This window comes from Tursiops truncatus, chromosome X, assembly GCF_011762595.2.
Source record: "Tursiops truncatus isolate mTurTru1 chromosome X, mTurTru1.mat.Y, whole genome shotgun sequence".
Classification (NCBI taxonomy): Eukaryota; Metazoa; Chordata; class Mammalia; order Artiodactyla; family Delphinidae; genus Tursiops; species Tursiops truncatus.
The window spans coordinates 105,446,800-105,590,978 of record NC_047055.1 but is presented as its reverse complement, the minus strand read 5'-3'; the positions used below and the strand labels follow the sequence as shown (position 1 = coordinate 105,590,978).

Below are 144,179 nucleotides of genomic sequence, written 5' to 3'. Positions count from 1 at the left end.
GGCTTTAGGGAGGTGTAATTCATATGAAATGTAGTTCATCCTTTTTCCTTTTTTTTTGCGGTACGCGGGCCTCTCACTGTTGTGGCCTCTCCCGTTGGGAGACGCAGGCTCAGCGGCCATGGCTCACAGGCCCAGCCGCTCCGCGGCATGTGGGATCTTCCCGGACCGGGGCACGAACCCGTGTCCCCTGCATCGGCAGGCGGACTCTCAACCACTGCGCCACCAGGGAAGCCCCATCAATTTTTAAGTGTATAGTTTGATGAGTTTTAGCAAATGTATTCAATCATATAACTACCACAGCAATCATGATATAGATTATTTCCACGATCTCTCAAAATTTCCCTTATGCGACTTTGCATTCATTCATTCCTCTCCCATGACCCCAGCTCTAGGCAAGCAATGACTGATCTTTTTTTAATTTTAATTTTTTCTCTCTTAATTAATTACTCTCTTAAACCAATTTTGGTGCTATACTCCTAGCTGGTATAGGATAAAAAATACTGAGTCCTAAGAAGTATATCCACGGGTACCCAAATCAGAGGACTCCATGGGTGAGCTAAGTATTGTAGGAATGAATCAACCTCCCTTGAAGATTCTCACTGGTGGCTTTTGTAGGGATTAGCTATAAGACTGTAAGATTTTAGTTGTCAAAATATCTTCAGGGGCTTCCCCTGGTGGCGCAGTGGTTGAGAATCTGCCTGCCAATGCAGGGGACACGGGTTCGAGGCCTGGTCTGGGAAGATCCCACATGCCGCGGAGCAACTAGGCCTGTGAGCCACAACTACTGGGCCTGCGCGTCTGGAGCTTGTGCTCTGCAACAAGGGAGGCTGCGACAGTGAGAGGCCCGCGCACCACGATGAAGAGTGGCCCCCGCTCACCTCAACTAGAGAAAGCCCACGCACAGAAACGAAGACCCAACACAGCCAAAAATAAATAAATAAATAAATAAAAATTTAAAAAAATGTCTACATGTTGCAGTGGTAAGACAAAACATTAAGGAATTTATCAGATAATCCTTATTGGGGTTTATAAGTTGGACTGGGACTGACCTTCCTTCCCCATGATATCTGCCAACATTTAGTTCTACATAAGTCATATGTTTTTAACAGATTAGAATGTGAGGGGTGGTTAGGGCAAGAACAGAGATGTTGGATTTTCTGATAATTTAGTCCTATGATATATGAAACCGCATATTTTATTTTTTAAGAAAATCTAAAGTTTAACTGTATTTGCAATTCAAGCTGTGTAACAGATCACAACATGGTACTCATATATTTAAAGTAAATATATCGTAATGTTGGCAAATATTTGGGACGTAACCCTTTGTTTTTTGAGCCTAAATATATTTCATTCCATAGGCTTTAGACTGGCATCAGATTTATAGCTCCCAATATTATGTCACTGGCCTTTAATGTCATTATTCAAGTTGTTGATACAAATGTTGAAATCCATAAAATCAAGTACAGAGTGTTCGTTGAACCTTGTGACCACAGAATTTACTTTAGGCCGGAACCAATAATAATGACAGCTAACCTTTACACAGTGCTCACCTTGTACCATGAAACATTCTAAGCATCTCAAAAGTGTTAATTTATGTAATATTAATTAAATAATTAATATCAATCTGTATTAATTTTTTAACACACAATTCTCTCTAAGATAGTTGCAATAATTAATCCCACTTTATATCCAGGGTCACAGAAGCAGAGAAATGTCAAATAGCTTGCCGAAGATTATGTAACTAGAAAAGGGCAGGGTCAGGATTCCAATCCAGACCCTGGATTCCAACCCAGACCCTGGATTCCATGGCTTTAGCAACCATGTTTTGGGCATATCTATTGTGGCAGTTTCAAATCTGACAGCACACATCATTGCATTGTCTTATCTCCTCCATCTTGGCTCAGAAATACTTTAAAGATGCTGTGAAGTGCCTTGCTGACATTAATATACACACACATCCCCATATTAGTTTCCTATTGCTGCTGTAATAAGTTACCACAAGTTTATTGGCTTAAAACAACACAGATTTATTATCCTATAGTTCTGCAAGTCAGAAGCCTAAAATGAGTAGGCAAGGCTACATTCCTTCTGGAGGCCCTAGGGAACAATGTGTTTATTTTCCTTTTCCAGCTTCTAGAGGCTGCCTACATCCCTTGCCTCATGGCCCCACATATCTGATCTCTGTTTCCACCATTGTGTCTCTTTCTCTGACTCTGACCCTCCTGCCTCTCTCTTGCAAGGTCCATCTGGATAATCCAGGATAATCTCCCCATCTTAAAATCTTTAACTTAATCACATCTGCAAATTCCCTTTTATTATTTAAGTTAACAATATTCACAGGTTTGGGGGAAGAGGCATTATTCTGCCTACCACAATTCCCCTGTTCATATGAAAAGGGACTTCATCACTCAGGAAAATCATGTTCCATGATCATGCACTTAAAACATTTGTGTTGAGTAACAGTGCATTGTCTTTCTATAGCTTCAAGAATATTTAACAAACATTGGACAATCTCATCTTCAAATGATTTTTATTACTGTCCTTATATTGAAGCATCAGCCTGATGAAAATGTATCTGTTCGTGTTCTAAAAGAAACAAGCTTTGTGTATTCTCAATCCTGTGGCTTTTTAACCTTTGCCAGTTGTTCAACGTCTCTTTCTTTCAACTCTTTCAAGTTGTTTCCCAGCTGCCCACACCTTTGGGACCCCTCCCTATTCTGGATCTCTTTGGTTATAACTGTCTTTACCGCTCACTCAGTAATGAACACATGCTATTTGAATGACTTCCCCTTGGGATACAAATGGTGTAACTAAAATGAATGACAATATGTACTAATTTTTAACAAACTCACTAAATACTTTCTGTTCCAAATGAGCACTACCTTTCTAAGTAGTCACCATGGAAAGCCATACATTTTTTTTCAAAGAATATGATATTAAACTACATCTGTAATCTTATTTATTTATTTATGAAATTGACGTTAGGGTTTATTTAGAGACCATATAAGAAAATCAGGAAACTCCCTAGTGGTCCAGTGGTTAGGAATCCACACTTTCACTGCTGAGGGCCAGGGTTCAACCCCTGGTCTGGGAACTAAGATTTCACAAGCCACATGGCACGGCCAAAACAAACAAACAAAAAAGAAAGAACATCAGCCATGCTGCTTCACAGCTTCAGCTTGTGTTTGGCTAAAATTGGCCATTGAAATCATGTATTCTAGCCCTCTCCTTTGCATTTTATAAAACTGAATCCAAGCAACCAAATCCTACCATTCACCCTTTTCCCCATTAAATGGATTCATTAATTTTAAAAGCACTTTATAACCAGTATTCTCCCGATCCCCATAACAACATTCTCCAGAAAAGCTGGACTAGAAAACATGGTTAAAGTTGGAAGCTGAAGTGGGTATCTCCTAACTCACCCAAAATCTAAATCTTTGAACTGAATATTCATGGAAAGTGGATGGGTTGGTGGGAGGAAGGGAGAAGAAAAAAACAGAGAAACAGAGTTGATGTGACCTGCAGAGCAGTGAGTCTATGTACCCAAACAGTGCGTAGACAAGGATACCAGGTCCAACTAACACACAGATTCAGTGGTGAAAGAAAACACTAGCAAGAAGGATGGCCAGCATTTCTATTAAAGGCAGGCCCTTATCACTGTCCATACATGCTTATCGTATGTTGAGAAGAAGCCCAAGAGTGCTCACCATGTCTGAGCATTGAGGCAAAAGTTTGGATAAGAGAGCAAAATGGTGTGTCACACGTGAGCAGTGAGTCTGCTCAGCAGTGAAATGTGGCCTGCCATATGTTTCAGAGTCTGAATTATCACATTAGGAGTAAAGGCAGAAGTTTTCCAAAAACAGAGAAAAGTAGAAATTCCCCTCTGCGTGTAAATGAGAAGAGAAATAAATAGTGGCAGTACTCCCAATAATATGTTTAATAAAATATACCTTCGATTACTTTTAAATCTATTGTGCTTAATTCTCTATCATGGGCAAGGGTAAGAATTCCATTAGATTATACCAGAATCTTTTTGTATTTTTGTTTTATAGCTTTATTTCACACATTATCATGGATATCCATCTTACAGATCTTTAGAAGTAATGTTCTGCTATTCACTTAAATTATATAAATATTTCTAGCGAGATGCATGGATATTCAGTTTTCTATGTTGACTATGTGCTTTATTAATGTACAATTAATAATTGATGAAAATCAAAGATAATTTATTTTTCAAAACTATATATATATATATATTTTTTGAATGGTACACTTTCTGTAACTCACTGAATTATGCAACCAATAGAAGTGTCTGATATATACCAGAGCTCAAACTTTCACTGACCAGATTTTGTTTTAATTTGAAGAAAATAAAATAATTAGAGTTGGGGGGCTTCATTCAGGTTTTAGGCAGGTGGTAGTCATTCATTTTTTGAAGATATTGATACATTTCTGGCATAAGTAAAAGACAGACAGATAGACTAATTATAATGAAATGACTGCTATTTTCTATCTATGCAGATGCTTCCCTTTCTAACTTTAAAATTATTCACATTCTCCTGGGACAGGGCAACAATTAGCTTTGCAGAGTAGATTGGAAACAAAATGTAAAGGCAGGATGGTACTAAACAGGAAAGTACTGGATAAAATAGCAACTCTGGCCAGATGGAAAGATGAGCGGCAATAAAGGACATGAGAACTGAATCACTTTAGTGTTTGAAGTGTTCTTCCCTGTCTGTTGGGGCTACTCTCTTGAAAACATGAAGCCAGATTGTTTTGTTACATTCTGAATTCATTTTAAGTTGTTCACAACACATTCTTTGCATGATGCTTCTTTATTTTCAATCACATGATGTCTATTTAGTGAATTGTGAATTACAAAAATCCATGCTTGCTGATAGGCATACTTTTAAATGTGTCATCAACCCTAGTTGGGGACTGTAAAGTAGGAGGATGGTGACAAGCGATCTCATCAGTTTCTGTGAATAAGTCAGATACTGTGTCTCCTGCTTTCTACCACATGCGGGGTCAGCAGATTCCTTCACAGAGCTGTAGGAGTAGTTCAACTTCCCACATTATGGATGAAATTTAGAAGTAGTGAATTTGAAAAGAAGCCACTGTGCAACAGACAAATTAATCCCACTTGTTTGGCAGTAACTCAGCATCCACGAATAGAACCGGAAATTTAGGACAGCAAAAATCCAAGAATTCTGATTAAATATTAAAATACTAAGACATTAAAAATACACTAAAACATCAAAAGTATTAAAAACAAATACTAAAATATTAAAGCACTGAAAACAAATATTAGAATATACTGTGATCTTGGCTTAAATAAGATACTATGTAGCTTTAAAACCGCTTAAGGTGCTACGAGAGGCCCAAATCCCACAAGCATCTGCAATTCATCATATTCAAAATGAAACCAGAAATCACCCCTTCAAACCCCACCCCATTCTATCTCCTATCCTCCCTCAATCAGGGTCACATAAGGTAGATGACAGAAATAATGGTGTTCCTTATCTTTCTTTCACAGTCCTTATCCAATAAGTAGGTCAACAGCATTTCCAGTCAGTCAACAGTGAATTGAGTATATCTCTCGAATCTACTCCATCTTTGTTGCCACTGCCTTTAAGTTGAAGACTAGATCATCATTTATCTGCAATAGTCTGACAGCCATTTAGTTAGTTCTTTCATTTATTTTTAACAAATCTTTACTGGGTTCCTACTCTGTATTCTCGACTAAAAGCTGTAGTTATAAAGATGAATCAAAAGCAGTACCTACTTCCAAGTAACTTACTCTTAAGTAGAGGAAACTAAACACATTAAAAAGTATAACCAGTATTACACATGTGTTTGTAAAAGAGTCCTATACTAGACAGAATGTGAGAAATTATTCAAATTTAATTAGTTTCCAAACATCTAACCTTGCCTTTATCCAACTTATTTCCCACACTGGGAGTAATCATTTTAAATGCAAATCCAATCCTTGCTTAAATTATTTGTTTCTATGCATCATCTACTAGATAAAATCCAACTTGTTCTCTATATGCCTTTATAAGAAAGCAGCAGCTCTCAAAGTATGCATGGGGACTCATGGGGAGTGAGGATGGGTCCCTGAGACCCTATTAGTAGATCTGAAAGGTCAAAATTATGTTCATGATAATCCTAAACTGTTATTTGCCTTTTTGGTCCTCATTGTCTCACAAATGTACAGTCGAGTTTTCCAGACACTGAATAACCTGTGATATTGCAACAGATTGCTTGAAGAAGCAAATATGAGAATCCAGATGTCTTCTATTAAACCAGACAATTAAAAAATGCAATATTGTAAACAATGCCAATCTTCTCATTAAATTTATTTTGTTGGGAAAAATTAATTACCTTTAATAAAAATATATTATTTATGTTAATATGTAATGGATTTATTATTCTTGTTTGAAATAATAAATTAACACATAGTTAAATATTTCTCAGCTCTCATTTCTAGTATGGGCAAATATCAGTAGATGTAAATCACATAAGTACAAGTACTTTGGGAGTCACAATAATTTTTAAGCATGCAAAGGAGTTCTGAGGCCAAAAAGTTTGAGAATTGCTGCAATAAAGCATTCCACATTACAGGCTGGCCTGTTGTTTACGCTGACTCTGTGCTCCAATCATACCAAGACTTTCTATTTCCCAAAATATGTCATGCCATCTCTTCCCTCCCGCCACAGACCATGTGTTAATCTCCAACTGCTTCCTTGCCAGATTCCACACAGAAAAGGGCCTGAGGCAGAATGAGGATGAGGCAGAGGAGTGTGAGCACACATGCACAAGGGCCCAGAAGAAAACTCATGTGACGTGGCTGTGTGCTGCTACACTGTTCTTCCTTCCATGTTATGCTCAAATACCTTTCCTGGAAACCCATCTAAACTCTATGTCTACACCAAAACAGTCTCTCCTGTCACTCTACTTTCACTCTAGGACCCTCTGATAGTAATCGATTAGCATACATTTAGCTATTTTAATTATTTGTTTATAATGGAATTTGTTCTAGAATATAAAGTTTTTTTTTCTCTCTTTGGCTCCAAATGGCATCCTGAAGTTTCTGGGCTTCCTAAAATTTTGAAAAGGTAATTCTAAAATCTAGGAAGCACATTTACATGTAAGTTTTGCCAGAATCTTATGAAATCTTCATAGAAAAATCTCTATTAATCTTGGTATGGACTTCATTTCATGATACTGGTTTACAAATCTGTCTCCCTCAAGGGGGTGTTACATCCATGAGGGCAGAAAACAAGACAAGCCCATTATGTGACAGGGGTCATTTTAGAAATGACTGTCTCCTGCATCCCCAAACCCAGTGAGGCAATCAGATAAAGGCCCCTCTTTGCCACTTTCAGAATCAGGCTGACACATCGCTGGTCGGTAAGAGTAGTTGTAATAATTTCCTGGGGTATTCAAATGGCTCTGGAAGGTTTCTTCTAAAAAATATCTGTCCTAGAGTAGGAAGTTCCTCTTATATTAAGGAAATAGCTTCTGGGAAAATTAAGCTTATCAGTCAGCCATATCTTAGAGTGAATTACTTTAATCTTTTAATCAAATTGCTTTTGCTTTAATAGCTTGGGTACAGATTATAGGGCTCTGGGTCACCCTGTTCTCCCAAACTTCATATATACTTACAGGCCATAAAGTAGTGAAGCAAAAGGGAACTCTAGTTCCTCTATGGTTGAACACACTTGCTGATCCCATCAAAAGCTGACTCCACTGGGACCTCCAATCTGCTGACCCTATCAAATTTGCCCTTTTCCTCTTCCCCCTCTTGTTCTCAATTGTCTTTTTTTTTTTTTTTAACTTATTTATTTTGGCTGCGCCGGGTCTTAGTTGCGGCATGTGGGATCTTTTATTGCGGTGTGCAGGATCTAGTTCCCCAACCAGGGAACGAACCCGGGCCCCCTGCATTGGGAACATGGAGTCTTACCCACTGGACCACCAGGGAAGTCCCTCAATTGGTTTTTTTTATAGTTAAATTTCAAGGTTCATTATTATAATAATTTCATTATGTAGAATCTAAGCTCCTTTGCCCCCCAACTCTCCATTATCCTCAACCAGCAAAAAATTCAGAATTTAGTCGAATCCAGGTATTTGCCTACTCTACTTCTGTCCTCAAGTGTCTAAAATAGTTATGGGCTTCCCTGGTGGCACAGTGGTTGAGAGTCCGCCTGAAGCACAGTGGTTGAGAGTCCGCCTGCTGATGCAGGGGACACGGGTTCGTGCCCCGGTCCGGGAAGATCCCACATGCCGCGGAGCGGCTGGGCCCGTGAGCCATGGCCGCTGAGCCTGCGCGTCCGGAGCCTGTGCCCCGCAACGGGAGAGGCCACAACAGTGAGAGGCCTGCATACCGCAAAAAATAAATAAATAAATAAAAATTTAAAAAATAAAATAAAATAGTTAGAGAAAAACAATAATCATGCTATCTTATTTACCTTTAGGGTATGAAACCACAAGTGGACCCTCTCTTCTTCCAGGCAACTATTCTCCATATCCCTGTTGGACTCATTCTCCCATTTTCTGAGTTGACTATTTCACAAGTTTTTTGCCTCAAAGATCCAGCACAGCTTTAATCTCCCTCATTCATAGCTGATATCCTTCCTTCTTTGTTCACTGGGAGAATGGAAGCAACTACAAGAGTGTGCACATTCTTCCACCACCAGATCTAACAACCTACTTCCCTCTGTACTAAATATTTTGTCTCCCCTCCTGTTACAATTCCTCTATCTGTGCATTGAATCCTATTCCGTCTCCCCTATTTAAGGCTTTCCTCCTAAAGCTTCTCCTATCTTCACTGCATTATCAGTTTTCACCCATACTACTAAATCATTGTCACTAGCATGTAACATTGTGGTAATGTATGGTAACAGGAAGGTAACAAGTCGCAAATGACTTGTTACCTTCCTGTTACCAAATCCAATGGTCAGTTCTCAGGCCTTATCTTAACCTCTTAGCAGTATTTGGCACAGTTGATCAATGCTTCATTTGTAAAATAGTTTCTACACTTTCTTCATGTTCTCATGTATTTCTCCTACATAACTGGCCACTCTTTCTGCTCCATATAGTTGGATTTGCCTTTTCTTACTAAAATAAATATTTGAGTGTTCCAGTACCTAATCCTCAGATCTTTGCTCTTCTCACTGTGTACTCACTCCCTAAGTGATATACTTTATTCTCAGTGGCTAATGACTTCCAAATTTATATTTATAATCTCTCCTATAAACTCCAGACATCTGTATCCAGTTGTCAACTCAATATTTCTATTTTCCCAGTGTTAAGTGTGCATTTTTATACTTGATATAAATAAAACAGAACTCTTGATTCCTCCATCGCCATACCTAGCCCTCATTTTAGTAAATTTCACCGCCATTCACCTACTGTTCCTAGAAAACACTTAGGAGTTATCATTGATTCGTATTTACCCTCCAGGGACCAGGTAGCTTATATTTCCTCATCCAGATTTATTCTCCTCCTTTTTTGAAATTTAATTTAAAAAATTTTTATTTATGTGTTTTTATTTTAGTAAGAACACAACATAAATCTACCTTGACCAATCTTCAAGTGTAAAATACAGTATTGTTAACTATGGGTCCAATGTTGTAAATAGATCTCTAGAACTCCCCATATGGACTTGAGGTTTGGTCTTTCCACCTCTGAATAAAAGACTGTTGGAATTTTGATAGGAATTGCATTGAACCTGTAGATCATTTTGGGTAGTATGGACATTTTAACAATATTAAGTCTTCTAATACATGAACATGGGATGTCTTTCCATTTATCTGTGTCTTCTTTAAATTCTTTCATTAATGTTCTATGGCTTTCATTATACCTCCTCGGTTAAGTTTATTCTTGAGTATTTTATTGTTTTGATACTATTGTAAATGGGATTGTTTCCTTAATTTCCGTTTTGAATATTTCATCGTTATTTACCCTGATACCAAATCCAGACAAAGACACAATGAGAAAAGAATACTGTAAGCCAATATTCCTGATGAACACAGATGCAAAAATCCTCAACAAAAAGCTAGCAAACCAAATTCAACAGCACATTAAAAGGATCATACACCATGAACATCTGGGATTTATCTCTGGGATGCAAGGATGATTCAACATAAGCAAATCAATCAATGTCATAAACCATATTAACACAATGAAGGATAAAAATCACATGATCACAATAGATGCAAAAAAACTTTTGACAAAATTCAATACCCTTTCATGATAAAAACTCTTAACAAACTAGTTATAGAAGGAATCTGTCTCAACATAATAAAGGTGATATATATGAAAATTCCACAGCTAACATCACACTCAACAGTGAAAAACTGAAAGCTTTTTCTCTAAGATCAGGAAAAAGGCAAGAATGCCCACTCTTGACACTTCTATTCAACATAGTACTGGAACTCCTAGACAGGGAAATTAGGCAATAAAAAATGAATAAACAGCATCCAAATAGGAAAGGAAGAAGTAAAATTATCTGCTTGCAGATGACATGATCTTATACAGTATATGAAAACTTCTAAAGACTACACACACACACACACACACACTGTTAGAACTAATAAAGTCAGTAAAATTACAGGATATAAAATCTTACCTTCTTCACATGACTCAGCGGGAAGTACCATCAGGAGAGCAGAGGGAGAAAAATTAATCTGGGGGATATGTTTCCCTGGCTCGTGCCCTGCAGGTGCTCTGAAGGATGGCTAATGATAGCTCCTGTCAAGTCAGACTCTCCACACTGCCCTTTCTGTCTCAGGTCTTTTGATAACTGCTCTCTCTCCTCCACACCTTTAGGCCTAAGGGTATAATATCTTCCTGTTCATAATATCCTTGACATCCTGATTGTTCCCTTGTGATTTCCCTACAGCCTTCTCTCACCTTTGCAAAAAAAAACACCTATTGAACTGCTTAAAACTGCCCAAGAGACATGTGCTTCTTGCTAGTAGCCTGACTAATCCACTTCACACTCACATTCAACTCATTAGTAAATGTCGTAATTTCTACTTTCAAAATGTATTCCAAATCTAACCAGTTTTCACGACATGCACTATCCTCATCCTAGGTTAAGCCACCTTAATTTCTCACCTGGATTAGATCAATATTTTAGTACTTCTGCTCTCTCTTGCTACCCCATTCTATTCTCCACATAGCAGCCAGTATCATCTTTTTAAAAAGCAAGTCAGATAATGCAATTGCCATGTTCACAAGCTTCTAAAGGCTTTCCAGTACACATAGAATGAAATAAAAATAAAAATTATTTATTATGGATAACAAGGCTCTGTTTAATTGGCCTTTGTTTCTTTCAGTCCCATTGCCTGACACTCTCCCTAGTGCTTACTTGCATTGTTTCAGACATAGTGGCCTCCCTGAAGTTCCATGAACACTCATATTGTCCTACAATTTTAGAGCATTTGCACTCAATGTCACTGTATAAGGAATGTTCTTATCCTAGGTATTTGCATGCTGCATTTCTCTTTTCATTCAGCCCTCTACTTAAATGTCACCCCATAAAGGAGACCTTTCCTGAATGCACTATCTAAAATAACAACCTCCAGTCTATACCTACTTACACACCTTTATTTCTCTCCACACCTTTATTTCCCTTTATACATTTCACCACTGCCTCATATGCTCTATCTCTATATTGACTTGTCTATTGTCTCTTTTTTCCACTATAAACTCCATGAGTGAAGGGATTAACACTTTTATTCACCACTGTATTGTCAGGACCTAGAACAGTACACGGTGCATAGAAGTGCTAAATAAATTTGTGGTGAATAAATGAATGAATGGGAATGGAAATATACCAAATGGATTAATTTAATTCAAAGCAAACTTAAATGAAAATTAAATGAAAAGCTAATTCATAGCCAAAGTTTGTTTAACGAGCATGTAGAAAAAAGTCAAACTAATACAATAGCATCAGATTGAAATAACCTGACTGAACCTCTAACAATGGAACTGCTCCTTGCAATGAGACATTTCCAAAGCCAATTAATAAGGCTTCTTCTCCTGGACAATGCCAGGATGGGCATACTAGGGTTTGATACTCTGGTTTTCCTGTTTTTGAACTCCATGGCCGAGCAAGACCCTTGTGAAAGAACATTATCTCTTTAAAAAAAACTACTATGCAATATATATAATACATAGAAAAGGATACACAAATGTGTAAGCCAGGCAATAAATAATTAAAAGAATAACAACATACCTATATCCACAGTTAGTTATAAATATTACCAAGAATTATTGGAGCTTCCTCTCTACCAGATCTTAACTTCCTTCTTTCCTCCATAAGTAATCATTATGCTGAATTGTGAGTCAATTGTTTTCTTGCCTTTTAAAATAGTCTTATTACATAAGAAAATTATAAAGATAGGTATGAAAATGAAATTATTAACCATTGTTCTGTCACTTGTGTTTTGACTCATCATCGTGTTTTTAAGATCCATCCATGTTGATGTATTTAGTTTAAATTCATTAGTTCTCACTTTTTTACATTATTCCATTATAGAAATGTATATGCTAGTCTACTTATCCATGCTACTCTTGATGGTCTCTCAGGTGGTTTTCAGGTTGCTGTGCTACTCTTTACAAATTGCTATGAATATTCTTTTATGTGTCTTACCATTACTATTAGCCTTGGAACCATTCTCTCTCTTTAGAAGACTTTATGCTTCTATGTTTAATCAATTTTACATTGATCTTGCAATTACTCTGAGGGAAATCTTGTTTTCCTCATTCCGGCATTTTTAGTCAGCAGTTTACTGTAGCCCTTCAAACATTTACTGACATCATCTTAGATAATTCATTTGGAGAAGCTCTGAAGTTAATACAGCAATGCCAATTAACTGCCTCTAAAAGAGCTGCCTTTTTTTCCCTAAAAGCCCCCAAAAAGCCTCTGACATATTTTGGGAGATATTTAAAATATTTTGATAGTTCTATAACATCACAGATTTTTTTTCATAAAATTGTGTTGGTGTTCCTTAAGTGTCTTAAATTGAATTAACTCCAAATAAATATATAGAATCTCTGCTGGAAAGAGAAAAAAGGTTGTGCTTCTATCTCAAATTGGTGAAGTAGTTACTCATTTCAATGTCTACTTTAAATTGACCAGTTGATTTCAGCTTTGATTACATTGAAGGAATAAACTACTCTTCTCACTAAGAAAGTCTGCCAGATATAACAAATAAAAATACACGACACAGTTAAACTTGCATTTCAGATAAATAATGAATTTTTTTAGTAGAAGTATGTCTAATTCAATATTTGGGATCTACCCATACTAAAAAAAAGTATTCATTTTTTAATCTAAAATGTAATGAACTAGTCATCGTGTATTTTATGTCATCCCTATGCCATTTCTACCAATTAGAGCTCTCAAGGTTTCCCTCAAGCTGCTTGATTTGCTGAAGATATTTCTTGTATGTCAGGAACTCACTAGCTTGGGGACCTTAGCAATCTTTCATTGCTTTTGCCTATTTCTTCATTTCATAATGTATGTTATGTTCAAACAAAGCACTGAGAGTCTTATGGTAACTGCTTTGCCTAAGGAAGATCACTTTTGCTGTGAATCACTTTGGAATGTCTTCCAAAGCACAGTATGTTTCAGTCTTCAATAGGTATGCACAGCAGCAGACAATGTCAAATGGTTTGGGGTCGAACTCTCCAGGTTCTGGAAAACTCTAAGCAGTCTCAAAATACCGCGAGACTCGAGATGGGACAAAGTCTTTTCAACCTCACCAGCTCCCATACTTGAAACTGCCTCAACCAGAAATTGCCCCTCACCTTTGGCCTCCTTGGTTGGCGTCTTGGCGCTAGGCCTACCTTTTCTGCTGCCGGCCTGTCTCACCCGGGGCAGGCCTACTCCCTTCCACAGGCTTCTACGACTTTTACTCACTCCAGACCGACTAGAGCATGCATCATTAAAGATGTCTGACAACGTGAGCAGCACATATGGCCTACCAGACTTAGAGAACAGAAGCCTGTCCCATCGCTCTGAGGAGCGTTCTGGAGCGGAGGCAGGGAGGGAGGCCTGCTCAGACGCTGAAATGAGCTCGATCAGAAATGGTGACGGTACTGGCGATGGGGGTACTCCCAGCCACGCCAGGTAAGAAAGTCAAAGCACAGCCATGGAAAGTTCAAGAGAAGACATCGACTTCGAAAGCATAGAAGACGCCGAACATTTCTTAACATTTCTTGCTTGTGCTATAAGAGGCATTTGGAGAGAGATTTGGAAGCCAAAGGTAAAATAGTAACCTTATTTGTTTTGTGCTCAGAAAGTAGGGTCACGGGCACATTATTACTGATCTGGCTTACCTTAGTGTGAGGCAGCAGCCAGGTCCACAGCTGCACCAGCATCCCCTCATATCTTCCTTCAGCTTCACCAGCTCCATAAAAAAGAGTGCCCACTTCTCCTGCAGGGCACTCATGTCCTCAAAGTTGGAGGTTTGGGCAGTGAAAGATCAACACGACTTCCAGTCTGTCCTTGTGGGTTCCAAGCTATTCCTCATGGCTTCCAGTCTATCCTTGCTTTCCCCACTTCACATCCATCTCTCCTTCCTGAATGCCGTGCTGACTTCGGGCTCCAGCGCCTAAAGCAAAGACAAAAAAAAAAAGCCTTATGAAGACTGCTTAACCAGCTCCCACAATTACATACTATCAGGTCCCTATTATAAGTCACCTGTTATATGCATATCACCCCCGGTGTTTCTGTTTTTCTGTCTGAACCCTGACTGATGAAACCACCCCCAACTACTTTGAACCACGTTAAGTCCCCAGACTACTTCGATAATTTGCCATTTGGAGGAGTAAAAGTCCTCTAAAGAGAAAGGTTGGACTTGATTAAGATAGACAGATAGGTCTTCCCTGGTGGTGCGGTGGTTGAGAGTCCACCTGCCGATGCAGGGGACACGGGTTCGTGCCCCGGTCCGGGAAGATCCCACATGCCGCGAAGCGGCTGGGCCCGTGAGCCATGGCCGCTGGGCCTGCGCGTCTGGAGCCTGTGCTCCGCAACAGGAGAGGCCACAACAGTGAGAGGCCCGCGTACCGCAAAAAAAAGATAGACAGATAGATTGATATAGATAGATAGATAGGGAGTCAAATAATTAATTTGAAAATAAAGTTATGATTATAGGTGGAAATCCAGCTGGTAGTGTAGGTCCCAGAAAATGGAAGTAATTGTTACAATTTTAATTTATGCAAATATTGCTATTAGCATACAGAAGAGAGCAATACAATATTTCTTCAGCCTTCCATGAGATGGCGGGCATAGCTAACAATTCTATCAAATAAGCAGGCAAAACTGCACCTTTAAATTTAATTTTTCAACATCAATTGTTTTCATTCCAATATGGAATTTCTACAGGACAGTTCTGTGTAGGCCCTCGTAGCCTTTATGCAATATTATAATTGTCTCCTAATTATGCACAGAATTTAACTGCATTAAATTGTGACAGATGCCAAACTATACTTTTAAAAAGACATCTTCTGGCAGCCATTCCTTAAAAGGACAGGTGTGGAAAAGAATAGAGATGGAAAAAAATATATAATGGAACCTAATTGTTAAATGGCAGGCCAAAAAAATTTTGGTGAGTTCTGTTAGTCCAAAAGCAACCTTCAGCAGTGCTCATTCTACCATGTTGTGAGCCAAAAGAATAATCAATAAATTTACAATAGACTGGATCTTAGCCATCCTGTGATCAACTTCTATGAACTTCACTATCATAATTTACCTCGACTTCAGTCTCTTCAACAATAAAATGAGAGGTTTAGATTTTTAGATTTAGTTAGCAAAGTCTTATGGAGCACTTAATATATATTTCTTCACTGGACAGGGAGAGTTCAGAGATGGATATATGACAGACCAGGTTCACAAGGAGCTTAGTACACTAGTCTCAAGCTGTGTTCTGGGGAGAACTAGGGGTTTTGGATGTTTTCATTTGAAGGGGATTGGGCAGTTTCCTATCCTGCTGCTTTATTCAAAGTATAATGTTAATTTTTCTTTCTTAGCTTTAGCAGCCTCTTTATCTCTAACCCCATTATGTAAGCAACCATCTATGGAAATAAGATACACATAAACACTATCAAGTATACTGAAGTGTAATTTCTCAACTGTTCTACATAAAAACCGTTACGTTTCCTGTCTTCCTGTTAAAAGAAGTTAACTTTCCAAAGTCATTGAGCTAAAAAGGTGCAGAGTAGGGGCTCACATAAAATTTACAACTAAATTATTGCAACAAATAGTTGTTTTGGTTCATGGTACTTTGGTTTAGTTGACAACAGAAATTAAGAACCTACATCTCAAGATTCTTTCATGACATTTAAGAGTCACCTTTCATCTATTAAGGTGGCTATACTCTCACCTTGGACTTCTGTCAGCTATATGGCAGGTATGTTAGCAACTCAAGCCCCTGAAGCTGAATTGTAGGCCTCCGAGGAGAACAAACAAAACAACAACAGCAGTGAACCAAAGAAAAACAAAAAATAAAATACAAAATATTAAAACAGTACATGCTGTGGAATGGACAGTACTTCTACCCTCAGCTACCCATTGATCTGGGTGGTATTAGCTGAAAAGGTTGTTGCTTATGAATCTCTGTCTAGAATCAAATTCAAATTATAGCTGAGCCTGAGTAACTGGTTCTTTTGATTACTCTGCTACAAAGCTATAATGACCCAGATATTCTAGGGACTATCTTTCTCAGCTGATAGGTACAATCATCACTCTGAAGGACTGAGATCAATGATACATAACTATTAAAATCTTGGATCATATAGAGTAGTCTCTCTTTTCTACAGTGTGTTGCTCTCTAAGTAAGAGACAAGGCTTGGGTCTCAGATGTTATCCTCTGAGATTAGTAAGTGGTAATTGGTAGTCACACTCATGAACATTGTTTAAAAGCTTACACTTATGAATTCTTAGTGAGCAAGTGTATCTGAAATTTTTTTTAATGTTTTTAGAAATATGGAAATAAATTTAACTTAACATCATCAGATAAAACCAAATATTTGGGGGGAAGGTTTTGTTCCATGAGCTATCTCACAGTAGCTCCCTCTCAAAAAAATCCCTGTAGAATTTTAGGGTGATAAAACTACTCTATATGCTACTGGAGTGGTGGATATATGATTCAATGCATTTGTCAAAACTCACAGCATTGTACATCAAAAAGAGTAAACTTTAATATATGCAAACTAAAAGAAATTCAACCAGGATGTCAGGGGATCTCAGAATGGAATACACACTATGACAAATGGAACTAACTGTTATAAATGTATGACATAACCTCACTGAAGCAAGTGAGAGGAAAAGAAGTCAGCTAAATAACTTTGTCAAATGGTGTTCTGGAGGGCAACTGTAAGGCTAAAGACAAAAGAAGTGTATATAAAAACTGTACTCTAGTTGGCAAATTTGTTTCTCACAACAATTCAGGTTAACTAAATCTGCTTTACATATATGTCTCAGGGTGAATAAATAAGTAAATGGATGAAGGATGGTGAAAACCAGGTTTCTTATTGTCAGAGGGGGGAAATTATAGATATGCAAGGAGTAAAAGTTAGACAAACTCTGCAGTACTGAATTAGAGTTGGAGATATCATTATGAATTCACTATTTGGTTAGCATAATTTATATAAAAGTGGATAAATGCAGAAATAATTATAGAAATGTGTGTATACATGGGTCAGTATACTGACATATATTTCATAGCTCTCTCCAGTGAGAGGCCCTGGCAGCAGTGACACCCCAGAAGTAATGAGTACCACCAAGCACCCAGATTTCTAATACCATTCTGCAATAAAAGGCACCAGGGAACCTTGGAGAAATGTCTGATAAAAACTATACTGGTCCCTTCAAGGCAGGGTATATTCAAGATAAACCTGGAGTATCCTGTAGTTCCAGATAGCAAGGAAGAGGGATGAGGGTATATCAAAGTGTCACATGGAACAACTGAGAATTCCCAATGGCCAAAGCTGGAACAACCTGACCAAAACCAAAACAAAAACAAAGCACCCAAATAATGTGGTACGACATCACAGCTTAATGTATTAGATAGAGATCCATGAGTCCATCCTGATATAAATAAATGAACAAATAAATAAACTGAGGGTAAGAGATAAATCCCCCTACAGAATAATTCCAAATAGCATAAGTAGATAATCCTTTTGTCAAGAGATGGACTTTGATTCCCTTCTCACTTTGAGTATGGGTGGATTTAGTGTCTTGTGTTAAAAAAATAGTATATAAACAGAAGAAAAAGAATAACTTTACAGTAAAGAAATCCTGCACCACTTAACCAAGTGTTGGTGGTTCATATCACCAGCATGAAAGTCACATTGATATCATATGCCTCCAGTATGCTACAAGAAAAAAACCATAACCTCTGTATAGCCATGAAGAAAATAGCAGACAACCCCAAATTGAGGAACACTCCACAAAACACCTAGCCAGTACTCTTCAAAACTTTCAAGGTCATAGGAGACAAGGAAAGGCTGAGAAGCTATCACAGAACAGAGGAGCTTAAGGAGACATGGTGACTAAGTGCAATTTGGTATCCTGGATAAAATCCTGGAACAGAAAAAGGACATTAGTGGACAAAGTGATAAAATCTGAATAAAGTCTACAGTTTAGTTAATAGTAAAGAATCAACGTTGGTTTCTTAGTTTTAACAAATATACCAAAGTAATACAAAATGTTAACATTAGGGGAAACTGAGTGAGGGGTATGTGGAAACTCTGTATTATCTTTGGAACTTTTCTATAAATCTAAAATTATTTCAAAAAATAGAAAACTATTTTTTATTATTTCAAAAATCCATGATAAAATCTTTAACTTTAGTAGCCATAATAATTCTGGTAATGTTTATCGTATCAGTCGAAATAATTCAGCTCCCTTGGTTTTGCAAGTCTCTGCTTATTTTGTGATTCATGCTGAGGAACTTCCATTATTTGTGACCTTTTAAAAATGTTCTTTCTTTCATCGTTTCTTTGACTGTTTTGTTCAATGCTGTGCTTCTGGTAAGCTGCTTCTAATAAAAGTGCAATAAAAAGTGTAAATTGAAATAAAGATGAAATTTTTAAGGACAACATTTAGTAAATTCTTAAAAAAAAGAAATTTCACAAAGGGAGACATTTTGCCAGACTAAATTGTAAAGTGCTTAGTATTTAGGAACTGTACAAAATATTCATGCATAGCTTTCTTTAAACCGCTGATCTTTTAACAGGAAACTTAACTCTGTAGTAAGTAAAAATTTATGGACATTTTTAGAACAGAGGTAGAGTATAAGCCATATTTGCACTGGTTGAAGGGTATACAGGAGGAGAACAAGTAAAAAGGTGAGCATAGGCAAGTCTTCCCAGAAGTTTTGCTATGAAGAGTTTAAATAATGGAGTAACAGTTGGAACAAGATGTACAATTAAGGGATCATTGTTATACTTTATTTTTAAGATGAAGAATATTAGAAAAAATTATACTGACGGTAAACATCTAGGAGTGAGAAAGAAATGAATGATGTAGGGAACTGTGGAAAATACTAGGATTCAAGCCCTTGAAGGAGATGTGATCTAGACACCAGTGGAGGGATGCCCTTTCAGAGGATCAGACCAGATGGTATGAATTCAGTCAAGAAAACTGGCAGGTTTGGTGGTGTGAAGATGGGCATGGGGAGCTTGATGTTATTGCTTTGACTTTATGTCCTGTAAAATATGAGGTAAGGCCATCAGTTTAGACTCCTGGAAGAGGGAATTTTGCAGTTTTGAAAAGAGAGAAGACAACTGAACTTAATTTTCTCAGAAAGTAGGGGAAAAAAAACTTCCTAGGGAAATGTTAGCTTTTCAAGGAGTTTAGAGTTTTTAAAATAAAAAAGTAACTAAAGAAATTTGCCTTGGCCAACACATCAGTGATATTTTATTTGAAATTCAAATGAAGTTTGTAAGTGGATTAAAAAACAATGTGCAGCAAAACCTCCCTCCACTGGAGAGAAAAGAAGTGCCTCTGTCTGATTTAGAAACAGTCATCATCATGGCATCCATGATTTCTGTGCAGTGCCAAGTCAAATTCATTTAAGATCCAATCTGAAATCTGCACTTCCTATCAAAATGCTTATAAAACTTTCTGTTGATTACTCTTACACATGTACATAGAGTGATTACAACTACAGTGCTACACAAATCTAGGCCCTTCCTAGAATTATCAAGGAAGAAGCCTCCTGCAGAGTACCGTAGTGGAGAGCCATGCTCTCGCACTCTTTTAGAACCTGAGACACATCTGTGATGAGTATTAGATGCCCTGACATGAGAAAAGAACCATTCCAACATAGTTCAGGATGCTGTATAAAGAAAAAAATTAGCAAAACAGTTGCCTCAGTTTCTAAGTGAGTAAAGATGTTTTAAAAAGCAGAGTGAGGTTTAATGGGATCATCATTGAAGGCTGAAATTGTCTTCCCCAATGGGGTGTATACCTTCCTGGTTCACCATAGGTCTGGTTTTGTAGCCCAGTGTGTTCACAGAGGAAAGAGCATAGGCTGAGAGCAGGGGGAATCAAACAGTCAACTGCTAAGAGGTGCTCAAGGAGCTCCCCTACTTCAAGAACCCCTCTTTCTCACCCCAACCCCAGCACACAATTTGAGAGCAAAAAGTGATTTTTTTGGCCTGGTGTATAGCCTGGCCTTAATGTAAATGTTCTGCTTTGCAGGAGCACTAAAGTAGGTTAGGGTCAAGGACCTTTATCAGTCACCAGCTGAATGGGAACAGAATTTTGGATGCCATGAAGCAAAGTGTTAAAGTTTTGAGTTTCTTTGGCAAGCTCACTCTGTCCTCTCTCTGTGGCGTGTTGGGGTGGGGAGGAATATACACACACACATATATATATACATTTTTTAATATATACAATTATATTTTTCAATTATTCCTCAATAAAGTTGGAAGGAAGGAAGGAAGGAAGGAAGGGAGGGAGGGACGGACGGAGGGAGGGGGGGAGGGAGGGAGGGAGGGAGGAAGGTAGAAAGAAAAGTACTTCTTGTCCACCCACCAGAAAAAAAGCTGAAATCATCCACTGAAATCAGAAGCCAGTTTAGGGCAATTGCTATATTAGAGAAAAGACAATAAGCTATTGTTCTTAAATTTTAGTGCAGGAATCACATATGAGCTTTTTGTAAATAGTCATTTTGTTAAATTCCCATATTAGTTCCAATCATTTATTAATGAGAGGCTCTCAGATTATGTGCTTATAATATCACATGGGCTGCAGGATGGATGTGTAAACAGGCATGAAAACAACATTAACCTCATTGTACATCTTCATCACAGCTCTTGGGTGACCAGGTGCATTGCCAATAAGCAGTAGCGTTTTGAAAGGAATCTTTTTTCTGAGTGTTAGGTCTCAACACTGGGCTTAAAATATTCAGTAAACCATGTTGTAAACAGATATGCTGTCATCCAGGCTTTGTCGTTCCATTTACAGAGCACAGAGTAGATTTAACATAATTCTTAAGGGCCCTAGGATTTTGGAATGTTAAATGAGCATTGGCTTCAATTTAGTCACCAGCTGCATTAGCCCCTAACAAGAGATTCAGCCTGCCCTCTGAAGATTTGAAGCCAGGCATTGACTTCTCCTCTCTCACTACGAAAGTCCTAGATGGCATTTTCTTCCAATACAAGCCTGTTCGTTTACACTGAAAATCTGCTGTTTAGTGTAGCCACCTTCACTACTTATCTTAGCTAGAATTTCTGGGTAACTTGCTGCAGCTTCTACATCCACACTTGCTGCTTCACCTTGCACCTTTATGTTATGGAGACGACTTCTTTTCTTAAACCTCATTAACCAACCTCTGCTAGTTCCAAACTTTTCTTCTGAAACTTCCTCACGTCTCTCAGCCTTCATAGAATTGAAGAAGATAAGGGCTTTGCCCTGGATTAGGCTTTGGCTTAAGGGAATGTTGTGGCTGGTTTGCTCTTCTATCCAGACCACTCAAACTTTTCTCCATCATCAGGGTGTTTCACTTTCTTATCATTCCTGTGTTCACTGGGGTAGCACTTTTAATAACTTCAGGAACTTTTCCTTTGCATTCACAACTTAGATAACTATTTGGTGCAAGAGGCCTAGCTTTCAGCCTATCCCAGCTTTTGACATGCTTTTCTCACTAAACTCAATCATTTCTAGCTTTTGATTTAAAGTCAGAGATATGCAACTCTTCACTTGAACACTTAGAGGCCATCATAGGGTTATTAATTGGTCTAATTTCGTTATTGTTGTGTCTTAGGGAATAGGGAGGCCTGAGGAGAGGGAGAGAGATGGGGGACTGGTAGGTAGAGCAGTCAGAACACACAAATTATCAGTTAAGTTCACCGTCTTATATGGGTGCAGTTTGTGGCACCCCAGAACGATTACAACAGTAACATCAAAGATCACTGATCACAGATCACCTTAATATAATAATAATAATGAAAAAGTTTGAAATATTCTGAGAAATACCAAAATGTGACTTAGAGACATGAAGTGAGCAAACGCTGTTGAAAAAATGGAGCTGATAGACGCTCAACAAAGGGTTGCCACAAACCTTCAATCTGTAAAAATCGCAATATCCCCAAAGGCAAGAAAATGAAGTATGCCTGTACACATGATCTAGTTTGCCTTATGTCTTTCAGTATTCCTTTACTGACTCTGTTCCATCATGGGCACTCCATATACTTTCCAGTAGAATTGTAGATTTTGGGGGGTAATTTTTGCACATTATTTTCTTACACATAGCATTTTATCAGTAACCTCTAGACTGGTATTTTAACAGTTCTCTAGTTTGCTATACGATAATTGCAAATATTTTCCTCTATTAAATAGAATAATTAGCATGATAAGCTGAAGACTTATTTTTTATGGAGTAACCATTCATATTTTTATCTCTGTTGGGGATTTTTAGAAATTTCATGAATAGCAACACTACCACTTTAAATTGTAAAATTCTACATTTTTCTTGCCACTGCCCTCCTCCATGTACTCTTCAGGAAACTTTGAAATTCCACCATCCTTTCATCAAAATGGCCCAAGATATACAAACAATTCACTTGGTTTGTATATTTTTTATTTTATGAAAAACATATTCATAACTTTTTTTCCTATTATGATTTTTTAATGAAGAAAATATTTATAAACCTAAGGTATGTGATGGTCATGACTCAAAAAAGATAGGCACAACCCTTCCCTACTATTGTTAAGTAGGAAACTACAGGGAGAGCTGGGACAAGAAAAAAAGTTAACATGTGTTCTATACTGAGCATTTGGCTTCAGAGTGCCCAGTAACAGATTAGACTTAGTGCCTATGAGACAACTAAATGAGGACCTTCATTTGTTGGTGTTTTCTCAGTTTGGAATCTTCTTTTTTTTTTGCGGTACGCGGGCCTCTCACTGTTGTGGCCTCTTCCGTTGTGGAGCACAGGCTCCCGACGCGCAGGCTCAGCGGCCATGGCTCACGGGCCCAGCCGCCCTGCGGCATGTGGGATCTTCCCCGACCGGGGCACGAACCCGTGTCCCCTGCATCGGCAGGCGGACTCTCAACCACTGCGCCACCTGGGAAGCCCGGAATCTTCTTTTATACAACTGATAACACCATCATGGTCAAAAGAACAGGCTTAAAAATATTTTTTTAAAGGTAACTATATGTAGATATTAAACCTAAAAAGGATAAAGCGAAAATTACCTTTTAAGTATAAAATTAGAGGAGTAAAGCAAGTGGACGCAGGCCAAAAAAATGAGATGTATCTCTGGTTCATCAGTGCAAACAAGAAAAATGTCAGAAGGAGCGTTGAATTTGTTTGGGGCTCCAAAAAAATCACCTTAAGTGGCTGAGGCTGGGTATCTGATGTTCAGAAAGTTCTAGGGGATTTTGATCTCCTAGATTAGATAGCCTCAATTAAAGAGTGAGGTGCTGAGCTTACGGCGATTCACCCTGGTACATGGTCTTTATTTAAAGATCTCAAAAAGATGTTTGAAAAGGGAGAAGATAATGCAGAACTGAAATTCTTAGGGAGTCACTCTGTTCAAATGTTACGAAACCTGCTGAGTCTTATAGCCGTGGACAAGGCTGCATCTTCTGTTTTTGAGGCTGACAGGACTTCCCTGAAGAACTTTAGAAGATCATGTGGAAGAAGGTTGGCTGGTGTCTATAAATAATGGCCTTTTGGAATAACTGTCCAGACATACTTTCATTACACAGGAAAAAAAGGAAATCCCAGGTCATGCTACACTCCAAAATTTTCTTACTTGATTTCTTGGAAAAATATTGAAGATAATAAACTTAATCTCTTTCAGAGATATCATTCACAAAAAGTCATTATTTTAAAAATACATGAAAAAATGTTTGTAAGATTTGTAAAACTTATTTAAGGGACATCTTGCATCACCCCATATAATTACTATTTCTTTGAGTGATTTTATGATAAATAAAAAATATCAAAATTTCATTTAAAATATTTCCTCTGGCCTAATTATGGATAGTTGCTTTACCCATATAATTAATGAAAATGGGATTTCAGATTTATTAGGTTTTGCATTTAAAAAAATTTCCTGGGAAAATTAGTATGGCAAGCCATTCAAATAATGACTGTACTGCATATAGGAAGAAAACTGTCCCTGTCCTTAATTATCAAACTAGGTTGTAAACAAACCAATTTGTGGTAGATACAAAGAAAAATACAGGATGCAGCGAAGGGTTTTAACTACTGTAAAAACTTTTAATTGTGAAAACAACAACTTATCTGTTAACTTTTATGGAAAGAGAGTGCTAGTCCCCCACTACACCACCTTGATTCACTGCCTGGTAGGTGCACAAGAATAAATGCTCAGCAAAATTTTAACTTTAATACAAGGTTCCACTCCAAATAGGCTTCAGCAAAATTGTTATATTAGGAGAAATTTATGGAAATAGTGTCACTGGTCACAATGGTAATAAAAGATAAGGCTTTTGTTATCCCTAAGTTGCCTCCATGCATTTGTTTCAGTTTTGACTCCCATCAACAATTTTAGACATTGTTCGTATCCTCACACTATAAACACGAAAACCATGTTTTGAAACTTTTCTCACAATATTTAGTTTCCCTCGTTATTCTTTTGTTTCTGTCTGATATTTTTATAACAGCCAAAATATATCGGTTTATTTGGCTTAAAACAATGAAAAGAATCTATATTACGAAGTGAGGAAAATGAAACTCAGTCTTCTCTTTCTGTCATCACCTATATGCTCATTTGGGCTTAATAATGAATCCCAGAAAAAGAGAGACAGAGGGAGACAAAGAAAGAAAGAGACAGAGACAGAGACACACAGAGAAAGGGGGAGGAGGAGGAGGAGGGAGAGAGGAAGGGAGGGAGAGAGGAAGGAAGCGTGAATGTGCATAGCTCTACAAAGAACTTCGTCTTGGTATCTTGGATATCTAAAGGATATTTTCCTCCCAGGGCCATAACCCTAATGTGCAAATGGTACCTTTAATTTTCTAAACAAACTTGCTTACTGCCACAGTGCACCACTTTGTCTTTATGTAAGGAAGTGTGGTCCATAAAATCCATGGTCGGCCAATCATTAAAACTGCCTTCTCTAAGACAGAAGAGGATGTCGCATCATAGGATATTCTCAGAAATAAATTCATCAGATAACATTCTTGGTTTTTTTCTCCAAAGACTTTTCCAGGTAGCACCATTACTCATAAGCTCAAAATAAGAAAAGCCATCTAAGCTATTTTTAGTTAGTGATTATAATCAGATATTGGTAAGAGAAACCAAAATATCAGGGGCTTAAACAGGATGCAAGTTTGTTTCCTCTCATTTAAGTCCAAAGAAAGGAAGATCACAGCTGTTATAAAGTCTACATGATGCTCTTAATATTCCAAGCAATTTGTACCTTTATGCCTTGCCGTTCTTATCATGGTGGGGAGATGGTCTATGAAACTTCAATAAGCTACTGTGTTCCAGGCAGGAAGGACAAAGTGGGGAAAGCAAGAAGCGTGGACATCTATATCAGGAATCAAAATCTTTCCCAGAAGTGCTTAACTAACTTCTTACATCTCATCACCTCCCCAAAAGCAAATGGCCATGATAATTTATATATTTTAGCTGATCACATGGTCACATCTGAGAGTTCTTATTTGTAAGGAGAAAGGAAATGGAAGAAGAGATATTGGGTAGACTCACCATCACAAAAGCCAAGAGTGTTTCATAAAGCAAGGAATTCCCAACAGTGGCAAGGATAGCTGAAGGATCAAGATAAAAGTAGAAAAACATCCATTAATTTTAATAACAAAAAAGTTATTAGTAACCATGGCAAGGAAAGGTTCAATGAATGACATGGCAGAAGTCAAAAGGAGTGAGGTAAGAAGAGTACTAAGAAGTGATCAAGTTAAGACAATGGTTCTTAAATAAAAACAGATTTACAAAATCATTATTTTATAGACTGGGCACATGCTCAAGGGAATTCTGGGGAGTAATGGGAATATTTATGGATTGTGGTGTTGGTTACACACATTCATAAATTCACTAAAAAATTCATCGAATTGGTACAATGTGTAAATTTTATGATACGTAAGTTATACCTCAATAAAATCTAAAAATAAAAATAATGATAATCTCCTTTATAGAAATTTGGCTGTGAAAGAAAAGAGAAAGACGTGGTATTTTTTCCTTCACTGCCAAAGCCGAACACTTGGTTTCTTTTTTTATTTTGTTTTATTTTGGCAGTTTTTACTGGACGCTAAGTTATTTTGAAGAAATGAGAATCTTGTTTCTCTTTGTCAGGGAATTAAAAAAAGAAATAAAAAGCATAATGTAGTAAATAATTATGAAGATATGAGAGGTAAAATTTGAAAAACCTTTCTCTACTTGGTCTGCCATAGCTACTTTCCAAAAGTCAATACACTCATCAGCCTGTTGTATATTTTTCTCAAGTTATATGTATATACAAGCACATCCAAGGGTGGGCCCAGGTTAGGTGGAACCTGAAGTTTATACAATATGATGATCTTATTTTAAAAAAAGAATACGAAATTATGTAGTTATAATTATGTTCAAAAGTATATATATTTTTAAATGAAAACATAAACCACAACAAATAGCTGGCTCCTTAACAATTCAGATTCATTTCCTTTCAGGTCTCTTTAGACAATTTTCTAGAAATGCGTATAGATAAACGTTTTCTGTGCAAACTGGTTTCCAGAACATACCAGAACTGCAGGCACTCCTAGAACCCAGGGACTTGTGCAAGCGAGACCCTGAAGTGTAAGCTTCATTACTCTCATAGAAAATCTGTCACTGGGTATATATATTGTGGGTAGCCAGTATATAGAGCTTAGTTGTGCAAAAAATACAGTTCTTTTATTTTTCTCTTAATTTTTATTTAAAATCCTCATTCTACTGGAGTAGTAGAAACATTCTCAGTTAGGGATTTATCCCTTTTCTTAGAGATTTGATCAAAGTTCCCGGGGACTTGAAGATGCAAAGGAATTAGAACAGACTTGTGGTATAGCCACTGAAGACCCAACAAATGTGCCTGATATGTTGACAGCAGACTCATACTTGTTATGCTATATTTTGGGTATCACTCTATTGTTTTTTCCCCACCCTCAAACTTGGAAGATATTTTGTGTAGAGAATATCAAGAAAATGAAGAAATGTTCCTCATTCTTATGATTTTTTCCCATTTTCATCAATGCTCAGTATGTCCTCTACCTAAGGGCTTTAGATTTGGGATGTGTACATCCAGAAGAAACTTGAATTCTCTTTTCTGCTTACTCATTCCTCCCTCCCCTGAAGCAATGAACTTAGGCATTCAAATGGGGTAGGTAGGGGAGAGAGTGGTATAGGAAGTAGAGGATAATTATCAGGGAAATAACTAGTTAAAATTTAATAAATAACCTAACTGTATGTTTTCCAACATACAGAAGATGTCATCTATTGTAGGATGTTATTATATCAAATACATGCCATCGATTTAAAAAATTATTATCACTTGATTACATAATCTATGCAATACCTTGCTGATTTTTTTTCCATATCACAACTAAAGTCTGAGTATTAAGTAACTTCACATGGCGAATATAAAGATTCTACTACATCACTTTTGGCCCCCAGCAGTGAATGCATCGCATTACTCCTTTGGTATATATTGAGAACCTATTATGTGACACGATGTTCCAGGTGATGCGAGTGCACTGGTTCGCAAAAAAAGTCTCTCTCCTAATAAAGCTTAAATTTCATTGAGAAGGAGGACAATAAAGAAGCATACACATTTTATAATGTCAGGTATAGAGGAATGCTTTAGAAAAAAAGTAAAAGGCAGGTGAAGGGCTAGAAAATGAAGGGGGTAGTCAGGGAAGGGCTTTTATCAGGAGCTCTGAAAGAAATTAAGGGAGTAAGCCATGTGACTATCTGGTGGAAGTTCCCTGATAGAGGGAGCAAGTGATAGAGGGATGGTGAGAAAGATAAAGGTAGTGGGAAGAAGGAGCACAGGCAAGAGTGACAGGAGACAGACTTAAGAGGTCCAGGAGGCAGCTCATGCAGCTAGGGGCAGTGCTGTAGGCTGGATAAGAGCTTTGGAGTTTATTCTCAACAATTTGATGGCCTTTGAGAGTTTTTCTTTTTGTTGCTTAGCTTTGTTTCTTTTAACCAGAGTATCATATTTTTCATAAACAGTGCAGTGTCACTACTTTTGGGACTGACAGCTTAATTTCAAGGCATACATACTGAAGTATAACCAGTTCTCATTTGCATTTTAAATTTAATAAAAAATAGGATAAAATAAAAATAAAGTTTATAATTTTTTTTTTTTTTTTTTTGCGGTACGTGGGCCTCTCACTGTTGTGACCTCTCCCGTTGCGGAGCACAGGCTCTGGACGCGCAGGCTCAGCGGCCATGGCTCATGGGCCCAGCCGCTCTGCGGCATGTGGGATCCTCCTGGACTGGGGCACGAACCCATGTTCCCTGCATCGGCAGGCAGACTCTCAACCACTGCACCACCAGGGAAGCCCCCATAATTTTATTCTTAAGGCCAGCAGTTTACAGCACATGAATTTGGTCACAAACATGTATTTAGCTTAGAATATGCTCTATATCAAGCAAATAAGCAATTTTTCCTGCTTTTAATCACATTGCCTGACAGGTGACAGACATAAAAAATGTAATTAAAAACCCTTTAAAAACATTTGTTTATAAAAAGAAGAACCTTTCAAGTCAGTGTAGTCACCAATAATGTCATATAAAAGTGTTTGTGAAGATATTTCAAATGGAAGTTGCAAATTCAACAATGTAGAGGTTTTCCAAGTTAAATGACTCAACTGGAGAGACAATCAGAATACCAGATAAATTTTTTGCATGATTAAGTTGTGTTGTCCAAAAAATGATAAATATGTCACAGCTTACTCCTCTAACTGGCCACTGGAAATTACTTTTATATCATCTATATTAAGTACCTCAGTAAACCTCTTGGACTGTGTCCTAAAGAAATGATCTGAAATATGGAAAAAGATCTAGGTTCAAAGAAGTTTATCCTAGTATAATAAAAGAAAATTTGACAAAAATCTAAATACATAACAATAAGGCAATAACCAATATCCTGTGCTATTTTTATCAAGAAGTAGTACTGTGACAATGAGTATCTAAAAATATTCAATACTCTAAATATAAAATGAAAGAATGAAACTTTCTCTGTGTTTTTTTTTTTCATTCTGGTATACCAAGCTGTCAAGTTTGATTCTTCAAGAAGTTTATCTTTTAATTTGACAAATCCAACGTTTGCTTTTACCAGTGCTACTGTTATTAATCTTAATTTTAGGAATACAAACACTATTCATTGACTTACTTTACTTGGGGTCTTTTGGGGGTACTTCCTGTATTATTTTTGCCTACACGTATATCATTTTATTCTAAAACTTAGAAAGCTGAGTAAGCAATCATAAGGACTTCCTGTCTCTGTTAAAGCAAAATGTACGATTGGCCCTATCTTTCCCTCTACACTTATTATTGATTTATTTGATATTACCTAATTTTCTTTCAGTTCTCCAGTCAGATTATATTGAAGATGTGAGTGCCATGCCAGTCTCTGGAACTATTATTTTACTTCTATCACTTTATTTCAATCTTATTTTATCTTCCTCTCTGTATTTAAATGAAAAGGAATTACCAAGCATTTGTTTCTGAAATTATCACTACACTTAACTTTAGAGCTTTGTAATTTCATGATAATTTAGAATTATAAATTTATAATTTTATTTATTGCATAAATAAAAGTTACATACTTTCTTAGATGATTTGCATGTATTGGTAGTAAAATGTATGACTTTAGAAAAAACATGATAAATTATAAGTTTTCTTTCTCTGAAATGAATAGTAAATTGAAAATTCAAACTCTGTAAACTGTAGACATGTTATTGCCAAATTTGCCTACATCAATGTCATATGTTCTGACATTAAATCTTGGAATGGTAAAATACAATAAAAGACTAAAAGGTTAGAATATTTAGTAGCATTACCTACGAAAAGTGTACGAAGAAATAAAACAGAGCAATGAGGCAAATCAACATCATTACTTCTTTTTCATGGTTTGGGTAGTACTTCATAGAAAGAAGGACCATAAAGCAGATGTAAGATCTCAGCTCTGTAGATATCTGTAACATAAACAGCCAGCAATAATTAGGCATCTGCACCAGAGCAAAGTGGAAGAGATTCTTCTTGGCAGAATATTTTCTATGAAATGTATAATTTTGATTTTCCAGCAACTGCCAAATGACAGTGAAAGGTAGCAGGTGTTATAATGGTTAGTAGAGGAGCCTTTGGACCCAGTCTTTTTAGTTCAAATCCTGTATCTTCCACTCACTAGCTGTTTCTCTGTAAAACAGGAATGACAATAATAATATTCACTTCACAGAATTTTCTCCATCTTAAATGAGTTACTAATGTGTGTGAAGCACTGAGAACTATAGCTGACAATTATGAAGTTTTCTTCACATATTTGCTGTTATTATTATGATCTTTTTGTTACCCATTCATTTCCCCCTGCTTCAGAAGCATTATCTAGGGCTCTTGGTGTGCTGGTGAAATTTCAGAAAACAAATCAAACAAATTGAAAACAAAACAAAATAAACACCTGTAACCAGTCTTTAGAAAATTTTACTGACATTCAAAAATTATTCTCACTATCTAATTCAAAAAACATCTAAGCAAAAGGCTAGCTTTTGTTTTGCTTTAAAAGCTTAGTTTTGTGTAAATCTGATCAAAATAAAGGTGGAAGAATATAGAATTGGTTAAACTATAAAAACGCTAGAATGTTTGGTCTCCTTTTCCATTTGTCATCTAACAGTAAATTATACAGAATACACCTTCATTCAGTGCCCCTGAATTTTGTCCAGTTCTTTAACATAATCTAAAGTACCAGAGATTATTTTACTAAAAGCATAACTACAACTGACAAATGATCTTATTTTGTGTTTTTAAAGGTTCTTGAGACCACAAATGTGAAATAATTTCTTATTTTATCTATTATGCCAAACTTACATAGATGATTTATTTAGAGAGCTTTACTCAAAAAAATGCTTCCTATAAAAGGTATAATGTTATTTTCATCTGACACGATGGAAAAGGAACATCTGTCCCATCAACTGGTTTTTAAACTCTGTATTTTATGCATCCCCATGGAGTCTTTATTCTGGTGTCTGAAGTTTCCTGAAATTTAATATGTATATTGAAAGATTATTAAAATTTAGCAAAATCAGATCCCATTGTAACTACTTTAGTTGTGTTTTTTAAAATATATGCTTCAGGTTAACTCTAACTATAAAAGTAATACAAAGTCATGGTAAAATTTTTGAACACTGCAGGCACTATTTGGAAAAATAATCTTAAGCTAAAAGTCATCTTACATGGGAAACAACATATTGTTAGTAAATTTGCTTCTAGATTATTGATATATCCATCAGAATCTCCCACTATATATTCATATATCTATCTCATGATCTTGGGTCCCTAACATATACTTACAGCCATTTTCCCCCTCTTTTCTAAAATTTAACATAGTTCCATGAACATTTCCGTGCTATTCTTTATTTTTAGAAAATATGATTGTAAGGATTCCATGATCATTATCCATCTAGATTTTACTGGGACTCCAGCCTTGTGTGCCTTTTCATATTTCCTTGACCATCTCCTTCTTTCACTTTCCTGGCTGGTGGCCAAGCCATTCCAGATTATTCATCCCCTTTTTGAACTTGGATGAAACAATACATTGTGAAGAGCAGAATCCAGCTTCCAGAGTGTTCACCAAATTAGAGGGGGATTAGCCACCCTGAGATGGACTTTGGCCAGCAGGAAATAAGAAACGGAAGACAGCAGGGCAGATAAGTATCCCTCCTTTCTTTGGTGGTCCACTCCCAGGACTGACTACCCTTCCCTTCTATATGCTAAGTAAACATGCCTCCAGAATGATCTCCTCTGTCTCTGTGGCTTATTTGAAGCAGTAGCAAATGCAGCAATGCACTGCTTGACATTGCTTTGAATCTTAACTCATTTCCTTTTTTTCCTCACCCCCAATACACTGGGCTGACATCTCCTGAGTGAAACTTAAGCAACTTAATCCTTGCTTCAGTTTCTACTTTCTTAAGAAAATAGATTTTTCTTAATTTATTTAAACACTTTCATTTCTTGGAGAAGCTATTTCCACTATTTTGCTATTATAAAGAGTATAATAGTATAATGGCCATTTTTTGCATGCTTTTGACTTCATTTCTTTATATTTCACAGGACTGATGAGAAATGCCTTTGTTAAGGCTCTTAAAAATTCATTTAAAATGGATTTTCAGGAAGGTTATGCTTACATACACCCCTACAAGAAAGTGAAAAGAATGCTGATTGCCAAAAATATGTTTATAATTTTTAAATTTCCCAATCCAATGATCCTAAATGGAATTAAAAAAAATATGTGGGCATTACTGAAATTGAATATTTTTTTCATATATTTACTTGGTCATCTATATTCTTTCATAAATTGTCAGTTCATGTCCCAATTATTTATATGAAAGTAGGTTTCTTTTGCTTTATAAGTGTTCTTTAATAATGATAGCGTCCTTTACTCATTTTGATAAGAATATATTTTATGTGTTTATATTTGCTCTCTATTTTTATGTTTTTATTTAAACTACATTTAACAATATTTACCATTCTGTCACTAACTATTGTGTTCATACATAGAAAATTCTTCCCCACACTAAAAATATATTCATATTTGTTTCATAAGGAATACCTCTATATTTATTGCTTTTCTAAGTATGCTGGCAATTTTTACTTAATAACACTTCCTTTCCCTGACACTCTGTTAGACTCTATCAGGAACTTCTCTTTTTTCCACATAGTCCATTTGTTCATCATGGAACTGGTATCACACGGTTTAAATAAGACAGTTTTTTGACACATTATTAGTAAGTTCAAACCTTATCAAATTATGTTTTATGAAGAGACTACATGTACATATTGAAGAAAACATTACAGAAGAGACTAGGATTTTTTTTTAAAAAGTCTTCTTTCTCATACCACACACACACACACACACACACACATACACACACACACACCCTTATGCACAATTTAGAGTCATCCATGGTTAATGGTTTTTTAGTTTACCTCTTACAGTAATTACCATTATAACTTCAAACATAGTTTTCTTTACCAAATACAAAATGTATACAGTTTTATTATCTCTTCTCTAGGAAAATAGAGGGTGTATTGCATTTACTTTACCCCCTACCTGTATTCACAGTATTCTTTTTAGTTCTTCTGATTTTTTTTTTAATTTAAACAATGTACTTGATTTACATAATACCTCACCTCTAGAAAATAAATGCCTGTTATTAAAAGAGGAAATTAGAATTAACGTGTTCCCTTCTTTGCACCTCTTTTTTCCATACTTCCCAATTTTTGCACATTATATATTTTTAATGTGACATTTATAGTATTTATACTCATTTCCCTATAATTCTTAAAGATTTTCTCTATGTGTTGATATTAAAGCATGAAAAGCAAAAAACAGCACTTTCCAGTCAACTACTCAAATGTTTATTATCACAGAATTAAGTAGTACAACTGACTAGCCCTCGAATCATTACTGTTTCCTGCTGAAAGGAAAAAAATATATGTTATATATAAACATATAATGGATTTTCATTTATTTCTAATTTTCTAGATCATACTCTGACGTTAGTGTGTTTTATAATTTTTCATAGGTATTAGATTTATCTGTTCTTAAGTACCTGAAAATATATTTATTTGACAGGCATGGCTGATTAATGATATGATTGGATATAGAATTCTAGTTTCAAAATATTTATTTTTCATAAAAATTTAAATATAGTCTTTTTTTCTTTTGAACAGCTTATACTTTTGATGAGAATATTACCTCCTTACAGTTCTCCTTTCCTTGTAAACAAAATTTCTTTTTCTCTTTGAAATCTGTAGGAGTTTTAGTTTCATGTTGATGATGAAATTTTCTAAGTGTAGTCTTATTTTATTTATCCTGCTGGGCAGTGAATGGGCCATTTAAATCTGAAAATTTATGTCTTTCCATAGTTCAAGAACTTTTTTGTCAGTTGATTAGTTCCTCTATTTTCTGGGGTTACCTGAATCTGTGTACCATGTCACACATTTTTCCTTGACTTTATCTCATTTATTATGAGAGAATTTCTAGATCTGCAATTCAAACATAAATTATGTACATTTGTAATTTAGTCAGTCCACTGAATTTTAAATTTCCAAGAATGTAGTCTACATCTCAGATTTTTTTTGTTTTCATGGCCAATTATTCTTGTTTTATGGAAGCAATATTCATCTCAGTTTTCTCTCAGGATATGAATTAAGTTTAATTTATTTTCTCTTCTTTGAATTATTTTTTTCTCTGAAATTTTTGGTCTGTTAATTCTGTTATTCTCTTCGTTCTTCTCTGTCCATCTCCTTCACAGTTCGTGTTTTCCTCAAATGTATTGTCATGTGTGTTGATCTATTAATATTCATAAATGAAGTACAGCATTAATTGGCATTGGTCCACAGCATGCTGGATTCCACAATGGTGGTGGTTGTGTTTCGCCAATAGGACCTTTCCATAATTAAGGCTGACCACTGATCTGTGTAAGTAAACAAGTTATAGTCTGTGGCAGTTAATGACCTTTGTATGGATGGTGAGCAGGCAAGCAAGCATGCCCAAAGTCTTCATAACTGCTAAACCAAGGAGTTTTACTCTGGGAATGAAAATATCTAATATTTTCTTTCCCTTTCATCCAACATTTTCGTTTCATATTCCTTTGAGGACTGTCTCAACTTCAGCTTAGCTTTCTTCCTAAGCCACATTACACTTACTAGCAACCTTGTCCCAGAACAGACTATTTTATCCCAAAAAACTTCTTGAACTTCATCCTGAGGACAAAATTACTACAGCCAGCTGTTGTGTTTATGAGCTATAGACAAAAGAGCACACATCCCAAGTGTTCTCAATAAAGTTCCTTAAAATAATTATTTTGACAATTGACCCACAGCTCAGTCTGGCTTTGATATCTGTTGACTCTCAGCTTAATCCTCCTGCTGTTTCCTTGAGAAGATCTGCTTACTTTTGGTGTTAGTTTCACTTTCAGCACTTCTGAATCTGCTATTAATAGGAACCATCAGGTTTCTATCTACCAATAACCCTCATCTAAAAATAGGCTATTTTCTTAACTGACAATTTTATTATGGTTTATATATAATATGTATAAGTATGTAATTATATATAAAACATATACATTTATATATAATATGTAAATAAATAATTATATGTGTGTATGTATAGAGACAGAGAGAGAAAATTTACTATGAGGAATTGGCTCATATGATTCTGGAGGTTGAGAACTCCCATGATCTGCCATCTGCAAACTGGAGACTCAGGGAAACTGGTAGTGTAATTCAGTCTGAGTCTTAAGCCTCAGAACCAGGGAAGTAGATGGTATAAATCCCAGTCTATGAGCCAGAGAAGATGAGATGAGATGTCCTAGTTGAAGCAGTAAGGTAAGGTGATAGAGGGAAGTGTAAAAAGCTGAATTCCTCCTTCCTCTACCTTTTTTTGTTCTAGTGAAGTCTTCATTGGATTGGATGATGCTCACTCATGTTGGACAGGGCAATTACTTTACTGAGTCTTCCAATTCAAATGCTAATCTCATTAGGAAACAGTGTCACAGACATCAAAGAAATTATATTTAATCTGGGCACCCTGTGGCCAGTCAAGTTGACCAGTTAAAGTTAACTATCACAAGCCTGATATGAGTCTATTTACTCATAAAGTATAAAGTGTATAGAAATTTTCATGAAGTTCACATCCATGTTTTATACCAGAGTATTACCAACTTTTTGTTATTGTTATGAATGGAGTATATTTTTCATTATATTTCTATGTTACTTTTGATAATACATAGAATTTTTCACAATATTTACTTTTTATTCTTAATAATAAAATGCATTTTAAGTTGTGATAACTTTTTTAGACAATTTTCTGAGTTTTTATGCAGATAATATCTTTTGCAAATAATGGTAATTTTCTTTACTATTTTACAATAGCTATATCTCATTTTGTTTTCCCACATTATTCCATATGCCAGGACTAGCAGTGCAATTCCAAGAAACATGGTAGTAACATCACTTTTGTCAAATTTCAGAGTTAGATGCAAATTCATTGTTTTGTAATATAGATAATACAAAGGTATTCATCATTGCGTTAAGCAAGGATCATTATATTTTCCATTTGTTCATTTTTAAGTAGAGTTAAATACTTCCTTTTTCAAATACTTTTTTGGTGCATTGTTTCATTTTTATATTTTCAAGACTTCCCACACTACCTTGAACCCCTATACGTATTGAGTTTGTCATCTGTAGTCTGGTTATTTTCCAACCTTGTACAAATTTTAGAATGTGATGTTATGCTAGAAAAGAATGCCATTAGAGGTACTAACTATTTAGAATGTATTGATCTGTTTATTGGCCAATATGCTCTAAGGGCCACGTCCTTCTTTTCTCCTGCTGTACTCTGTGTCTCAGGGGACCGAGCCCCACGACTACATAGCCCATGCTCCCTTACCAATTAGTGACTAACTGAGTTCTGCCCATGGGAGCCAGAATCAGAATATTTGAGGGTGAGTGGAGAGTGGAAACCAGATTTTAGGGTATTTCTCCCACCTCTCTGCTTTAGATTGCCATCTTGATGTGGCTGCATCTCCTTGTCATTGTAACTTCCAGCAACTCTCCTCCATCCTAAGTCCCAGTTCCTATCAGAAGGCCTTTACTCCCATTCCTTTGTGCCACTGTTTCCTATCCTTGACTCTCTAGCACTAAGTTTAGCAATGGTAAACTGCTAACAGTGATAGTAATCCTCCTGGCTAATAGCCAGACTGCCTTGTAGTCCCTTGTTTGCCCTTTCAGTTCTTCTAACACTTTTTGAACATTATATTCCCAGTATTAAATTCCCTCTATTGAACTCCATAGCTTAAATTCTTTCTATGCCTGGTCCCTAGCTGATATATATTTTTTAATTAAAACTATTATTTAATAACCAGCTACACAGGAGATGGAGCAGAAATCATTCAAAAGTTATCATTATAAGAACTTCCCTGGTGGCACAGTGGTTAAGAATCCGCCTACCAATGCAGGGGACACGGGTTCGAGCCCTGGTCCAGGAAGATCCCACATGCCGTGGAGCAACTAAGCCCGTGCGCCACAACTACTGAGCCTGCGCTCTAGAGCCCCTGAGGCACAACTCCTGAGCCTGTGTGCCACAACTCCTGAAGCCCGCATGCCTAGGACCCATGCTCTGCAACAAGGGAAGCCACTGCAACGTAGAGTAGCCTCCGCTCGCTGCAACCAGAGAAAGCCTGCAAGCAGCAGTAAAGACCCAATGCAGCCAAAAAAAATTTCTTTTAAAAGAATTCTTTTTTTTAAGTCATCATTATAAGAAACAAGTGTAAGTTGAAAATAAAGACATTAACATTTCCTTCTGCTCCTCTTTATATCTAATACTTCTATCTTCCCACTAAAAAAGCACTTTAGGGCTTCCTTGGTGGCGCAGTGGTTGAGAGTCTGCCTGCCGATGCAGGGGACACGGGTTCGTGCCCCGGTCCGGGAAGATCCCACGTGCCGCAGGGCGCCTGGGCCCGTGAGCCATGGCCGCTGGGCCTGCGCGTCCGGAGCCTGTGCTCCACAACAGGAGAGGCCACAACAGTGAGAGGCCCGCGTACCGCCAAAAAAAAAAAAAAAAGAGCACTTTAATATCTAGTAAATGAAATAACTATAAAAAGGGACGTACAAAAGTTCATATATATTGATTTGTGTATCTTAATTCTCAGCCTAGATGTATAAAGTGGATTGCCTCATATATACCAGAAAATCATTGAGCTTAATTTATTTATCTTTGATAAATAATACATAATTAGTGGTCGCAGAAGAACATTTTATGAGGTTATGAGTATTAGAAAAGCTTTCATACTTTAAAAGTATATTTTCATCAAAAGTCCTCAGGATATATAAGTAAACACAGATATGATGAAAATAAAGTAACTCTCAACCAAACTGTTTTTGTACTTTTTAATATATAAACCTATATTTTTAATATACTTGTCTTAGATTAATGTTAATATTTTAAAAGCTCATTTTCATATTTTATTGGGAAGGCAGACTGAAATTAACAGATGCAAGTATATTTTAAAATGAGATTCCTTTGCTAATACTTTCAGAAGAATGGAAGGAAATTAATATGTTAGAATACATGGCATGACTAGTTGGAGTACCAGCATTGATCTAAGTGAACTCATTTTATTACTTTTCTTTTTTTTGTTTCAGTGAAGGATTACAGATAATTTGGTTTCATATTCCTTTATTTGTTGAAGTAGATTTGTTTTGAATCTGTACTGTCCTTAAAATGTTGGCCTTTTATCTTTATTTAAATAATCAAAGCCTTTTGCTAATATATCCAACTTCTCTAGGACTAAATTTCATTAAAATTAATTAAAGTTATTCAAACAACATACTTTATAAACTTTTGAGCTGAAATAATGCCATGAGTTAGTTTATTTCAAAAAACTCACTTTTACATGAAGGTTCAATTTTTTAGAGAATTTGAATTCAAGATATTGCATAACAATAAACTCAATATCAAGAATTTCAATTATCAGTAAAGTTTTAAATGGGATCAGCATGTAAATTTTCATAATGGATAAAAGGAAATAAAATTTGAATTGTTTCATCAATGTATTTGAAAGTTATTTTGAAGGCTGTAAGATTGTCACAGAAAAGAAACAATAGCTGCCATCTCCTTGATGCATTATTCTTTCTTTGACGGTTTTTCAAAAATATGTATTTGTTTACTTTCACCTCTTTTTTCCATATTTGTACATGTCATTTCTTCCCATGGCTTTTTTTATTGGAATCATTTAGGGATTCTATTCAAAAATAAAGATGCAGTAGTGGAGGAAACTTAGGAATGACGCCATTCTCTCTTGGGAAACAGAGGAGAGAAGAAAGGAGGAATTGCACATGGAATTGGCTTTTATGTGCATCCTTAACTGGGATGAGGGGAAAGACACACTAATTTTTCAAAGCTGTGATGCTGTCAATCAATCCTTTTACCCCCAGGACTCTGAGAACTTAATATCATTGTCTCTACCAGATAACTCACCACACTGTTGCACAAGTATCTATTAGACAGTTGCTACCATGGGACTTTGGTGTCTTTGAGAACAGGGACAGCATGTTCTATATCCCCAGTACATAGGATGGTGCCTGCCACATATAGATATTTAGTAAAAGTTGTTGAATTAAAGTAATTAAATGATCAGCTAAGAAGTGCAGCATGGTGCAGTATTTCCAGTATGTCAGGTTGTTTTTTTTTTTCCAGTTGGTTCTAGCATTGTTTATAGTATGGTTTTCTAGAGGTAGACATGAATAACCATCTATCCTGCTGCAGCCAAGTGGGTTTAAGCTTTTTGCTTAGCCTTTTTATTGTTATATATTTCAATATTTACATTTAAGAGGATTAACCTAACAATAATAAATCTTTTCACAGTCAAAAAGAAAGGAAACACAATTTGATGGCTCAGAAACTTACAAAGAGCTTTCTTACATATTATTGAATAAATAATCCTTGCTAAACTTGCACCAATTTCTGTACTTTCCAGAGAAAGTTTCATACATAGTTTTTGCCCTAGAAAATTTACATGCAGGGGAAGCCTAATTAGAGATGGAACATACACTCTTTGCCAACACTCATGTGTCGATATTATAAGATCATGACTAAAAAAGTCCCCTAAAGTTGATTGAAATGATAGACTGCATAATCCATAACCTGCACCCCAATAAGCATAACTAAAAGATCTGGACAAGAAAAAAAATACAATCGGAAAGCCTACAAGATCATGAGGAAATAGAGAGCCAATATCCTGGAGAAGACAGAAATCCAAATAGGTGAAAGCAGTACTTGCAATACTACATGCTCTCCTTTGCCAGCAGCTGAAAGGCAAATAATGCCTATGATAGGCTCAGAGGCTATGTGACCAAAAGATGAATTCCAGGAGAGGAAGGATCAAAATGGCAGACTAGGAAGACCCTGAACTCATCTTCCCACATGAACAAATCAAAACTACAACTACATATAGAGCAACTCTCTCTGAAAACAACCTGAAGACTAGCAGAATGGCTCTTCTACAACCAAGGTTACAAAGAAAGAACCACACAGAGTCTGGAAGGAGGGGAGGAGAAAAGATCTAGTCAGGACCCACACCCCTGGCAGTTGAACCAGAAGAGGAGGAGGATATCACAGGCTCGGGAATCCTTCCTAAGAAGTGAGGGATTCAAACTCCGTATGTGGTAGCCCAGCCCTGGGGTCCAGAACTAGGAAGATGAGCCCCCTTGGCTGGTTCGAAAACCAGTGGGGTTTACTAGAGGGCTGTAGAAAATAGAGACTCTGCATGTGCACAGACTTGCTCTCAGTCCTAGTGTGAAAGCCGCAGATTGAAAACTGCCTGATGCTCCAGTTGGCCTACCAGGACCACCCCAGAATGCCCCTTAGACTGTACCAAGCTCCTGCTCCATCCCCTCCTGCTCTGGCACTGCTCCTGACCAAGGCACAGACTGCTATCTGTACAGGGGAGAAATGGAGCTAGCTCAGATTTGTGGCTCTACTTCCTGGGGTACAGCTCCAACCCCAACCAAGGCAGGGACCACCATTGCACCAGGGAGCTAGCTCATATTTGCAGCTCTAGCCCCTCGGACCTTGGCCCCAACCTCATTAGGGTGATGCCTGCCATTGAGCCTGGGAAAAACAACCACACACACCTGGCTCAGGCTCTGGTCTCTCTAACTCCAGCCTTACACTCCACCAAGATGGCAGCTGACAATGCACCTGAGGAGATGTGACCAGTGCTGACTTCAAATTCAGCTCTCCCACCAAATCCACTGGACACACCAAGACTACATAGGGATGCTTCCACACAAGGATACACTATCAAGACAATTAGATAAACAATTGTTTCACCTAATTTCATACAGAGAAAGTCAAACAAAAAGAAGATAGAGGAGTAGGTTCCAAACAAAAAAAGATGAAACCCCAGATAACAAGAAACCCTAATGAAACTGAGGTAAGTAATTTACCTGATACAGAATTCAAAGCAATGCAACACAAATACTCACTGAACTCGGGAAAAGAATAGAGGAACATAATAAAAATTTCAACAAAGAACTGTAAAATATAAATAACTGAAATGAAAAATACACTAGAAGGAATTAACAGCAGATTTGGTGATACAGAAGAATGCATAAGCAACCTGGAAGACAGAATAGTGGAAATCAGCCCATCAGAGCAGCCAAAAGAAAAGAAAAATGTTTAATTACGATTGTTTAACGGACCTCTCACATAATATCAAGCATACTAACACTCGCATTATAGGGGTCCCAGAGGGAGAAGAGAGAGAGAAAAGGGTAGAAAACTTACTTGATGAAATTATGGCTGAAAACATCCCTAACCTGAAGAAGGAAACAGATATCCAGTTCTAGGAAGCACAGAAAATCCCATATAAGATGAACCCACACCAAAGTATAACAAAATGGCAAAAGTTAAAGAGAGAACTTTAAAAGCAACAAGAGAAAAACAAAGAGTCACATGTATGTGGAATTCCCATAAGGCCATCAGCTGATTTTTCAGCAGAAACTTTGCAAGCAAGGCAGAAGGGCGTGGCATGATATATTTAAAATGCTGAAAAGAAAAAAACCTACAACCAAGTATACTCTACCCAGCAAGGTTGTCATTCAAAATTGAAGGAAAGATAAAGAGTTTTCCAGACAGGCAAAAACTAAAAAGGTTCAGCACCACTAAACCAGCCTTGCAAGAAATGATAAAAGGTCTCCTTTAAGTGTAAAAGAAAAGGCCATAGCAAGAAATAAGAAAATGTTTGAAGGAAAAAATCTCACCGGTAAAGATAAATATATAGTAAAGGCAGTTGGTCAACCAGTTAAATAAGATAGTATAAAAACAAAAATTGTACATCAAATATAACTACAATAAACAGTTCAGGGATACACATAAAGATGTAAAATATGACACCAAAATATAAAATATGGGGGCGTGGTAAAAAAGGTAGAACTTTGAGAATATGCTTGAACTTAAACAACTATCAGTTTAAGACAAGTAGGTATATTTATAGGTTGGTATATATGAAACTCATGATAACCACATATCAAAAACCTACAATACATACAAAAAATTAAAAAAGAACACAAACATAATATTAAAGAAAATCATCAAGCCACAAGGGAAGAGACTAAAAAAGAAGGACAAAACAGAGAACTAAAAACACAACCAGAAAACAAGTAACAAAACGTCAATATGTACATACCTACCAATAATCATTTTAAATGTAAATGGACTAAATGCTCCAATCAAAAGACATAGGGTGGCTGACTGAATTTTAAAAAGACCCATCTATATGCTACTTACAAGAGAATCATTTCAGAGGTGAAGACACAGAGAGACGGAAAGTGAAAGGATGGAAAAAGATATTCCATGAAAATGGAAATAAAAAGAAAGTTGGGGTAGCAATACTCATATCAGACAAAGTAGATTTTTTTAAAGTCTATAACAAGAGACAAAGAAGGGAATTATATAACTATAAAGAGGTCAATCCAAGAAGAGGATATATCATTTGTAAACACATATTTACCGAATATAGGAGCACCTAAATATACAAAGCAAATATTAACAGGCATAAAGGGAGAAATTGACAGTAATTCTGAACAGACCAATTACTAGTATTGAAATTGAATCATTAATCAAAAAACTCCCAACAAACAAAAGTCCAGGACCAGACAGCTCTACAGGGGAATTCTACCAAACATTTAAAGAAGAGTCAACACCTATCCTTCTCAAACTTTCCAAAAAATCGGAGAAGGGAACACTTCCAAACTCATTCTATGAAGCCAAGACCAAAACCAAAACCAAAACCAAAACCAAAAACACCACAAAAAAAACAAAATTACAGGCCAATATCTTTGATGAACACAGATGCAAAAATATTAAATAAATGAATTTAATAATGCATAAAAAAGAGCATACATCATGATCAAGTGGGATTTATTCCAGGGTTCAATATACGCAAATCAATCAAAGTGATACACCACATTAACAAAACGAAGGATAAAAATCACATGATCATCTCAATAGATGGAGAAAAAGCATTTGGCAAAATTCAACATCCATTTATGATTAAAAGCTCTCAATAAAGTGGGTATAGAGAGAACATAATAAAGGCCATTTATGACAGATCCAAAGCTAACATCACAGTCAATGGTAACTAACCGAAAGCTTTTTCTCTAGGATCAGGAACAAGACAAGGATGTCCACTCTTGCTACTGCTATTTAACATACAGTTGGAAGTCCTAGCCACCGTAAGTCAGAAAAGAAAAAAAAATAAAAGGCATCCAAATTGGAAGGGAAGAAGTAAAACTGTTACTGTTTGATAATAACATGATCCTATACATAGAAATCCTTAATATATTTAGTATGCCTCTCTGAACAGATAGATCAAGCAGGTAAAACATCTATAAAATGCAGGACATCTTAACAGTTTTAAATTTGAGGTACAGAATATATAAAGAACATTTTATCCAATAAATTCATCACACGCATTTTTTTCAGGCACACAGGGAACATTTAAAGTCATTGACCATATACTAGACCACAAAGTAACTTTAAGGAAATTCCAAAAATTTAAATAATGTAAATTATAGTCACTAATCACAATGTAATTAAATAAAACTATCAATAATGAATAAATAAATCAAAACCTGCAGGGAGATAGGGAAAGAAGATGGAGTATTATATATTAGAGTAGCATAGAACAGTTAATTAGGAGTATGGGATTAATAGATACAAACTGTTATACATAAAATAGAGAAGTAACAAGGAGTTACTATATAACACAGGGAACTATATTCAATACCTTATAATGATCTATAATGGAAAATAATCTGAAAAAAATATATCTAGATGTATAACTGAATCACTTTGATGTACACCTGAAACTAACACAATATTGTCAATCAACTATACTTCAATTTAAAAAAATCCTGAGGCAGAAAGAATGCCATTTAAAAGCAAGACAAAACAAAACCAAAAAAACGTAAGGACACATACATATATACATACATTAAGACATAAGGATTCAAAAGAATTATTGCCAACTTTAGGAAGACCCTATCAAGTTTTTTTCACATATGAACGATAAAATGTGGGATCATTTCAAGTTATCTTGTACAATGACTACTAAAGACTTTCAGTCTAGCTGCACTAAGCTCTGCTTATAGGGAACACCCAAACTTCATTAAGTAGAACAGGTAGCTTGCAAATAAATCAAGGACTATTCAGCCCTGCTTTTTTCAAAGAAATGGAGAAAGATAATGTCTTAGTTTAAGTGAACTCAGGAACAGAACCCAAGACAAGAAATTGAAAGCAGGAATGTTGATCCTCAGAAGTAGGAGTGAAAGAATAGGGTCAGTGAAACAGAAAAGGGGGAAATCCCAGAAAAAGTACTCCCAGTTTTGGAGAATCCTCTGAGGTAAAAAGCAAGCAGAGAGATGCTGGCAATGTGCAAAGGAAATATCCATCACACCCCAGCTATGTTAGAGGTGATGCCAGCCACCAAGTGTGTGTTACAGGTGAGATATTTGGAAAGCAAAACGGGCTTTGTTCACGCTATTACTAAGGCGTGGCTGCTTAAAGGCTTCAGGTCCCCCTTTCACTCTTCTTTGGAAGCCTACTTTGTTATAACTCTATTTAAAACTATTTGTCCCTATGGAGTAACTTCAGTACTCCATATCATGGTGCACAGAACTCTTCAAACCCGACCCATCTGCCACCATTTTATTACATACTCCCTTCATAACTAGGGTTGCAAGAATTAGCATATGGGCAGAAGACCTGGACATTTTTCCAAAGAAGACATACAGATGGCTAACAGGCATATGAACAGATGCTCACATCGCTAATCACTAGAGAAATGCAAATCAAAACCACAATGAGATATCACCTCACACTGATCAGAATGGCTATCATCAAAATGTCTTCAAATCATAAATGCTGGAGAGGGTGTGGAGAAAAGGAAACCTTCTTACACTGCTGGTGGGAATGTAAACTGGTGCAGCCACTATGGAGAACAGTATGGAGGTTCCTTAAAAAACTAAAAATAGAGCTATCATATGATCCAGCAATCCCACTCCTGGGCATATATCTGGAGAAAACGATAAGCTGAAAAAAATACATGCACTCCAATGTTCATAGCAGCACTATTTACAATAGTCAGGACATGGAAATAACTCAAGTGCCCATCAACAGACGATTAGTTTAAGAAGATGTGGTATACATATACAATGGAATATTACTCAGCCATGAAAAAGAATGAAATATTGCCATTTGCAGCAAAATGGATGGACCTAGAGTATATCATACTAAATGAAATAATTTAGACAAAGACAAGTATTATACGTTATCACTTATATGTGGAATCTAAAAAATAATACATATGAATCTATACACAAAACAGAAACAGAATCACAGACATAGAAATAAAACTTATGGTTACCAAAGAGGAAAGGGATGGGGGAGGGATAAATTAGGAGTATGGGATTAACAGATACAAGCTACTATATATAAAATAGATAAGCAAGAAGGAGATACTGTATAACACAGGGAATTATATTCAATATCTTGTAATAATCTATAATGGAAAATGATCTGAAAAAATATATATATATATATAACTGAATCACTTTGCTGTACACCTGAGACTAACACAATATTGTCAATAAACTGCACTTCAATAAAAAAAGACCTAAGGATTCAAATGAAAGAATTAAATGGTTATTAATTGCAATTAAAAACCATAAAATGTTTTACATAAAACTTTAAAGAATCTATAGACAAAATATTTACAAGTAGTAAGTAAAATCATCAAGGCTGGGACACAAGTTGAAGATAAAGAAATTACTTGTATTCCTATATTATCCTTTAAATAAACAAATAAAAATGAGATTAATAAAAACATTTACTAAGTCATCTAAAAAAATAAAATATCCAGAAGTAAATTTAACAAATGTGAGCAAGATGTCCTTACAAAATATAGCTGAGAGAAATTAAAGAAGATCTAAATAATTATTCATTGACTGGAGAACGGAATGTTTTAAAGATGTCAAGTCTCCTCCTACTGAATCAATGCACTACCAATCAAAATTTCTGCCGCTTTTTAAAACTGGAAATTGACAAGCTGACTCTAAATGTATATAGAAACATGAAGAGCCAAGTATAGCCAAGGCAATATTGAAGAAGAGCAAAATTTCATTACCTACACTACCAGATATCAGAAATGATTAAAAAACCACAGTAATTAAGACAATATGGTATTTATAAAAGAAGAGTAAATTAGGCCAATAGAAAAGACCAGAGATCTTTGAAATAGATCCACATATATATGAGCACTTGATTTATGACAACTGAATGTATTAAAAAATAAGTGCCTATTTGTAAAAGGTACTGGATCAACTGAGTATTTATGAGGGAGGAAAAAACTTGATTTCTACCTCACATAATAAAAAACTTAGTTGTAGATGAATTGCATATCTAACTGTGAGAGTTAAAACAATATGTCAATTATACTTCAGTGAAAAATACACATATAGTGCTTAGAAGAATATGTGGTAGAATATCTTCATAACCATGGAATAGACAACAATTTCTTAAATAGGACACAAAAAACAATAATCAAAAATTTTTAAAGTGATAAAATAGGGTACATTAAGATTGCCATACTTTTGGTATCAACATACACTATTAAGAGAATGAAAAAGCAAGCCAAGAAATAGGAAAAGATAAGTTCAGCACAAGCTTCTAAGTCCTTATGTCCAAACTACAGAGAGAACTGCTATGAAACAATAAGAGACAGACAACCCAATAGAAAAATAGACAAAAGACTTCAATAAGCACTTTATAAAAGAGAATATCCAAATGGTCAATAATCATATGAAAAGCAGTTATTTTCATTGCTTCAATTTATATAAAGCTCAAAAACTGGCAAATTTATCTCTTAGAACTTTAAAAAATTAGGATAGTAGTTATGTTTTGGAAGGAGTAGCAACTGGAAGGAGGTATGTTGGGGACTTCTGAATTTTAGGAACAGATGGCATTTCTGCAACTTTTTTTTCACAGTACTGTCTCTGCTGTGGTTCTTTTTCTTGATCTGGATGACAGTTACATGATGTGTTCAGTTTTTGAAAATACACTGAGCTGTATCTATGATCAGCTCACTGTTTTTGTTTTTATGGACACTGAATTTCAATAGTAAGTTTCTAAACACACACATTAACAACTAAAGCAATAGAAACAACAAAAACTTCACTTCATGAATAAAAAAAATCCAAGAAAAATTGCAGACCAGCTGTTTATGATTTTGCCTGGTAAATATATTATAAATTTAAGGGTTAAAAAAATAGAAGAATATTAAAGATAATTTGGGAGAGAAAACAACCTTTATAATATGACTCCAAATTCAGAAATCTTATATGAATGATAAATATGATAGCTTTAACTACAAAAAAGTAAAATTCTGTATGAAAATTAAATGAACAAAGTAAAAATACAGACACAGAAAGTGTTTTCCACAAATATTATAGAAAATGTAAAATACCGTGAATAAACTTTTAAAATATATCTTTATAGACTATCTCTCGATATGAAATTATGGGCAATTTTTTTTTCTTCTTTGGGTAATCCCTCTCTTTTTTTTTGGCAAAGAGGGGCGCTCGGCCCCACCGCGGGGCGGTGCACCCCTCCAGCGAAGGCGAGGGGCTCTGCCTACGTGCTATGGCAGTCGCCATGGTGGCCACTGCACGCTTGGGAGGGGCAGCAGCTGGGGGGTTCCGGTACCCCAAGGCTCCCTCTCGGATCGCTAGAGAAGGCTTTCTCACTGAGGGTGCATAATCCCCCACCCATCGTCTCCCCTTCGGGTCCACGGAGGCACTCCACGAGCCGCCAAGTCCTCGACTGGGTGGGGGGAGGGGTCTGCGGTATGGGTAAGCACAAGGCCCACAGGAGCGTTGGCTGCCACGGCCGGCGCACAACCTCTGCTGCCCCTAGGCTCGTCCACCTGGCTCTTGAAGGGAGAAGCAAGCCTGAGAAGCGTGACAGCCCCCCTGTAGCAGGCCCCTGCCCACCACGATGGCACCCAAGCCCGCGTGCGACCCTCCCACAAGGAGGGGCACACGTGGCGTTCGCCTGGCCAAAGTCAGTCCCCCACAGTGCACCGTGAGAGGACGACCACGATGAGGCGGCACCTGGCCTCACCGAGGCGGGGGGGAGGGGGGGGACAGGCACGCCTCCCTTACCTTCTCGACCGCCGCAAGAGAGGCACTCACAGGACACACCACCGTGGCGGGAATCCGAGGAGCACGCTGGGAAAGGGGAACGACACCACCGCTCGGCCTCGGGCACCTGAAGGACGACCTGGAGCGCTCCAGGGGCACCACAGAAGGCCAGGCAAGGCACGCTCACGCGCCGACCGGGGCACGCAGCGCGGCGGCGGGACCGCCCCCTCTAACGTAGGGCGGACACCTCGCAAGGCGCATGCGAAGGACGTGAAGCGAGAGCGTCTGCAGCGTCAGAGGACGACGGCCTGCAGACAACGCGAGGCAGGGGCCCGGAGACCTAGGGTAAGGGCGGGATGCCACACCCCTGCCTTCCACACATCCTTTGACCGGTGGGTGGGGGTGTGTGTGAAAAGAGAGGGGAGGAGCCCGCGGACAGAAGGAGAAGAGAGGTCCCATTCGCCAGGAACGTCCGTCCCTCGTCTGGCGCGGCTTAGGCCCAGCCCAGGAGAGCGCAATCCCTTACTTTTGAAAGTAAGCATGCTTAATTTTAATATCTGAATAGCTTATAATGAATTTTTAAAATATATGTATATAATATTTATCCACAAATCAAGACATCTCAACTCCCCCTTAAATGTATTCTTATCTCCTAATAGCAGTTGATTTTTATTTCACAAATTAGTATTTTAGTTGACCAATTATCATCACCCATTCTGGGTGAGCACATCTCTCAATATTCATACTGTTGCCTTCTCAAATATTGTGTGTGCCTTGAAATCTTAAATATATATGTATCTAACATTTTACTAAAAACACTACATCTCATAGTGAAGAAATGAGCAGCAGACTCTCTTGTAAAAAAAAAAAAGTATTTTAAATTGATAAAAATCAGTTACCTTAATCACGCCATAGTAAAAGTCAATAAAAAGGTGTGCGCTCCCAGAAAATAGTCTTTTTGATAGATTTTTGTGTAGCATGTGAAACAAGGTCACCTAAAAAGTTTAATCTTTCTTGAATATCATAGAGGGATAATGATGTTGTATCTTAGAGTCTCTTCCAATTTTATGAGCTTTGCTCCATTGTGACTGTCATTGACTGAAGTCTTGAAAGTTCTGTGATTCCAGTATTTAATTGTCCCATCATTCAAATATTAAGCTATGTGATCTCACTATTTGTGCCTATAACAACTTAAAAACTTGTCCCCTTGAATAGCTTTCAAGTTACTTTCATAAAACACCCTTATTAGTTATAGTTGTTATATTCCATGAACCAATACCAGCTATCCATACCAGAGTTTGTAGCCTTCTTCCAATGCCCCTTGTTATAATCATCTGCACATCAATGTGCTTCCCATGTGTAAACAAGGAAGTCATGGTGAATCTGAAATACTTTAATGTGGAGTTCTAAGTCTCTGAAATAAAAGAGTAACATCTTTGTCCTGGAATTCATATGCGGTGGGGGGGACCACACAGATCATGAGTTTAAACTCGGCGTTCGTGTATCAAATGAACCATGAAAACCACAGAGGATAAGCATTTTAGAAATAGATGGTATGTCTGCAACATTTTTCTTACAAAACTATATCTGCTGCGGTTTCTTTCTCAGTTATTAATGTCACCATGACACTCAGTTGACATTTTAAAGTTATTAATGACACAGCCACATGTCAACAAACATCTTTTTTCAGGGTATCGACCAAAACATACAAATGTGAATGACTGGATTCTAACCTGGCTGTTTTCTTCTCCATTTTGGTTTCCACCTTCTTTTTCAGGATCTTAAATTAAGTAGTCTGATTTGCTAATGAGAGTCAGGCCATTCACTTTTGTCTTTCTGTTGACTCTAGCCCCCAATATGTAAACAACTCAAAAAGGAGAGTTAATGTGAGGGCAAAATACTGGACTTTCATATGCTAATAAACATCATTCTATTATGCAATCTACGTAATGGATGAGGATTATTCCCTGAAGTATTCCAGAAATTCTAGATAAAGTTAAGGATTCGAGGGTCTGGCAGCGGCATTTATAATTCATTTTTTTCTGAGTGTTCTATTCAGCAAATATGTACTACATGGTTACAATGTGCATGACACAGCAATAGATATTGCAAAAAATATAAAGGTGAGTAAGGTACAATTCTTACACTCTAAGAATGCAAGTGTGTATGTGGATTTGGTTCTTAAATGAAGTACATTTTCTAATTATTTTCTTCTTCTAAATCACTGGCGTAGTACCTTCAATGCATTCATATTTCTGGAACCTCTAGTTAGAAATGAAAACCAGCTCCTCTATCACATTCTTATCATCCAATTAATGTATTATGTAAACAATATCTTTAATTAGTGAATGAATACTGTGTATGTCCACATTACATCAAATATTTTGTCATTCCCCAAATTTTAATTCTTAATAAGTGAGTTGTTAAGCTTGTTTCCAAACTACAAGTTGTTAAGAAATGTAAGTACTTAGAGGATAAAAGGATAGATTAACTATTAATGTAAAGTGTCTGCAATAGTTGACACCCTACTTAGCATGACCATTATATACTACAGCCTACAAAATTGTTCTTCATGCTCCCACAGCAGAGCTACAGTGCCATATGGCCATGCTTGTTTTTCATCAAATAATTTTACATAAACAGTTGGTGAACTGTTTTCATTGTAACAGTGCACATATTTTTTGAGACGTTGGGAAGGATTGATGCAACTCTAGTCAATGCTTGTTTTTATGTCAGTGTTAAGGAGAAATTCAAATTCATATTTTTAAAATGTGGACTTTTGTATCCTTGTCGCCATGGTCAGTTCATAAGAAAGATTTTTTTTAATGTAGTGCAGGAATTATTGGCATGTTTATAAACTTGTAGCAAAAAATAGAGATTAATCATAAGGGATCTTCAGTTTAACATGGCATATTCAGTGTTTTTATTTTTAAACTCATGAATTTTTAGAGGGAGAGCTGATATATTTTGGACTATTTTATAGGCAATTTTAATATGACTATATTTGGTTTTGAATAACAGCTTCAACACATTCTGATAAGTGATATAATAACCAGAAGATTTTTAGAAGTTTTGTATGTATCTGTGATTTGAGTTGATTTAAAGACTATTTGATCCAAAAGCACCCCCATCCTCCTTGACAAGAAATTTCATCTGTTAAAATACTAGTGGTTTCAAAAATGCAAGTAGAGGCATTTTCTTTTGAATTCTAAGGTAATGATGATCACTCTTCAGGTTTTTGTAAGGAGATTATCACAGTGCTTAGAATGCTAAATGGTACAGTGGCTGCTGGAGAGAATACTGGAGTTCTGGGAGCAGAAGCGTAGGAAGAAAGCCATGTGGCTGACAGGGTCTTGGTGCTCTGGCTGGGTGTCAGGCCTGTGCCTCTGAGGTTGGAGAGCCGAGTTCAGGACATTGGTCCATCAGAGACCTCCCGGCTCCAGGAAATATCAAACGGCGAAATCTCTCCCAGAGTTCTCCATCTCAACACTAAGACCCAGCTCCACTCAAAGACCAGCAAGCGACAGTGCTGGACACCCGATGCCAAACAACTAGCAAAAGAGGAACACAGGGGCTTCCCTGGTGGCGCAGTGGTTAAGAGTCTGCCTGCCGATGCAGGGGACACGGGTTCGTGCCCCAGTCCGGGAAGATCACTCATGCCGCGGAGCAGCTGGGCCTGTGAGCCATGGCCGCTGAGCCTTCGTGTCCGGAGCCTGTGCTCCGCAATGGGAGAGGTCACAACAGTGAGAGGACCGCATACTGCAAAAAAACAGGAACACAACCCCACCCACTAGCAGAAAGGCTGCCTAAAATCATAATAAGGTCACAGACACCCCAAAACACACCACCAGACGCAGTCCTGCTCACCAGAAAGACAGGATCCAGCCTCATCCACCAGAACACAGGCGCTAGTCCCCTCCACCAGGAAGCCTACACAACCCACTGAACCAAACTTAGCCACTGGGGGCAGACACCAAAAAAACAGGAACTAAGAACCTGCAGCCTGCAAAAAGGAGACCCCAAACACAGTAAGTTAAGCAAAAAGAGAAGACAGAGAAACACACAGCAGATGAAGGAGCAAGGTAAAAAACCACCAGACCAAACAAATGAAGAGGAAATAGGCAATCTACCTGAAAAAGAATTCAGAGTAATGATAGTAAAGATGATCCAAAATCTTGTAACTAGAATGGAGAAAATACAAGAAACATTTAACAAGGACTTGAAGAACTAAAGAGCAAACAAACAATGATGAACAACACAATACATGAAATTAAAAATTGTCTGCAAGGAATCGATAGCAGAATAACTGAGGCAGAAGAACGGATAAGTGACCTGGAAGATAAAATAATGGAAATAACTACCATAGAGCAGAATACAGAAAAAAGAATGAAAAGAATTGAGGACAGTCTCAGAGACCTCTGGGACAACATTAAACACACCAACATTCGAATTATAGGGGTTCCAGAAGAAGAAGAGAAAAAGAAAGGGACTGAGAAAATATTTGAATTGATTATAGTTGAAAACTTCCCTAACATGGGAAAGGATATAGTCAATCAAGTCCAGGAAGTGCAGAGAGTCCCATACAGGATAAATCCAAGGAGAAACATGCCAAGACACATATTAATAATACTATCAAAAATTAAATAGCAAGAAAAAATATTAAAAGCATCAAGGAAAAAACAACAAATAACATACAAGGGAATCCCCGTAAGGTTAACCGCTGATCTTTTAGCAGAAACTCTGCAAGCCAGTAGGGACTGGCAGGACATATTTAAAGTGATGAAAGGGAAAAACCTACAACCAAGATTACTCTACTCAGCAAATATCTCATTCAGATTGGATGGAGAAATTAAAACTTTTACAGACAAGCGAAAGCTAAGAGAATTCAGCACCACCAAACCAGCTTTACAACAAATGCTAAAGGAACTTCTCTAGGCAGGAGACACAAAACAATGAAAGGACCTACAATACCAAACCAAAAACAGTTAAGAAAATGGTAATAGGAACATACATATTGATACTTACCTTAAATGTAAATGGATTAAATGCTCCAAGCAAAAGATATCGACTGGCTGAATGGATACAAAAAAAAGACCCGTATATATGCTGTCTACAAGAGACCAACTTCAGACCTAGGGACACATACAGACTTAAATGAGGGGATGGAAAAAGGTATTCCATGCAAATGGAAATCAAAAGAAATCTGGAGTCGCAATTTTCATATCAGACAAAATAGAGTTTAAAATACAGACTATTACAAGAGACAAAGAAGGACACTACATAACGATCAAGGGATCAATCCAAGAAGAAGATATAACATTTGTAAATATTTACGCACCCAACATAGGAGCACCTCAATACCTAAGGTAAATGTTAATGGCCATAAAAGGGGAAATCGACAGTAACATATTCATAGTAGGGGACTTTAACACCCCACTTTCACCAATGGACAGATCATTCAAAATGAAAATAAATAAGGAAACACAAGCTTTAAATGATACATTAAACAAGATGGACTTAATTGATATTTATAGGACATTCCATCCAAAAACAACAGAATACATTTTCTTCTCAAGTGCTCATGGAACATTCTCCAGGATAGATCATATATTGGACCCCAAATCAAGCCTTGGTAAATTTAAGAAAATTGAAATCATATCAAGTATCTTTTCCGACCACAACACTATCAGACTAGATGTCAATTACAGGAAAAGATCTGTAAAAAATACAAACACATGGAGGCTAAACAATACACTACTAAATAACAAGAGATAACTGAAGAAATCAAAGAGGAAATCAAAAAATACCTAGAAACAAATGACAATGAAAACACAATCACCCAAAACCTATGCGATGCAGCAAAAGCAGTTCTAAGAGGGAAGTTTATAGCAATAAAATCCTACCTCAAGAAACAAAAAATATCTCAAATAAACAACCTAACCTTACACGTAAAGCAGTCAGAGAAAGAAGAACAAAAAAATCCCCAAAGTTAGCAGAAGGAAAGAAATCATAAAGATCAGAAATAAATGAAAAAGAAATGAAGGAAACCATAGCAAAGATCAATAAAACTAAAAGCTGCTTCTTTGAGAAGATAAACAAAATTGATAAACCACTAGCCAGACTCAACAAGAAAAAAGGGAGAAGACTCAAATCAACAGAATTAGAAATGAAAAAGGGGAAGTAACAACTGACACTGCAGAAATACCAAGGATCATGAGAGATTACTACAAGCAGCTACATCCCAATAAAATGGACAACCTGGAAGAAATGGACAAATTCTTAGAAAAGCACAACCTTCTGAGACTGAACCAGGAAGAAATAGAAAATATAAACAGACCAATCACAAGCACTGAAATTGAGACTGTGATTAAAAATCTTCCAACAAACAAAAGCCCAGGACCAGATGGCTTCACAGGCAAATTCTCTCACACATACAGAGAAGAGCTAAAACTATCCTTCTCAAACTCATCCAAAATATAGCAGAGGGACGAACACTCCCAAACTCATTCTATGAGGCCACCATCACCCTGATACCAAAAACAAAGATGTCTCAAAGAAAGAAAACTACAGGCCAATATCACTGATGAACATAGATGCAAAAATCCTCAACAAAATACTAGCTAACAGAATCCAACAGCACACTAAAAGGATCATACACCATGATCAAGTGGGGTTTATCCCAGGAATGCAGAGATTCTTCAATATATGCAAATCAGTCAATGTGATACACCATATTAACAGATTGAAGGAGAAAAACCATATGATCATCTCAATAGATGCAGAAAAAGCTTTCGACAAAATTCAACACCCATTCATGATAAAAGCCCTCCAGAAAGTAGGCAGAGTGGGAACTTACCTCAACATAATAAAGGCCATACATGACAAACCTACACCCAACATCGTTCGCAATGGCTAAAAACTGAAACCATTTCCTCTAAGAACAGGAACAAGACAAGGTTGTCCACTCTCACCACTATAATTCAACGTAGTTTTGGAAGTTTCAGCCACAGCAATGAGAGAAAAAAAAGAAATAAGAGGAATCCAAATCAGAAAAGAAGAAGTAAAACTGTCACTGTTTGCAGATGACATGATACTATACATAGAGAATCTTAAAGATGCCACCAGAAAAGTACTAGAGCTAATCAATGAATTTGGTAAAGTAGTAGGATACAAAATTAGTGCCCAGAAATCTGTTCCTATACATTAGTGATGAAAAATCTGAAAGAGAAATTAAGGAAACATTCCCATTTACCACTGCAACAAAAAGAATAAAATACCTAGGAATAAACCTACCTAAGGAGACAAAAGCCCTGTATGCAGAAAACTGTAAGACACTGATGAAATAAATTAAAGATGATACAAACAGATGGGGAGGTATACCATGTTCTTGGATTGGAAAAGTCAACATTGTGAAAATGACTATACTACCCAAAGCAATCTACAGATTCAATGCAATCCGTATCAAACTACCACTGGCATTTTTCACAGAACGAGAACAAAAAATTTTGCAGTTTATATGGAAACAGAAAAGACCCTGAATAGCCAAAGCAATCATGAGAAAGGAAAACGGAGCTGGAGGAATCAGGCTCCTGGACTTCAGACTATACTACAAAGCTACAGTAATCAAGACAGTATGGTACTGGCACAAAAACAGAAATATAGATAAATGGAACAGGATAGAAAGCCCAGAGATAAACCCATGCACCTATGGTCACCTTATTTTTGGTAAAGGAGGCAAGATACAATGGAGAAAAGACAGCCTCTTCAATAAGTGGTGCTGGGAAAACTGGACAGCTACATGTAAAAGAATGAAATTAGAACACTCCCTAACACCGTGCACAAAAATAAACTCAAAATGGATTAAAGACCTAAATGTAAGGCCACACACTATCAAACTCTTACAGGAAAACATAGGCAGAACACTCTATGACATAAATCACAGCAAGATCCTTTTTGACCCACCTCCTAGAGAAATGGAAATAAAAACATATATAAACAAATGGGACCTAATGAAACTTAAAAGCTTTTGCACAACAAAGGAAACCATAAACAAGATGAAAAGACAACCCTCAGAATGGGAGAAAATATTTGCAAATGAAGCAACTGACAAATGATTAATCTCCAAAATTTACAAGCAGCTCATGCAGCTGAATATCAAAAAAACACACAACCCAATCCAAAAAAGGACAGAAGAGCTAAATAGACCTTTCTCCAAAGAAGATATACAGATTGCCAACAAACATATGAAAAGATACTCAACATCATTAATCATTAGAGAAATGCAAATCAAAACTACAATGAAGTGTCACCTCACACCAGTCAGAATGGCCATCATCAAAAAATCTACAAACAATAAATACTGGAGAGGGTGTGGAGAAAACAAGAGGGTGTGGGAACCCGCTTGCACTGTTGATGGGAATGTAAATTGATACAGTCACTATGGAGAACAGTATGGAGGTTCCTTAAAAAATTAAAAATAGAACTACCATATGACTCAGCAATCCCACTACCGGGCATATACCCTGAGGAAACCATAATTCAAAAAGAGTCATGTACCATAATGTTCATTGCAGCTCTATTTACAATAGCCAGAACATGGAAGCTACCTAAGTGTCCATCAACAGATGAATGGTTAAAGAAGATGTGGCACATATATACAATGGAATATTACTCAGCCATAAAAAGAAATGAAATTGAGTTATTTGTAGTGAGGTGGATGGACCTAGAGTCTGTCATACAGAGTGAAGTAAGTCAGAAAGAGAAAAACAAATACCATATGTTAACACATATATATGGAATATAATAAAAAATGCTTATGAAGAACCTAGGGGCAGGACAGGAATAAAGAAGCAGATGTAGAGAATGGACTTGAGGTCACGAGGAGGGGGAATGGTAAACTGCGATGAGGTGAGAGAGTGGCATGGACATATATACACTACCAAATTTAAAATAGATAGCTAGTGGGAAGCAGCCACTTAGCACAGGGAGATCAGCTCGGTGCTGTGTGACCACCTAGAGTGGTGGCATAGCGAGGGTGGGAGCGAGGCTCGAGAGGGAGGAGAGTTGGGGATATATGTATATGTATATCTGATTCACTTTGTTACAAAGCAGAAGCTAACACACCATTGTAAAGCAATTATACTCCAATAAAGATGTTAAAAAAAATTGTGTGCACTTTGTTTTGAATATTTATATCTGTATCAGTTAGCTTTTGCTGCATAATAAATCACTCCAATTTAGTGGCTTAAAACAAGAACCATTTACTTAGCTCCCAATTCTGTAAGGCCATCAGTTTAGGCTGGGCTAAGCTGGAAAGTTCTGGTTTAAACTCTCATGGACTTGTGATCAGCTGGCAGATTAGCTGAGGGCTGGCTGGCTTACAATGGCCTTGGCTAGTATGACATGTCTCTGTTCCATATTCTCCAGAAGGCTAGTTCTGATTTGTTCTTGTGACTGGGGCAGGGTTCCAAGAGAAAGAGCAGAGGCACCAAAGGCTTCTTTGAGGCTTAGGCTTGGAAATAGCACTATGTAATTTCCACCACATTCCATGAGTCAGGAGTAAGTCAGGAAAGCAGCCCAGATTCTAGAGTTGGGATAATAAATTGCATCTTCTAATGGGGGAAACATCAAAGTTACATTGTAAAGAATGTGTATTCAGGAAGGAGCAAATAATTGAGTTTCTATTTTTAATCTGTTTATGTAATACCAAATTAAAGCTAGATAATGATCAAATAAAAAATGAGGAAAGTGGAAACAAAACTAAACTTATATGTTTTGTCTATATTTCCATATTGTACTTTATAATGGTTATGTATTAGTTATGATGAAATACAAGTATTTCCCAAAATGAATCATAAATTTGAGATATTTTTCTGTGAATACTTTTGGAATTACCTAGGGAGGGCCGTGTTAGCCACACTTAAGAAGAAAGAAAAACCTTTAATGTAGAAGTTGATCTCACTTATCTACAAGTTAAAAATGATCAATGTGGCACCAACCAAATTTGTCAAGGAGAACATGTCATTTAAAATCTCTTTGAATATTTACTATGTGTCTGAAGGATTATTTTCTTTTAATAGCTAAATGTTAAGCCCTGGAAAAGATGAAAATTGAGTGAAAATGCTGACAGGTCCTTAATTCTGGTGGAACTCCTGGGTACTCTCTAATTATAATTCCAATTGGCCTATTAAAGTAGGAATAAAAACATTGGTTTCATTCATGCAACTTACTATATCTTATCTTTTAATATGTATGACTGATGTTTGCAGTTTTTCCAACTTCTTAAAACGTAGTTATATATTCTGGACAAAGAATGAGGATCAGTTTAGCTTTAGCTTTCCTAAACTAGCCATATAAATCAAATTGGTACCGCAAAGGTGAAGAGGTAGGAGTGATGTTTGTAATAGTCATTTAAATTGTAAAATATAAAAGCATTTTGGACTCCTCTGTAATTCCTGTTATGTGTCAGATAAAGCAGTTAGGTGTTAGAAAATAGATACTTTCTTTACGCCATAGAGAGTCACCAGTAAAAGTGAATCCTTCCCACACACATAAACCAGTTTCACATAGTAATCTCTCTGTTAGGCATTCTGTGGCCTGATGATGGCAAGTAAAGTATTTTTCTAGTATGAAATGAATTTCCTCCAAGATAAGTGGGAAGAAATATATGATTATTGGGTGGATAAGAAGCCATAATAATAATAGATGCCCTTTGCTGTCCACAAAGGTTACAGAGTTTGCAAGTGGTAGAGTAGAATAGAATTAATATTTTATTTAATCTGTGTTGTCCACAGTAATCAGAGATCTTAAAATAATCCTTAAGTATGAAGAGATCATTTATTTTGGAAGAATGGGACTATTTAGTTTGTTCAGAAATTTTGGTTTCCTTTTTCATTGAGACACAACAAATTTTATGTATATGAAAAGGATTACTTTTCAGCTCTTAAATTTTGTATATAATACAAATATTTTTTTCTCTTTGCACTTTTGCTTTTCCTATGCTTCAGACATCTTCTTTGCCACTCCATGTTACCTTCTTACTTTAGACGACAAACTAACAAACAAAATTTCCGGGATAGTCAACATTCTCATTGCTTGACAAGAACATGAATAAACATTAGTTTTGAAGAGCTATAAGAGCACATAGGACAAAACACTGGATCTATAGGTAAATAGTGTCTATATTTTTTTACATCTATCCATTATCTATTTCTGTGTATATGAACACACTCTCTCTCCCTCTCTCTCTCTCTCTCTCTCACACACACACACACACACACACACACACACACACACACACACACAGCAAGTGAGAGAGAAGGAAGGGTTTAAAATTTATTTTGCTATATTATATTTACTTTATAATTTATTTAAAACTTTCTATTGATATTTAATAAAAGAGTGAATTAATTTCTGACATCTCTATATTGCTTGATTTTTCTCTTCTTGGGACTGAAGGCAAGGAAAGGGACTTAGAATGAAGATATGCAATTTGCTTCTGCCAAAGAAAAATACTTTATTGTGATAGATGAGATTTTGTTTTTCTTTTTAATTGTATTTACTTCTGGCAATGTAAAAATTCAGGAGCTTCATATATTAGTATGAAAAAGAGCAAAGTAAACTTAACGTCTTGAAATTGATCCTATCAAATTGCTGAATGCCAATTATATATTTATAAGGAAAAAATAGTAGTTACAACTCTTCCCCAAGTATCTTTGCATCTGTAATTCAGAGCTTTTACAACTACAAAACAATTCATTTTCTACTAACCCATAGCAGAAATAGGAAATCTTTCTCTGCATACTTACAGGTTTACTACCTAAATAACATCCTTTAGCAGTTCTACAGATGACCTCATTTTGAGAACTGACTTGGGGTATTAAACTGTAGATACTGCAAACAACTCCAAGCATCCTAAATGATACATACAAGTCTGTGCTGAGTGGTTGAGTGAAAAGGGAAATAACACACTGTTTTTGAACATGTCTATACCATTGCACACATTGTGACCTCTATCACGGTAGTGTCTCTGACTATTGAAAGATAATCACTTTGGTAGCTTAAATTCAGTAAAGATATAAACACTAACAGACTTGAAGATGGGGAAGTCATCAGCATCTTACAACATTATGATGATAAATGATTGGTTTGTTAATCATTTCTTTTCTTACTGTAAAGCACAAGGAGATATGACCATCAGAAGATTTAGCTGTCCAGTTGCCTTTCTAGGACAGCTGTGGACCTGACAAAGGAGTAAGGATTAGAACATGATATTATGTAACTATGGAACATCAAATAATTTCCCTAGTAATATGTAGACCTTTGAATGTTGATATGGTCCCTCTCTAAACCCAATGTATAAAGTACATTAAGCCCATGGTTTCTTTGTTTCTTAAAACTTGACAGATTCCTCACTCCCTGTGGGGTACATAGATTTTCAAACTCCAGATTTGCTACCAAAAAGAAATATGGATACACGGAAATTTGGTGTCTGCATCCCCTCAAATTTAACTGCTTGTTTGTGGACTCAGTCGTAAATATGAATGAAGGCAAATCTGAACTTGGTTGGAATCAACATTGTTTGAAATTTTTTAATCTAGACCAGCCCCTTGTCTTTTGCCCTAGCCCCAAGCTTCTTAGCCATTTTTGCTAGTTATCTACTACTTGCACCTAGTTTTGTTCCCTAAAGTTCTTGATAGGAACAGTCAAACCAATGGGTGTGTCTGTCTGGGTTGTTACTAGAAATAATAAGTTTAGATTCCCCCCACACACCAGTATATGTCTGTGAAAATAACCAAAACTGTGAAAGTCATGCGGCTATATTCAGTTCATATCAAGCAAGGAGCCTTACCATTGTCATTCAAACTCTACAAGTTATTAATGATTTCTACTTTTATCCTTTGGCCAGTCATAGACATGACCCTGGTTATCTCTACATTGAAATATTTCTTGGGAATTTTCCTTCAGTGAGCTCCAGTATAATTCCTTTCAAGGAACAATCGATTTTCTTCCCCTTTCTCCCTTTAAAAATATTCTTATGGACCACAGTGACACAAGGATACATGACAAAGGATTTCTCTGCTGCAGTTACATCTCATAGAAGGTGAAATTTGATTATGTAATGTTGGGAATTGAAAGTCATTTATTGGTTTGTGGAGAGAATTCAATTTGAATTTGTATGGGATGCTCTTCTAAATCCAGTTTTATATGGTTTATCGTTACCTTTGAATGCCTTTTTACCCTTTGTTCACCAAATATTATTTTTTTCCCCAGAGCTCTTACCTTTTGTCTAAATTCTTACTACTTGAACTGTGGTCCACACACCAGCATCATCATTTCCTAGAAGTTGTTAGAAATGTAGGATCTCAGACCTCATCTCAGACTTACTGAACTAGAATCTGTATTTTTAAAAGACTGTCCCCAGGTGATTCATATGCACATTTAAGTTTGAGAAGTATGGTTCAAAAATATTTTATGAAAGGAAAAAGAACATTCCAGCTGGTTATTCTCATTTGCATATCATGTACTCACTACTTCTTTTTCTTGCCTACTCACTACTCTCTTTCATCTTTGCCTGGATGCTAAGTTCTCAAACTGCCTCAAAAATATGCTAGTTTTCTTGTGGACACTAGATTGGAAAGACTTCATTTCCACAAAAGTACTTTTTCTACATTTACATTTGACATTTTATTTTCTGAGTCTAGAGCTGCACCCTCCAATAGAGCAGGTATTAGCCACATGTGGCTATTTAGAGTCAAATTAATTAAAATAAAAATTAAATTAAATATTTGATTCTTCAGTCATTATAGTCACGTTTCAAGTACATACTGTGTATTAGATAGCACAGATATTGACCATTTACATCATTAGGGAAAGTTCTATTGGACAGCAATTGTCTAGAGATGACTATATTCTAAGTTAGGCTTTGAAACTGTCAGTTTCAACAGCCTTCAGATCAGACTGGCAGCTTTAGTGAACCAGAATAACCAGTTGAAAGAGAAAATCTAGTTAACTCAAGGGATTATTCCCAGTGTATTTGGTCTATTTCTGTAATATCAAGCTATTTCATGTAGGTTAGAAGTGTGAGAGGAAAGGTGGTATAAAATGCCTCTTCTCCTTAAATTCCTTTACCATTATAAGGAGATCATAGTAAGAGCATCCTACTTGGAAATGGGAGCCTAGGCTTCAGTTGGCCATCAATCACTGAATGTGTGATACTGGGTAAATCACTTGACCTGTCCGAGTTTTAGTTTATTTATCTACACAATAAGGATATTCTGTTTGGTGGTCTTAAGTTTCCCATCTGTTTCTATAATTCTTAGTTCCATGAATTAGACACTTGAAATCAACCCAGTGGGTATCAACCTATGGATAGCATTTAATGAGGGATGCACATTTGATATTATCAAGCACAAGTGCTGGGGTTACAGATAGTTTTTTTAAGGATCTGCTTTCAAGGAAGTAATAATCTAGAGGAGTAGCCTATAAAGTGGAGTGCTTTACCTCAGAAGAGACCAAGTTGATTCTCAAAACTAAAGGAATGATATGTTAAAATTTTCTATATTCATTGTTTATTTAAAATAAGCCTTGGGGGCTTCCCTGGTGGCGCAGTGGTTGAGAGTCCGCCTGCGGGTGCAGGGGACACGGGTTCGTGCCCCGGTCGGGGAAGATCCCACATGCCGCAGAGCGGCTGGGCCCATGAGCCATGGCCGCTGAGCCTGCGCGTCCAGAGCCTGTGCTCCGCAGCGGGAGAGGCCACGGCAGGGAGAGGCCCGCGTACCAAAAAAAAAAAAGCCTTGGAAGAATTTGATGTATGGATTATCAGTAGTAAGCATATTTATGAATGAAATATTGTCAAGAAATATGTTTATCAATAAGTTAAGTATACATGCAAACATACACATCATAATGCACAGATTTATTGGTAGTGCATGTTCAGATAATTTTAAAGTTTTGGAGTGAGTAATCGTAGAAGTTTGGAGAGCAGTTGTCTAGAGAAGAGATAGGAAAATAATAATACAGTATGTGTGTGTGAGAGAGAACTGCTTTAATGAGAATATAGGATTCAATAAGTGCACAAAATGGAGCACATAACCGTGAGTGGGGGTCAGGGGCAGGGCAGCTTTTCAGAAGATGTGCTACTTGAAATGAATCGTCAAAGTGAGAAGCAAAGGTAGTCTGGGCAGAATCAATGGCATGTGCAATGACACATGTGCACTAACCAGCATGAAAAATGTAGGAACCACAACTGGTTCCACGTGGCTGGAAGTTACATTATATGTCAAGGAGGGGTAAGAGACAAGGATGAAGAGGAGGACATAAGCCACAAACATATATGTATATGTATATGGCTTTCCAGAATAAAGGGAAGTTTCCATTTTAAAATGTTCTTCAAAGTGCTTCAGCTATGCTACCTTTTTCTTTTTGCCAAAATTAATTGTTTTTTAAATATTAATTTTAAAAATTGCTGTTATATATCTTTCTTTTTAATAATCTGACTCATTCCAAAATTATTACACAGAGAAAAGGAACACTTTGATAATTTTGTAGGTTTCCATGTTTTATTAAGCTAGTTCAAGTTAAGTGCAAACATTAAAGAAAACTTAAGACCTCTGAGAATCTCCAGGACTTTTCCAAATGCTTCCAAACATTGACCTATTCTAAGCAGTAGACATCATAGTTGATCTTTCTAATTTCTAGTGTTTAGCTTTATTTTAATTTTTACCTTCCTTTTATTTATTATTTTTTAATCCTAGTATTTAAAGAAAAATAAATAACTTAGGATTATGACCCTGATTTTTCTCAGGATAAAAAGGTAAAATTATTATTTTTCTACAACACTTTCTCAGTGTATTCAAGGAAAATATTTGAATGTTTATGATACCAACAAGTATTCCAGCATATACCAATAAAGTATAATTTTATTAACCTATTAATTTAATTAATTACTATTAAATTCATTAATTTAACAATTGTGTCTGATTAAACATAGATGCTATTATTTTTTTCCCAGAATTTTTTGATTAAGAAATATTGTGAAAATCAGGGAAATTTCAATATAGATGTATGTTTGAATGATCTCACAGGAAATAAATATTTCCCTGGGAATATATTGCTTACTCATCTGACATACTTGAGTTTATTCAAGGCATAAGGGCACTAGATGGTTAACTGTCTTCTGCCAGACTCTAAGTATTATAAGAAACACGATTACAGTTCTCTTTTTTTCCCCTTCACTAGTTGCAGACCTCTGGGCTTGGAAACTGAACTAGAAAGTACAAAGTAATAATAGGATTAAGACATAAGTTGCCCTAATCTTTTGATTGGCTGGTCAACAACATCAATTCTTTCCTGTGTTTGTATTGGAGAGGAATTATATATACCCTATTAGGAAAATATCCACTACTGATTATTTCTGATTTTCAGGTACATTGAAAGTAATAGTAACCAACTCTAAATATTCTACATAATAATGAGGTTCCATAAATTTTACTTTAACTTTAAGAAAGACATTTGTATTGTAGTCTACAGGTTAAAAAGTTGTGTCAATTATTAATTTGCATCTCAGCAGAAGATTCCTTTAAATAACTGTGAAAGTATTTCATTTTGAGTTTTATCAAGTTTGTTGACCATGAAAAACAACGTTTTTGTGGTGTTTTCTATTAATTATACTTAAATACAGTAAAGGAAATTTTCCTTTCAAAAATTGTTAAAGAACAGTTGCATTTCTACTACTTCTATTATTGATTCCAGGAATAGCAAAACTCTGAAAATGCTTTAAAGGACAAATTCTTTACAATTTGTTTTTTAAGACATATTTTGTCATTTGTTCTCCATTCTACACAATTGTTTTGTAATATCAAAGCATTTTCAATAATGCTTCCTAAGAGAATTTTTTCTCTCTCTGTTAGCAGTAGATGGATATTTGGGAATATAAAATTTTATTCACTTTTAAATTGATGACACATGCCTTAGATTACAAGCTCTAGAGAGGAAGACGTGATCAACTATGATGTACCGAAATCAACAACGTTCTAAGTATAAATGAGCAATAAGATATTTTAACTCACACAGTATCTTAGGATGTTAAAAATAAAATTATATTTGATACAAAATATTGATTACATACCCTTTGCCTGTCACTTACAAGACTATTACTTAAAATATCTTTTTTTCACAGACCTTCTGAAAAAATCATGTTAACTCTTTTTAGCAATTAAACGAACTCAGGTTCAGAGAAAATAAAGAGCAGAGCAGTGATCAAATACATGATAAAACACTATGTGGATAGCTAACCCAGAGTTTCTGAGTTCTGGTATACTCAGAGCTGCCTCTGTTATTTTCAATGGATATTCAAAGTTTAACTTTTCTTTCTTCCCAAAACTTTAAGTTGTAATTTGTGGATGCCATATATATGCAGATATATATATAGGAAAGTAAGTTACTGTACCTAGCAAAAATATAATATATTAGTCAAGGTTATAAAGTACTTGGATTAAATGAGAGTAGCTAGGTTTTACCTTGAGTGTCTTGTGACTTGCTATATAACCTTGAGAAAGGCCTTTTTCATCCTCTGAGCCTCAGTTTCCGCATTTCTCCTTGTGTCCCTCAGGTCTCTGTACAATGACGCTGCAAAGCAAATAGCTCCAAATCTCAGTGGTTTGAAACAATAAACATTCTTTTTTCTTGCTGACAAGTTTGCAGGTCAGTCAGGGTGGCTTTGTTTCAGGCTGTGGGTTGGGTCTAGGTCTGCTCCACAAGTCTTTCTTCCTGAGAGGAGCAGTTATTTTTGTGGCACATGCACAGAAGGACAAGAGGCCAAGCCAGACCACACCAGCCCAGTTAAAGCTTCCACTTGCTTCATATCTACTATTTATTGTCCAAAGCTAGTCGTACGGTGAAGCTCAAAGTTAATAGGGCAGAGATGTAAAATCCACCTATTCTGTTAATAGGCTCTACAAAGTTTCACAGCAAAGGGAATGTGTGCAGAATTCTGTTAAGGGAGGGAGTGAAGAATTAGGAACAATAATTAAATCTACCCCATTCCTCTTTAGTCGTCAGAAGTGTTGCTGTGCTTTGTTAAACAAGACTGTTCCAACCAACTTTATTTTAAGGTGCTACATATTTCCATGTAGCTTTAGAAATGGTGTATATATGTAAGGATACTTTAGTAGAATTATGGTATGTTGTTTATAGGCTAATGAAAAAATTCACATTAGAAAAATATGTTTGCTTTTAGAGGATTAAATTTTAAACACATACTATGAGGCTCTGATAACATTAATTATTCATTTCTTCTACACTGTCATTTTATTTACATTATTTCAAGAAATAGAAATCTTACAGAAGCTAAGGGATTGTATGAGTAGACACATGATTTTTAATTTAGTTTTACATACTTCCTTTGCTAAATAGGGCAGCAGTTTACTGGGCAGTGCATAAAGCAAAGCTCTCCCTATTGGTACCAAGTTGGCAGGCAATTTGGTTTTAATCCTGTCTAGAGATTGCTTTTGCGTTCCCGTACATTTCAGCTCTGATCCTCTAATGGTCATCTGTTATGCTGTGATTACATAGATGAACTGCAAAGAGATCATCTGACTAAATTGTCAAGTTAAGGGCACGGTAAGGAAAATGTTACAATTCAGAATAAAATAGGCTGTGATTTACAATGAAGTTTGACACTTTAAAAATAGTATGAAAAATTATTAAATAAATAATTTATTATCCACTTAATAAATTCTGCCCATGAAAATGTTCTAAGGAATAATTTTCTGTATTGTTGACAATCTCAACAGAATGGCTAGATTTAAGATGGGTTTGAGGAGAGAAATACCTTTCACTCCTGTAGTTAGTAATATTAAAGCTAGAAAGTACTGAGAGTTCACATCACACCTTCTGTAAGGACCGGTAGACTTGAGTTTGGTGTAGCATTTTTTTGTACTCTATTAACAGGAGAAAAACTGCCTATTACAAGCTTTTCCAAAGAATATTATATTTCTTGACTCAAAAAATCACTTCCTTCAATGCTTCCCCTTACGTAATAATAATCAAAAGTAAATTTTTACAGAGACCCACTGGTTCCTCAATGATAGATACAAGAGGTTGAGCCAAAATCCAAGGTGGGCAATAATCTCTCTTGGTATATGGGACTTGCTACTACATCACCTTCGGCTAGCTTTGGAGAAGCATGAAATGCCTTTTTAACTCATGTTTCATCTAGAATGTGAACAAAGGTTGCATACTTCTAAACATCATCTTGCTTTTGATATCCTAATGTTCAGTTCCCATGTATAAGACTTTATGGACAAAACCTAACACCTGAGTTCCTCTCGGAATCTTAACAGCAGTTAATTCCATGATGCCTTTTATCCTTTTCTCATTATTAGCTGACATTTAGTGAGAATTTTTTAGATTAGCTAAATTCTTTACATGCATCATGTCATGTGTACTGTCTACTAATTAGCTGACCTCTGCTTAATTGTCTTCGTCTGAACATTGGAAATTATCATAGTACTGATCTCCTGGGGTTGTTTTATGAATTGAAGAAAATGATGGGTGTAAACTGCTTAGAAAGAAGTGTGCATCATACGTAAACAAAAAATATAAAGTATTTCCATTCATACATTCAAAAGCATGTAATAAACATCTACTGCATGTTCAAGCACTGATCTATAGGGACTGGGAATTCAGTTTTGAACGAGACAGGTAAGGTTCCTATTCTCGAGGAGTTGACATTTCAGTGAGAGATGACAAGCAATAAATAGATAAAACAAACAAGATAGGTTCTAGTAATAAAATCATTTTACAAATGAAGAAATTTAATTTGAACTAAGGCATGTAATTTGCTCAAGATCTCAAAGATAAAAGGTGGTAGAGCCTGAATTAGAGTCCAAGATTATGGTACCCCAAAGCCCAAACTTTAAGCCTGCCATCCTCCCCGTGCTGTTATGCTTATTATGATCTTTGAAACTTTTCCCCACTGCAGCCTTCCTCTTTTGCGCTTTCTACTCCATCCTCTGAAATCTCTGTGTCATGTCTTTACCTTTAGTGAAACTTGATTCTCCTTGAAAGTGAGCATATCAGTTATGATGGTGGTTCTCAAACTTCACTGCCTATTGGAACCACTGGGGATCTTTAATAAAATACCAATATCTGGGTTGCCCCCAGAGATTCTGATTGAATTATTCTGGGTTGTGGATCAAGTGATTCCACTGTGCAGCCTTCCAGAATGATGGCTGCTAATACTCTGCATGTATCCCAAAAGGTTATCACTAGGTTGCCTACCTTTTAACTTTAACTTCTCTCTTGGGACAATTTCCTGAATTCTTTGGAAATTCCTATTATTAGGGGTCACTCCTGCATTTCCCTTGATCCAAGTGGATTTCTCTCCCAGATCATCACTTGCAGCTCTTTTCAAAGCCCTAGTATCGAAAGTACATCCCATTACTTGATGGTGGTGTCTGCCTCCCTCTAGATGGCCCTATTGGATGGTCTCCTGATCTCTTTATTACATTAAATAAAATCCTCCTTGCATTTTCCTCCAGTGAACACTCCATTATTCTGGCCCCATCACAGCCAAATTTCTGAGAAATGTCTCTCCACTTACTCATCTGCAGTCATCTTCAACAGCTGTATTTCTATTCAATCTGTATCTTCATGTGTTACTAGAATATAGAACACACAACTCAGGGGATGTGAGCACAATACAATTTTGTTTTGTCCTCACCTTGCCCATTTTATTCAGTGGCAAAATGTAATGCTACCTCTGAAGAGGACTCAATACAATGTCATATTGGCTCTTTCTTATATCTAGTGAACATTTCATGCCCCAAAGATTATAGGCTGATCCTAACACAGCCACCCAAATCCTGTGGTTAGAGACACTTTAAGCTTTCTCAAGCAGGAATCAAGCACAGGTTCTCCATATCTCAGGACTACACAATTGAGTGTAGGTATGGAAGTTCCCATTACTAGACCCATGACAAAGGAGGGGAAGGTGATGAATTGCAAATCTCCAAAGAAATCTATTCCTCCTCTATTATTTAACTCACTTTTATGATGGAAGGAGATCGAATACATTCCACATTTATAATGGAATACATTCTCACATTATTTCCTTCATTGCTTCACCTGGACCCACTAAGATCAATCTTAACATCACTACAAGTAGTACAACCAGACGTCATGTGTCTCATGATGTGATGTAATGAAGTATTCTTAAAAAAATTGAATCTAAATCAAATCAGCCTCTAGATTTAATGTAGAGTTTATACAAAATACATGGCTTTAAGGAACAAGTTAAACGATACTACCAGAAAGCATGGAAGTAAAAAAAAAAAAAATGTAAGAAGCTTTATAGGACAAATGACCTAGTTTTTCCAGAAAATCAATTGCAAGGGGAAAAAGGAGTGGGGATACGCAGCTCTTACAGAATAAAAGAGATTTAAAGGACAAAAGAGCCAAACATGATAAGCAGATCTTGTTTGGAACCTAATTAAAATGAAAAAAACTAACTGTAAAAATACTCTTTGAGAGAATCAGAGCATATGAATATTGTCTGGTTATTTAGATAGCATTAAGAAACTATTGTAGGAGACTTCCGGGAAGATGGCAGAAGAGTAAGACGCGGAGATCACCTTCCTCTCCACAGATACACCAGAAATACATCTACGCGTGGAGCAACTCCTACAAAACACCTACTGAACGCTGGCAGAAGACCTCAGACCTCCCAAAAGGCAAGGAACCCCCCACGTACCTGGTTAGGGCAAAAGAAAAAACTAAACAGAGACAAAAGGATAGGGACGGGTCCTGCACCAGCGGGAGAGAGCTGTGAAGGAGGAAAAGTGTCCACACACTAGGAAGCCCCTTCGCGGGTGGAGACTTCGGGAGGCGGAGTGGGGGAGCTTGGGAGCCGCGGAGGAGAGCACAGCAACAGGGGTGCGGAGGGCAAAGCGGACAGATTCCAGCGCAGAGGATCGGGCCGACCGGCACTCACCAGCCGAGAGGCTTGTCTGCTCGCCCGCCGGGGCGGGCGGGACTGGGAGCTGAGGCTCCGGCTTTTGTCGGAGCGCCGGGAGAGGACTGAGGTTGGCGGCGTGAACACAGCCTGCAGGGCGTTGGTGCGCCCCGGCTGGCCGGGAGAGAGTCCGGGGAGGGGTCTGGACCTGCCGAAGAGGCAAGAGACTTTTACGTCCCTCTTTGTTTCCTGGTGCACGAGGAGAAGGGATTAAGAACGCTGCTTGAGAGAGCTCCAGGGACGGGCGCGAGCCGCGGCTAAGAGTACAGAGCCCAGAGACGGACATGGGACGCTAAGGCCGCTGCTGCCGCCGCCAGGAGGCCTGTGTGCGAACACGGGTCACTGGCCACACGCCCTTCCGGGGAGCCTGTGCAGCCCGCCACTGCCAGGGTCCCGGGATCCAGGGACGGCTCCCCGGGAGAGCGCACGGCGCGCCTCAGGCTGCAGCGTCACGCCGGCCTCTGCCGCTGCAGGCCCGCCCCGCACTCCGTGACCCTCCCTACCCCCCGGCCTGGGTGAGCCAGAGCCTCCGAATCAGCGGCTCCTTTAACCTCGTCCTGTCTGAGCAAATAACAGACGCCCTCCGGCGACCTACACGCACAGGCGGGGCCAAATCCAAAGCTGAGCCCCTGGGAACTGTCAGAACAAAGAAGAGAAAGGGAAATCTCTCCCAGCAGCCTCAGAAGCAGCGGATTAAAGCTCCACAATCAACTTGATATACCCTGCATCTGTGGAATACCTGAATAGACAACGAATCATCCCAAATTAAGGAGCCCTGTGGATGAAAGGCTCTTGGTGCTGCAGCCAGGACTCAGTGCTGTGCCTCTGAGGTGGGAGAGCCAACTTCAGGACACTGGTCCACAAGAGGCCTCCCAGCTGCACATAATATCAAACAGCAAAAATCTCCGAGAGATCTCCATCTCAACGCCAGCACCCAGCTTCACTCAACGACCAGCAAGCTACAGTGCTGGACATCCTATGCCAAACAACTAGCAAGACAGGAACACAACCCCACCCATTAGCAGAGAGGCTGCCCAAAATCATAGTAAGTCTACAGACACCCCAAAACACACCACCAGACGTGGACCTGCCCACCAGAAAGACAAGATCCAGCCTCATCCACCAGAACACAGGCACTAGTACCCTCCACCAGGAAGCCTACACAACCCACTGAACCAACCTTAGCCACTGGGGACAGACACCAAAAACAACAGGAACTACGAACCTTCAGCCTGCAAAAAAGGAGACCCCAAACACAGTAAGATAAGCAAAATGAAAAGACAGAAAAACACACAGCAGATGAAGGAGCAAGATAAAAACCCACCAGACCTAACAAATGAAGAGGAAATAGGCAGTCTACCTGAAAAAGAATTCAGAATAATGATAGTAAGGTTGATCCGAAATCTTGGAGATAGAATGGACAATAGAATGGACAAATTGCAAGAATCAGTTAACAAGGACCTAGAAGAACTAAAGATGAAGCAAGCAACGATGAACAACACAATAAATGAAATTAAAAGTACTCTAGATGGGATCAATAGCAGAATAACTGAGGCAGAAGAACGGATAAGTGACCTGGAAGATAAAATAGTGGAAATAACTACTGCAGAGCAGAATAAAGAAAAAAGAATGAAAAGAACTGAGGACAGCCTCAGAGACCTCTGGGACAACATTAAACGCACCAACATTCGAATTATAGGGGTTCCAGAAGAAGAAGAGAAAAAGAAAGGGACTGAGAAAATATTTGAAGAGATTATAGTTGAAAACTTCCCTAATATGGGAAAAGAAATCGTTAATCAAGTCCAGGAAGCACAGAGAGTCCCATACAGGATAAATCCAAGGAGAAATACGCCAAGACACATATTAATCAAATTGTCAAAAATTAAATACAAAGAAAACATATTAAAAGCAGCAAGGGAAAAACAACAAATAACACACAAGGGAATCCCCATAAGGTTAACAGCTGATCTTTCAGCAGAAACTCTGCAAGCCAGAAGGGAGTGGCAGGACATATTGAAAGTGTTGAAGGAGAAAAACCTGCAACCAAGATTACTCTACCCAGCAAGGATCTCATTCAGATTTGATGGAGAAATTAAAACCTTTACAGACAAGCAAAAGCTGAGAGAGTTCAGCACCACCAAACCAGCTCTACAACAACTGCTAAAGGAACTTCTCTAGGCAAGAAACACAAAAGAAGGAAAGGACCTACAATAACGAACCCAAAACAATTAAGAAAATGGGAATAGGAACACACATATCAATAATTACCTTAAATGTAAATGGACTAAATGCTCCCACCAAAAGACACAGATTGGCTGAATGGATACAAAAACAAGACCCATATATTTGCTGTCTACAAGAGACCCACTTCAGACCTAGAGACACATACAGACTGAAAGTAAGGGGATGGAAAAAGGTATTTCATGCAAATGGAAACCAAAGAAAGCTGGAGTAGCAATTCTCATATCAGACAAAATAGACTTTAAAACAAAGACTATTAGAAGAGACAAAGAAGGACACTACATAATGATCAAGGGATCGATCCAAGAGGAAGATATAACAATTGTAAATATTTATGCACCCAACATAGGTGCACCTCAATACATAAGGCAAATACTGACAACCATAAAAGGGGAAATCGACAGTAACACATTCATAGTAGGGGACTTTAACACCCCACTTTCACCAATGGACAGATCATCCAAAATGAAAATAAATAAGGAAACACAAGCTTTAAATGATACATTAAACGAGATGGAGTTAATTGATATTTATAGGACATTCCATCCAAAAACAACAGAATACACATTTTTCTCAAGTGCTCATGGAACATTCTCCAGGATAGATCATATCTTGGGTCACAAATCAAGCCTTGGTAAATTTAAGAAAATTGAAATTGTATCAAGTATCTTTTCTGACCACAACGCCATGAGACTAGATATCAATTACAGGAAAAGATCTGTAAAAAATACAAACACATGGAGGCTAAACAATACACTACTTAATAATGAAGTGATCACTGAAGAAATCAAAGAGGAAATCAAAAAATACCTAGAAACAAATGACAATGGAGAAACAACGACCCAAAACCTGTGGGATGCAGCAAAAGCAGTTCTAAGGGGGAAGTTTATAGCAATACAAGCCCACCTTAAGAAGCAGGAAACATCTCGAATAAACAACCTAACCTTGCACCTCAAGCAATTAGAGAAAGAAGAACAAAAAAACCCCAAAGCTAGCAGAAGGAAAGAAATCATAAAAATCAGATCAGAAATAAATGAAAAAGAAATGAAGGAAACAATAGCAAAGATCAATAAAACTAAAAGCTGGTTCTTTGAGAAGATAAACAAAATAGATAAACCACTAGCCAGACTCATTAAGAAAAAAAGGGAGAAGACTCAAATCAATAGAATTAGAAATGAAAAAGGAGAGGTAACAACTGACACTGCAGAAATAAAAGAGATCATGAGAGATTACTACAAGCAACTCTATGCCAATAAAATGGACAATCTGGAAGAAATGGACAAATTCTTAGAAATGCACAACCTGCCAAGACTGAATCAGGAAGAAATAGAAAATATGAACAGACCAATCACAAGCACTGAAATTGAAACTGTGATTAAAAATCTTCCAACAAAGAAAAGCCCAGGACCAGATGGCTTCACAGGCGAATTCTATCAAACATTTAGAGAAGAGCTAACACCTATCCTTCTCAAACTCTTCCAAAATATAGCAGAGGGAGGAACACTCCCAAACTCCTTCTACGAGGCCACCATCACCTTGATACCAAAACCAGACAAGGATGTCACAAAGAAAGAAAACTACAGGCCAATATCACTGATGAACATAGATGCAAAAATCCTCAACAAAATACTAGCAAACAGAATCCAACAGCACATTAAAAGGATCATACACCATGATCAAGTGGGGTTTATTCCAGGAATGCAAGGATTCTTCAATATACGCAAATCTATCAATGTGATAAACCATATTAACAAACTGAAGGAGAAAAACCATATGATCATCTCAATAGATGCAGAGAAAGCTTTTGACAAAATTCAACACCCATTTATGATAAAAACCCTGCAGAAAGTAGGCATAGAGGGAACTTTCCTCAACATAATAAAGGCCATATATGACAAGCCCACAGCAAACATCATCCTCAATGGTGAAAAACTGAAAGCATTTCCACTAAGATCAGGAACAAGACAAGGTTGCCCACTCTCACCACTCTTATTCAACATAGTTTTGGAAGTTTTAGCCACAGCAATCAGAGAAGAAAAGGAAATAAAAGGAATCCAAATCGGAAAAGAAGAAGTAAAGCTGTCACTGTTTGCAGATGACATGATCCTATACATAGAGAACCCTAAAGATGCTACCAGAAAACTACTAGAGCTAATCAATGAATTTGGTAAAGTGGCAGGATACAAAATTAATGCACAGAAATCTCTGGCATTCCTATATACTAATGACGAAAAATCTGAAAGTGAAATCAAGAAAACACTCCCATTTACCATTGCAACAAAAAGAATAAAATATCTAGGAATAAACCTACCTAAGGAGACAAAAGATCTGTATGCAGAAAATTATAAGACACTGATGAAAGAAATTAAAGATGATACAAATAGATGGAGACATATACCATGTTCTTGGATTGGAAGAATCAACATTGTGAAAATGACTCTACTACCGAAAGCAATCTATAGATTCAATGCAATCCCTATCAAACTACCACTGGCATTTTTCACAGAACTAGAACAAAAAATTTTGCAATTTGTATGGAAACACAAAAGACCCCGAATAGCCAAAGCAATCTTGAGAACGAAAGAAGGAACTGGAGGAATCAGGCTCCCAGACTTCAGACTATACTACAAAGCTACAGTTATCAAAACGGTATGGTACTGGCACAAAAACAGAAAGATAGATCAATGGAACAGGATAGAAAGCCCAGAGATAAACCCACGCACATATGGTCAACTTATCTTTGACAAAGGAGGCAGAAATGTACCGTGGAGAAAGGACAGCCTATTCAATAAGTGGTGCTGGGAAAACTGGACAGCTACATGTAAAAGTATGAAGTTAGATCACTCCCTAACACCATACACAAAAATAAGCTCAAAATGGATTAAAGACCTAAATGTAAGGCCAGAAACTATCAAACTCTTAGAGGAAAACATAGGCAGAACACTCTATGACATAAATCACAGCAAGATTCTTTCTGACCCACCTCCTAGAGTAATGGAAATAAAAACAAGAGTAAACAAATGGGACCTAATGAAACTTAAAAGCTTTTGCGCAGCAAAGGAAACCATAAAGAAGACCAAAAGACAACCCTCAGAATGGGAGAAAATATTTGCAAATGAAGCAACTGACAAAGGATTGATCTCCAAAATTTATAAGCAGCTCATGCAGCTTAATAACAAAAAAACAAACAACCCAATCCAAAAATGGGCAGAAGACCTAAATAGACATTTCTCCAAAGAAGATATACAGAGTGCCAACAAACACATGAAAGAATGCTCAACATCACTAATCATGAGAGAAATGCAAATCAAAACTACAATGAGATATCATCTCACACCAGTCAGAATGGCCATCATCAAAAAATCTAGAAACAATAAATGCTGGAGAGGGTGTGGAGAAAAGGGAACCCTCTTACACTGTTGGTGGGAATGTAAATTGATACAGCCACTGTGGAGAACAGTATGGAGGTTCCTTAAAAAGCTACAAATAGAACTACCATATGACCCAGCAATCCCACTACTGGGCATATACCCTGAGAAAACCATAATTCAAAAAGAGTCATGTACCAAAATGTTCATTGCAGCTCTATTTACAATAGCCCAGAGATGGAAACAACCTAAGTGTCCATCATCGGATGAATGGATAAAGAAGATGTGGCACATATATACAATGGAATATTACTCAGCCATAAAAAGAGACGAAATTGAGCTATTTGTAATGAGGTGGATAGACCTAGAGTCTGTCATACAGAGTGAAGTAAGTCAGAAAGAGAGAGACAAATACCGTATGCTAACACATATATATGGAATTTAAAAAAAAAAAAAAAAATGTCATGAAAAACCTAGGGGTGAAACAGGAATAAAGACACAGACTTACTAGAGAATGGACTTGAGGCTATGGGGAGGGGGAAGTGTAAATGGTGACAAAGCGATAAAGAGGCATGGACATATATACACTACCAAACGTAAGGTAGATAGCTAGTGGGAAGCAGCCGCATAGCACAGGGAGATCAGCTAGGTGCTTTGTGACCGCCTGGAGGGGTGGGATAGGGAGGGTGGGAGGGAGGGAGACGCAAGCGGGAAGAGATATGGGAATATATGTATATATATAACTGATTCATTTTGTTGTGAAGCTGAAACTAACATACCATTGTAAAGCAATTATACTCCAATAAAGATGTTAAAAAAAAAAAAAAAAAAAAAGAAACTATTGTAAATTCTGATATGTATAAAAATAGCATAATCATTATGTTAAAAATCAATATATCTATCATTTATGCATTATAGCAAAGTATTTATTTGTAAAACGACATAAAGTCCGGTATTTATAAATTTCTACCTCCCAAAATTTTGGAGAAGATCAAAAAGTGGGCTAGTACTAATCACGGGACTGGGTTTAGTATACTAGTTTCTCTAACTTTGTGTATGCTTGAAAATTTCTATAGTAAATTTGTAATATTGTTTTTACCGTTTTAATTTTAGTTTTGTTGTTCTTGTTGTTACTGTTGAGTTTTATTTATCCTTTCATAGCTCAGGGGTCTGTATATTTAAAACTGCCCCAGGTGAGTCTGCCCATTGGCTAGTTGTAATTACTCAGTTAGGGGATTATTCCCAATTGGGTGTTCAGCATCATTTCCTCACCAGCCCAGGTCTCACATATTAATCTGAAGTTAGACCTATTTAAAACTTCAGCCTTGAAAGAAGATTTCTGGATGTGTGACTATGCAAATCACCCCACTTTTATTTTGGGGAATTAGGAAAAATTGATAATTGTTGGGGTTTCCTGGCACTGTTGTTTTTTAACTATTAATTGGTACAGAGAGTGCACAAATCATTAAGTATATACATAAAGTTTTAAGTAGTGTCTAAAAATGAAATTAGCTTGGTCTTTCTCTTTAGAATAGGTCCCCTAAAAGAATTAGTCATACTTATTATCCCAGTTCTGCGAAGATGGCTAAAGCCTAATCAAAATGTGGCATCCCACTTTCCTTTTGACTGTATGTCTTAGCCCTACCTCAGAAAGTTACCAGATTTTATGGAAGGTAGACTGCGTCCATATTCCTATGTGATAACAGGATGCCTTCTTGGAAAGACAAGAGATATTGAAGGTCCAATATCCTAATCAATAATAGTGATTCTTCCAAAGCAGTATTTAGCAAATTTGCCTCACCATAAAATTTACCTCGTTAAAGACGCAAGCTCTGGGCTCCTCTCCTGGAGATCCCTAAAGATTTTGACTCAGTAGGTTGTGGGTGAGCCCCTTAATGTATTTTTTAAAAGTTCCTCAGATGATTCTTATGAAAAACCAAGTTTGAGAAACATTGCTCTACAGTAATGCATTTCACTTTAACTAGGTATGGAACATGCAGGCACATTTTTAATGCCACCAGTGAGCTCTGCTTCTGGGACGTGGCTCCTGCAGAAAGTCTACAAAATATCCAACTGCAAAGAAATAGCTAGAATGCTTATATTCCTGCCCAGGTTTGCTCAGCCTGACAGACTCAGGATGTGGTAGTTCTCAACTCTTACGTATTAACAATCACCTGGGTAGCTTGAAAACTACCAGGGCAGAAGACCAAGCAGCCCAGAGGGTATTATTTAATTGGTATGTCATAGGGCCTCGATATTTTTATTTTTTAAGGCTTCCCATGTGGTTCTAAAATGAAACCAGATTTGAGAAGTACTGAGATTGAGTTATACAGTAGGCAGTTGCAATTTTAGCGAGTATTGTGCTTCTTAAAGAGAATGGGGTTAGCACAATCTATGTGTCCCACAAGATCTAAAAGAAAATAGCTCAAATTCCAAACCCATTCTTCTCCCATAATGTATACTTTCATTTGTGTTGTGTGCGGTAGATGGGATGGTTTGGACTTAATTTCTTCTTCGTCACCTTTGATTATAATTTCCCCTTTACTGACATTTTGTTCTCTATTCTCAGCTTTAAAGTTTTTCCTTTTGTGTTTCTAGGAATCCAAATTAAATGTGGAATTCAACCTATTTCCTCACTTTTCTCAATAAAACTTTATTAAATTAAAGTAAACTGTACTAAGAGAAGGTGAAAGGATTGGTTTGATGCCTAACTATATACAAAAAAAATCTTTATTTGTATGGCCTTAATACACTCAGCTTCTCTGCTGCATTACTTGGGTCTCTCTTCTCTCATCTTGGAAGTAGAAAACCATAGAAAACCAAATCTGGAATTGCCCTGTTCCTTTAAATATAATGAACATTAGCTCAAGATGCCATTCCGTGGTATGCAGAAAGTCCAATTTCCATTTGTGTGAAGCTCCTCAGATTGGGTTCTCATGTTCACTTCTGACCCTAAATTCCATTTCCCCTCTAAATCGGTCCAGATGATGATGATCTAAAGAGTCATTCACACTTTCCCTGTTCTACATCATGCTAGCTTAGATATAGAATTCTGTTCATTTCCTTTATCCATACAAAAGGCTGTTGTGTAGCAAAATTTATTGAAATATGGGACAGATGGGGGGATTTACAGAGCTGAAATGTAAAAGTAAAAGCAAATAATGGAATATCTGCTCTTTAAAAAAGTCTCTCCATAGTTGCTCCAACAGCAGCTTCAACCTCCCACATTTTGTCTTCTATCGAACACTGCACATTGTCTGTCCCTGTGTGAGTAAATTGAAACCAATTACACTTGATAAAAATCTATCTATCTATCATCAGTCATCTATCCATCTATCTAAATTATAAAATTTTGCTATGTAGAAAGTTTTGTTTTAAATTTTAAAACTCTGACCACTTTCTAAAATGTATAGGTTCTAAAGACTGGAATACCTTTTGTCTACTGATAACCTGGGTTTGTATATGTAAGATTTGAGAATATTGGACAAGGTCAAAATTTATGTGTATGAACATGATGAGAAAAAAATTCTTTGTCATTAAAAAATTTAAAATGTACAAAAAGTCCATAAACAAAATTAAGTATAAACCACATGATGGGAGAGTTCACAGAATAGAAACTCAGATGGGAGAGTTCACAGAATAGAAACTCAAACAGTCAATAAACATGATGTTCAAACTCACTAGTTACTGGGGAAATGTGAATTAAGCCCCAATAAAATGCAAATTAAAAGCACAGTGAAATACTATTTCAGTGTCCATTATGCTTAGAAAAAAATGACGTTACTAAGTTCCATCAAGGATGTAAAGAATACAATTGAGTTGACATAAACTTTTCTTTAAATTAAGGACTTCAAAAATCCCCCACTGGATTAATTCTGAATCAAGGTAAGAGGCTCTTAGATTCAATAGGCACTCCATTATTTATTATAGAGAAAAGATCGTATAATTATCTTGGCTTTTTTTCTCTTTAATTATTGTCAGTCTTCCTCTCAAGAGCATAAGCCCCATGAAGTCAGGAATCATATCTATTTTGACCACAGGTGTGTTCCTATCAGTTAGCAGAGAAACCTTAGCAGAGAAAATGGTTGCTGATCAATAATATTTTTGAATAGATAAATGGATAATAGTTTTGACATGTGTGTATTATTTGGGGAGAACATGTGGATATGCTGAGGTCTGTATTGAAGCTAATTGAGGAAATAGCATTACATGTCTCTTTCAACAAACATATAGATTAGAATTCTTAACCAACAATTCAGCTAAATACAATTCAGTTCAGTTAATAAAATTTCTGGGTTTTGTCAACATAATAGCTTTTTAAGTATTTGAGAAATCATATACTTGACCCCTAAAATTCTTCCTGACCACATATAAGAAAGCCAACTTAAGGTCTCCCAGTAAAAATGTGTTTTGCATTCATTGGCAACCAGGAGCCCACCCCAATATCTTGTTAGCCTCAAGTAGAGACAAAATGAAAAAGAACATCTAATAAGTGTAGTTTGCATACATTATTTTTGCTAATTATTTTGCTATATTGGATGCCCAATATAGCTTTTATTTCTAGGCTTACCCTTGTCATCCCTTAATGCTTTAGAGGTAAAGATGAAGTTCTTAAGAGAGTAAACCCTGAGGAGCTAAGAGTTCTCATCACAAGAAGAAAATATTTTTTCTTTTCTTTTTTGCTTTTCCTTTTTATTGTGTATATATGAGAAGAGTTATGTTAACTAAACTTACCGTGGTAATCATTTCACTATATACACCATTATGCTGTACACCTTAAACTTATACAGTGATGTATGTCAGTTATATCAATAACACTAAAAAAAAGGTCAAAAGTATACTCTTCATGGGCCTTGTAATTAGCTGTTTTTTACAGAGATAGTACCTGGATTGTTCTAAGTGTTTAATAAACATTTGTTGAATGAATGAGTGCATGCATTAATTTAATACATTGAGTTGAATTGTTTCTGAGCATTCCAAGACCAAGTCATAATTGGATATATTTGTTTCTCTGGCACCTTTCTTTATATACTTAAAATAGCATGTACCAATCCAAAGTCCCATCAGGGAAATGTTATGCTGTAAAATGACAATTTGATGTTTTAATTATACTTTCTTTTTCTTAGAAGCAGTTAACACCATCTAGAGTACCTGATTATATTTCATTAGGGCTGTGCAGCCTCCTTCATGGGATTTATTGCACTAATATTTTCAATGGTGAATTTTGATGGTTTTCTTTTGTAAAAAACCATTTATTCATGTTTTGCATTTGATTAAGAGTCTCATTTTGAATAATATTTTTTCCTTCTTTTTCTCTTTTGCCTTCTAGAGCATTTGTAGTTGCTACCTCAGAGCCTCCTCAGGAATCTTCCATCGTACTGACGATTTCAGTGTTCCTGCCTCTGCAGAAATGGTGGGTAACACAGATCTAGTCAGAAAGCCAGAGAAAATGTTGTTGCCACTTTCTGGTGTTAAATATATATATAAATATATATATAATATATTATAGAATATCTCCAGTGTGCAGAAAATGTGAAAGAATTTTACAGTGAACATTCATATACCCAACATCAATACTCGACACAACATTTTGCTCTACCTGTTTTATCACGTTTCTTTGTCTAGCTATCCTTCTACCCATCGTATTTTTTGTAGGCATTTTATCATAATTTGCACACATCAGTATACTTGTGATAAACATTTTAGTATGCAACTCATAAGCTAGAGGTCAGTATTTTTTTACAGTTTTTTTTTAATTTGAGGTAAAATCTACTTATAACAATATGTACAAATTTTAAGCAGGCATTTTTTTTTAACATCTTTATTGGAGTATAATTGCTTTACAGTGGTGTGTTAGTTTCTGCTTTATAACATAGTGAATCAGTTATACATATACATATGTCCCCATATTTCTTCCCTCTTGCGTCTCCCTCCCTCCCACCCTCCCTATCCCACCTCTCTAGGTGGTCACAAAGCACCGAGCTGATTTTCCTGTGCTATGCGGCTGCTTCCCACTAGCTATTGATTTTACATTTAGTAGTGTATATATGTCCATGCCACTCTCTCACGTCATCCCAGCTTACCCTTCCCCCTCCCCGTATCCTCAAGTCCATTCTCTAGTAGGTCTACATCTTTATTCCCGTCTTGCCCCTAGGTTCTTCATGACCATTTTTTTTTTTTAGATTCCATACATATGTGTTATCATATGGTATTTGTTTTTCTCTTTCTGACTTACTTCACTCTGTATGACAGTCTCTAGGTCCATCCACCTCACTACAAATACCTCAGTTTTGTTCCTTTTTATGGCTGAGTAATATTCCATTGTATATATGTGCCACATCTTCTTCATCCATTCATCTGTTGATGGACATTTAGGTTGCTTCCATGTCCTGGCTATTGTAAATAGAGCTGCAATGATCATTGTGGTACATGACTCTTTTTGAATTATGGTTTTCTCAGGTTATATGCCCAGTAGTGGGATTGCTGGGTCGTATGGTAGTTCTATTTTTAGTTTTTTCATGAACGTCCATACTGTTCTCCATAGTGGCTGTATCAGTTTACATTCCCACCAGCAGTGCAAGAGGGTTCTCTTTTCTCCACACCCTCTCCAGCATTTATTGTTTCTAGATTTTTGATGATGGCCATTCTGACTGGTGTGAGATGATACCTCATTGTAGTTTTGATTTGCATTTCTCTAATGATTAATGATGTTGAGCATTCTTTCATGTGTCTGTTGGCAGTCTGTATATCTTCTTTGGAGAAATGTCTATTTAGGCCTTCTGCCCATTTTTGGATTGGGTTGTTTGTTTTTTTTCATATTGAGCTGCATGAGCTTAAGCAGGCATTTTGATGAATTTTGACAAATAACCCAAACTCCTATCACAATATAGAATGTTGTCATCACCCCAGAAAAGTTTTCAAATGTTCCTTTCCAGTCCATTTTCACTTCATCCCTGCTTTCAGAGGTAACCACTATTCTGACTTTTTTCAACCATAAATTAATTTTTCTCTGCTTGTTCTAGGACTTTCTATGATTTGTTTATACACTATGTACTCTTTTGTGTGAGGCTTTTTTCACTCAGCATGTTTTTGACATTCATCCATGTCACTTTCTGTGCAAGGAACTTGCTACTTTGTAGTCCTAAGTAGTTCATTATATGAATATACTACACTTTATTTATTCTTCTATTGATCAACACTTGAGCTGTGTTTCCAGTTTTGGATTTTATGAATAAAGCTCTATGTACATTCTTGTAAAAGGCTTTGTGCAAACATACATGTTTGCATATAACTTGGGTAAATAGCTAGTAGTATGTTTCCTGGTTGCAGCATAAGTGTATCTTTTTTTTTAACATCTTGATAGGAGTATAATTGCTTTACAATGGTGTGTTAGTTTCTGCTGTATAACAAAGTGAATCAGCTATACCTATACATATATCCCCATATCCCCTCCCTCTTGCGTCTCCCTCCCACCCTCCCTATCCCACCCCTCTAGGTGGTCACGAAGCACTGAGCTGATCTCCCTGTGCTATGCGGCTGCTTCCCACTAGCTATCTATTTTACGTTTGGTAGTGTATATATGTCCATAGCACTCTCTCACTTTGTCCCAGCTTACCCTTCCCCCTCCCCATGTCCTCAAGTCCATTCTCTAGTAGGTCTGCGTCTTTATTCCCGTCCTGCCCCTAGGTTCTTCATAACCATTTTTTTTTTTAGATTTCCATATATATGTGTTAGCATACGGTATTTATTTTTCTCTTTCTGACTTACTTCACTCTGTATGACAGACTCTAGGTCCATCCACCTCACTACAAATAACTCAATTTTGTTCCTTTTACTGGCTGAGTTATATTCCATTGTGTACATGTGCCACATCTTCTTTATCCATTCATCTGTTGATGGACACTTAGGTAGCTTCCATGTCCTGGCTATTGTAAATAGAGCTGCAATGAACATTGTGGTACATGACTCATTTTGACTTATGGTTTTCTCAGGTTATATGCCCAGTAGTGGGATTGCTGGGTCGTATGGTAGTTCTATTTTTAGTTTTTTAAGGAACTTCCATACTGTTCTCCATAGTGGCTGTATCACTTTACATTCCCACCGAAGGCTTAAGTAATTTTAAAGCATATTTTAAAAATAAAATTATCTGTTCCTTTACTATAAGCTTTCTCTGATACCAGAGATTCTGAAAAAAATCCTAGTGAAAAATTATCCAATGAAACAGCTCTGAAGACCATTGCCATTTAAATGTTAAGCATCTTACTAAATTAATTTTATTTAGGATTGGGATAATCTTTGAGGGAAAAAGTGAGATATTTATTATTTTTAGAAAATTCTAATGCCAAAACATAGGCTGGTTATCTTGCAGAAAAAAACATACTACTCCCTGGTAAAAAGCTTGTTGGTACCAAAAGCCTCTGTCACCATTAAGAAATGACACTACGTATATGAGAAATTAAAGGAAAGCAGAAGAAAAATGTTAAGGTGATACTCGTAAATTCCAGTCTTAAAAAATTCCAACATTTCTAAAAGACTAAGTAGTTTTCAAAGTCATGCTAAAATTAGTAAATTTTGAATGGTTTCTGTTCTTCTACAGTACTTTAGTGATGGTTACATATGTAACAACACACACTTCTTTACATAATGCCACTGCTGTTACCTGGGTCCTTCTGTGTTTGCTCATACCTTCCTCTCTAGACAAAGAATTTTGGTTAAAGTTGGTATCCATGGAATTCTTACTTATATTTTTGCTAAATTTGGATAAATAATTATTATGTAAATAGACAATCAAAAACATTTTTTAAATATCAGTATTATAAAATCTATTAAATAACTTAAAGTGTGAGTTGATTTAATGAAAAAACAAAACATAGCCATACGAATATATTTACCAATAAAATTCTAGAGCAGTGGTTTCCACCAGGGGACATTTGGAAATATCTGGAGACATTTTTGGTTGTCAGAACTGATGAGGTGTTACTGCTGGCATCTAGTAGGCAGAGATCATGACCTTACTAAACATTCTACAGTGCACAAGACAGTTTCCCAACAACAAATAATTATTCAACCCAAAACGTTAATAGTGCCAGGGTTCAGAAACCTTCCTCTAGAGAAGCTTCTTATTCCAATGTGTAAAGGCCAACATATGTAGTTCATAGTAAAACTGCTATCACATAGCTTTGAACCATCTCTGGAGACTGTCTTGCTGCTTGTGGATGAATTCAAACTGTGGAGTCAAAATAAGATATAGTATACAATTTCTTTGGCCCAATCACAAGGAGGCCCGGTTTGTGATCCTGACCTTTGCCAGCACAATGAATCTTCCAGAACAAATAATTATGAACCAATATCTAGCTGACTGTGTCTTCCAAATATGTCCTTCCATTGCTATACTTAACAGCCAATTACAGCGTATTTTAGTGTCCTGACTCAAGTACTTAAAAGCCTTTGAGGATGGTGCCATCTGCTTGGTAGCCAGGAAGATAGTAACTCTCTCTGGGGATCCATGATGGCTATCTGGACATTTATAGGCATGCCACAAAGATCTGTGAGTTCTCCCACCAGGAGCCTAGGTCCCCTGGCCTGGTTACTGTAGCCAACTTAATGGAAGTTGTGGATGAGATGTTTTCATCTTCCTATATCACTGCCATAAAAATTCCTTGGTTCTGGAACAGGGCTTCCCTAGAGCTCTCATCACAGTGTTCTGTAGATCAGGATTGGAGGGAGCAGCATTTCAACAGATATACAATTAACATGTGGCTCTGTGCAGAATGGAGGGACTGCTGTACCCTACCATGTCGGGGACCATGGCTATGAGCTCGTACCTGGGCTTCTGTCACCTCCTCCTTGTGAAGCCCAGCAGGAACAACCTGCTTCTTTGTGTGCAGCTGAACATCAGCCAATATGACAAAGAAGAGTAAGGTTTTCAACAAGGAAAGACTGTGGCCTGCTGTTTTTAGAGAGCTTTCTTTCTTTTTACTAAGCACATGGAATTATTGTAGCAAGATATACTGAATGGAAATGAACATGTCATGTATTTTGAATTTTCCATTAAGTAATATGCCTTTTCTAGAAACACAGTTAAATAGATAGCTCCCTATGATAACGTGCACTTTGTGCGGGCATAGTTAATCCTGCAGTCAACCCCTAAATCTGAATCTTCAGCCCCCACAATATCCATTTGTTCACCAAAGAACTATTCATTTAAACATTAGCCAGTACCGTGATCTTGGGAAAGTCAAGATCAGCTTTCTGGGTTTCAGTTTTAACACTTCTAAAGTGGGAAAAAGGAAGGAAACTAAAAATACTGGGATCATATTATATTACATTTTTTTTTTGCTTACCTCACTCTAATTCCTACAGCAAATGATAGTGATTTTTAAGCATATCTTAATACCTAGATTACAAACCCCCAAAGAACTGGAATTAACATCCTCTTATTTTTGCTTTCTTCAACATCCATCACACTGTTTGGCACAAATACGGTGAAGGCAAGTAAGCAACAACAAAAGCAATAACAAAATCACCTTACAATGAGACTGCCAGGATACTGGCATGATTTTGAAAAGCATACATACAAGGGTGTGGGGACGGGGAAAGTTGAGCCTATGGGAGAGGAAGCATGAAAATGCTCAAATCTGGAGCTTTTTTGGAACCCAAAAGGAATATAGCAAAGAATTAAATTCAAGATGGAAGTGAGAAAGTAAAGAGAAATGAAATGAAAAGTGGACCTTCCATCTGAGTCAGCCAAGTTTTGGTTAGGAGTGGACAGAGCATGACATGATGGAGCTAGCCTGGATTGACCTACACATTGCCGCAAATGTTTTGTTTCCTTATTTCAATGATCTACTTCCTTGAACCTATGCCTCTAATATTGGTTCCCATTCTTCACCCATTGTTTTTCCAAATCTGGATATATCTGTCAACCTTGAAAATTTGTAATGGTCTACCTTTCACCCACTGCTCTATATGTGAGATCCCAGTCATTGTCATTGTCTCCTCCTTACCATTATGCTGTCCAGATCTCTGCTGGAGTTATACACTAAATCCAGCTGTCTGCAGACACCTTAAATATAGCATATAAGAATACTGCACTATTCTTTCCTCCACCAGATTTTTATTTCCTTCTAGATTATTTTATATCTTACTTAGTTATACCACCATCCACCCAACCATTCCAGCTAGGTATCATTTTTAAATCTCTTTTTTCTCTCAACCCTGACATCAAATTCGTTATAATAGTCTGTCAGTTTTACCCTCTAAATATTTTTAGTAAGCTCCCTTCTATTCATTCTCATAACAACTTCAATATTTCAAGTTTAAATCTAACATCTCACTATTACAACTTCCTAAATCTGCTTGGGTGACTAATCAATATTCAGTAACCCCCACTAAAAATGTGGAAACCCTGTAAAAAGCCACCAACATTATTTAAAAAGCAATATTTCAAATAATTCAGCTGCTTAAAATGCTTCCATGGGTCCTAGTTACTTATAGTATGGATTCCAACATTTCTAAAAGACTTGTACAAGGCTCTCTATGACCTGACCCTTTTTCTTATCACTGACCATTTCCCTGCCTCAAATTTCTGGCTTCAATAACCCAGAATGGTACTTGTTTCCTTCATACACTGTGTAGTTTTGCTTTTCAAAGACTTTCCTTATAACATACTAATGGCCAAAAATATCTTCTGCTCAATCTCTACCTCACTTCTTTCCTGTCCCTATTCCTGCAGCCAATTCATACTCATACCAATGACTCAATATTCAATATTCATACTCATACCAATGACTCAATATTGAGGTTATTTCTTTCCTGAATTCCTCATCTTAAATGGTGTTACATTCTTCCTCTAGGTGCCCAATAATACTATGTGCACATTTCTATTAATCCATTTACTATATTGCTTTATTTTTTATCTTTTTATCTTCAGTGTTTATCACAATAAATTATAATTGCCACTCAATGCTTGTTGATTGTATAAAACATTGATAAATGAAAAAACAGAAAGAGAGAGAGAGAGAAAGAAAGAAAGGGGAAAAGAAAGAGAAAAAGGAAAGAAAAGAAAAGTCAGTTCTTTTGTAGGCTGTTATTGACATTTCATCTCTTCTTCATTTGTAAGGTCTCTTTTTCATTCTTGAATTCTACCATTTGGAGGAGGATGGAAGATATTCTAACAATGGATTGATATTTTGCTTTTTGTCCTGCAAATACCTCATGACTAGATATGCCGGATTTCCTCATCCACCAAACTAGATGGTCTGATACAAGCATTTTATATGGCAGTTCCCTCTCCAGTGTTAATAATTTTTATTCAAAGTGCCTGGTTCTAAGATCAGGACTTTCCCAACTATTACTTTTCTTTGGCCTCTTGGTTGAAAAGCAGTGCTCTTTATGGCAGGTGGATTTGCTTCTTAAATTTATTTCCAGCTATATTCCACTTTAACTTGCAAATTGGGCACCATGCTTGTAAACAGATTTTTCAAGTCCTCACAGCTCCACAGCCAGGTCTTCTTTTATTCAGGAGTATTGCCGCAGCCCCCTGCGTCCACAGAGAGTGAAAGTTTAACGCTCAGGGCTTCTGTTTCATGTCCCAAGCTTCCTCTGTTACAAAATATGCAGTCTCACAGCTTATTTATTGCCAACCATATCCTTTATTATGAATTTTTCTATCTTCATAAACAAATATAAATATAAATAAAACAGCAGATAAAAAGAATGTAAAACAGCACGACAGAGATAATTTAAATGGAAAAAATGAAATAAGGAATTCTGAAAGTAGAAATGAGACATAAATATCATTTCTATATTTTGAAGAATCCAATTATACATTCTATTTTATACTAAATATATTATAATATACAATTATAAACCCACTTTAAATCCACAAAAGCAATACAATTTAAACAACAACGTTTGACAGTCTCTTTATATAGTATGTTTGCCCATCCTCAAGATTGCTTCGTATATGACCAAAGAAAATGTATTTCTATCAACCGTGAAAATTTCTTGTGTTCAGTCACTTCTCTGGAGATTCCATAGTCCAGTAACTACTTAAGAAATCTAAGAAATCAAGTTTCACTAACTGAAGAAACTATATTCTTTCTCCTTCTCTGGATTTCTGCTGCATAATTTCTATTAAACTTTTTTTTCAAGCCAGCTCTTATTTATCCATATTTCAAAGGACTGTAATATAACTCCGATAACTAAAAACCCTAAATATTACAAGCTCTTCTACTTTAAGCATTTTTTTAAAAAAAATTATTTACTTATTTTTATTGAAGTATAGTTGATTTACAATGTTATATTAATTTCAGGTATACAGCAAAGTGATTCAGTTATATATACATATATATCTATTTTTTTCAGATTCTTTTCCCTCATAGGTTATTACAAAATATTGAATATAGTTCCCTGTGCTATACAGTAGGTTCTTGTTTGTTATCTGTTTTACATATAGTAGTGTGAATAGGTTAATTCCAAACTCCTAACTTATACTGTAAGTATTTTATAGCAATCTTTAGAAAGAAATTCATTGACTGTTTATTTTCACTTTTGACTAGTTAACAGTTCCACAGCAAAGGTAGAAGTAGCAATGAAAGTACCTCAAGATAAGAAACACAATAGGCTATGAAAATTTCTTAAATTAGGTAATAGTGAACTCTACCACACTTAGTGTTCTTACTGAGCATCCAATTTTTGAGAATTGGAGGCAATCAGATATTCGTATACTCTTCTGATATGAAATTATATGTTTTTTACAACAGCCAAGAACTAAATCTTTTAGTTCACTTCACCACCTGGTCCCAATATTTATTGTTTCTGTGAAGAGTTACATTTTTCTTTCTCTCTAACCATAATAAAACCCACTCATACTCCAGAAGCCAATTTGGATCTCAACACCCGGAATGAAGGAAGTGGTCTCCTCTTACATAAAGCCTGCATCTCCCTATCATTTGCCATCCATCATCTATTAATGTAATTAATGTATGAGTATATATTCAGCACCTGCTATATATCAGGCAATGGATAGGAGACAGCAAACTTTTGCTGCAAAGGGCCAGATAGTAAATACTTTAAGCTCTGCAGGCCATATGATCTTTGTTACAGCTATTCAACTTTGTCCTTGTAGTATAAAATCAGCCAAAGATAACATGCAAATGAACGGGCGTGGCTTTCTTCCAATAAAATTTTATTAACAAAAACAGGTGGTGGGCTGGATTTGTCCAAGGGGAGGTAGTTTGCTGAGCCCTAGACAACATGATCGACACTTAATGGTATATAGTAAGCAAATACAATCATAGGAATCAAATAATAGGGAAATTTTTTAAGATGAGAAAAACGTAAAGCCTTTGGAAGTTGGTTGGAAGTCCTAGACATCTGGATAAGGGAGGCATCTGGAAAAGAGGGAGAGGGGGAGGGAAAGTAGTTGGTTAATTTATAAGAATATCACAGTTTTCTTCAAAATTTAAAATCAACATATCATATACTTTATTTTTTAAGAACAAAGTATTAAACATTCATTTTTGTTTTGGAAAAAATTAACCCCAACATATAATACAATATGTTATATAACAGAAATATTAAACAAAAAGTAGGACTTTTCAGAGAAAACCTCTCTCTTTACATATATTGACATATAACTTGGAAAAGTAATTGGCCATCTAAAATAGTTAAAAAATGGTAACTATGTGAGGTGAAGGATATGTTAACTAACCTTATTGTTGTAATCATTTCACAATATATAAATGTATCAAATCATCTCATTGTACACCTTAAACTTACACAATGTGTCAGTTATATCTCAATAAAGCTCAGGCAATATTTTCTGCATGAGAAAATATTTTCTGCATGAGTTTATTCTTGAGTCACTTTTTCTACAAGACATTTGAGGAATAATTTTTAGATCAAAAGGCTCTGATTGTCTTTCAGAAAATTAAATACATAAATTTAATTTAAAATGTTCTTTCCAAAAAATTCAACTATCTCTAAAACATTTACAAATAACCCAGGATTATAAGATTTGATGCAGATTTGAACACTGTGATAATGTAATATGCCCAATGGGAAGAGAAAAGAACAAGGTTAAAATATCATTCATTCTTTATATCCTCATCATTTTTATTGAACCCTTATGAGCAAATGTTGGTTGGCAGTGAACTATTTAAAAATGTAAGGGTGACGTGAAACATTACATAGTGTAGAGTTTCTAAAGAGCAGGCCTCATTGTGTATGAAAATGAATTAGAATCAGTCCAGTCAAGCTTACTAAATACATGAAGAATCTCAGTGGGGAAAATCATCTAATTCAAACTTAAATACTGGAGTTAGGTTTTAGGGATAAGGTTTAAACTATCATTTTTCCATTCTTTTAGCTTCTGTTGCTATTTTCTAGCTAACCTTCTTAGGGTAATATTTCCTCAACAAAAAATTTATTTTACTTTGTTAAATGCAATTTATGAAGTATCTAAGATATATTAGGCATACAATATATTTGAGTTACATTTAAGTAGCATAATCTCATTGCCCTTATTGTGTCTCATTTGTGTCCTTTGTTTTTCATGACTACATCATTATTTTTTTAGTCTAAAATTGTTTCTGACCATCAGTGGAAATACACACCAACCCTACTGGCCACATACTCTTTGTACATTTTTAAAAACTGATATGGTTCACTTCGGTTATGCCACTTTTATCTATAAAATGTTTATTTTGAAGTATGTGAGGAGATTGGGTTTCTCTCTATCTTGAAAATTAATAACATATATATTATGACATATAACATATGGAGACAAATCTGTGCTCATAACTTATGAAATGCTTCATTGTGCTCTGAATTGTTTTGAATATGCAATATTATTTTTAAAGGAACAAATAGTACATTTTAGAAAATTTCCTTAAGAAGTCTGATGCAGAGTAAAAGGAATTTACCTGTAAGTTTCTTAAGAAGCAAAGAGTTTATCACACAATATCACTACATTGAAAATAATCATTTAATACCTACTCTTGGCCATGTGCTAAGCTAGAGGCTAGAGACACAGCAATGGAAAAGGAAGCTGTGAGTATACATGCTCTCATGGAGTTCACAGGCTACTAGGGCAGATAATTTTAAAACTAAGTGATTACACAAATAATTAAATATTTGCAATTGTGATAAATGCTTTCAAAGGCAATGTTATGGACAAATGAGACTGGGAGACTTGCCTTATTCTGGAGATGAAGGAGAAGTTAGAACCCACACTGTTTGGGGTAAAAGCAGCACAATAGTCTTATGAGGTTAAAATTAAAATATTGCTCAGAAACCAGGAAACTCTGCACGTCTGCCCCATGCAAATTCTCTTTGAGATGACCAATTGGCCAGGAGCTTATCTCTCCTACTCTGTGAGCTTCTGAAATGGAGACTTTGTCCTCAAATCTGATTCACTATAGTATAGCTATGGACTTAGAAGATAGTCTTAGAAACTCTGAAAATGAATGAATTTTGTGTCCTAATTCGGTTCAGCTTGTTAAACAAAATTTCAGAAATAGAGAACTGATTGGATTTTTTTTCTTTTTAGTGTTTATTTCGGGTTTGTTAGTACTGCACCTTGGGAGACACAGCTTCAAGAAGCACTTGAATTGTGTTCCGCCCGACTACAACATGGGGGAGGCTGATAAAGGCAAAATCCTCAAGGTTACAGTTATTTACGTAAGTTGTTTATCAAGAATTATAATTGGAGCTGGCAAGAAGTAAGGGTGCTTGTTAAGTAATGGTTGGTTGGGGTCCGAAATGGTTGCTTAGTTACAAGCAACCTTGAGACCATAAGGTTGCAGCTGGCTGGTGATGTCCTTGGTTCTGGTAGAGTTCAAAGAAAATTCAAGTTCTCAGTGGTGCAAAGATGTGTCTGAAACCAGATCCTTAATGGCTGCCCAACTCCAGTTTTGTATGCCTTAACTGTGATTAACTCCATTATAATTTCAATTTGTCATCAAGTTGATAATTAGGTACAATTGCCCTTACTGTTTCAGACTCTTTCTTCCTTCCATTACTCAGTACTGGTTTTCTTGAAGCTGCTTACCTGAAAACAAAACAAAACTAAATAGCACTGTCTTAGTCCTCATTCAGGGTGATAAAATGTGTAAATTGTGTTGTATGAGGGGCGGTGTGATATTGCTCAATGGAAGATTCCATTTTCTGACCTAAACTCAAATCAGTAATTATTCTTCCCAGCAACTTAGGGTTAAAATGTCGCAGTTCATTGTGCACTGACCAAGACAGCCTTAACATTCCCCTCAGCTTGACTAAACTTTAGCCAGGCTTCTTCCTAACTACAGACCCCTGACTTCCTTTTTGTAGAACATTTATTTAAGAAAACTGGCAATGATAATATTTTTTCTCTGTCTCTTTGAGATGTAAGTCTTCTACAACCTAGGAATGTCTTTTTCAAAGACCTGGGAGCCATCCCTTTGAAATGTAATTATCAGAAATGTTTCCCAGACTCTGTGATAGTTGAAGACTAACTTAAATAAGCACCAGTTAGCAAACACAGATAGCCTAATCACACTGACACACTTCCCTCCAACATCCTCCAGTATTTTTCCATTAGCTCACCTCAGCCTTTAAAATTTTCCTGCTTTTTGTTTCAGTGAAGCTGAGTTATATCTCTCTCCCCTATTGCAATAGTCTTGAATATGTTTTCCTTTGGCTGTTGAACCGATCTGGTGCAATTTTTCTTTTAAAGCATAGAGAATTCTGTTTCCTTCTAATTTTATGTGGAATAAGATCAGATATTGCAGCTATACTAAGGACCACAATCTGGGTTAAACCAAACATATGAGAGGAATGCAATAATTTTTCAGAGGGAAATTACACAGACTTTATGATTACAGTCTGTTCTTAGCAAACCCAGTAAGGTTTACACAATCAGAGCTATGAAGCAGAGACATATATCCCAGTGCAAATAGTGTGAGGTAGGCCCAAGGCAGCTTTTGACACAGAAGAGGAAAACAGTTGCTTAACTATTATCCTATTTCATTGATTGAAAAAGAAATGGAAATCAATGTTTAAAACCCATCGTATAGGCTGTTGAACACATATTTGCATATTATATGTGTATAGTTAAAATTCTAGAGCATGGCCTCAATCGTTCTCAAGAAAAATTTATTTTTATTTTACTTTATTTTTGGTTATCTTGCTCAGTCCTTAACCTCTCTAGATATTGTTGTAGGTACATGACTGATCATTAAAAGTAAAAATATAAACTTCAGAATAGATAACATTTCCCACCCCCATTTCCTTCACACACATGATATATCATTCATGGTGTCTATCAGATATTTCACTTTCACTGTGGTTCATATGTGGAGTCTCTAGATTAGCATTGTGCAATAGAACTTTCTACAATGATGGAAATGTTCTAATAAAGAAACCTCTAGCCACATGTGGTTATCGAGCACTCAAAATCTGGCTAGTATGACCAAGAAACTGAAATTTTCACTTTATTCAATGACAAATTTAATTTAAATGTAAATAATCACATGTGGCTAGTGACTGCTATACTGGATAGTGCACTAGATCATATCAATCATAAATATAATCTCTGCCAGTGAGTTAGATAGAGCTTGCTAAGAGGTTAATCATAAAAAACTTTTTACAAGATTTCCGTAGTAGAAAATGAGATCCATGCCTACCTAGGTCAGAGTTGCTCAGTCTCAGCACTATTGATATTTTGGGTCAGATAATTCTTTGGGGTGTGTGTGTGTGTGTGTGTGTGTGTGTGTGTGTGTGTGTGTTGGGGGGTGTCTTGTGCATAAAGGATGTTTAGCCCTGGTCTTTATCCCCTAGATGACAGAAGCACCTGTACTCTAGTTATGACACCAAAAACGTCTTCAGTCATTGCCAAATGTCCTCTGGGGCTTTAAAGAGCATCCACATAAGCACTACCTTTAGTATTCCTGGTGAAATTCTGCCTCCAAGACCACCTGGCTCAATTAAGGAGGCTCATTGACAGGGGCTGGATATCTGAATATATGCCTGTGAAGTAAGAGGAGGAGAGAAAAATAGTACAGGAAAAAAAGGAAGAGGAGAACTAATTCCATAACAGATACAAGAATAAATTAATTTTTAAATTAGATACTTTGAGTTCTTGCACTTTTAACTTTGCAAAATGACCTCGTCTACATTTCCTAATGTGTTTGAATACTTGGAATTACCACCCATTTAAAGAGTTTCTAACTTCATATTATTTTAGCACATTTAAATTAAGAAGTATTTAAATAGCATTCATAAATCTCACCCCTGTGAAACAAGAATAGAAATAAAAATCTGTTCTAAATCTGTCAAGGGTCAGAGTCATATTTCCTACCTCAAATGAAAGCCAATTAGCTCAGTACAGGTGAAGAAGGGATGTGTATAGAGGCATCTAGGAAGGGGGAAGAGAACATCATCTATGGACATAGTTCTGGATACAGATAGTCTAGAAGCAACAGTCATATAGAAACAGTCTTAGAAATGTCTCTGGACGCACAAGATGTGAGTTCTATTTCTTGATCTGACATATTCAAACTGTGTGAACTTGGGCAATTTTGCTCCTTCATCCTGAATGTTCCCATTTAATTGTACAAAGGCATACCCTATCCAGGTACTTCATCTTTGATTTGGCACTGAGAATGAAATGAAATGCTGTGAGTGTTTGGTTTGTAGCAGTTTTGTGAACACAGCTAGTTAGGTATCTCTTTACAAACTTGCGAATATGGTCTGGGCTGCAATAACATATAGTTATCTTCATAATGAAGGGCTACAGCAATATAATAACTACCTGTACTTTTACAAAATACATAGTACATACTCACTTTTAGTAAGTTATTTCTCACTTTTCTGAAAATTTCTACCCCAGTATACCAAATCAGAAGTGATTGCACAAACTACCATTTATCAATACACTAGTGTCTTTGTTTTTTAAGCTAAAGTATAAAATATCTCTAGTATTTTTTAAATACAACATTTGAAGTTTTTCTGGAGACAAATCAGCATGTGTTTACTAATAACCTGAGCAAACATTTCATTGTATTTATTCCTATTGAGTGTACCAAGATGCCGCTATGTTTTGTTGGGGTTCATCTTAGATATAGATCTACATATGATAATAAGGAGAATATAATTCAGTTTAACAATTGCCAAATGCCTCTTATTTGCAAGTGGTTGTTAACAAAACAGTATAAAACATGCCATAATTCTATTAAAAAGACTTTAAAATTCTTGATGTAAATTTATAAATACGTTTTAGATTTAAAGTTAGTTGTTCCTCTATTTCCAGAGCAAAATATGAGATAGGAAAACACCCATAACTTAAGCCAAAAGGAGGTTTTTACTCTATGACAAGTGGAGGAATACAATTTTGAAAATTGTGATGCTTTTAAGTAAAAACAAGAATGCTGGATGTGTTAATTAACTTGACTGTAGTAATCATTTCACTATGTATTGTATATCAGACATCATGTTGTACACCTTAAATATATGCAATTTCTATTAAAAATCAAGAATGCTGTCTATGAAGAGGGAGAAGGGATTGTAAAAAAATGTGATGAGTTTAAAAAAATCAAGAACTTTAGTTTTGAAGGAGTAGGCAAGTAGATTAAATTGTTACAGTAGTAAAACATGCTATTTGAAATAAAATACATGCCTTGAATCTTTAAAAGGTAGGTCACTTTTAAGAAAATGTGGAAAGGTAAGTTTATATAACTGCCATTTCAAAAATAGCACTATTTTTTTCATTGATAATATTGGCAGCATATAGAAGGTGGGGATCTCCATGAATAATTTTTTGAAATGAGTGTAGATTTACTAAGCAAAAGAGTTGACCTAATAATTTTCTCCATCTATTTGGATAAAAATAGTTTGGCTTGATTAAGTGTACTACTGTGATGCACACACAAACTGAGTTTGTTAATAAACAACGTCAGAAGATGAAATATTTCCCACAGTGTTAATATTTATTAGTGTTAAAGAATTTAGAAATCCTAATATATAAATATTTTGATAATTAGATTATTTAAATTCAATAAAGTACATCTATAATGGGATAATCTTAAAATTTTGGGATTGATATAATTAAGAATAATTTTAATTCAATGCTATTGGAAGACAGCAAATATTTGGATCAATAAATGTTGATCAGCCACAGGAAGTCCCTTCATATGTTGTAAGGACAGAAAAGAGGTCTAAGACACGAAGTTACTTGAATTGTGGCAGTTTTATAGAAGAGCTGTTAATAATAATGGTAAGAGGACTTTCTAGAGATGAAGGGAGGATCAATTGGGAGTTTGTGCTTTGCAGTGAACAGAAGCCCAAAAGAAATCTGCAAATTCCAACCAAATGATACATATTCTATTTCTTCCCCCCAGTGTGGGTAGAGGAGGAGTTATAGAATAAATAACTGTTATTTACTGAGTAGCCACTTACTGTCAGAGACTACAGAGGTACTTTACATGCACTGCTTTATTTAAAGTTTAAGTGTGATTTGCTTTTTTAACTTGAAATCAAATCAAATGCTCGCATCCTCGAATGATTATATCAGCAGGAATCCAGTTTCTGTTTCTTGAGTTGAATAGTCCTCTTAATAAAGAGTCTAGATCTTCAACTGCTTTACCCATTTCTACATAGCACATAGCTTGTGCTTGGTGGCCTTTCATGTCAGCAGATCTTGCCTAGAACCATCACAAAACATCAGTGAGTTTTTAATAATGTTTGACCTCCAAAGGGATTTGCAAGAGTTTTAATCCTTTCCTCCCATGTGACTCATTGGCTCTCAGGCACATTTATCCATCTCCTCCCAGTAAACAGAATCTGCAACCAAGGGATATTAAGAGGAGCCTTCTTTGCTAGGCTAATTATACTGCAGATATATACATCTCCCAAGGCAACAGGCGCCTCCTTTCTTCATATTTGCATAATTAAGATGGGACACGTAAGAAAAAGAAAGGGAAGGTGAAGGTGAAGGGAAGAGATAAAGAAGGAGAAGAAAGAGAAGGAGGAGGAGGAACTCGAAGATGAATTGCTTTATAGAAGAATTTTGCAGTCTTTTCTTTAAAAATACTCAGGTACACTTTAAATGTAATACACTCCAGCAAGGTGGATCAAGTTCTCTCAGTTTCCAATATTCTTGAGGATACACATAAGGGTATTCAGTGAAGAAAAGTGTTATGTTCCCTGACATTAGGTACTATGTCATTTTAGTAACAATAGGAGTGATATGTAGTGAATTCTTCTCACAATCATTTTATTTCTTTACCTGTAAAAAATATGCTGTTTTTTGTTTGTATCCTATCGATTTAAAAATAGATGGCATATGATGTACAAGAGAGAGTTAAAGAAAATGGAAATTATTTTTTTTGTAGCAATGGAAATACACAGTCACATCATATCTCAAGCAAGAATAAGACATTATATGAACATTTTAAAAACAAAGATAAATACTGCAAGAAAAAGTGTATCAGTCATAATTAATCAGAAAACCAAAACACCTCCTATTAAAGAAAGATTAGAGGCTAATACACCAATTGGAATGGCTGATACAATAAAGATGAGGAGGCAAAAATTTAGAATTACTACCCCTGGGGTAGAAATTGCAGAGACCACAGTCAGTTATACCATGCTCAATTGACTGATTTCAAGACAACACTTGGTCAAATGATTTGGGACTATTTGACATCTGCAAAATCTCTTCACACCAGTACCTAGATTAGTGTTTTATTGAGAAGCTGGGAGAAAGTGTGTGTATACCGGGGATAAGAATCTTGGGAAGACATGTTAGTACTCTATCACAATGCCTTTAGTCTATAAGTCAATAATTTTTCTCCTAGAGGAACTCTTACAAATATTCCAAAAACCCATGTAGAAAAATGTTCATAAAAATGGAAAAAAATGGAAACAATCTTACTGTATATACTTATTAACAAGATAATGGATGTATGGAATGTGTTATTTTCATAAAATGTGAAAGGTGAAATTAAGCCAAATGTTTCAGTATGGCTGAATCTCAGAAATATAATGTTGAAAAAATTTGCCACTTATAGCAGAATTTATGAAGTATAATATCATATACAACAGATATTATATGCAAAAATATCATATATATGTTAGGGGTACCAAAGCAAATAACTCCTGTAAATCGTTAACAAAAACCTAATACAGATAAGGACACAGACAGGAATTTCACAGAATAGGAAACTTGAATTTAACATAAAAATATATTCTTACCAGAAATTTGGAAAACACAAATTGATACAACTAGATACAATTTCACTCCCCTCTGAAGGCCAAAAACTATAAAGTGTGAAAGGCCTAGTATTGGTTAAGAACATTAATGGACATGCATGTTGATGCAACTACTTTGGTCCAACATTTGAAAGTGAATTTAATCCACAATTCAACAGGCTAAAGAATAAACATCATATCATGATACCAATTGACACATAAGGCATATGACAAAATCCAACATCTATTCATGATGAAAACTCTCAGCAGACTGAGAACAGAGTGGAACTTCTTCAATTTGATAAAGAGCACCTACAAAAAACCTACAGCTAACATCATCTTTAAAGGTGAAAGACATTATTTTTCCCCCTAATATCAGGAACAAGACAAGGATGCCCACTCTCACCACTCTTAATCAACATAGAACTCGGCATTCTGACCACTGAAATAAAGCATGATGATGATGATGATGATAATTAATAAATAAAAGGCATACCGATTGGTTAGAAAGGAAGAAATAAAGTTTTCACTATTTGCAGATGACATCCTTGTCTATATTGAAAATATTAAAGAATCCAAAAGAAAAAACAAAAAAACTAGAACTAATAAGTGAGATTAGCAATGTTTTAGAATACAAAATTAACACATAAAAATCAATTGCATATCTATATATTAGCTATCAGCATGTGGAAAATGAAATTAAAAAAACAATACCATTTACATTAACAAAGAATATGAAATATTTAGGTATAAATCTAACAAATCATGTACAGAATATGTATGCTGAAAATTCCTGTGAGAAGTCTGCATCCATCCTGGTCAATAGCGCCAGAATGCCTAGGCAGATAAAATGCCAGTCTCACTGTTACCCCTGTGATCCCTCCTTGTTAGGGTCTCCTCCCTGCTGAGTGTATGGGAGAGTGTTTGTGTGTTTCATAATGGCCGTGATCCCCCGGATAGGTGTTTGGAGATTTCTTAGTGTACCGTGTGTGTGTGTGTGTGTGTGTGTGTGTGTGTGTCTGTGTGTGTCTGTGTGTGTGTGTGTGAAGCTTAATGAAGTGTGATATCTTTTTGAGTTTTAGCAACAGCCAGCTATAGGTGCTCTTTTAGTTTTTACTTAGCATGGTGATTGCAGAGTGACCAGCATAATGGATATTGAGGTTGTTCAGATGAGACAGTGGGGAGAAATGATCATTGTCTTCACAAAATAGTTACAATATCTTACTAATGAAATAAACCAAGGAAGACTTCAATAAATGGGGATACATACTGTCTTCATGGATTAGAGGACTCAATATAGTAAAAATGTCAGTTCTCCCCAAATTGATCTATAGGTTTGGTGTGGTTACTATGAAAATCCCAACAAGGATTTTTGTAGATATAGAAAATGTTATGGTAAAATTTATATGGAAAGGCATAGGCTTTTGAATAGCTAAAACAATGAAAAAGAATAAAATGAGAGAAATCTTTCTACCCAATATTAACTCCTACTATATAATTACAGTAATCAAGACAGTGTTGTATTATCAGAGGAACAGAATAGAGGACCCAGAGGCAGTTCACATAATATGCTCAACTGATTTTTTTTTTACAAATATGCAAAAGGAATTTAATGGAGGAAGCATAACCTTTTCAACAAATAGTGCTATAGCAAATGGACATCCCTGGGCAAAACAATAAGAACAACAAAGAATCTTGACCTAAACCTCACACATTACACAAAAATTAACTTAAAAACAGATACTGAAATGTTAAAGGAAAACTATAAAACTTTGAAAAAATAGGAAAAAATCTTTGGAATCTAGGTCTAGATAAGAGTTCTTAGACTATAGACCAAAACCATGTTCCATAAAAGGAAAGACTGATAAATTGGGTCTCATAAGAATTAAAAACTTTTGCTCTGTGAAATATCCTATTCAGAGGACGAAAAGACAAGCTATCCAATAAAGGACTAATATCTAGCATACTATATATACTATATAAAGACTTGCAAAACTCAACAGCGAAAAGCCAATAGATCCAATCATAAAATGGGCAAAAGATATGAAGTGATGTTTCACTGAGGAGGATATATGGATGGCAAATAGTTACATGGAAAGATGTTCAACCTCATTAACCATTAGGGGAATGCAAATTAAAACCACAATGAGATATCACTACACAACTATCAGAATGGCTAAAATAAAAAATAATGACAACATCAAATGCTGGTGAGGATGTGGAGAAATTAGATCACTCATAGGTTGCTGGTGGGGATGTAAAAATGGTGCAGCCATTCTGGAAAACAGTTTGGCAGTTTCTTATAAAACTAAACATGTAATTACTGTACAAGCCAGCCATATATATCCCAGAGCAGTGAAAACTTATGTTTACACAAAAGTTTGTACACTAATTAACTGCTCATAGCAGTTTTATTTGTAATAACCAAAACTAGAAACAACCCAGATGTCCCTCAAACGGTGAATAGTTAAACAAACTGTGGTAATCCATATCATGGAATACTATTCAGCATGAAAAAGAATGAAATATTGATATGCAAAACAACTGGATGATCTCCAGGGAATTATGCTGATTAACAAAAAGCAATCCCCCTAAATATTACAAACTATATTATTCCATTTATATTACATTCTTGAAATGACAGAATTATAGAAATGAAGATGAGACTGGTGGTTTCAGTTGGCCAGGGACAGGCAGATAGTAGCTATAAAAGTCATCATGAGGGATCCTTGTGGTGATAAAATTATTCTGTATCTTGACTTTATTAATTTCAGTATCCTGTTTCATAGAGTAGTAATGTTCTACAAGTGTTACCATTGGGGAAAACTGGGTAAAGGGGACACAGGATCTCTCTATATTGTTTCTTATAGCTACAGATGAACCTATAATTATCTCAAAATAAAATTTTTAATTTAAAAAATAAGTGCAATTAATGGTTAAAATTTCAGACTCTAGATAGAGACTATCTGGTTCAAATCCTGAGACTACATCCTGTCATCTTGGGTAAATCTATTTATCCTCTCTGTATCTTACTTTCCTCATGCTTAAAATAGGAATAATGGTGGGTGAAATAGGTAAAGGGGATTAAGAAGTACAAACTTCCAGTTGTAAAATAAATAAGTCGTGGGGATGTAATGTACAGCCTAGGGAATATAGGCAATAACATTGTAATATTTTATGTGGTGACAGACGGTAACCAGACTCATAGTGGTGAACATTTTATAATGTATTAAAATATCAAATCACTATGTTGTACACCTGAAACTAATATAATATTGTAAGCTAACTATACTTCAATAAGTAAATAAAATAGGAATAATAAAATTTATCTCATAAGGAGTTACTTACATAGCTTAAATAAATGAATGCTTGTAAAGTACATAGAATGGTGCTTCTCACAGATTTATGCTCAATAAATGTCAATTTTATTTACTACAATTATTATAGTTGTATGTATGTTCATGCTTATGAAAAATTTAAAAGCCTGCATGGGATGGGTACATACCAATTGCAATATAAAGGCTACTTTTGGAGGCAGAAATGGTAAGGGGATAAAAGGTGAAACTTGAGTTGTGCATATTTTATATCCTTAAAAGATAAAGCAGGTAAATACATTTTATCTTTGTCTTATGTTTTATACTATGCATCTATTTTAAATTATTATATTTGTTTTAGAAGGACATTATATTATGTAATTTAGAAATAACACATTATTTGATGAATTCATTGCATAATTAAGTCTTCAACATTTTCTAGAAATAAGCTATTTTCAGTGCATTCTCTTGATTTTCAATTACTTTATAACTGGGTATACTAAACCTAATTTTACTTTTTATTAATGACAGAAGAAAATATTATGAAAATGATTTATTTTATTGTGCTAGAAATCAATAATATTCCCTGGCATTATTAAATTTTTCAGAGTTTAAATTACTCTCTGAATTCTCCCAATTGTAATGTTTTTTGACATAGTTGTTGATATCTCTGCTTTCTCCATTCTTGTCAACTGTCACTCTCGGTAGGAGGCTTCTTTTATTTCCCTTTCATCTACACCTATAATGTTCTCATTATCATAGCAAGATATTACGGTTGATAGGAAATGAACAGATCAACAATCCTACTTAATATTTTAGACATCATCCTAAATTAATGACCTCATTACACCTGCATATATCTTTCATTCCCCAACCCCCGAAAAGTGTATCATGGGATCAGTTACACTTATTCTCTCACTTCCTAGAGTTGATGTCACTAACTACCATGTGTGTGACCCTAATCAATATTATTAAAATTTGTTGCAAATCTAAGTTACAGTGTACAGTTTATTAAAATATGTTTTAGTCTTTAATGATTATTTTCTCAGATAATTGGATCAAAACTCAAGCCTTAAATAAATGATAATCTACTCATATTATCCCATATATGATGTGTTAATATATTAGGGATATCATTGATCCATCATTTGATCCAATTCACTCTTATATAAACAATATTTATGGAGTATCTGATATAGGCTAGGTATTATCTACGTACTGAATGTATAGAAATGATTGACATAATCCCTGATATTCAGATGTTTCCTATTTTGGACATTAACAATTATAAACTGTTTTTATTTTACACCTATAATTAAAGAAAAGGGGAATTACAATTATATTTATTATTTGACTTAAAATGCTGGAATTGGTACAACATATCTCATTAAAAATAAGGAAGTAAATTTTAGATAACATATTCTGATTAACTCAGAATACTGTAAAGAAAGGACTATGTAAGAAAAATCTATTTAAGATCAAACTATGCATAATCTGTTGTCTGAGTTACAAGAACCTCTTCTTATGCGTAATAAGTAGTAAAAAGAAGCAAGATTTATAAATGTAATAGTTTATCCATGTAAACTTGTAAATCATGTTTGTTGCAGGAAATATTGTTTACTTATATTGTTAAATATTTCTTTTAGAAATGTAAATTGATCACTTAGCACATAAAATAACCCACTGTCCTTGTACTAATTTGATCCACCACTATTTCTATCTAAATTTGTCTAGTCTCTCTCTCTCTCTCTCTCTCTCTCTCATATAACTCCTTCTGCTAGTCAGAAAACCTCAATCCCCTGAGTCTCTTTGTTCCATTTGCAGACTTGCAAACTACAAGTAAATAAAACATGCAATCAGTAGATTTCTATTCAAAATCAATGTGAAGATTTGTTCTTCACACTGTCTTCATCAGTTTGGTCTGCTATAACAAAAATATAAATTGGGTGTCTTAAACAACATACATTTATTTCTTACACTCTTGGAAGTCTGAGATCATGGTACCAGTATGGTTGGGTTCTGGTGAGGTTTCAGACTCCTGACTTCTCCTTTTATTCTCACATGGTGGAAAGAGAGCTAGAGAGCTCACTGGGGTCTCTGTTACAAGTACACTAATCCCACTCATGAGAGACCCACTCTCATGACCTAATTACCTCCCAAAGGTCCCACGACCTAATACCATTACCTACGGGGTTAGGATTTCAACATATGAATTTTAGGGAGACACAAGCATTCAGTTCATTGCACACACATAGTAGTAGGAGAAACAGATGCTTAAAGAATTTTATTATGACGTGGTAAGTGCTATGATAGAGGGATTTAAATAGTCCTATAGGTTAACAAAAGGAGTTTATTTCATCGGACCTCCAGGAGTTATAGAAGTTTACCTGGAGGAAATGATTCTTGAGTTAGGTCTCAAAAGTTGATAATGAAGTGGTCAGGAAGAAGATGATAGAAGGATTTATAAGAAGAGGAAACTTAGGAGAAATGACATAGAGGTATGTAGCTGCTGTGTGTCAAGGTCAAAAAACAGTCCAGTATTTATTTCTATTGTACAAAGTGAGTTCTGAGAAGTAGTGAGAAATAAAACTGGATAGGAAAATAAAAGCTTTCAGGTTACCTAAGACTTTTTACATCATGGCAAATACTTTACTTTCATATTAATGCAGAAGAACCACTGGAGTTTTTTGGTTTTTTTAACATCTTTATTGCATAAAAGTGGAATGGTTAATTTGAATTCTCTGTAAATCACTTAGAAAGTGGAATGGGGAATGGATTTGAAAAGTATCGTGCTAGGAGAAGAGATAATTTTGAGGGCTAAATCCAATCCAGAGTTGATGAAGACCTGACTAGGACAATAGTATTTGAAGATGAAAAGTGGATTTCATTAATATTTGTGCAATGACATTGACAGAACTTGATGATTAGTAAGGAGAGACAGAATAGTTGTATTGGTTATTCAGTGCCACACAACAAATTACCCCCAAACTTAGCAGCTAGAAACAATAACATTTATTATTTCAGTTTCTGTGAGTCAGGAATCTGGAGCAGCTTTACCTACATGGTTCTGGCTTGGGTCTTCTCATGTGGTTGCAGTCATGATGTCAGCTAGTGCTGAAGGATCTGCTTTCAAGATAGCTCACTCACATGGCTGTTGGCAGGAAGCCTGTGCCTTGCTGGCTCATGGCAGGAGGACTAATTTCCTTGCCAATAAATATCTACATAGGGTTGCTTGAGTATCCTCATGAAATGGCAGCTCACTTTCCCTAACAACCAGTTATCCAAGAAAAAGGAAAAGGTATAAGCTGCAAACCTTTTTGTGTTTGAAGTCAAGCACAGTCATTTGGGCAATATCCTATTAGTTGCATACGTGCAAGATGACTACACATAGGCATGAATAACCTGAGGCAAGACTCATTGCAGACACGGTGGTCAATAATAGAGCCCACATTTTTGTCTTCAGTGTTCAGTTGGATTATAGTGACATCTACAAGATAAGCAATAGAAGAGGAGCAGAGTTATTGTGGGTGCTTGCTTTGTTTGGTGTGTGTTTCTAGAAAGTTAGAAGGTAATAAATTCACTTTTGGAAATTATCAGCAAGTACCAAATAATATGCTTCTGAGGTACATTAATATGTTAATGATGGAGAAATAGATTTGAGAATCATCAGCATTTAAATGGTACTTTATATTTTAAGATTAGGAAAGTTCATCCAAGTAGAGGATAAAAATGAGATGAAAGGAAACAACATTTTTTTAAAAAAAATGAGAAAGGGATTAGAAGGTCATGAAAGAAATTAAGCAAGATGATCAGAGAGGTAGAAATAATAAAGATTAGCACTGTAGAAATAAAGGAAACAAATAGTTTAAGAAAGTAAATAGTCAGAAGTGTCAAACAAAGCAGAAATATCCAAATCTAAAATTTGTCCATTGGATTTAGCAATATTTTTTGCCACTAATGATGTTGCCAGAGCAATTTCAAGTGTGGGAGCATGGAAGCAGAAAACATATAACAGAGGGTTAAGTACAGGTAAATTAAATAAAACTGTGTTTAAGTATGCACACGTTACGTTCCATTCTGGAAACAGAAATATTTCAGAATATTTAAGACAGAGGGAATTTAATATTGGAAGTGATTACATAGGTGATAGGTGAAAAACCTAATAGGAGATAATGAGGCAACTCAGAGATTAGCAATCTCAAAAGCTGCTGCAGTGCCTTTGCTAAAGGAACGAAGGGAGGAGAAGCCCAGAAACCAGGGGGTCCTCCTGGTTAAATTTGGATTCAATTCTTGTAAGAACTGAAGCCACAGAGGAGAAGCAGCTGATGCCAAAAATGCCCCATTGGCAGGCAGAGAGAGTGAGAAATACCCATTATACTCCCTCCTTCTGATAGTGCCTCCCATTGGCAGACTACAGGTGAAGTCAGCTGACCCAGGAATCTAGGAGTGATATAAAATGGAAAATGATATAAAATGGAAAAAAGGAGAGGAATGTAGTTGAGAACAAACAGAGGAACAACGGACACATTTTTAAAAACCTGCCAGCCTCATTAAAGACAAACCAAATTTGAGGTCCCATGTGAGAAACTTTGTAGAACTTTAATGCATAATGAAAAATGAACTTCACTTAAAATGTTTCAAAGACTGAGGCCTATGCTCTAAGTAAAATACCCGTAAATTGAAGAGCTTTTATCTCAGCACTTTTAATGTAGAAAGATTTAGCCTGATCGAAAATAATTGAGCTTGACATTATCTCTCATAATACAGGAAATTATCAAGAATTCCCTGCACAGAATACAGTCATGAAATATTCAGAATACATTTTATTTCTAATTAAATATTTCCTTTTTTTGATTCAGTGAGGTTTTTCAGTCTTTAAAGGTATGAAATAGTAATAGAATGAGATGTATTTAGAACCACCACAGCTATGACAGAACAGCAACAGCAAGTAAAATATAATTTTATCACGTTATAGATACTCGTCCATCAAAATGTTAAATATTATTGATCTGGTAAAATATGCAGCAGTATTCAACAGTAGTGGGCATTGTTGAAGCTCTCACAACATCCTTTCCTCTCTTTTGAATCCTAACAGAATCTTGATGTAGGTCAAACATTTAGTACTCTCATTCCATGTGCCTCAGAGGAATCTGACCCTACAAATCTCGTTGGTGTGAGAGTCTGATTGGCTTAAGTTAATTAGCACATACTACCTCCTAGAAACTGGACAGAAGTGGGCAAATGAGATAAATGGGTAATGGGGGGGGGGTGATAAAAACGTCTCTTCGAGTGCCGGAACACCAGAGTTCTTTCTTATCCTCTGCAAATTGTTATATGCCGTTGTGGAGCCCAGAACTGCTACAGCTATCTTGCTAGCAGACTAAAGACGGAGAAGGGGGTTAGCTAGTGTCAAGATTATTTCAATAAAATAAAGCAGAAGTTATTGGCATAAGCCAAACCTGAAACCTAACTTACAATTTCACTGCCAGTTATATGGGCAAATAAAATTCTTTATTGTTTAGGTCAGTTTAAGTTGTGTTTTCTTTCACTGGCTGCCAGAAGCATCTTAAATCAATATACAAAATGTTGGGGGTGTGTGTGTAAATATGCATATATACATATATATAACTAGTTCCTAACCTTACTATATTTATACTTCATTCTTATATATATTCTATTCATATATATATATATAATTTTAAACATTTGAAATACTAATAAATATTTTGAAAATTCCCACATAATAATCTATATGCTATATCTATTTATCAGCTCAGGTGACAATTATATCTGACAATATTCTTTTGGAACTTAATCATTTTAACTCAATAAAAGTATTTGCGTTCTTTCATTTCATATTTTAATATCCAAAATCAAATGCTTCTTTACACTTGAATTGACCCTTTCTGCCTCTTTATCAATTCTCCTAACCATATACAAATGAGTCAACTTCTGCTTGCAGAGCCATTAAAAAAATAAAATTAATAAATTTTAGAATTTAACTTAAAATTCCAGTAGTGTGATAGATACTGGAAAAGAAGTTTTCAACTATCTTGGAATCATTAACACTTTAAAAAAATATAATGACAGGCACTGAATCCCTCCCATGAAGGAAAACTGTACAATGCATCAATACATACAAAAGCTTGCATACACTATAGTGGATTCTCAGACTGAGTGATACGGCAAGATATGATTTAAGAAAAAAAAAATTGTTAATGCACATGATTTATAAAATTTTATTTTTTTTACATCTTTATTGGGCTATAATTGCTTTACAATGTTGTGTTAGTTTCTGCTGTATAACAAAGTGAATCAGCTATACGTATACATATATCCCCATATCTTCTCCCTCTTGCATCTCCCTCCCACCCTCCCAATCCTACCCCTCTAGGTGGTCACAAAGCACCGAGCTGATCTCCCTGTGCTATGTGGCTGTTTCCCACTAGCTATCTATTTTACATTTGGTAGTGTCTATATGTCCATGCTACTCTCTTCGTCCCATCTTACCCTTCCCCCTCCCCATGTCCTCAAGTCCATTCTCTACATCTGCGTCTTTATTCCTGTCCTGCTTCTAGGTTCATCAGAACTATTTATTTTTCTTTTTTTAGATTCCATATATATGTGTTAGCATACAGTATTTGTTTTCTCTCTTTCTGACTTACTTCACTCTATATGACACACTCTAGGTCCATCCACCTCACTACAAATAACTCAGTTTCATTCCTTTTATGGCTGAGTAATATTCCATTGTATATATGTGCCACATCTTTATCCATTTGTCTATCAATGGACATTTAGGTAGCGTCCATTTCCTGGCTATTGTAAATAGTGCTGCAATAAGCATAGTGGTACATGTCTCTTTTTGAATTATGATTTTCTCAGGGTATATGCCCAGTAGTGGGATTGCTGGGTCATATGGTAGTTCTATTTTTAGTTTTTTAAGAAATCTCCATACTGTTCTCCATAGTGGCTGTATCAATTTACATTCCCACCGACAGTGTAAGAGGGTTTCCTTTTCTGCACACCCTCCCAGCATTTATTGTTTGTAGATTTTTTGATGATGGCCATTCTGACCGGTGTGTGGTGATACCTCATTGCAGTTTTGACTTGCATTTCTCTAATACTTACTGATTTTGAGCATCCTTTCATGTATTTGTTGGCAATCTGTATATCTTCTTTGGAGAAATGTCTCTGCCCATTTTTGGATTGGCTTGTTTCTTTGATGTTGAGCTGCATGAGCTGCCTGTATATTTTGGACATTAATTCTTTGTCAGTTGCTTCATTTGCAAATATTTTCTCCCATTCTGAGGGTTCTCTTTTCATCTTGTTTATGGTTTCCTTTGCTGTGCAAAAGCTTTTAAATTTCATTAGGTCCCATTTGTTTATTTTTGTTTTTATTTCCATTTCTCTAGGAGGTGGGTCAAAAAGGATCTTGCTGTGATTTATGTCATAGAGTGTTCTGCCTATGTTTTCCTTTAAGAGTTTTATTGTGTGTGGCCTTACATTTAGGTCTTTAATCCATTTTGAGCTTATTTTTGTATATGGTATGAGGGAGTGTTCTAATTTCATTCTTTTACATGTAGCTGTCCAGTTTTCCCAGCACCACTTGTTGAAGAGGCTGTCTTTTCTGCATTGTATATTCTTGCCTCCTTTATCAAAGATCAGGTGACCATAGGTTCGTGGGTTTATCTCTGGGCTTTCCATCCTGTTCCAGTGATCTATATTTCTATTTTTGTGCCAGTACCAGACCGTCTTGATTACTGTAGCTTTGTAGTATAGTCTGAAGTCAGGGAGCCTGATTCTTCCAGCTCCGTTTTTCTTTCTCAAGATTGCTTTGGCTATTCAGGGTCTTTGTGTTTCCATGCAAATTGTGATATTTTTTGTTCTAGTTCTGTGAAAAACACCATTGTAGTTTGATAGAGATTGCATTGAATCTGTAGATTGCTTTGGGTAGTATAGTCATTTTCACAATACCGATCCTTCCAATCCAAGAACATGGTATATTTCTCCATCTGTTTATGTCGTCTTTCATTTCTTTCATCAGTGTTTTATAGTTTTCTGACTACAAGCCTTTCGTCTCCTTAGGCAGATTTATTCCTAGGTATTTTCTTCTTTTTGTTGCAATGGTAAATGGGAGTGTTTCCTTAATTTCTCTTTCTGATTTTTCGTTGTTGGTGTATAGGAATGCCAGAGATTTCTGTGATTAATTTTGCATCCTGCAACCTTACCAAATTCATTGCATCCTGCAACCTTACCAAATTTTGCATCCTGCAACCTTACTAGTTCTAGTAGTTTTCTGGTGGCATCTTTAGGATTTTCTATGTATAGTATATTGTCATTGGCAAACAGTGACAGTTTTACTTCTTCTTTTCCAATTTGGATTCCTTTTATTTCTTGCTCATCTCTGACTGCTGTGGCTAAAACTTCCAAAACTATGTTGAATAATAGTGGTGAGAGCGGGCAACCTTGTCGTGTTCTTGATCTTAGTGGAAATGGTTTCAGTTTTGCACCATTGAGAATGATGTTGGCTGTGGGTTTGTCATATATGGCCTTTGTTATGTTGAGGTAGGTTCCCTCTATGCCTACTTTCTAGAGAGTTTTTATCATAAATGGATGTTGAATTTTGTCAAAAGCTTTTTCTGCGTCTGTTGAGATTATCATATGGTTTTTATCTTTCAGTTTGTTAATATGGTGTATCACGTTGATTGATTTGCGTATATTGAAGAATCCTTGCATTCCTGGGATAAACTGCACTTGATCATGGTGTATGATCCTTTTAATGTGCTGTTGGATTCTGTTTGCTCTTATTTTGTTGAGGATTTTTGCATCTATGTTCGTCAGTGATATTGGCCTGTAGTTTTCTTTCTTTGGGACATCTTTGTCTGGTTTTGGTATCAGGGTGATGGTGGCCTCGTAGAATGAGTTTGGGAGCGTTCCTCCCTCTGCTATATTTTGGATGAGTTTGAGAAGGATAGGTGTAAGCTCTTCTCTAAATGTGTGAGAGAATTCGCCTGTGAAGCCATCTGGTCCTGGGCTTTTGTTTGCTGGAAGATTTTTAATCACAGTCTCAAGTTCAGTGCTTGTGATTGGTCTGTTTATATTTTCTATTTCTTCCTGGTTCAGTCTCAGAAGGTTGTGCCTTTCTAAGCGTTTGTCCATTTCTTCCAGGTTGTCCATTTTATTGGCATATAGTTGCTTATAGTAATCTCTCATGTTCCTTTGTATTTCTACAATGTCAGTTGTTACTTCTCCTTTTTCATTTCTAATTCTGTTGATTTGAGTCTTCTCCCATTTTTCTTGATGAGTCTGGCTAATAGTTTATCACTGTTCTTTATCTTCTCAAAGAAGCAGCTTTTAGTTTTATTGATCTTTGCTATGGTTTCCTTCATTTCTTTTTCATTTATTTCTGATCTGATCTTTGTGATTTGTTCCTTCTGCTAACTTTGGGGTTTTTTTGTTCTTCTTTCTCTAATTGCTTTAGGTGTAAGGTTAGGTTGTTTATTTGAGAATTCTCTTGTGTCCTGAGGTAGGATTGTATTGCTATAAACTTCCCTCTTAGAACTGCTTTTACTGAATCCCATGGGTTTTGGGTGATCGTGTTTTCATTGTCATTTGTTTCTAGGTATTTTTTTATTTCCTCTCTGAGTTCTTCAGTGATCTCTTAGATATTTAGCAGCACATTGTTTATCCTCCATGTGTTTGTATTTTTTACAGTTTTTTCCCTGTAATTGATATCTAGTCTCATAGCATTGTGGTTGGAAAAGATACTTGATACGATTTCAATTTTCTTAAATTTACCAAGGCCTGATTTGTGTCCCAGGATATGATCTGTCCTGGAGAATGTTCCATAAGCATTTAAGAAGAAAGTGTATTCTGTTGTTTTTGGATGGAATGTCCTATAAATATCAATTAAGTCCATCTTGTTTAATGTGTCATTTAAAGCTTATGTTTCCTTATTTATTTTCGTTTTGGATGATCTGTCCATTGGTGAAAGTGGGGTTTTAAAGTCCCCTACTATGATTGTGTTACTGTCGATTTCCCCTTTTATGGCTGTTAGCATTTGCCTTATGTATTGAGGTGCTCCTATGTTGGGTGCATAAATATTTACAATTGTTATATCTTCTTCTTGGATTGATCCCTTGATCGTTATGTAGTATCCTCCTTTGTCTCTTGTAATAGTCTTTATTTTAACGTCTATTTTGTCTGATATGATAATTGCTACTCCAGCTTTCTTTTGATTTCCATTTGCATGGAATATCTTTTTCCATCCCCTCACTTTCAGTCTGTATGTTTCCCTAGGTCTGAAGTGCGTTTCTTGTAGACAGCATATGTACAGGTCTTGTTTTTGTATACATTCAGCCAGTCAATGTCTTTCGGTTGGAGCATTTAATCCACTTACATTTAAGGTAATTATCAATATGTATGTTCCTATTACCACTTTCTTAACTGTTTTGGGTTTGTTATTGTAGGTCTTTTCCTTCTCTTGTGGCTTCTACCTGAGAAGTTCCTTTAGCATTTGTTGTAGAGCTGGTTTGGTAGTGCTGAATTCTCTTAACTTTTGCTTTTCTGTAAAGGTTTTAATTTCTCCATCAAAGCTGAATGAGATCCTTGCTGGGTAGAGTAATCTTGGTTGTAGGTTTTTCCCTTGCATCACTTTAAATATGTCCTGCCACTCCCTTCTGGCTTGCAGAGTTTCTGCTGAAAGATCAGCTGTTAACCTTATGTGCATTCTCTTGTGTGTTATTTGTTGCTTTTCCCTTTCTGCTCTGAATATTTTTTCTTTGTATTTAGTTTTAGAAATTTTAATTAACATGGGTGTTGGCGTGTTTCTCCTTGTATTTATCCTGTATGGGACTCTCTGTGTTTCCTGGACTTGATTGACTATTTCCTTTACCATGTTAGGGGAGTTTTCAACTATAATTTCTTCAAATATTTTCCCAGACCCTTTTTTTCTCTTCTTCTTCTGGGACCTCTGTAATTTGAATGTTGGTATGTTCAATGTTGTCCCAGATGTCTCTGAGACTGTCCTCAATTCTTTTCATTCTTTTTGCTTTATTCTGCTCTGCTGTAGTTATTTCCACTATTTTATCTTCCAAGTCACTTATCCGTTCTTCTGGTTCATTTATTCTGCTATTGATTCCTTCTAGAGAATTTTTAATTTCATTTATTGTGCTGTCCATCATTGTTTGATTGCTCTTTAGTTCTTCTAGGTCTTTTTTAAAAGTTTCTTGAATTTTCTCCATTCTATTTCCAAGATTTTGGATCATCTTTACTGTCATTACTCTGAATTATTTTTCAGGTAGACTGCCTATTTCCTCTTCATTTGTTTGGTCTGGTGGGTTTTTATCTTGCTCTTCAATCTGCTGCATATTCCTCTGTCTTCTCATTTTGCTTAACTTACTGTGTTTAGGGTCTCCTTTTCACAGTCTACAGGTTCGTAGTTCCCATTGTTTTTAGTGTCTGCCCCCAGTGGGTAAAGTTGGTTCAGGAACTTGTGTAGGCTTCCTGTTGGATGGGACCAGTGCCTATGTTCTGGTGGGTAGGGCTGGATCTTGTCTTTCTGCTGGGCAGGGCCCACCAGAAAGACAGTGGTGTGTTTTGGAGTGTCTGTGAACTTAGTATGATTTTAGGCATCCCATCTGCCAATGGGTGGGGTTGTGTTCTTGTCTTGTGAGTTGATTGGCATGGGGTGTCTAGCACTAGAGCTTGCTGGCTGTTGAGTGGAGCTGGGTCTTAGCTTTGAGATGGAGATCTTGGGAGAGCTCTTGCCTATTGGTATTACATGGGGTCAGGAGGTCTCTGGTGGTCCAATGTCCTGAACTCGGCTCTCCCACATCAGAGGCTCAGGCCTGACACCAGCCCGGAACACTAAGACCCTCTCAGCCACATGGCTCAGAAGAAGAGGTAGAAAAAAAGAAAGAAAATAAATTTTAAAAAATAAAAATATAAAATAAAGTAAAATAATTAAAATTAAAAAATCATTAAAATAAAAAAACTTTTTTAAGTAATAAAAATAAAAGAGAGCAACCAAACCAATAAATAAATCCACCAAAGATATCAAGTACTAAAATCTATACTATGGTAAACATAAAAATCAGAAACAGGTCAGTCACAGATAGCAAACCCCAAGTCTACATTTGCTCCCAAAGTCCACTTCCTGAATTTTGGTATGATTCATTGTCTATTCAGGTATTCCACAGATGCAGGGTACATCAAGTTGACTGTGGGGATTTAATCCACTGCTCCTGAGGCTGCTGGGAGAAATTTCCCTTTCTCTTCTTTTTCTGCACAGCTCCTGTGGTTCTACTTTGGTTTTGGCCCTGCCTCTGTGTGTAGGTCTCCTGAGGGCGTCTATTCACTGCCCAGACAGGAGGGGGTTAAAGTAGCAGCTGATTAGGGGGCGCTGGCTCACTCAGGCCATGGAGAAGGAGGGGTGAGGATGCGGGGCGAGCCTGCGGCGGCAGAGGCCAGCTTAATGCTGCAACAGCCTGGGGAGTGCCATGTGTTCTCCCGGAGAAGTTGTCCCTGGATCACGGGACCTGGCAGTGGTCGGCTGCACAGGCTCCGGGAGGGGAGGTGTGGATAGTGACCTGTGCTTGCACACAGGCTTCTTGGTGGTGGCAGCAGCAGCCTTAGCATTTCATGCCTGCCTCTGGTGTCCACGCTGATAGCCGTGACTCGCACCCATCTCTGAAGCTCTTTTAGGCGGTGCTCTGAATCCCCTCTCCTCGTGCACCCTGAAACAATGGTCTCTTGCCTCTTCGGCAGCTCCAAACTTTTCCCGGACTCCCTCCCGGCTAGCTGTGGTGCACTAGCCCCCTTCAGGCTGTGTTCATGCAGCCAACCCCAGTCCTCTCCCTGGGATCTGACCTCCGAAGCCCGAGTCGCAGCTCCCAGCCCCCGCCTGTCCCTGCGGGTGAGCAGACAAGCCTCTGGGGCTGGTGAGTGCTGGTCGGCACGGATCCTCTGTGCGGGAATCTCTCTGCTTTGCCCTCTCTGCACCCCTGTTGCTGCGCTCTCCTCCATGGCTTCAAAGCTTCCCACCCACCCAACCCCCGTTTCCGCCAGTGAAGGGGCTTCCTAGTGTGTGGAAACTTTTCCTCCTTCACAGCTCCCTCTCAGAGGCGCAGATCCCATTCCTATTCTTTTGTCTCTGTTTTTCCTTTTTTCTTTTGCCCTACCCAGGTACGTGGGGAGTTTCTTGCCTTTTGGGAGGTCTGAGGTCTTCTGCCAGCATTCAGTAGGTATTCTTTAGGAGTTGTTCCACACATAGATGTATTTTTGATGTATTTGTGCGGAGAAGGGTGATCTCCATGTCTTACTCGTCCACCATCTTGAAGCACCCCCCCCCAATTTTAAAGGGTCTAACAGATATCCTTATTCTTTAGTGAGGGAGAATCTGTTTTCAAGTTTGGTTTGAAGAAATGTACACATAAAGTATACACATAAAATGGTATATTATTCAAGTTTAAAAAGGAAGGAAATCCTGCCATTTGTGACAACATGGATGGATCTGGAGGACATTATGCTAAGTTAAATAAGCCAGACATAGAAGAACAAATACTACACGATACTACTTATAAGAGCAATCTAAAATAGTCAAACTCATAGAAGCAGAGAAAAGAATGATGTTTGCCAGGGCCTGGAGGGAGAAGGAAACTGGGAGATATTAGAGGGCACAAAGTTTTGTTTATGTAAGATGAATAAGACCTAGAGATCTACTGTACAGCATAGTTAATAATGCTGTATTGTATACTTATAAGTGTGTTAAGAGGGTAAATCTTATATTAAGCATTTTATCACAAAATAATAATTATTATAAATAAAAAGGCAGTAGGAAACTTTTGGAGGTCATGGATAGCTTTATGGCATAAATCATGGTGATGGTTTCATTGATATATTCTTACCTCTACATTCATCAAGTTGTATACATTAAAAGTGCACAGTTTTTTGTATGTCAGTCATACCACAATAAAGTGCTTTAAAAAATTCCAGTTCTTGGTTTGAAAATTGGGTTGGAGAAATGAAATATTGGATCAGAGATGAATATAAGCTCATTTATTCTGTCATTGATCACGTGACTTGAATATGTTTTGTTACTGGTCTTAATACAGGATTTATTTTTGGGACTTCCCTGGCAGTCCAGTGGTTAAGACTGTGTTTGCACTGTAGGGGATGTGGGTTCAATCTCTGGTCCGGGAAGTACGATCCCGCATGCCACACGGAGTGGCCAAAAAAAAAAAAAAAAAAAAAAAAAAAAAATATATATATATATATATATATATATATATACTGGATTTATTAATTTTTGTTTATTTGAGGTTAGAACTTTTCAAAGATTTTTATCTTGTATATTTTAATATGTGATTTATGTAAAAGAATATGTACTTAGATACCCAGAAGGAGGGGAGAATTAATTTCTATTCATCATATGTACAATAAGTAGTTTGGGTTACTTTTCGAAATACAGTATCATATATTTGTTCATTTGTTTGATAATAAACCAGCACATGGTATTCAACTGCCTCTTTAGAGGGCATGGAAAAGGGAGAATTTTAGTTATTCCTGGGAAAGGCTGTATGAATAAAGATGTCAGTATTTTTTAGCACATGGGAACATTTAAAGGTGAATATCTGCTTTAAAGAGGCACACATCAATTTTGCTATACATATTAAATTCCTATAGTATTCTTGTTTATAATACAGTTAAACATATGCATCATATTGTCCATTCGAGGATAGAGCAAGATTAATCTCTAACTTTTAATAATATCCAAGTCATGAAGATAAATCTAAAAGCATAAATTTTCTACATTTCCATGTTATATGAAAAAAATTAATTCTTATTTATAAAAAAGGGATTAAATGTCAGATGAGAGTTTAAGTCTGTAATTTTATTCTTGAAGGAATCACTGTGGAATGCTAAGAAGATTTGGTTTGAAAGAGCTTAGTAACTGTGTTTCCATGGACCTCCATTTTCAAAGGCTATTTTTCACAAAGTTGAGCTATTGATACTGTTTTACCATCTGATACTTTTTTGACATTCATGTAGCAATATTTCAAATGGGAAATTATATCTTGAGAGGATAGATAGCTAAAAAAAGAGTATGCAATCCTCTTCTCTTCTTTTCACAATAATCACAGCTTGGCCCTTGATCTGACTTGAGACTATCCTTCTCTACAGCACAGTGGGAGGTGGCTTATTCTGCTGGAATTAAGTGGGGCAAGATGCCATGTGATAATAATAACTGCTTCTATCTCTCCTAATGTGAAGTTTTAAGATACCAACTATTTGGTAAAGACAGATGTGTAATACATTTTCTGGATTTTTATCTCCTTTTTTTTCCTGCCAGTTAACATATTATTTTTTCTTTAAAAGCTCTAAAAGTTTCATGTCAGTGAACAGGAACAGAATATTTTACAGAAAAATTTAAAAGAGTTTTTTTTTGTAAAGATGCACCCCTACTGATGAAGTGTTTGTGCTGGGAATGATAAGGGTAGTTTCCCTATTGTTCACACAGCAGGCTGTCATCTTTTTCTTCTTAATAGGGAAAGGTCTTATCCTCAGCATTGCTGCATGAGTTTTTCAGTTACTTGGCAACAATAATAATAAAAAAAAAACACAAGCAGTAAAGGACCCATCATCAACATCATGACAAATAGTAGTTCCTCAGCTGGTTTTAATGGCCATATGGAGACATTAAATTTCTTGCCTTCAAGAATTAAGCCCAGTGCATAAGATCAGATTGAGCTCTGGTATGTGCAGCAATGTAAAACATTTTAGCCGTTGTATGTGAATTAGTATGTGAATAAACATGAGGCATTCACCTGAATAAACAAAGTACCCCTGGAATGCACAAGACAAACAGATTTTTCTAATTTAAATATCTGGATGCATATTTTTGGCACATCCTTATGATCACGGCCAGCTGATATGGATATTATGAGGTCATCTACTGTGTGTATGATGATGTCTGTTGGTAAAGCATTAATCAATAGAAATAAATACTTGGTTAAGAAATGCTGCCATTAATAAATGAATATTTAAAACCAATCAGGATGTGGGAGAAATCCAACATGAGATACAAACACTAACAAATGAAACTACTGGTAATAAAAATCAATAACATAACTATACTGAAGGTAAGGGGAAAGAACTAACCCAAATAACCTTAGAAAACAATAACTTGACTGGATGCTAAAAGGATAAAAATGAAAAGAACTGTGCACAAATGTTATGTAGTCAGTAAATATGTTTCTCATAGAGGCATTGATAAGACATTCTGAAACTAATTTATGTGAATACTAGAATTGAACAAATAAGTAAATAAGTTGTTAACAATAAAACTAAGATTTCTTACAATTGGAGAAAGAAATTACAATTAAATAAACTGGGGAGATTAAAAAGATTCCTATGGTGTTAAATTGGAATCTGAGGTATTAGTATAAACTCATTACAGACACACACATACACACACACACAGATATAAAAATAGATATGTGTGTATACATGGATTAATACACAAATATTTCCCAGTCCTGGCTGCTGAGAGAGCCTAGAAACAATGAGATTCCAGTAGTAATCAGCATACCTAGAGACAAGATCTTGGTTTCTTAAGCATCATTCTTCTATAAAAGGAACCAAGCATCCTTGGAAAGGTGGTTCTTTCAGGGCTGAGATGGAAAAAATCAAAATGAGCTTGGAACATCTTGTAGAACCAGAAAAAAAAAAAGAATATTCTCAAAAGATACAGGGAAGAGAGCATTGTTGAAAGAAGACAACATTAGGAGAAGGACCTCTTAATGGCCAAAGCTTTGAGCAACAAAATAAATAATGCTAATATTGGATTATAACCCAAAGAATAAAAAAAATTCCTGAGTCCATAACAATATAAATAATTAAATATGTAGATGGAAGAGACACGACAGCTCCTCCTCATAGTGGAATTGCAATTAATAAGTATTTAAAAAAGGGAAATGGAAGCCACTATTAGGCATATATCACAGTGGTGATTACTGCATACTTAATCTACTAATGGGTGATACAATCAGTGCATCTGAGGAGAGAACATATTTGCACTGTCTCAAATTATCTCCCTGCAAGATATTTGTTGACTACAGGAGAAATCATAGTAACTTTACAGTGGAAATGCCCAGCAGAGATCATTTTGACCAGGTGATCAAGGTCATTGTTGCCAGTAGTAAGATGCATTGAAATCAGGAACCCTGTGATATTGGTGCACTGTTGAAAGAAATGGCACCATTTCTGTGGTTCTCCTTTTTTTAAAAAAATAAATTATTTTATTTTTGGCTGCGTTGGGTGTTCGTTGCTGCACGCGGACTTCTCCCTAGTTGCAGGGAGCGGGGGCTACTCTTTGTTGCGGTGCATGGACTTCTCATTGCGGTGGCTTCTCTTGTTGCAGAGCACGGGCTCTAGGCACACGGGCTTCAGTAGTTGTGGATCGTGGGCTCTAGAGCGCAGGCCCAGTAGTGGCACGCAGGTTTAACTTCTCCGTGGCATGTGGGATCTTCCTGGACCAGGGCTCGAACCCGTGTCCCCTGCATTGGCAGGCGGATTCTTAACCACTGTGCCACCAAGGAAGACCCTTTGTGGTTCTCTTTTCAAGGAACTATGACCTCAGTCCAGTAACGAGAAGATACCAGATAGGCCTAAAGTGATGGACATTCAGCAAAATAACTGATCAATACTCTTCAGGGCTGACGGTGTATTGAAAAAGCAGGAAAGACTGAGGAACTATTGTAGATTGTAGGAGTCCAGGGAGAAATAACAACTAAACGCAATGTGGGACACTGATTAGGATCTTTAGAAAGGATAATAGTGGAAAAAATTATGAAGTTTAAATGAGGTAGTTAGTTTGGTTAATGCTACTAAGACAAAAATAATTACCTTGTTCTAGTACTCGTATGATGGTTACCTAAGATGTTAACATTGGACAAGGCTGGATGAGGGATAAACTCCCTGCACTATTTTTGCAACTTTTCTATAAGTCTAAAAGTAGTTTCAAATAAAACGTTTTTAAAAATTGCCGTTATACCCCCGCCGCCCCAGTGCCGGCCCTTCCTAGGGAACGACGCCGGTGAGCGCCCGCGGCCGCCGCCTCCAGGCCCGGGGCCGCCCTGGAGCCCGCGCTGGCCTGAAGCACCGCCGCCGTACGACGTGCTTGGGGACGCGGCCCTGCAGCGCCTGCGCGACCGGCAGTGGCTAGAGGCGGTGTTCGGAACCCCGCGGCGGGCCGGCTGCCCGGTGCCTCCGCGCGCGCCCGCCGGCCCCAACCTGGGCGAGGTGCGGGCCCGGTTGCGCGGGTCCCTGCGCCTGGTGCGGCGGCTGCGCGACCTGGGCCATGCGCTGCGCGAGGCCGAGGCTGACGGCGTGGCCTGGGCACAGCTGCATGCGGAGGCACAGCCGCTGCGCGCCGAGCTGGCCGAGCGACTTCAGCTCCTGACCCAGGCAGCCTATGTGGGCGAGGCGCGGCGCAGGCTGGAGAGGGTCCGGCGCCGCCGGCTGCGGCTTCGCGAGAGGGCCCGGGAACGCGAGGCCGAGCTGGAGGGGGAGGCCACGCGGGCAGCGGAGCGCGAGCAGCAGATTGACCGCTGGAGGGTCAAGTGCGTGCAGGAGGTGGAGAAGAAGAAGCGGGAGCAGGAACTTAAAGCTGCTGCTGCTGCTGGTGTCCTATCTGAAGTGAGGAAAAAACAAGCAGACACCAAAAGAATGGTGGACATTCTTCGGGCCTTGGAGAAATTGAGGAAACTCAGGAAAGAGGCTGCAGCAAGGAAAGGGGTCTCTCCTCCAGCCTCAGCAGATGAGACCTTTGAGCATCACCTTCAGCGACTGAGAAAACTCATTAAAAAACGCTCTGAATTATATGAAGCTGAAGAGAGAGCCCTCAGAGTTATGTTGGAAGGAGAACAAGAGGAAGAGAGGAAAAGAGAATTAGAGAAGAAACAGAGGAAAGAAAAAGAGAAATTTTTACTACAGAAGCGTGAAATTGAGTCCAAGTTATTTGGGGATCCAGATGAGTTCCCACTTGCTCACCTCTTGCAGCCTTTCCGGCAGTATTACCTCCAGGCTAAGCACTCGCTGCCAGCGCTCATCCAGATAAGACATGATTGGGATCAGTACCTGGTGCCATCTGATCATCCCAAAGGCAACCCCATTCCCCAAGGATGGGTTCTTCCCCCGCTCCCCAGCAACGACATCTGGGCAACCGCCATTAAGCTGCATTAGTAAAGATGCTCCAGGAGTGTCGTCCAGCCAAGGCTCTTTTCAGCTCTAAGTATTAGTGACCCTGCCATCTTCTTGTACTGTAGTATAAATCACAACCTCTAAACTCCATGTGGCATTGCCCTACCCAGAAGTTACGTTTCCCCTCTGTCCTCTGTCCTGGCCAAGGTGCCTCTTGAATCAGGAGATTAATATGGTTCCTCAGGAAAGGACCTAGGTGAACTGAGGTTTTTACGACAGGCAGTGGCCTTGGTTCATGAAATTCGCCTCTGTTTTGAGGGGCTTGGTCCAGATTGATTTATAAGTTTACTCTTATCTTTCTTGTGTGGTGATGGATAAGTATATGCTATACACTCATACCATCGACACAAGTGTGCACTGGGTAGATTTAGCAGTCCCTCCCCCAGTACTCCTTGTTAAGGCAAGCTTGATGCAAAACCTCCTTACCTTTCTTACCCAGAGAGCCTCCTAACTTCCAGGAAGAAAGGTCAGAAATGCTTTATCTTCAGTTTTGTGAATCCCACTTTTGGTGCAGCTGGAGAGGCTGGGTTGCCAGAAAAGCTGGTGGCGTTGTCTGGTAGTCAAGTGGAGAACTTGGAAAGCCTGAAGAGTACCTGTACCCAAACTGGATTGTGTTTTAATGGATGATGGCTGCATTTTCCCCATATTAGAAGGATCCTAATGAAAGCACCTGCTTTTTAAGTTCCTAGAGGTCTGCTTGTTCAGAATCCGCAAGGATAAAAATTAATTTCCTTATGGGAGTAGGACCTTGATTAACCTCACTCAGTCACATTGTGGGAGCTGGTATAGTGGAAATTGTGGAATTTTCTTAGGAACTCAAGCTTCCAAAAATATACATGTAGTTTAAGCTGGAGGAAAAGCAGATAAAAATAATAAAATTTATTTTTTTATACTCATTAAAAAAATTGCCATTATAAAAAATTCAGGAGGACTTCCACGTTAGTTGCTGTAAACAACTTTCAAAATAGGCAGAATATATGAAGTGACTGGAAAACAGTCAGCACAAGATTATGATCCCAAAAAGTAGGAAAACAGATGAGGTAGGCTCCCCAAATGACCCCGCATTTCTGCTTAGAGGCAATGTGTAGACTGTAGTGCAAGGAGGATAAGCCACAACAGAGCGTGGTGGACTCATTGAACTGAGGATACAGTAAGTAGAGTTTGGGAATAGTAAAGCTGCTGAAATTTGCAGAGCAAGTTGGTGGAGAGAAGAGAGCTGGGTGGAGTTAATGCTCCAGAAATCTGTAGAAGGTCCCCTTGGGTCTTTCACTGAACATTAAGCTGCTCACGTAAAGGGCAGGACTCCATGGGACTGGGCAAAGGGCAACTACCAGGGGAGTTAAAAAAAATACTGGAGAGCAGTGAGCTGAACAACTATTGGAAGACAAACATGGCTGGGAGACTTTTAAATATTGAACAGCCAGAGGGGAGCATCCTCTTTGAACACCCCAAGTAATTTGGTACAGTTTCAGACAAGTCTAAGCTGTAGGAATAGGATGAATGTAGTCCAAAAATAATGGCTACCATAACAGCATCCTAACTGCCTTCAAATCACAGATTGGATTTCTGGGGAAGGCTTAAGTTGGAATAAGAGGCCCTAAGTCTAAAATGTTTATAGCTGCTATAGACCAGTTAGATAACAGGTTGTGTCGTGAAATTCTGGCCTCTCTGGACTTCATATTCCCTCTCATGGACTCTGGTCACTGCTCTCTCCCCGGTTCTTTCTAATGTTCCTCACTGGCTGGGGGTGTTCTGTCTGAACCCTTTCACTGACACCTGGTCGGTCTGATCAAATTCTTCTTTCTCAAAGTAAAGAGAAAAATCTTATTGACATTTCAGAATTTTAAAGCATGCCCAGAGGAATTCTGATACTCAAAGCATCACTGAAGAGATCCCACTTTCTATGGATGAGGGCTTAAGTTAATTTTCTGCTCAGCCTACTTAGAAAACCTGGAAATTAAAATAACAGTGAGACAATATGTTTTCACCTAAAAGTTTGGCCAAAATTTAAAAGGTTGATACAATAAAATGCCTGTGAGAGTGCAAATTACATACGTTAATATGTGAGAATATGAATCAGTACAGCTTTATTTGAACAGAGTATCAGCAATATTCATAAAAATTTACAATCATCACATTCTTTCCAATTCAATCCAGTTTGCACTTTGCTATGTATTTCCTATAAGAAAACACACATATTTGCCCAAGAATTCATGCTCAGTAATGTTGATACAAGTTCTATTAATCATAGCAACAAATGGGAAATAATTTATGTGTCCATCAGGAGGAGAATGTTTAAATTAATGATGGCACATACACACTTCAGAATACTTAGGAGCAGTTAAAAGAGTGAGATGAATCTATATGTGCTCTCAGGGAAAGACCCTGCATTCGTTTTAGTAAGTGACAAGGGCAGGAGACAGGACAATATGTACACTGTTATCCATGTATATTAAGAAACTCACAATGTATTTTTATAACACATCTATGTAAGGAAAAGTCTAGAATCAATTTTAAAATAACACAAAATTTTAATTGTGGTTGCTTCTGAGGAGAGGGATGACTTCTAGAGGAATGTGATAGGGAAGGGGAATTGTGAGTTATCCATACTATTAGAATCTGGGGGCAGTAAGAGCATTTGTACTATTACTTAAAACCAAAATTTTCCTCAGGGGCAAACATAGAGACAAGAGGCAGTGGAAGAATGTTGACTTTTTCTTTTCTTATCAAGGATGGCACATCTGCCACAGAACCATTTTCCACCTCCTAGAAGTACACCTGAGTTTTTAGGAGTTCTGTCTATGTAGATGATCTTTTCTCATCTACTTCTTATGGAGGAGGCTTTGGTTTTGACCAAAAAGGTAAACTCAACCATTGGTATGTGGTCAGTGGCCAATCTCAAATAATTCAGCCCATTAAAATTCTACTGCAAATGCCAGGGTGGTTTCCAAAACCTCCTCTCTAACTTCAGGGTTATTACCCTAACAACCAGTAGATTCTGTGCCAAATCAGAGTCTCGTCACCAGCAGGTTTGCAAACACTGAGAATGTGGTGGAGGCACCCAGTGCGGATGAGGAGGTGTGTAAACGTCACTGTCTGAAGTGAACAGATACATGGAAAGGGCAGCTGCTGTCCCAGGGGTCCACGGTGACGAACGGGATCTGCGGGGAGTCGGGATGCTCCGAGTCAGGGGAGGGCAGGGCATATGGGCTGTCCGTTCCTCCGGGAGCTGAGTGCAGCCTCCAGAGGAAGATGCAGAGAAGAGCTGGCCAGCAGGTCAGCTTCCAGTCTGGACACGAGGGCACACTGGGGAAGACCCAGGGGCAGGGCGCTGTGATGCCGCAAAGTGCTGGGACTGGACCCCCGTGCCGGGACCGGGGCAATCAGCTCTCAGGGAAGCCTGGGGCGAGGGGCAGGAGGATCCTAGGTAAACGAAGCCCACAGACAATCCCCAAATGGTGTCTGATTCTCATGTTCACCTTCCTTCTTTAGGCCTGCTTTTAATATTTTGGCTACAAGTTCCTCTTTCTTATTGCCTGAGAGACATCATGGAGCAGTGAGAAGAGAAATGAATTAAGAGACAGAAGGGCTGCCTCAGGCTGGGAGGAGTGGAACAGTATGGGCTCTGGAGGAATTTCGACCAGGGCTTTAGTTTTGCCCTGTCACTAGCTATGTGAACTCAGCACATTACCAAATTCTGTGAGCCTTGGATTCTTCCTCAATGAAGTGTGTTTGATAAGCTCTGTCTTCTAGGACTGTTGGAATGTGTATAATGTATGCAAAACACCTGGCACAGTGACTGGTGTGCATTGAAACTTTAAAGAGTGGCAATTTTTGCCATGATTTTTTGACCCAGATAATACCAACCCTCCTGCCGAGAAGTTTTGTTTTGTTTTGCTGTTGTTTTAAACCAGGAGATATCTGAGAATATGCAGTGCTATAGGACACTGAACATCAAGTCAGCCAAAAATTCTGCTTAACAAGAAAATATACCTCAGTAAGTCATGCCCCTTAGAGGATGTATTATTTAATTTGGATGTTGGGGAATCCTCCCCATCTGGATGCAACTCAAAGCTAAATGTGTGTCAAGAACCAACTCCTTCTCTCCCTCCCAGCTGCCCTTGGATCCAAATCACCCCTATTTTCATTCATTTAACTCCTACCAAAATCAAGCCCTCCCATAGGGGTCGCCAAATTTTACTCACATTAACCCAGTTAAAATACCCTACTAATGGAGCAGGCTCTGTTTCTCCCAGTCCAGGTTAAAGAGTAGGATATGGGCACAGTGGCTTCTTGGCATCCCACCTCAAGGAAGTATCACCCTTATTTATCAGAATCTCCTTGGTGATGATGTGGATAAAACACCTAGTTTGTGCACTGGGACAAGAGCACAGGGTACCTTCCACTCCCTCCCCGCGTGGAGATTTCTCTCTGGTTAATCCATGATCCCAAAATAACCGCTAAAAGCAGTTCTCCATCGGAGGCTCAGTTTCTCAACTCTGAGACACACCACGCAAGGGTCTGGCCCTTGCTCACCACCCTCACACACCCTCCTCTGACCCACCACCCATCTTAACTGAAAATTACCTCTCACTGAAGGACTTGAGGTTTTTCCAAGGCTCCAAGTTGTCTTGCCTCAGGACATTTATACTTAAGTGCTCTCATCTGGCCCTCCCCCTCCCCCTCATCCTTTTTTTTTGCTTGTCTTTTTTGTCTTAGAGGGCATCTCACCATCTTCCTTATATGTTAGCTGCTGCTAGACTCTAATTCAATGGGAAAAGGCTCAGTCTTCTTTTTCTTACCACCCCCCATACTACCATGGAGCCTTCCAAAGAGCAGATGCTCAACTAATGTTTGAGGGGAAAAAAAGTGAACAATTTATTATGATTTTATTTCTCCTATATTATTGAATAAACAAAGCAAGTTCAGGTGTATAACTTTTATTTTACAGAACAGCAAAATACAAGGAATAAGGGAAACCGAGAATTGATCATCTTTTACATTTTTCTCTATTTTTTCATCCCAACTATTTTACTGCTAATTTCTTTCACATTTCTAAGGAAATGCCTATTACAATGCTATCTTTTCTTGTTCCAAGTCACTAAAAAAGATGGAACGTTACCCTATTTGTTTAATAAAATGGCAAAACTATTACTCTTAAACTTCATAAACAGCATTAAGTATGTAACCAATATCATTCATATACTTAGATTCTGAAGCTAATTAAACTTTTTTAAAGAAGAAGCAACATTTGAAAACCTTCAACAACAAAACATAAATCTGTAAGTTATTCTAATATGCTATTCACTGTGATCCCTCCACCACCACCTCAGCCCCTACACTACTGCAGGAAGGTGCTTCAGATTTCACTACAGGTGCGAGAAGCTGCCCTGGAAGTCGGCCCCGGAACGCTCACTGGCCACGGCACCAGTGAGAAGCATAGCTGCAAATCTGGCTTGGGCTCTCTCTTCCTCATCTCTCAAAGCCTCTTGATACAAGAGTGGGAAGGCACTGGGGACCGTATCATGAATCTTGGCCAAGAATTCAAGGACTTTCATCTTGCTGGTTTCAGCGTGGGCTCTCGGGCCCCACAGGAACTCATAGCGTGGAGGATCACTGTTGGCCACCTGGCGGTACTCCAGGTACCCTTCCTGCACCAAATCTTTGGTGATGAGCTTCTTGGGCTCCCCATGGATGAAGTGCTTCTTTCCAGCATATATCCCCATCACATTGAGTACTTCCCAGATATCCTCCTCAGTGGCGCAGTTGCCCTTCATGAAGATCACACAGAGGACTGTCATAAGGAGGCCGGTCTTGGGCATGATCTCCTCACCCCTCATCCTGTCATCACTGGTGCGCTGAAATTTGCTGACAAGGGCATAGCAGTGCCTGGTGGGATCGACTTCCTTCACGTCAATGCCAAAGGCCAGCACCATCAGCTCAGAGGCTCTCCTGAGGATCTCATGGAACTGCTCCTTGTACTTTTTGATGACATGCTTCAGCATACCCTCCTTTGTAATGGGCTCTCTCATGTTATACTTGCACAGCAGGAATTGCACCAACAGAATTGCCTTCTGGTCTACAACGGTTCTGCAGGAAAAATCAGTGCCGAGTGATGCCTGAGAGGTGCTTGGTTTTTCTTCATCTTGGCTCTTGGCACCTTCATCAGATCTTGTGCATGAAACACCTGCAGAAGTAGTGGTAGTGGATGGGGCTCTCTGAGACCCCTGGGATCTTCTACCTGACCCAGAAGCAGGGGAGCTCTGGAGATTACCACCAAGAGGAGGGGTGGGGGAGGAGAGAGACTCTTCTTCCTCTGCTGCAGGGGCCTGAGCATCTTGGAGACGCTGAGCCTCACTCCGGGCCTGACTGTGTTTCTCGCGGGCACGGCGCTTGCTCTTCCGGCCCCGAGGCATGATGACACAGGTCAGGGCCAGCAGGCGGGAGTGTGCGCAGGAAGGCAGGCAACGAGGGCACCTGGGGGAGGGACAAGGAGATGCTGTGAGCACCTTCAGCGGGGAGATTCCTCCCTGGCTTTAACCAAGGCCGCCTCTGCAGTTTTCTGTGAGGTCACTGCACTAGGACCCAAAGGGCTCCTTTTCTGATCAGCCTGTCCCCTGAGACCCCTGCAGAGAAGTCAGTGTGCCTTGGGCTGGCAGGTCTAGGCTCTGTGTGGTCCCCTCTATAATCCTCTCAGTTCACATTTAGGATCATCTTGTCAACTGTTGGCAGGGCCCGGCCATCCTCCCCTTTACCGCTCTGAAGCTAAACTCCTTCCACCAATGGCCTTCCCTCCCTAAACCCCACCCCCCATCCCAGGAGGAAATGAGGGAGAGCCTTAGCGGGCCACCCCTGCTGGGGCCTTCCAGAGCTGACAACAGGAGCAGGGGTTGATGGGTTTAATATTGATGTCAGTATTTCAACTGCTGTAAAATTATAAACTTTTATACTTCAATGAGTCCCAAGGAGCTAGTTCCTTTGCTCGCGGATGCAGGCATGCTTCACGCCATCTAGAGCTGCACTTAGCCTTCAGCTGGCTGCACGAAACAGAAAATCAGACCTGCCCCGCTCCGCCGCCTCCTCTCCCAGAGCCCGGCTTGTGTTGCTTACGAGCCTCAGATCCACAGTCAGCCAGCGTTGCGTTTCCACAATATCATTCATACACTTAGATTCAGTCATCGCTCATGTTGCCACCCCCTTTGTTAGGGTTTTCAGTCGTCGCTCATGTTGCCACCCCCACCACGCCAAGCCGCCCCCCATCCCCGGCCCCCGCCGGAGTTTGACAGCCCTGCCCGGGGCCTCCCAGGGTGGACCGCAGGGACAGCAAGTGTGTGTGCCGGGTTGAGCGTGCCTTCAATCCTCGCTCAGTCTCCTCTCGACGCCAGGTAAAGCCTGGGATGTTTTCCTCTGTTGATCTGAGACCACCAGCCTCAGATCAACGTCTTCATTCCCTGAGACCCCGAGGCAAAACTGACGGTGCGTTGGGCCTAACAGTTTTGCCGCTAGCCTTTTAGCATGCGTCGGATTGTAGCAGGCGTTCTATGATGTCTCCTTTGTTCTAGGGAGGCACGTTCCTGCAATTCTAAGCGTCCTCCTTTCACTCTCAGCGTCTCCTTTCCCCTCCAGAGACCTGAGACCCTGGAGGTGGAAGTCAGTCAGTACCTCATGGTGACAGCTCTGCCCTGGGTTTCCCAGGAGCGAAAGCGGGGGCGGGGCTCTGTGCGGGTTCCTCTATTCTGGGGTGGGTTGTCGCGTCATTCCTCAAGGTGGAGGCATGGAGTAGGGTGTCCTCCTCTTGGCTGCTTCTTTAAAGACTTCCTGGGAAATACTAACTCTCTGAAAGCTCTGAGCTATTTCCCTGCAAACCTTGCAGAAAATGGATGAGTCCCAGGCTACATACCAGACGGGAAAGTTGCAGTGTAAGGCGGGGTCCCAGGACACATGGTGGGCTGTAAAAGAAAAGGCACACTGGCCCATAGCGTTTGTTCGCCAGCCATACTTAGACTTTGGGGAACCTTCTACTCTAAAAGATCTACTTTCTGAGGAGAAGAGGCTAAGCTACAGGATTTTGTGAGACCTAGCTCTTTTATATTATCTCACATTGCTCAGTCCAGTGTGGTCACTTTTATTTTTTGACCCTCATTCATACTAAGAAATATATTTATATCTCTAACAAGTGTGTGTGTGTATATGCATTTTTTCATGAAAGAACACCTACCGTTGTTAAGTGTGATTCATTCTTTCCATTCCTTATGTTTGATCATAATATTAATTTTTTTAAAAGGTCAGTCCTGATCCTCTAAAGAGGTTTCATGTGGTTATTGCACAGCCTCTGGACTCATTCTGTTTCAAACAACACCAACCTTTGGTGCCATCCTGGCATGTGGGCTCTGAAATGCTGCCTCAGATTCCTTCAGTGAAGCAGTGGAGATTCATGGTCCCAGAGCACAGCGGAAGAATCCAGGGCTCAAGTTTAAAGGCTTTCCTCCAGTCAACCCTGTCATCTGCCTCTCTTGCAGGCTACAGACCTGTCTCGAATTCAGGGCATCCCCCTACCTGCCCACACTCAGGTTCTTGTTCAGTGAAGACTTATTGTCCCTCAGGGATTATTCAGTTTTGTGTTTTTGCTTTTGTTAATGTTTTTTTCTTTATTCCTTCTATAATTTTTCCATGGTTGATTTTGGGTACAGGAAACAGTAGCCCATGTTTGATTATCATCAGCTGCTATGGATAAGGTACTAAATCTGTAAAAGAATTAAGGAAAATCGATATTCTTACAATATCTGTTCCTCATGAATACACATAACATACTATTCTGGTTGAGACTTCTTTTTCCAAAGTCTATCAGGAAATTCTTATTGTTGCCTCCATGTAGATTATGTACATTTTTGTATGGTTTCCTTCTAGGTATGTTTTTTATATTGTTGCTTTTGTCTTTGGTGTATTTTTGATTAACATGATCTAAGTAATTGTTGACTGTTTCAGGCCAGTCTCTTGATTTTGCTGTGGTGATCTTTTTTTCCACCAGGTTTCTGAAGTTCTTTATATATTTGACTATTCTCTGTGCCTATTCCCTTAGACCTTTAATTAGAGGATCAAATTATTAGCATTGTTATCTTTTGCTTTTCATTACTCATGACTCTTATTTATTTGCTATTGTTGTATATAGCTCTGTACTGGCTATGTGTTCTTGTCCAGGTTTTTTTTCCAGTTTTTAAATTAATAGACTTTTTTAAAGAACAGATTTAGGACTACAGAAAATTAAGCAGATAGTACAGAGAGTTCCCATACAGCCACTCTCTTCTTCCAGTTAGATTCTCCTATTATTAACATCTTGTATTGGTTCAGTAGATACAAGTTCATTTGTTATAATTGATCAACTAATAGTGATACATTATTATTGACTATTGTCCACTGTTTATAACACATTTCACTTTTTGTGCTTTTCAGTTCTATAATGGTTGACAGAGGCATGACATCATCTACTCACCAACAGAGCATCATGCAGAAGAGTTTCACTGCCCTAAATATCCCCCGTGCTCCACCTGTCCATCCCTCAAAACCTCACTTTGAGCCCCTGACAACTCTGAACTTTTTACTCTCTCTGAAGTTTTTCCTTTTCCAGAATACAATATTGATGGAATGCTACAGTATGTAGGCTTTTATTTATTTATTTATTTTTTAACATCTTTATTGGAGTATAATTGCTTTACAATGGTGTGTTAGTTTCTGCTTTATAGCAAAGTGAATCAGTTATACATATGTTCCCATATCTCTTCCCTCTTGCGTCTCCCTCCCTCCCACCCTCCCTTTCCCACCCCTCTAGGTGGTCACAAAGCACCGAGCTGATCTCCCTGTGCTATGCGACTGCTTCCCGCAAGCTATCTATTTTACATTTGATAGTGTATATATGTCCATGCCACTCTCTCACTTTGTCACAGCTTACCCTTCCCCCGCCCCATATCCTCAGGTCCATTCTCTAGTAGGTCTGCATCTTTATTCCCGTCTTGCCCCTAGGTTCTTCATGACCATTTTTTTTTCTCAGATTCCAGATGTATGTGTGAGCATAAGGTATTTGTTTTTCTCTTTCTGACTTACTTCACTCTGTATGACAGACTCTAGGTCCATCCACCTCACTACAAATAACTCAATAAGTAGGCTTTTTAAACTAGCTCTTTTTGCTAATCAATATACATTTAAGTTTCTCTATATCTGTTTGTGGTTTGAAATGTCATTTCTTTTCATGGCTGAATAGCATTCCGTCATGTGGACTACCACAGTTTGTGTACCCATTCATGTGCTGAAGGTCATCTTGGTTGATTTCAGTTTCTGGCAGCTATGAATTAGTGTACTATTAACATTTGTTTGAAGGCTTTTGGGTGGACATAAGTTTTCAACTCTTTTGAGTAAATACCTAGGCGTTTAATTGCTAGATCATGTGATAAGATTATGTTTAGCTTAAAAGAAACTTCCAGACAGTTTCCAGTGTGTCTCTATCACTTTGCATTCCCTTTAGCACTGAATGAGAGTTCCTATTGGTCCCCATCCTTGCCAGCATTTGGTATTGTCAGGTGTTTGTTTTTGTTTTAGCCATATTGATAGGTATCTCATTGTTGTTTTAATCCCAAAGTCCCTGAAGACCCGTGATGTTGATCATCTTTTCGTATGCTATTTGCCATCTGTGTATATTTTTGGTGAGGCGTCTGTTCAGCTCTTTTAACCACTGTTAAATTGACTTTTTTGTTCTCTTATTGTTGAGTTTTTTAAGAGTTCATTGTATATTTTTGATTCACGTTTATTATCAGATATGTCTCTTACAATTATTTTTTCCCAGTCTGCGGCTTGTCTTTTCATTCTCTTAATAGTACCCTTTACAGAGTAGAAGTTTTTAATTTTAATGAAGTTCAGCTTATCATTTTTCTCTTTCATGGATTGTGCTTTTGGTGTTGTGTCTAAAATCTCGTTGCCAAACCCAAGACTCTCTCCTATATTACCTTCTATTTTTTTTTTTTTTCCCACTCCACATGGCAGGCAGGATCTTAGTTCCCTGTCCAGGGATCAAACCCATGCCCCCTGCAGTGGAAGTGCAGTCTTAACCACTGGACCGTGAGGGGAGTCCCTGGATTTTTTTTAATTTTGAGTTTTCCATTTAGGTCTGTGATCCATTTTGAGTTAATTGTTTTGCAACATGTAAAGTCTGTATCAGCATTCTTTTTTGTTGTATGTGGATGTCTAGTTGTCCCAGCACTGTGAGTTAAAAGACTCCTTTCTCTATTGAATTGCCTTTGCTCCTTTGTTAAAGATCAGTTGACTGTATGAGGGGGTCTGTTTCTAGGTTTTCTATTCTGTGCCTTGGTCTATTTGTCTCTTCTTTTGCTAATAGTATGTGGTCTTCATTATTGTAGCTTTAAAGTCCATTTTTAAATCCAGTAATATCAGTTCTCTGACTTTCATCTTCTTCAGTATTGATTTGAGTTGGTTATTATGGATCTTTTCATTTTTTATATAAACTCTAGATTGTTTGTTACTATCTACAAAATACCTTGCTGGAGTTTTGAGCTGAATTGTTTTGAGTATATAAATCAAGTTGGGAGTAACTGACATCTCAACAATCTTGCATCCTCCTATCCATGAACATGGAGTGTTTCTCTATTTATTTAGATCTTCTTTAATTTTTTTCAGTGACATTTGTATTTCTCATATGAATCTTATACATATTTTTCTAAGAATTATTTATAATCAATCTTTTTTTGGTGGTAATGTAAATGGCATTAGGTTTTTCAATTGCAAATTCCATTTGTTTATTGGAAAACAATTGACTGTTGAATATTAACCTTTACTTATTGATACCAGGAGTTTTTTGTGATTGATGATTTGAGATTTCCTACATAGACAATTAGGTCATCTGTGAGCAAAAACAGTTGTATTTTTTCCTTTCAAATCTGTATATCTTTTGCTTCCTTCTCTTATCTTATTGCATTGGCTAGGACTTCCAGTCCAGTGTTGAATAGGCATGGTGAGAAGGGATATCTTAGCCTCGTTCCTGATCTTAGTGTGAGAGCATCTATCGTCTCAGTATGAAGTAGGATGTTTTACCTGTTGTTGTTTTTTTTTTTTTTTACATGTTCTATTCAGTATATGAAGCTGAGCCAATGCCTCTCTACTTCTAGTTTGCTGGGAAATTTTATGATGAATGGGTATTGGATTTTATCAAATTTTTTTCTTCATCTATTGATATGATAATGTGATTATTTTCTTTAGCCTAGTGATATGATGAGTTATCCTTACTGATTTTCAAATGTTGCACACCTGAAATAAAGTCCACTTAGTTGTGGTATATAATTCCTTTTATACATTGTTAGATTTGTTTCGCTTATATTTTGTTGGGGAATTTGCATCTATGTTCATGAGAGATATTGGTGGTCAATTCTCCTTTCTTTTAATTTCTTTTTCTGGTTTTGACATTAGAGTGATGCTGGCCTCATAGAATGAATTAGGAAGTGTCCCCTCTGCTTCTGTTTTCTGGAAGAGATTGTAGAGAATTGTTTTCATGTCTTCCTTAAATTTTTGTTAGAATTCATCAGTGAAATCATCTGGGCCTGGTGCTGTCTTTATTGGAAGCTTATTAATTATAGATTAAATTTCTTTAATAGATACAGACCTATTCTGATTATCTATTTATCCTTGTATAGTTTTGGGAAATTGTATCCTCAAGTAATTTGTCGATTTAACTTTTCAAATTTGTAGGCCTAGAGTTGTTTATGACATTCATTTATTATCCTTTTAATGTCCATGCAATCACTAGTGATGGCCCTTCTTTCATTTCTGCTATTAGCGATTTCATTGGTGTTTTCTCTCTTTTTATTTTCCTTGAGTACCCTGGTTAGAATGTTCTCTTGTTTTTTCTTTTGGATATGTTCAAAGAAATAGCTTCTGGTTTTGCTGTTTTTTCTCTATTTTTTTCCCTTTCTTCAGTGTCATTGATTTCTGCTTTGATTTATTATTTCTTTTTCCTCTGCTTTTTTTCTCTTCTTTCACCAGTTTACTAAGGTAGAAGCTTAAATTATTGATTTTAGATTTTTCTAGTATAGACATTCAATGCTATACATGTCCCTTTAAGTACTGGTTTTGCTATATTGCACAACTTTTGATAAGTTGTAATTTTGTTTTCATTTAGTTAAACATATTTTAAAATTTCTCATTAGATTTACTCTTTGGCCCATGTGTTATTTAGAAGTATATTGTTTAATCTCCAAATACCCTTGATTTTCTTGCTACTTTTTTGTTATCAGTTTCTAGTTTATTTCCATCGCAGAATGAGATCATTCTTTGTATCATTTATATTCTTTTAAGTTTGATGATGTGTGTTTTATGGCATAGAATGTGATCTATCTTGGTGTATGTTCCATGTGGACTTGAAGATAATGTGCTTTCTGCTTTTGTCAAGTATTCTATGAATGTCATTTAGATCTAGTTAATTGATGTTGCTTTTCAGTTCAACTGCACCTTACTGATTTTCTGCCTAGTGGATTTGTCAATTATGAAAAGAGATATGTTGACATCTCCTTCTATAAGAGTAGATGTGTCTCATCAGTGTTTGCCTCGTGTATCTTAACAGAATTTTTTGGTGCATACACATTAAGGGTTGCCATGATTTCTTTGAGAATTGGCCACTTAATCATTAAGTAATGCCCATCTTTATTCCTGACTTTCTTGTTGTGAATACTGCTTTGTCTGAAATAAATATAGCTAGAGCAGATGTTGTTTTTTTCCACTCATATTAGCATGGTAGAGTTTTCTCCATCCCTTTACTTTTTGTTTTTGAATTTTATTTTATTTTATTTTTTTTATATAGCAGGTTCTTATTAGGTATCTATTTTGTACATATTGGTGTATATATTTCTATCCCAATCTCCCCATTCATCCCACCCCCGCTTTGCCCCCCTTGGTGTCTATACATTTGTTCTCTACATCTGTGTCTCTATCTGTGCCTTACAGACCGGTTCAACTGTACCATTTTTCTAGATTCCACATGTATCCATTAATATACGATATTTGTTTTTCTCTTTCTGACTTACTTCCCTCTGCATGATAGACTCTAGGTCCATCCACGTCTCTACAAATGACCCAATTTTGTTCCTTTTTATGGCTGAGTAATACTCCATTGTATATATGTATCTCATCTGCTTTATCCATTCATCTGTCGATGGGCATTTAGGTTGCTTCCATGACCAGCTATTGTATCCATCCCTCTACTTTTAATCATTTCATGTCTTTATATTTAAACTGGGTTTCTTATAAACAGCATAGGGTTAGGTCACCTTTGTTTTCATTCTTTTTATCAATCTCTACCTTTTAATTGGTATATTTAGACCATTCACATTAAAAGTGATTATTCATACAGTTGGATTAACGTTGACCATATTTGTAACTGTTTTCTACTCATTGAGCTTACTCTTTGTTTCTTTTTTAATCCCCTGCTCTTTTTCTGCCTTCTCTACTTTTAATTCAAGATTTAATGTTATTCCGTTTTCTGTCCTCTTTAGCATATCTGTTATAGTTTTGAAAAATTTCTAGTGGTTTCTGTAGCATTTGCGTTATACTTTTCCAACATATTCAAGTCCTCTTTCAAATAACATCATCCTGCTTCACGGTTAACGCAAGTATCTCGTAACAGTGCAAGTATACCATTTCTGCCATTTATTTCTCTTATCCATAATGTATAATCACTGGATGCATTGCTGTTATATTATTATTTTGAAGAAATAGTTATCTTTTTTGATCAGTTGAAAATAATAAAAATAAAAGGTTTTATTTTATCTTCATTTACTCCTTGTGTTACTCCCTTTCTTTATGTCGGCCAAAGCTTCTGACCTATATCATATTCCTTTTCCCAGAAGAACTTCTTTTAATATTTCTTGCAAAGTAGATCTGCGTGACAAATTTCCATCAGTTTTTGTCTGTCAGAGAAAGTCTTTATTTCTCATTACTGTTGAAGGATTTTCTCCCCCTGGCTACAGAATTCTAGGTTGGTGGTAGTGTTTTTGTTGTTGTTGTTGGGTTTTTTCCATTTCAATGCTTTAAAAATTTAACTGTAGTCTTTTCTTGATAGCATCGCTTGTGAAGAGAAATCTTGGTAATTGTTACCCTTGATCCTCTATAGTAAGTTCTTTTTTTCTCTACCTCGTCTCAAGAATTCTTTCTGTTTGGTTTTCCGCAGTTTGAGTATGATATGCCTAGGTGTAGATTTTTTTTTTCTATTTATCCTGCTTGGTGTTCTCTGAGCTTCCTAGGTCTGTGGTTTAGTGTCTGTCATTAATTTGGGGAAATTCTCAGTCATTATTACTTTGAAAATTCTGCTGCTTTCTCTGTTTCTTCTCAGATTATTCCCACTATGCATATGTTACATCTCTTGTAATTGTTCCACAATCCTTGGTTACTCTTTTCCTTTTTAAAAATTATTTTGTTTTCTCTTTGCTTTTTAGTTTGAGGGTTTTCTATCAATGTATATCTTTAATTTCACTGAGTCTTTCCTTGGCCATATGCAGTCTACTGGTGAGCCTATCAGTGGTATTCTTCATGTCAGTTATGATGTTTTTGATTTCTCACATTTCCTTTTGATGCTTTCCTACAGTTTCTGTCTCTCTACGTACATTACCTACTATTCTTGCATGTTGTTCACTTTTTCCATTAGAGGCTTAGCGTATGAATCATAAGTATTGTAAAATCCTAGTCTGATATTCCAAATGATCTCCTATACCTGAGTGCGGTTAATTTACTTGCTTTTTAATCAGACTGTGCTTTTCTGCCTTTTAGCATATCTTATAATTTTTCGTTGAAGGCTGGACTTAATGTATTGGAAAATAGGAATCGATTTAAAGGGCCTTTAGCATGAGAGTTTGTGTTTATCTGCATAAGAGTTATGTCGTGTTTACTGTTTGCTCTTAATGTAGGCACCTGAGATTTCAGTTTCCTTGAGTGTTCTTGTTGTCTTTGGTTTTCCCTAGGAACACCTTCATAAGTAGTCTAAGCCTTGCAGTTCTTTCAGCAGTAATCCTCTGGTATTATATTGGACCTTGTTGATGCAGTGGTAAGTTGTCCGGGAAGTGTTCTATAATCTTGTGATTAGCTGTCCATGTTTTAGTGGCTCTGTGCCCCCTGGGCTATTGCCTTCACAAATGCTTCTCAGCTTTTATCCCCCCTGTTATGTGACATAGGAAGTCTGCAGGGAGCTGGAGTTAGGATTTTCCCTTCATCCAAGTTAGTTGGTTTAGGAAAGTACACAGAACAGAAACATCTGGGCCTGTGGTTACTTTTTCCTAGGTGTACTTCAAAAGGGTTTATGTCCCCCTCATGCCAGAAGCATGAGGACATTTTTCTTGGATCTTTACGGTGAGAACCTGTTAGGACCCCAGAAGGTAAAACTCACAGAAGTGTGTGGGCTCCCCTAAGACTAGGCTCCTAGGAGTTTTGGGCTCTGAAGCTTGTCACACATAGCTTCCAGTGTTGCATCAAGTACAATGTAAATTCTTCTCCTCCTTCCTGGATCCAGGACTTTCCGCTCCCAGTGAGCTGTGATTCCCTGTATTTCCCTGCATCTTCAGTTTTGAAGCATTGGTTTTCCCTGTAACTTCAATTCTCTGATGGATCTAAGAAAAGTTGTTGATTTTGAGTTTGTTCAGCTTTTTATCATTGTGAGGATGGGAGTGATGACTTCCAAGATGTTCATGTGGCAGAGCAGGAAAATTCTTGTCAAATAGTAGAGGTGGTACCATATATCTGTGTCTTGTTTCTTATTTTATTGGGAATTCTGATAATATTCCACATTTAAGTATGTTTAATACGTATAGATTTTACAGAAGAGTAATTCCCTACTAATGTGAGTTTGCTAAAAGTTATTACCATGGACTGGTGTAAAATTTTTATCAAAGGCCCTTTCTTTACCCCTGCATATAATTAAATTGTGATTTATACTAAGAAATATATATTTGGTCTTTGTCCCCAGAGCTGCTAAAACTGTTGGGGTTTCCTAAGTGAAAAGAGCAAGAAAGGTGAAAGGAGTGTTTCATGTTACTGGTAACAAGCCCCTTTCAACCACACCTGAGTTTATGTTGATGAGGTGACTTTTGGAAAGCCCCTAAGGGTGGGGGGCTGCCTGGGGGACCCACCATGTGATCAGGGGCTAGGAACTTTCAGTCCTACCCTCTGACGGAAGAAGGGCTGGAGATTGACTTAATTAACAAGTGGCCAATGATTTAATTAATTATGCCTGTGTAATGAAGCCTGCATACAAATCCTAACCAAAATGGTCTGGAGAGCTTCCAGTTTGCCGAACGCAGGTAGGTGCTATGGGGGTGATGCAGCTGGAGAGGGCATGAGAGCTCCACACCTCTTCCCCACACCTCACTCTAAACATCTCTTCCATTTGGCTGTTAGGGAGTCACATCCTTTTATAATAATCCAGTAATCTAGTAAGTACACTGTTTCCTTGAGTTCTTTGAGCCACTTTAGAAAATTACCAAACCCAGGGAGGGGGTTGTGGGAGCCCCCAATTTATAGCCAGTCAGTCAGAATTATGGGAGACCTGGGTTTGGATTAAGTGTAGGGCAATCTTGTGGGAATGAGCCCTTACCTTGTGGGATCTGATGCTAACTGCAGGTAGGTATTGTCAGAATTGAATTGAATTGTAGGATACTCAGCTGGTGGTAGAGAATTGGTTTGTGTGAGCAAAACAAAACAAAACAAAAAGCCCATACATTTGGTGTCAACAGGCTTGAGAATAGAAGTGTAGAGACAAATATTCTTTCCCTTTAGAAATGCATTTTCTCCTTTCTCTGTTAGTGCAGTGATTTCCAACTGTCAGTATTTTCTAATATGATATCTTTGTGTTCCTTAGTCATAGCCCATTTCTTCATTTAATCACATGGTTATGTGTGAGTATCCTTTTATTGGGGCATTCTTATCTGGACTTTGTATCAAGGAGGGCTACCCTATTAAAATGGTTGATCCGTTTTCTATCTTTTTGTATGGTTTGGAAGAATTCAAATAAGGTGGTGATTAGTTTTTCCCTGATCATTTGGTGTGAGGGGGCTCCAAACCTGGATTGTCCTGGAACATTTTGATGGTGCTCTGGGTTTGGACTACGTTTTCACTTTAGTGATTTATAGTTTGCTAAAAATTGTTCCGTTTTACTTGGGTTTTCAAGTTTAAAGGCATGATATTTATAATAAAAACAATCATATACAACATTACAGAGAATAAAATAATGAACCCAAAATACCTGGAACTCAGCATCAAGGATCCTCCATAATTGTAGGAAACAGCTTGTTCAGATTAAGGCTTATTGATTTACCAGTTTGTTTATTGGCAAGTTCACTCCTGAGACCTAGCTGTGTGCTTCCATTAGGAGATACATAGTGTCTGTTTTCTGCTTCCTGGTGGTATTGACAGGTAGTGAGGATCTTCACCCTTATCCATTAATCCATTAGGGGCTGTAGAATGGTAATTCTCTCATTCTATCTGATTCTATCATTCCATTGATTTTACATACATACATATACCTATATATTATATATATTATATGTATAGTGGGATCAATCAATCTATTGATTGTATTATATATAATATTAAAAATATAACTCATTGATGTATATCCACATAACATTTTAAAGTGAATAATTCAGTGGCATTACTGCATTCACAATGTTGTACAATCACCGCCTCTATCTTGTTCCAAACATATTCCTCATTCCAAAAGGTAACTGCTACCCGAAAACTGGGTTTGCCTCTTGGTGGGTGTCGAGCCAAATACACAACCAAGTCAAAGAGCAGGAGAAGGAAGGATTTATTACTTGCAGCAAGGAAGGAGAACCCTGGGGATCTTCCCCAAAGCAGTGTTTCCCTGGACAGCAGAACTGGGGAAGTTTCAAGCTAAGGGTACATGCATATTCATGAAGGGGCTTGAGCAGAGGAGAATTCAGCCTAGATTTGGGACAAAGGTCAACAGAGTCCTAGCTTTATAGGGGTTTGAAGTCACAAGGGTCAGAGAAGTTTACCGTCTTCATTCCTTCAGTTCCAGTTGATCTGGTGGTGGTTGATCATTGGAGGGGGGTTTGAATTCTGCAGAACAGCTGAAGATTGTGCTTCAGGCTAATCTTTACCCTTGAAAAGACTGAGAGTCTTAACAACTGATTTATTACCTTTGCTTCTGTTACTACTCCTGCCTGATAACACTCTTTTGTCGCCGCATTCTTTAATTCCCTTAAGATCATTATTACAGAGGTGTGTTCAAGGGCAAACATTGTCTCCAGGCTTAGATCACAAAATGGCTTAGGCCAAAAATTGGCTTCTCTTATGTCAAGAAAGCCATACCTGGTTCTCTTTCTCCAGGGACCGCCTATCCTATCTGCTTACATAATCTCTTACCCTTCAAAAAGTTACTTCCCTTTCATACCTCTCCCTAGCCCCAGACAACCATCAATCTGCTTTCTGTCTCTATGAATTTGCTTATCCTGGACAATTCATGTAAATGGTGTCATATAATATGTGACCTTTTGTTTCTGACTCCTTTCATTTATCATTTATCATAATGTCTCCAAGGTTCATCCATGGTCTCTCAGTTATCCGTACTTCATTCCTTTTCATGACTGAATAATATTCCATTGTAAGAATATACCACATTTTCTTTGTCCGTTCATTCAGTGATGGAAATTTTGGGTTGTTTGCATTTTTTGGCTTTTATGAATAATGCTTCTTTGAATATTTGGGTACAAAGATTTGTTTGAATACAGTTTTTAAGTTATTTTGGTTATATACCTAGGAATGGAATTGCTGGGTCATACGGTAATTCTTTGTTTAAATTTCAGGAACTACCAAACTGTTTTCCAAAGAGGCTGAACCATTTGACATTCTTACCAGCAATGTATGAGGGATCCAATTTCTTCATATCCTCGCAAACACTTGTTATTTTCCATTTTTATAACCAACCTAGTGAAATGGTATCCCACTGTGTGTTTTTTGTATACATTTCCCTAGTGACTAATGATATTGAGCATCTTTTCATGTACTGTTTGGCCACTGGTATACCCTCTTTGTAGAAATGTCTATTCAGGTCCTCATCTCCAACTTATGAGGGAGGCTTTGGATATTGACCTCCTAGGTAAGCTCACTCATTGGTGTATTTATTCAGAGGCCAGTCTCAACACACCATTAACAGATTCCAGAGTTGGACTTGAGGGCACACTGGGGAAGTCTCAGGAGAAAGGAGCTCTAACGTGGGAAAGTGCTGGAGCTGAACACACGTGCTGGGACCAGGGCAGTGAGCTTTCAAGGAACCCTGGCACGAGGGGCAGGAGGACTCTAGATAAATGAAGCCCACAGACAATCCCCAAATTACGGTTTATTCTTGTATTAACCTTCCTTCATCAGGACTGTTTATAGTCCTTTGGCTACAGGGTTTTTTGTTTGCTTGCTTGCTTTTTATTTTTTAAATTGCCTGAAATACAGTTTGAAGTAGTGAGGAGACAAGTGAATTAAAGGATACTAGGTCTGCCTCAGGCCGGGAAGAGTGGAACAGTGTGGCCTCTAGACGAATTCAGACCAAGGGTCTATTCCCAGCTCTGTCACAAGTCTTGTGAACTTGAGAAAATTGCAAGTTCATCATCTGCAAAGTGAGTCTGATAAGCCCTATCTTGTCGAGCTGTTGTAATATACGTGATGTTTGTAAAGCACTTGCAACAATGGTCTTTCAAGAATGGCATTTATTACTACGATAACTATGACCGCAGACCATAATACCAACTCTTTGGGATTTTTTTCTTTAATCTCATGAGATGTCAGAAAATACGATACGCAGCACCTTTGGAACGAACAAAACTGCTTAGACCGTGAAACTATGTAAAACTTCCCCATTTGTAAATATGTCATTTGAGTGTAGAGGAATCTCTCCCAGCTGGATGCTACTCAGAGGTTCTAGAATTTGCGTCAAGGACCAACAACTTCCCTCCCAGGTGCCTTTTCATCCAAACCACCCCTAGTTTCATTATAATTTCACCACCACCAAAAATTGTAGCCTTCCTTTGGAGTTCCCCAGATTACACTTAAGGTAAGTAGTAGAACATCCCTTTAAGGGAGTGGCCTCTGGCCCTTTGACCCCAGTGCAAAGAGTGCTATCACAGTGGCTTCTTGACATCTCACTTCAAGGAAGTGTCATCCTTGTTTCTCAGAAACTCCCTGGAGGCGATGGGATTAAAACACCTAGTTTGTGCACTGTGTTCACCTGCACTGGGACAGGAACGCGGAAGCCATTTTATTCCTGCCCCGGGTGGAGATTCTCTCTGTTTTACCCACAGTCGCAAAGTAAAAATTCAGGGTAAGCTTCCATTCCAGTCTTGAGTCTGTCAACTCTGAGGCCCACCATCTAAGGGTCCCACCCTCCCCCACCACAATTCACTCAGCCTCATTTAGCCCACCATCCCGCCTAACTTAAAATCACCTCCTCAAGGGAACTGCAGTGTCCCAAAGCTCCAGGCTTCCTTGCTTCAGAGCATTTACACTTGACTGCTCTCGTCTGGAACCTCCTCTCTTTCTCACCCCTTGTTGTAACTTGCCATTTATTTAGGTCTCAGAGTGTGTCTCACCATCTTGACATGGCAGCAGCTCCTAGGCTCCGAAGGTCTATGAACAGTGGCTCAGTCTTCTTTTTCTTCCCATCCCCAGTTGTGCCACGGAGCCTTCCAAAGAGTAGCTGCTCAATTAATGGTTGGGAATAAGAGTGGCAACGATAAGGA

At 37.2% G+C, this 144,179-nt stretch overlaps 1 protein-coding gene and 1 pseudogene across 1 annotated transcript; one reads left to right on the top strand and one right to left on the bottom strand.

The window, feature by feature from the left end:
• The first annotated feature begins 48,913 nt into the window (after positions 1 to 48,913).
• LOC117310226 (programmed cell death protein 7 pseudogene) lies at positions 48,914 to 122,450 on the top strand (annotated as a pseudogene).
• A 5,310-nt stretch (positions 122,451 to 127,760) lies between these two features.
• On the bottom strand, positions 127,761 to 128,807 carry LOC117310359 (melanoma-associated antigen B10-like). Its single transcript, XM_073798901.1, has one exon. It carries the CDS (start codon positions 128,805 to 128,807, stop codon positions 127,761 to 127,763), a length of 1,047 nt encoding a protein of 348 aa, XP_073655002.1.
• Positions 128,808 to 144,179: the final 15,372 nt, after the last annotated feature.

Excerpts from the sequence above, each read along its gene's own strand:
- LOC117310359 (XM_073798901.1), bottom strand. The coding sequence starts at position 128,807 with ATGCCTCGGGGCCGGAAGAGCAAGCGCCGTGCCCGCGAGAAACACAGT.